This window comes from Oculina patagonica, chromosome 5, assembly GCF_052425735.1.
Source record: "Oculina patagonica isolate OP01 chromosome 5, crgOcupat, whole genome shotgun sequence".
NCBI lineage: Eukaryota > Metazoa > Cnidaria > Anthozoa > Scleractinia > Oculinidae > Oculina > Oculina patagonica.
Genome location: NC_135762.1, coordinates 12,652,345 through 12,769,895, shown reverse-complemented (window position 1 = coordinate 12,769,895; position 117,551 = coordinate 12,652,345). Strand labels below are relative to the sequence as shown.

The 117,551-nt window shown below is 37.7% G+C and overlaps 4 protein-coding genes and 2 long non-coding RNA genes across 10 annotated transcripts; 3 read left to right on the top strand and 3 right to left on the bottom strand.

Moving 5' to 3' along the window:
• Nucleotides 1-3,291: 3,291 nt before the first annotated feature.
• On the bottom strand, nucleotides 3,292-15,873 carry LOC144655597 (uncharacterized). Its single transcript, XM_078515887.1, has 15 exons — nucleotides 15,494-15,873; nucleotides 14,742-15,032; nucleotides 13,721-14,017; nucleotides 13,081-13,386; nucleotides 12,444-12,779; nucleotides 11,869-11,995; nucleotides 11,165-11,364; nucleotides 10,255-10,439; nucleotides 9,924-10,004; nucleotides 9,437-9,667; nucleotides 8,945-8,972; nucleotides 8,288-8,471; nucleotides 5,967-6,007; nucleotides 5,535-5,631; nucleotides 3,292-5,063 (listed from the first exon to the last, which is right to left on the bottom strand). The coding sequence occupies exons 1-15, from the start codon at nucleotides 15,855-15,857 to the stop codon at nucleotides 4,877-4,879; spliced, it is 2,955 nt and encodes a 984-aa protein (XP_078372013.1). The 5' UTR covers nucleotides 15,858-15,873; the 3' UTR covers nucleotides 3,292-4,876.
• Nucleotides 15,874-34,805: 18,932 nt separating this feature from the next.
• Nucleotides 34,806-65,250, top strand: LOC144655508 (receptor-type tyrosine-protein phosphatase F-like). Of its 5 annotated transcripts, none has more exons than XM_078515751.1 (20): nucleotides 34,806-34,906; nucleotides 39,561-39,639; nucleotides 40,783-41,373; nucleotides 41,628-41,933; nucleotides 47,030-47,356; nucleotides 47,966-48,247; nucleotides 48,812-49,126; nucleotides 49,202-49,495; nucleotides 49,758-50,057; nucleotides 50,391-50,693; nucleotides 51,182-51,532; nucleotides 52,095-52,221; nucleotides 54,159-54,355; nucleotides 54,556-54,740; nucleotides 55,098-55,187; nucleotides 57,584-57,832; nucleotides 59,844-60,055; nucleotides 60,605-60,645; nucleotides 61,815-61,911; nucleotides 64,911-65,250. In XM_078515751.1, the coding sequence occupies exons 2-20, from the start codon at nucleotides 39,573-39,575 to the stop codon at nucleotides 65,110-65,112; spliced, it is 4,536 nt and encodes a 1,511-aa protein (XP_078371877.1). In that variant the 5' UTR covers nucleotides 34,806-34,906; nucleotides 39,561-39,572; the 3' UTR covers nucleotides 65,113-65,250. The 5 variants fall into 5 exon arrangements, with proteins under 5 accessions (XP_078371877.1, XP_078371878.1, XP_078371875.1 ...); XM_078515752.1 differs by having other exon boundaries at nucleotides 39,550-39,639; nucleotides 49,205-49,495; XM_078515749.1 differs by having other exon boundaries at nucleotides 39,550-39,639.
• On the bottom strand, nucleotides 43,846-46,650 carry LOC144654238 (uncharacterized). Its single transcript, XR_013570883.1, has 3 exons — nucleotides 46,123-46,650; nucleotides 45,663-45,788; nucleotides 43,846-44,414 (listed from the first exon to the last, which is right to left on the bottom strand). It is a non-coding gene; the product is annotated as an uncharacterized LOC144654238 (long non-coding RNA).
• A 3,446-nt stretch (nucleotides 65,251-68,696) lies between the features above and the next one.
• On the top strand, nucleotides 68,697-95,691 carry LOC144655506 (uncharacterized). The gene is made up of 21 exons (XM_078515748.1): nucleotides 68,697-68,792; nucleotides 71,366-71,451; nucleotides 72,707-73,306; nucleotides 74,982-75,281; nucleotides 76,649-76,993; nucleotides 78,374-78,661; nucleotides 81,389-81,697; nucleotides 81,800-82,090; nucleotides 82,605-82,904; nucleotides 83,566-83,868; nucleotides 84,340-84,690; nucleotides 86,143-86,272; nucleotides 86,565-86,761; nucleotides 87,658-87,842; nucleotides 88,392-88,481; nucleotides 88,895-89,431; nucleotides 90,053-90,264; nucleotides 90,924-90,964; nucleotides 91,625-91,721; nucleotides 92,516-94,126; nucleotides 94,389-95,691. Exons 2-20 carry the CDS (start codon nucleotides 71,385-71,387, stop codon nucleotides 92,715-92,717), a joined length of 4,845 nt encoding a protein of 1,614 aa, XP_078371874.1. The 5' UTR covers nucleotides 68,697-68,792; nucleotides 71,366-71,384; the 3' UTR covers nucleotides 92,718-94,126; nucleotides 94,389-95,691.
• On the bottom strand, nucleotides 94,689-95,700 carry LOC144655011 (uncharacterized protein KIAA1958-like). The gene is made up of 2 exons (XM_078515233.1): nucleotides 95,475-95,700; nucleotides 94,689-95,260 (listed from the first exon to the last, which is right to left on the bottom strand). The coding sequence occupies exons 1-2, from the start codon at nucleotides 95,698-95,700 to the stop codon at nucleotides 94,689-94,691; spliced, it is 798 nt and encodes a 265-aa protein (XP_078371359.1).
• Nucleotides 95,701-105,552: 9,852 nt separating this feature from the next.
• LOC144654237 (uncharacterized) lies at nucleotides 105,553-111,670 on the top strand. The gene is made up of 6 exons (XR_013570882.1): nucleotides 105,553-105,579; nucleotides 107,549-107,607; nucleotides 107,739-107,804; nucleotides 108,113-108,143; nucleotides 109,829-109,951; nucleotides 111,245-111,670. It is a non-coding gene; the product is annotated as an uncharacterized LOC144654237 (long non-coding RNA).
• The last annotated feature ends 5,881 nt before the right edge of the window (nucleotides 111,671-117,551 follow it).

The following is a 117,551-nucleotide window of genomic DNA, read 5'->3' as shown; positions in this document are numbered from 1 at the left end:
TCATTTGCTGTATGAGTGTCCGACGGTACAATTATTCTGGAAAAAAGTTATTGCATGGTGGAATGAAAAACGTTCAGAAAATATCACCTTAATTGACACAGATATTTTTTACGGTTATAAACCAGATTTAAGTAATTTTTATGCCCTGAATCATTTCCTCATCATCGCCAAGTATCACATTTTTCTGTCCTGGTTGAATTCAGCATATCCGAATCTAGATATCTTCCTTCTCTTACTCAATCAAAAGATTCTCTATGAACGCACAATCGCTGTTAAAAATAATAGTTTGACGAAATTCAAAGCAAAATGGACTAGACTTTGTGCCTGAGTTCCCCCAAGTTACCCCGCCCCCTGCCCAGAGGTTGTGCCGCAATCTATTTATTTATTTATTTATTTATTTTTCGTTTCATAGTAAAATAAAATACATACAGTTAGTATTAGCGTTAATAGTAAAAAATTGAACTTTGTAAATAGATTGTAACTTTAAAATGTAATAGTAATATAATGTAATATTTTTTGTAAGAGCGCTATTTGTTATAGTAGGTATTGTAAGGCGTATTATTGCGATATTATTATTTAAAAAGAAAATGTATATTAAATAATGTAATAAGTAATGTCTTGTAATTAGCATCGTAAGTAGTGTATGTATTTGTTAAGTAAGTAGTGTTCTTTGTGTGTCAATAAATAAATATGTCCTGCCTTTAAAAAAAAAAAAAAATAAATAACATATCCTACGACTTAAGTATCAAAAGCTTGATATGACAACCATTTTTGTGGAATAAACATAACAACTCACATGTCATTGAATTGTTTTATTTTACTTCATTTTACGTTATTTTATTTATCTTCATTTTATTTTTTTGTTAAAAGGGAATGCCTATTAACAACACTTAAAGGGTGATTCCACTGGGTTACGATTTTAAGTGAAAACGTGATTTAATGCTTTCCGTCATAAAAATAAATGAAAATAAGTCAAGTATATTGCAATGTTAAAATTGCCTAGACTTAGCCACGCTTTTGGAGCAGAAACGGAAATTAGTATACACTCTTTTTATTTTATAAGAATCTAGTTTATAAGAATATCGAGGCTGAAATTTGCGAATTTTTAAGAATATTTAAGAATAAACCCGAGGCTGAGATTTTGAAAAGAATACTGTTTTTAGTTGAAACAAAATCAAGTATTTTCATTTCCGTCACTTTATCAGGCTGCAACGAAAAGCAATGGTACATGTGTACAATGTAACACGATACAGACCTGGACACCAAACTCTTGTAATTGATTACCCAATACTTGCTAAAACTGAAATGTCAAACGGTATTTTCTAAGAATGTTTATAAGAATATTTTCAGCCTAAAATCGGCAGAAAATAAGAATATTCAGCCTGTGTCGGAAAAACTGTATTCTAATAATAAAAGAGAGTGTAGTTAACTCTATTCAGACCGGGGGGGGGGGGGGGGGGGGGCTTTTGAGGCCCGCGCTGACTTTGAACTTTTATAACTTTTTTAAGATTTAACCAAACGCTGCCAAACTTTCTGAAGTTTTCCTAAAATTTATCTGGCAGCAATTCGGTAGAGTCGGATGATGTGTCAGGAACTTGACATCACCATGACAACGGCATTTTGACAGGCATGTTTTCCCAAATTTGTAATTTTGCGTGTTTCTGTTAATAAAAATCAACTTAAATGGAATTATTTTAACGGTTTTAAAGCACATTTTTATTGATTTTGAGTACTTTGTAGTGATTTGGAGTGGTTTTCTGGCATTTTGAAATAATTTTGAAATCCAAGATGGCGGCTGTTTTGACATCATGATGTAATTGTCACATGATGTGACGTCAACATCCCACGTGACCTATACCAAAAGAAAGAGTTTCGGACATACAATACATCCTATAAGTTTCATGGCGATAATTATTCTGGAAGTTACATGGGGGGGGGGGGGGCTTGAATAGGGTTAAAGGTGAGAGATAAAGCGGATTTATCATTGATGCGACCCGTCTTTGAGCCTTTGTACGAGAAATGATTAATTAAACATAAATCATAACGGGTATGCGAACATTGCCTTACTCGAGATCTCTCTGTGATCGGTTAACTCCGACCACAAATGTCTACAGTGTTCAATTGGATTAATCTACGTGGTGGCATTTCAACACAAGGGCAAAAAATCATCATTTTGAGTTCGCCATGTGGGGTAACGCGTTCGATTCCTTTGGTCCTAGAGTGAAAATTAGGCTGAATCCACATGATGGAATTTTCTCATAAAGGCAAGAAATGTACATTTGCAGTTTCAAAGTGGCTGTTTTTTGGTGATCGGGAGTGAAAAATAGTCTTAATCTACCTACATGGTGGCCACGCTTCATAATATGGATGATAAGTTTTCATTCATTTCATTCATTCTTGCATTCATTCATTCTTTCATCACACGGGCCAAGAGTGTTCATTTTAATTTCCCATGTTGGGGAACTCAAATTTTTAATGAGAGATTTAATAGGAGGAGTATGTTTGTTGTAAATAGTACTATAAACGAAAAGCGGAGAGGATAACAACAACATAAAAACTTTGAGTTTGTTCTTCGTGCAATTTTCCTGTAGTCATGACTCTTTGACGTCATTTTCTTCAATTCTCAACCAAGTTTTGGAATAGGGTCAAGTAATGGACCCGTAAATGCCAGGAAATATAAGTTAAAAAACAAATAATAATGTTCGCGTTTACTCTTAAAAGTGACATTTTGTACGGTATGCGAGAACGTCACGTTGTACACGAAAACCCCCAGTAAATATCAACAACTTGATCACAGGGGCACTTTAAAGACGTTCGTCTATCTTGCGAACCACAATGAATGGACTCTATAATGACAACTGTTGAAGAGAATTTAAGTTATGCAAACCGTTTCTTGGGTGATATTTGGAGACTATTTTTATAGCTTTAAACAAGCTAGGATACTGGCTGTTTCGACAGGCTAAGTGAACATCGAGCTGAGATTGCCAACACGTCTCAGGAACTCACTGCTTGGGCTGCCAAAAAACCCGAAAAGGAGTTGAATCAATAATGTGAGTGCCGTTTTTCGCTTGAAGATTGTAGTCCATTTCGTTTCAACCATCAAGCATACGGGCCAAAAAGCGACATTGTTGTTTTCTGGTGCACTTTAGCAGCCTTTTAACCACCATCTAGGGATTGCAGAACATAATTTATCTCTCGGGAATAAAAATGTTTGCTTATAAATCGTTAATAATATTAGCTTATGAACAACACCATTTGGAAGCGTGATTGATTATATACGTCATTTAATAGTTATTGCTCAACAAAATTCTAACAGCCGTGATGAACCCAATACTCGCAGCTTTTACAAGCGAACCATTCTTGCTTATTTAAATATAATAATTAACTAATTTATTTATTAGGTGATGATATATAATGAAACAATCGTTGATAGCTTAATTAGTTCCTCGTATATATGTTCAATAAGTTGAACATTATTTACGCACCACGAGGTGCATATTCTTATAAAACTTATGGTTACACTTATTTTTTTTTATTTTATAGGAATATAATATATGGAGTATACAGCATAAGTAACGGCTCCCTAATTAATTCAGATGGGTTAATTTGGGATCTGATTTCACAAGGAATAGCATTCCAGGTTTTCGCTCCATGTCATCGAAATGACTTTTGGAATTTCTTAGTTCTTGCATGGGAGCAAAAGTTCCAGTAGGTTCCTCGTTGCTATCCTATAGTTATCAACAGCAGAAGTGAACATACATTTTAAAACAAATAGCAAATAATCAGGACAAGCTTTGCGCTCTTTGATTATGTTTTGTTTTTCTCATTTCGCATATTGCAACTGAAAAATATGCGAAAGATACGATCAGCGCATTTATATAAGGTAAGTGGTACATATCTTTCACTATAATACACTCAACTACTAACTAAACATGACCACAGTAATTTAAAATAGTTGACTTAAATAAAGGTTTTGGTATTTTAGTCGTAGGATATGTTATTCGAATGAAAAAAAAAATCATTTTTATTCAATACGACACCTGATGTTTCACGACACTGAGAAGTGGAATAATTGACATTTAACAAACAAAAAAATGGTAAATCATTTCAGAATCATTGGAAATATTTTAAACAATATGCAAATAGCTGTTGTGTTTTTTGCACAGTCAAGACCAAAACATGCGAACTAGACAAAGAACTTTGTCAAGCTATTCACTGTTCTTAGCAACCTTCCGATAGCTACTGCGCACACTTGGTTGCCCGGTACCACTATGTCGCATTTTTGAGTCGTGTAAAAAAGAAAAATTCTCCCCCCCCCCTGATATGGGCTTAATAAGTAATGTCCCTTAGTACCACCCCTGACCAAAACCATGGGCTTAAACATAGACGGCACTGGGAAACATTTCTTATTCCTCTTGTTCGCTTACGAGCACATTTCCTTACAAGCTTGGTAGGAGAAATAAGTTTTAATCTACAATAGCAGAACAGACGGTTCTACAATAGCAGAACAAAAGCAGAACAGACGGTTTTGCTGGAATGCTGCACGAGGCGAGCCGAAAAGTAAAAAATCTACTCGCATGCGCATCATCATCTTCATATTATTATGTGTTCTATTTTAACGTTCCTGTAGTAATAGAAGTACATTTCGATCTGCTTTTTTTCAATAGAACACAATAATGTTGTAAACAAATAAAAAAAAACTCCTGTTGTAGTTGTGTTCATATACGCACAAAAGTGAAATTACTCAGTTCAGACTGGCACCGCGTTATTCTAAGTGCAGCAAAAGCCGCCTATTTCTGAGGCATGTATCAATAGCTTGTAAGGGAAATGCAATTTGTACATTTTATAAGGTCTACAGTTACACATGGCCAACATTTCATTCATCGTCATTTTCTTCCGTCTTTGACTCTTGCACCTGATAATAATCTTTAGATTCGTCCACTTTGTTGATATCAAAGTAGTCGACTTCCTGAAGCATCAGCTGTTCCAGTCTTTCCAACAGCTCCTGGAAACTCGGCCGTTCATCTCTGTCCTGTTTCCAACAGTCCAGCATTATGGTGTAACTGTGTAAAAGAGTGAAAATTTAATAAATGTAATTGACATCTATCAGCATCACCAGTATTCGACACAAGCTAATTTCTTTCCTGTCAGGAGAATTGTGTAAACAGCAATAGCGTCACAGCAACTGAATTTCATAGCATTTGAGTAAATCCTGCATTTATTTCAGACATATTGAAAAGACTACTGAACTTGTTTAAATGAGAAGGCTTCCGAAGATTTCTAGAATTTTTTAAAGATTTCGGGGGCATTCCACCTGCATGCCAAATACATTGCAAATTCACGCCAAGCATTCATTTACCCAAGCTATAGCACGTCTCTGACGATACAAACGTGGAGTTCTTTATGCATATACGTTATCACTTTTTGGTATTTTCAATTGTCACGCTCTTCACAGCGTGGAATTAAGGAACTTATTGTCTACACATGTGTATACATGTGTATTTTCTGGCAGATTAAGATGACAACCGACTTACAAATTATCAGGGCACATATCAGGCTTCTCCATTCGATAACCAGCCTTCAGTCGCCTCATGAGCTCTGCGTTACCTAGTAGCGGATAAGGTGTGCCACCTACAAAGATATAGACGATACCTCTCAGGTATAAGCCTACTTAAAGTACAATTTCCATATTTTATACAATCGTATCCGTTTGAATTGACGTATCATGTAATACTGAATCAGATGGCCATTACATAGCTGCTACTGCTGCTGTTGTGGCGCCGCTGTGAAAAATAAAATAAAATAAAATAAATGGCCATTCTGGAGTGAACTTCTCTTTTAAGCAGTCGAACCCTTCACATCTGTCCAGCCATTTCCTCAACAAGCAATAACGGCTTTTTACGAGAGGTGGTCGTAGCGAAGTTTGACTGCTTTAATAGTTACAACAGTAATTTACTGATAATTACCAACAGTTGCAATCTCCCACATGACGACTCCGTACGACCAACTGAAATACAGACATATTAATAAGTTAGTTTTCGCTTCCTGAGCATCGCGCATATATAGATTACTTCATGGAAAGTGCGCGCGTACGGTGTTTACGCACGAGTTGTTGACGTATCAGAAATCGAACGAGTGAGCGGAGCGAACGAGTGAGATTTCTGATACAAAACAACGAACGCGTAAACACCGTACAAAGCACTTTCCATGCTGTAATTTGTGTATTTTATAAATACAGAGATTTTTCCACGCTGAACTGTTTTTTTTTTATTGTTATAAGACCCCGGTACAAGCACACAACTGATGAAAGTACCCTAATTTACAAAATGATAATAACAACAAAATCGTTGAAAAAAGACATTTCATGAGATTATTCTCGTGTCTTAAAATTGTTCTAAATGGATAAGAAATCAAATATCAAGAGTTTTTCATCCAACAAGTACAAAAATGAAATACAGAAATAAGAACTAAGACTACGTAACTGTGCTATTGCAAGGGAGGGCTATCTTCATCCGAAGAATCTAAAATACGTTTAACACGCTTGAAGGTGTGCTTTCTCGTTGCTGAGTACGCATTAGGCGACTGACTTACTGTGTTTATAGAAATGTTAAAGTGTCCTCCATGAAACACGGCTCCGCTAAATACACTTGCTCCAGGCAATGGCGCATCAGGTTTATTCATCGCGTCAGGTCTCTTTTCGGAATAAATTTTGTAAACGGCAACTGGATCTCTTTTGGGTGGACCGTTTGGTGCTGCGAAGGCCTTCAGTTTAACAGCTCTGACATTTCGAGGTTCAGCTCCCGTTCTAGTTTTCGTTTGACGTTCAGGATACTCTAGGTATTCAGTTCCGTCGGCTTCCATGTGAAGTTCCACGTCGCCCCAAGTCATCTGCCCATGTTCTTCACAGCCTCTCAAACCAAAATGGACCGAATTGAAAAGCCAGACTGTGATTAGCAAAGCTTCGGCATTTGAGATTCCCAGTAAATTCTTTTCGAAAAGAACGTTTTCCTCCACATCAGTCAAAGCTTCGGCTGCGTTGGGTTAGTTCCCTTTGCCTTCATTTTTCAGTTGTTTGCTGCGAGCTTCCAGACATTTTCTTGCTTGATCAAACACAGTGTCTTCGATAATACTCGCTGAGTATTTGCGTTCTCTTTATAAATACCGATTAAAACTTGAGAACAACCCTCGAAGGCTCGATGGTTCATAGTCTTGGCCATCTTTTCTTTTCACACTAAGAATGAATTCACTAAGGTAACGGCTGAGCTCTTCTGGTTGGATTTCTTCAATTTTTCTTTGTTCGTTTTTCTCCAGCAGAAATGTAGAAAGCAGCTTCACATCCCGCTCACTCGACCCGCTGCGTTTTTGCTCGAGTGTTTTTGTTTTCCTGCTCTGTAATATATTCTTCGATGGGTTTACTTAATGGTTTAAACCTACTGCCAGAAGATTCAGCCATAGTTGTTAATGAGAACGTTTTAAACCGTCCAAAAATATACTGCGAAAGGCCAAAAACCCTGCAAGCGATAACTTTCAAGCAGTGAAAAAGCTAGCGCCATCGACAAAGCTACCACGTTCATTGAAAATGTTGATGCGTTTTGACAGCCGCTTTCTGATTGGACGAAACGGGTTTCTCACGTGTGAGAAAGTCGTTTCGCCGTTGTCATTGGCTGCGAGAATTTCCGAACCGTGTTTTCAACAGATCAATTCTAACTGTAAATCTCAGTATGTATGAAATAAATTGATATCAGTGCTTAATGCCTTTCTCCTTTTTTTTTTTAAACTGGATTTTGCTTTTTCTCTTTAACAAAGGCTAGGTATATTTTCAGATTATTTATTTACATCTGTAAAATTGATGTTTATAAATAGATAAATTAGATATTTCAATTGAAAGATGAGCTTGGTCATTGAGAAGCTATTTTGGATTATCTCGACTTGGTAATGTGCGTTTAAGGCACGGGTGGCATCGGTTATCTGAATTTACTTGGAATTTTCAGTAGATGTTGTAACTGCTTTCAAAACTCAATTGGAAACCGTTCTTATTTAAGGTAATTGTTACGAATTTACTACTCGAGATATTAGACACTTAACTATTTAAGTGCCTCTCTCCGCCATGGTGGAAATAACTCTATACAATAGACTAGCATTCCATCCAAAGAGGAGTAGAAATTCTCCTTGTCGCTAAATGCTAGCGCCCTGATCGGGCGCTACCTGGGCCCGAACGCATAATTTACCTTTAACTTTTTAACCCTCCCTTATCTATTACAAGTCATTTATTAACAAAGTCACTTACACATCACTTTTAGCAGTGAATATCTGTTTATAGAGAGACTCTGGAGCCATCCACTTGACGGGCAGTTTCTTTTGTTTCTGTACTTCATACACCTGGTGATAAACTTCTCGCATCAAACCAAAGTCTGAAATCTTGAGCAGTTTGCCATGTCCGACGAGAACGTTTCGTGCAGCGAGGTCTCTGTTAATGGCCAAAGCCCATCCTATATGAACGAACTTTTAGTGCCAAACTCTGAAATAAATGAAAGAAATAGTCGATATGGCTCTGTCAACTTGGCCTGCCCCCGTTTCAAACGAAAAACCGAAGGAGGGCGATCATTTAGCGTGAGAGCAACTAGACTTTGGAACACTCTTCCCAATTTCTTAAAGAAAAGTGAGAGTCTACATTGTTTTAAAAATGGCCTAATTGATTTTTACGCATCTAGCCTTAAGGACATTCATCATTTTACAGTTTTTTAATTCTTAATCCCTATTTTTAGAAATTTCTGTATTTTAATTCAAATTTTAAATTGTATATATTATGTAGTTGTAATTTGTAATCCGAGTATATATTATGTAGTTGTAATTTGTAATCCGAGGGCCGCTTGTTTGTCAGTAGTTTTTACTGTTTGCCGTTACCCTCTTTTAATAAAGTTGATTGATTGATAAAGTTGATTGTGAACAAAGCCCTTCTCGGAAAGGTAATTCTAAAAAAATACGAGATGATACGTATTATCACTGCAAAATCTGTACGCTGTGCTAAAAATTCTATGATGAAAGAACTGCAGGTATTTCCCTAACAAATTCGCGCCTCTTGGAAGACAAAATATGCCACATAAGAGAATATAAATTTATCAAACTTTTAATATTACTTATTACTTGTATAATTATTAGCCGTTTGAGCTACCAGGAAGGTAGGGCAAAACGGGCCTAAGTTGCAAAATAAGCAACCTTCCTTAACACTCTAAAACTATTTTGGATGAGGAAATGGAAATGCATTGAACCAAACGAAATATTACATTCAGAACATTTTTCATCTTCCAGCTATTCATTTTTTTTGTTATTTCATAACTACATGATTCTGGAGTAGGGAAATAACACTGCATTTTTAATTACAGCTATAATAAGGTCAATGGAGTTTAAAAAAGGGAACTGTGCAAGTTTTGCTCACCATGCCTCGTGCTATCTGCCAGGCGAATGACATAAGATCAGCTGGATGAAATGAGTCGCAATCTTCACTGCACTCGTCGTCTTTCTTTTCAGTTGGAGCGTCTTCTTCCTGCCCCGATGCTGAAAAAACTACCAGAGGTATGGTACATTCACCAATGTCAGCTCCTTCTGCAGATGAAGGGCCGGCGTTTTCTTCTAGCGCCTCCGTGTTCTTTTTTACTTCACCCTCGGCCTAAGTAAAATTGTCACACACAAAAAATAGTTTTTACGTGAACCATGAAATACCTATGCCTTATACGCCACCAAACTAGCTAAGGGTTACAAACACCAACTCTGATTTATTGTTCGGTACCTTTTTGGGTATTGGAACTCGTACTTAATGCAGTGTTTCAATTGGCCTGGAGTTCGTAATAAAATACACCATAAAAGCATGGAATAGATATCAATGTACTCAGTTTGTTCAAACAGTTGATGAAGTCCTTTATTACCTGGTCGACATTTGATGTGATATGTCTCCTGCTTCCAGCATAAAGTTCCTTGTCTTCGACATTACCAGCGGAACTGTTGATCTAAACCAAGGTGAATACAGGTGATTAGAAGGTAATAAGATCGGTATTAACAATACCTATTCGATACGTGCTATGGGAGCGAGAATGGTACGGCTCTTGTGCTTAGTAATATGATGTATTATTAATTTTTCTTCCATAAACTAAAGAGGGCGAAAGTGAGTACGTCCAGTTGCGCACAGGTAGACTATGGGGATCAAGTTTCCTTTAATTAATTAATTAATTAATTAATTAATTAATTAATTAATTATACCTGACTTCTCTTGCGCCTTAGCCAATGAAGCAAGTCGCCATGAGCAACGTACTCAATGACCAGAAAAAGCGGTTTAGTCGTGGTCCAACAGCCAAGGAAACTTAAAACATTTTGATGTTTTCCCACTTTCTTCATGAGGTCAATCTCATCCAGAAATTCCCTCCTCTGCTCTTCCGTGGCGTTTTCTTTGGAACGAAAAAAATAAATTATTATTACCTGTCTTCAGTAACTTGTGATGCACTTAATGTCAGTAGTTAAATTGACAATGACACCACATCTACGGGATAGAAAAAATGTAATAAAAATATAAATCGAAAAACCATTCAGTGAATGAAGTCAAGAAAATGGGATATTATAAGAGATAAATAAAGGAGACATATCTCCAAATAGGTCTGTGTGTTATCCCAAACTTCAGAAATTTTCCGAAACTTTTTTGACAAATTTACAGATTCCAGTATGGAGCCGCCACAATTGTGTACCTCCGTGTTACACCAATATGGCGGCCGGAAAATAGTATAAACTTCTGGAACCTACTTAGAATTGAGAATTAAGAATTTGGTAAGCAGAATGACTAGTATTGCCTGGTTAATATGTTTCACGGATGTGTCACGTCTGTTTATTACGTCTGTTTCTCGGCGCACGATCGGGTTTCACGATAATTTCCGAATTTTTTCGACCGTTCAAGATCCCGGACCAACTGACCGCACCAACTCACTGACCCTGTACTTTAAATCCAAAACTAATCAAAAGACATAACGGATATAGCCACTTGCAAGTGATTGGTGTCTAATTTGACACGAGGTCCCACGTGTCATGTTCGTTTATTTCAGGGGTGGGGATCTCCCGGATAATAACGTAGTTAACTAAACTAATGTAGTTATGAAGAAAAGTACTCGTAATTTGTACTCACCATGCAGTTCCTTTACAGCAACAGTTTTCTGCTGCTTAGTCTTAGCAGCAAAAACTATTTTGCTCTTAAAAAATTCAAAACCGTCCTTTAAGTTCGCTTTGTGAACCCTTCCAAACGCTCCTTCGCCCAGCTCTTCGACAAATTCTGTTCTGATTGGGTGAATTTCACAATGTTCTAAGACTTGAATGTCATCAATAGTCCTAAATGAAAAGAAATATTTCTGATCGACGTCTAGTAGTTTTCGTGTAAAAATAAATTGTCATAAAACGGCTTAATAGGGTTTCTATGAGCGAATGCACCTTCTTGATTATTGATCATAAAAAAGAGGGATAGTAAGTTATATAATGATAAGACTGAGTACAGTCGAACCTCTTTAATACGGACACCAAAGGAACAGGAATAGGGTCCGTTACGAAGGTGCACGTATTACAAAGAAGAGTTTATATGAATTTTGGTCTGTTTGGACAAAGTGAACTGTCCGTAACAGGGAGGTGTAGACAGTCTAAATCAATACAGTCTAAAAGCCTAATATTTAGAGAGCATCGCACCCGTGATCACGTTCTTTCAGCGAAGAGAAAACAGTGGGAAACATTCAGATTCTCCGAATCCTTTCAGAACACATCTGAGTTTCAATTAAAATCTTTCAGTTCTGAACACTGTTCCTGATAAGTGTTGTCACTGTTAAACAAAGACTTTAAGCATACCTCTTTGTCTTAGATTTTTCTCCTTTTCGGCGGCAATGCCTTACAGCAATAACCAGCAGGACGATGACCAAAGCAAAAAAGACGATGAGGAGGACTGTTATAAGGATGGTGTTAATCACTGAAGAACCTTCAAATAAGCAGAAAATGTATTATGCTTTAAATTTAAATTCTCCGAGCTTGATTCTGTCTTGAATTTGATCATCTTACAGAATATTAATAAAGAACAACGTTAACAGTTAATGTGTACGCGAGAAATCCCCGGTAGGGATGGGTGCCAGGGGAAGGGAACGGGGGAATCCAGTATGAAAGAGACGGTGATACTAGTCTGAAAATGTGAATTAAACCACTACATAAAGCCATTTTTGTTGTGGCTCAAGCTTGTTTGGCCCTTGTCATATAGTGTTGCATCACCAACACAGCATGAAAAATATTTCTTTACGTGCAGCCCATAAAAGAGCAACCTCGTTCCCAGGGTCTCTCTCTTCCCGCCCCAAGAGAACGAGGTTGATAAAAGAGACGTTAACGGCTAAAATGTTAGCTTAAATTTATGGAAATGACAAATGGGCTATGAGTACCTGATGTTGATAAGCCCTCGTTATTATCCTGCGTGGTAGCACTTTCTGTTGTTGCTGATTGCACTAAAGAAAACACACCACCTCCCAGCTCGTTCCAAGCCCTGATCTTAAAGTCATAAGTAGTACTGCAATTTAACCTAAGCTCTTGTTGTTCAGCTGATGGATCCGTGATATTCATGACAGTCCAATTCTTGGCACCGTGAGTTGTTTCTTTTTGTCGGTAGCTGACGGTGTAAAAGAGTATGGGACACCCATTCGATGGAGCTGCAGTCCACTTTAAAGTCATGTTACATCCTGACACTTTCCGTTCAACAATTTCTGGTCTTCCAGGGCGGTCTGAAACATGAGTTAAAATGTAAAAACAAAATTAAAACCATCTATTTGATCAACATCCGCGCATTCTGCGCAGCCTGTCACTAATTGATTAGTTGATGGTGAATGGAGATATTTGTCTATTGTATAACATAACCTTGACGATGAATAACAATGTAATTAGGAATGTCTATGGCGTGATAATCAGTCGCCCTAGCAACACGACAAGTGACACAACATTACGATACAAAATTATGATTCTAAAAAAATTTACTGCTTTGAGCTCAAATGGTAAAGACCAACACATTGGCGTAACTTAATTTACCTCCATCACTCGTTGAAACTTTGACTATCTCAGATGGCAGACTATACCCAAGCTTGTTTCTTGCCATCACTCTAACTTCGTACTCCGTGTATTTATTCAAATGTGTAAACAGGCATGAAGTTGAATTGGGAGTGTCAAGAGATGTGCAGTTAATCCAACGTTTTTCAGCTCCGACTTTTCGTATCTGTCCTAAATAGTTAGTTACGGGATCACCCAATGCCTGGCGTGATGGTGGACTCCATGTTACGTTGACGGAGTTGCACTTTCCAAGAATGGCTTGATGCAAGGTTGGTTCATAAGGAACATCTGTTAAAAGCGATGCGATTGTCAGTGTATAACCTCACATTTGTTTTTAGCTTACAGCTAGAATGCTTCTTTTCAAATTAGTTTGGATTTCAAATTAGTTTGGATTTCAAATGGAAGGCGCAAAGCTTAGTTAATAACTGAAGGGTTTTCTAGTGGTATTATTTCGAGGTCCTGTCAGCAAAAGTATGCGCTAAAATGGAGCGTAAGGTATAAGGTGTTAAGGTATTTTTATTTAAAGTCGGTAACGTTAGGAGTGGTCGCCTAATCTCCCGAGCCAGGGGCTCATGTTAAAAACGTAAAAGCTGATATCCTTGAATTCTTGCGACTGTCTTACCTTGTGCTGTTCTTACGTGCCATGCATCACTTTTTTCGCTACGTCCCAAATTATTCCAAGCAAAGACAATCACTGTGTAGTTCCTACTGTACTGAAGGTGCAGTTCGTAACTTGTGACACTTGCATTGGTGATGTTTATATCTACCCATTTCTCTGTAACTGGCTCAATTACTCTGTAGCGAATTGAGTACGTGGTAATATTGCAATCTTTATCACGCGGGCGCGCCCACGTCACTGTAACATTCCTTCCAGTAAGTTTTGATTGCTTGTTTAGTATCACAGGTGAGTCAGGGGGTCCTATAAGAAGAGAAATATTTTGCTGTTAGGTTAACAGTCGTTGGCTCAACTACTCTGTAGTGAGTTGAGTACATGGTAATATTGCATTTTTATGACCAGGGCGTGTCCACATCACTGTAACAATTCTTCCAGTTGTAAGTTCTGAGTGGTTGTTTAGAATCACGGGGGGGGATAAGGTGGTCCTGGAAGAATGGGAATGCATTTCCGTCAGTTTTATAATAAGGACGGAAAAGAAAGATACAAACTTGTGCATCTGTTCCGTTCTAATGTAGCAAAATAAAAGATATAAATTCGATCCAGTCACTCAGTCAATCCATCAATCAATCATTCAACTTAACTTATAACAAACTTGTCAGTCAGTCAGTCAGTCAGTCAGTCAGTCAGTCAGTCAGTCAGTCAGTCAGTCAGTCAGTCAGTCAGTCAGTCAGTCCGTCAGTCAGTCCGTCCGTCAGTCAGTCAGTCAGTCAGTCAGTCAGTCAGTCAGTCAGTCAAACTTCACTCAATCGACAATCAATCGATCAAACAATTAATCAATCAATCAATCTCAGTCAGTCAGTCAATCAAACTATCATCAATCAATCAATTGATAAATCATTCAGTCAATCAATGAATCATTGACTTAATCGAGGTCCACCCAACCAGTCAACAAGCTAACTCCCTTCACTGATCAACAACACGTAATATTTTGCGGTTGCTATCTTAAAGTGAGGGTTAACATACCTACCTATAACACCTGTCGTTACTGTCTCGATCGCCCAATCGCTTGATCCCTTCTGATTTACGGCTTGGACGCGGATATCGTAGTCAGTCTCACTTAAAAGGTCCTTAAACAAACAGCTCCGATTTGTGGTGAAGGTTGTACAGTGATGCCAATCATCACCTCTCATTCTCAGCTGTGCCTGAAAACCAGTCACGGGGCCTCCAAAGGAGTCTTCGGTTGATGGCTCCCAAATGACTTCAAATGCGCCACATTGTTTTCTTTTGACTTCTGTCAACTTCGGTTTGAACGGAACACCTATACAGGTTAACAAACACAACGTATACTCATATCATCACAACATCAAAGACGTTTTTAATTAGGAAGTTGTACACTTATCTTAACACTTATCGGAACACCTATCACCACAAGTTAGTACCCAGCGTCAAAATGAACTTTGGACAGTTTATATCCTCTCAGTATCAAAGCCTATTTTAATCATAAAGCTATACACCTAACTATCCATCGACTATGCTGGAGACTACATCTTTATAATTATGAATTAAGCGTCGAAATAATCTATCAAGGATTTTAAGATGCAGACAACTCGATCCCCTTAATTGCGTCTTTTGGAGGTAATTTAAGATTTAAGCAATGAATTAAAACGACGTTGAGTGATATATTTTACAATTTTCCCCTTGTGAAACTTATTTTTTATTACGTTACTCGAATATAAACCATGTTTATTTGTATGGCATCATCACAGTAGAATGGAGTACCTGTATCAGTTAGCACAGAGTACACTGATTTGTCGTTGAAGTCGTTATGTCCCCGTTGATTCCATGCCATAACCATGACGTCATACCTCGTGCTACAATTCAACCTTTGACGATACTCGCTCGTGTTTGGCTTGTTCAAACTTGTTATTTGCCACGGGCCTTCTTTACTTGCTGCAGTCATGGATTCCCTGTAGTGAATCGTGTATTGAGTTATCGGGCAGCTGTTGACTGAAGGACTGTTCCATGAAAGCTTTACACTGCATCCATATGGAATTAAAGTAGAGACTGTTAACTCCTTGGGTACATCTGCAAGGATAATAACAACAAACAGGTCAATGTGTAAAAATATGTTTTTTTTAACCATTTGCGGCCCAGTGTCCGATATAGCGGACATCAAAGCACACCTCGCAATTTTGCTCAGCGAACTCCCGCTTTTTAGTTTCCAGTCTTCCGCTGCATTGCAACGCCTAGCAGTATAATTCTCCACCATTTTGTGCTGTATTTAGCGAGTTTCTCCGAGGATGCCATTTTGTTGAATAACAAGAGGAACTAAACCTTCATAATAATATGAAAGATTATGAGTGCAATGAAGATTCGCATGATCCAGGAAGGCTACGAAACATTTGTTTTTGTTGGTAGGGAGAAAACGACACGATAGAGTGCAACAGCAAAACATGTTTGTACGAAAAGTTGCTTTTAGTTATTTCGCACGACACTCAACTACTATGTTTTTTGGGGCCGAATGTAGCTTTGAAAGAATCAAAGGTAGCACATGTGGTATCAAAATAATATTCAATAAAATGGCTATCAATCTAGACATATGCAGTAATTTTCATGGCTAAGTCAAGAGTGCAGGACACTGAAAGGCATTGAAGTCAACATGTTGCGTGACTGTTGCTTAATGCTCAACCACATGTTATACATCATTAATAAGTAACTTATTAATAAATATGTTGATTGACAGATAGCCCTATGTCTCGACTGTAACAACACTGCTTGCGCTGATAGAAGATTGGAAATTGGCTGCTGATACAAAGCAACTTGTTTTTATTCTATCTACAGATAAAGATGAAACGTGGATGCCCTCAAGGAGCATCCTTCGGACCCTTATTTTGGAACATGTTTCAAAATGATCTGTCATCACATGTAAAGGACGCAAACTTAACTATGTACGCTGACGACCACCAAATGTACGTTAATGGAACGAACCACGAAACAGTTGGACGCAGTTTGAAAATTCATGGTAGCCAAGCCCTGGCTTGGTACTCAAAGAACTATCTAAAAGCAAATACAGACAAGTTCCAGTCGCTAAATATCAATCCAAGAAACCTCGATAAGGACAAGAGCGACACAGTCCTCAGCATCGATGATATAGACATTACAAAAACAGAACAAATCAAGCTACTGGAAGTTCACATCGAAACTAAGAGGATATATAGTATGTCCGAAAATTAATCTTTTGATGTACTTCACTTGGGATGATGACATCATGATGTCAAAACAGCCGCAATCTTCATGTTCCTGACACAACATACTATCTCGCCAAATTATTCCTAGTTAAATTTTAGATAACTTGCAAAGTTTGGCAGCGTTTGGTTGAATCTTGAAAAAGTTATAAGCGTTCAAAGTCAGCGCGGGCACTCCCTCCCCCCCCCCCCGGTCTGGATAGGTTTAACGTTTAAAGGATCTTTAGTCAAGTAACAAAATGCGGATATTATTTTTTCGTTAGAAAAACAGGTATGTCTAAAACAAAATCAGTCTTAATTATTTAGACGATACAGATAACGTTTTAAAAGACAGGATTCTGTTCAGATTATTTATTTTTTTAGGAAAGCAAACCACTTATTCAAGTATTATTTGGAAGACCATATGTTCGACTCCTCTTGGCAGCACTCTGATTTTCAATTTCCCAGTATACCTGGGCCATTTACTAAAAAAACTGTCATCTTTCTAACCATTTACTATTGATTCACTATAACCAATACAGTGAGACCTATCCAGAAGGATAGACCGAACTGACCGTACTTGTCTTAAAGATGAATTACAGTCCTTACTGCGCAATCTCGGCTGCAATGTTTATGTGAGCCTCACAAACAAAGCAAAACTAAAAATTACGTGACAAACTTATCTGTTTCTTCATTATTAACGCCAGATATCCTTGCAGAACAAATAATAACAAGTAGAAGAACCTTGGCGCTATTTCAAACCGACGTTTCAGCTCATCGGAAGTTCTTGAACGAAGCGAACTGTAATGCCGGACTAAAAAACTTCATGTATGCTGTCACCGAAGTGTAACGTTTCAACGAAACGTAAACAAACCCCGAGTCTGCGCAGTACGGACTGGAAATCAGCTTTAAAGAGGTCACAGTTAAAAAAAAAAAAAATTCTATGTGAAAACTGTGATCCAGCGTGCAGTGAGCATCGTTGTCAAAAAGGTTTGGATAACTTTTTGACAACGCTTTTGACAACTTTCTAACGGCTTTCGTTTGAACTGACCAATCAAATGGCAAGAAGTGAGGATGGCGGGGTTAACAATTGTCGAAGAGTGAACATGGAGCTTGACATCACCTTGACATTCTTGCACCTTGATTGTGAAGTTTTCAACAAAAGCCATTAAAATTGGCAATTATGTCAAAAAGAAGTCAAAAATGTATCAAAACTGTCTCAACTGGCAACGGTGCGGCACAATGGCTGATGCACATTGCACGCTAATTTTATTATATATTCATTACAGTTCCTGAAATAGTGAGCAGCTTGGGCTAATGCAACTTCCCCTGGCTAGGATGCGCGTACATACAAAAAAACACCCCCTTCACTTCCCCCACCTCCCCCCCCCTACCCTCCCCATGAAAAGACATCAATTTCCTTGTACCCATCAAAACACTCAGGTTAGGAGATGCATCTTGAAATCAAAAGGTTCAGGTTGAACACCAGTCTATAAAACTAGAATAACGCATTATCTAATTCATGTTGTCGGTTTCGTTGCTGGACAAGAAAACATTAATTTATGAGTTATATAATTTCATGCTTTTCTATTCTAGGCCCACCAGACCTGTATGAACTAAAGGCATCACCTCCTCGAATTATATCAAGTAGAGATGCAAATTTAAGTTGTAATGTTTACGGCTTGGATCAGCGAAAGTTATTCTCTTATCACTGGCAGTGGAAGTTTCAAGAAAGAGTCATTGAGGAAAACGAAAAGTACAAAGTGTTTTCCAACTACAAGCCCCCAAACACCTGTCAGCGATCAAGAGGCTCAGTCACTCTTCACATTAAAAACGTTTCAAAAGAGGATTTGGGCCAGTACATATGCGTGCTTCAGTTATCAAACATAAGTCTTGGAGAAAAAGACATTCCGTTTTATGACTTTGGTAAGTTCACAATTTCAAGTGAAGTACCATGTCATCCACGATGACTTACGTAACCAACTCAACTCGACTCATCCCACCTTATATTACTCATGTCACTTTACCTTGCCACACCACACTTCACCACACCACACCACACCACATCTCACTTCGTCTGACCTCCACCCCCTAACTTCACATAGCTCACCTCACTTCACCTCACCAAAACTCACCCCACCTCATCTCACTTCAACCCACCCGACCTCACCTCAAGTCATCCCACCTCATCACACCACATTTATTTTTAGGAAACCGAAACTTATGCCACGTATGCTACTGATACGATTAGTCTCCTTAATTGTGATTATTTTTTTGTAGTGAAATCTAAATATCCGCCACCTCCTACCATTAAGAGCTCGGAAGCCATCAAGTGTGGACGTGCCATTAAAGTGGAATGGAATTCTCCACCCACTGCAGAATCTGCTATAAGTCCAATTACTGGGTATGAAATCAGCTTAAAATCAACCATCGATGATTCCAAGCAAATCTTTAATCTCTCAAGTAAAGTATTTTCATACCAATTCAGTGTTGGCCTTAAGATTAACGAAGTTTATGAAGTCAGCCTTCGCGCCAAAAATTCTGAGGGCTTTGGTCTTCCAGCGAAAAAACAGTTAAGAACGACTGCAGGTAGGACAACGGGAGGGTACAACTAGCAATATGGTTCCCTTTAACCCTATTCAGACCGGGCTTTTTTTGGTCTTTTCAGACCGGGGGGGGCGGATTCCGCCCCCCCCCTCCGTAACTTCCAGAATATTTAAGCAATCACTATGAAACTTACAGGATATATAGTATGTCCCAAAATCTATCTTTTGCTATATGTCACGTGGGATGATGACGTCACATCACGTGACAATGACATCATAATGTCAAAACAGCCGCCATCTTGGATCCGCCATCTTGGATTTCGAATTTTTTCAAAACGTCAGAAAACCGCCCAAAATTACTGGAAAATACTCAAAACCAATAAAAATGTGCTTGAAACCCGTAAACAGATGAAAATAATTGCTTTAAAGTTATTTTTCATTAATAGAAACAGGAAAATTTCAAATTTGGGAAAACATGCCTGTCAAAATGCCGTTGCCATGGTGACGTCAAGTTCCTGACACAACAACGTACCCTACCAAATTATTCCCAGTTAAATTTTAGATAAAGTCGCAAAGTTTGGCAGCGTTTGGTTGAGTATTAAAAAAGTTATAAGCGTTCAAAGTCGGCGCGGGCACTTTCCGCCCCCCCCCGGTCTGGATAGGGTTAAGATTTGTTTGATGTTGTTGCTGTTGCTGTTGGTGCTGCTAGGAATGTTAGTGTTTTTGTTGCCATTGTTGTTTCATATATTTTGGCCAAAGTGTTGTAACATTTTTAGATTTGTTATACTACGCATTAAGTTCGTTATTTCGTATGTAAATTTGAAACTCGAATTTACCAAAATTAGTGTCTGTTATTCTGAAAGATAACGCGTAGCCTGCTTTTAATTATTTAGTAAAATTTTAAATTAGTTCAGACTTCTTGATAGACCATAGAGGAAATTATACTTTACGTCATTTATCGGAGTTGGTCGCATAATGGTTTGCACGTTGGGATGGTCTAAGTTCATGTTGGAATAGTCTGGATTATGGTGTTGTATTCTAGGACAATAAGCCTTTATTGCTACCTTAAAAAATATGTGTGGGGCTGAGGGAGAAGGGGGGGGGGGGGGCAATGGAATAGCATCCCATCAGGAAGATTAGCGATGCAATAGCCAATAGCAGCTAGTAGCATGCCATTAATAGCCAATAGCAGCTAGTAGCATGCCATTAGCTACTGTAGTGTCTTGACAGCAGTATCAGCCGGTGTTTCATGATCCTGTGCGATTATATAATAATAATAATAATAATAATAATAATAATAATAATAATAATAATAATAATAATAATAATAATAAAAAGAAAGTCGAAAAACATCAATAACATTTGATTAAATTAATCGTTTTGGCGCGAAAATGTGCACCAAAAACTAGCATAATTAATAAACGTGACTTAAGGTGGAAGGTGGAACAGAATATCCGATTTTTCTTTGTTCATACAATAGTCTTGTTGTTGATTCACAGTGCTGCATAGCAATCAATCATAGCAATTTTCCCTGTACAGACATTTGATACTTGTGGAAAGCCATAATTGAGGTACGTACCTGTATTGGACAGGCCTTGGATCAAACAGCAGTACAAGAAAGCCACAAGAATTTGCAAGCACCGCATGGTTCTTGATTGTAACAAGGAAAAGGATCTGCAAATAATTACATTCATCTGATACAAAAACTTTTTCCTCAGAGAAAAAAGTACATGTAAATGGTAAACTCCTTTCCCCAGTAAACACAAAAAAATTCCAAAAACTAACTTTTCAACATTTTTCAAGGTTAACCAGGAACCAGATTTCGATTGAAATGTCTGTGCTATTTTTAGAAACACGCGCAAAAAGGAAAAAAGGAACAAAAAGAAAACAACAACCACGACTGACAGCTTTTGGCAGAAAATGGTGCGTAACAAAAAAAAAAAAAAAGAAAGAAAGAAATAGCCAGGCTGGTTTACAGCGTTTACTTTTTTTAGCTCAAATAAAGCAAAATCCTTAGAAAAGTGCGCATTGCCTGCAATACAAGCGTTTTTATGGACGAACGATTTAGTGTGTCATTCAGTATTCTTTTTTCATACGTACGCACAAACAAATAAATTCGTGGCGGTCACTCGCGCGCAATTTCAAAGCAATCTTACTCAAGTAACTCTATCGACACAAAACCAGCGAGTCAGGGCAAGATGTGCTCGCGGCGCTAAAATACTTAACAATACTCAGGCAAAAAATTAAAATACTCGGGCAACTCTCACGCTTCTTTCGTGCTCCTCTCCAAACTTCCTGCGTGCTCCATAACTCGATGGTGCACAGCTAAAAGCATGAACCAATTGTTTTATAACATTACTAGTTGAATTGTGCATCAAAACCAACGCGAAAAAATAAACTAGCTGGGTTCATGACCGTGTGAGAAAACAAACATAGCGAGCAAAACATTCAGAGAGAAGATTTGTTTAGGGTTAATGGAGTAAAAAAGTTCGGTTTCATGCTTAATTTTTAATATTTTCTCGACCGATTTCATTCGTGGTTGCGTTGTAGAAGGGCCGTAATGAAAATAAACGTTTTTCTTTTTAAAACGGTAGTTGAATGTCTTTCGCTGAATTATATTTTCCCCGAGCGGTTGAAATCACAACAGAGTCGTTGACGCTTTGGTGTACGGCTTAAAACGTGAAAACTTTCGTTTGGTAAGGAGGCAAGCGTGGCCGAGTGGTTTGGGGCGCTGGTGTTGTAATCCGGAGGTCCCCGGTTCAAGACCTGTCCCTGTTACCAGCTGGATTTGTTTCTCGGTTGTCCCGAGTTCAAATCCTCGATCACGCTTTGTATCTAGCCTACTGGTCTGCCTCCTGCCAGTTGGGATTTTTAACCTTGTTATGTTCATAAAAAAATATTGTTTCCTCTGTTTCAGTGGCATGCCTGTAAACTAGCTATCTCGTAGAGATATGAAGCATATGCATGACCACTGTAAACACATATATTTTTTATTATTTATTTATTATCGAAATATTGTAATTCATGGTTGGCCGATTCTTCCACGTAAGGGCCGTGAGAAATGTTTTTTCGTCCTTCGAGACTCGCGCGCGTTAGTTTTTGTTGTTTGTCAGTTTGAATGAGAAAAAGCACACACACAACTCACAAGATTGACGGCGACATCGAATATATTTTCCCTTTTGCTCTCCGTTTTATAATAAGAAACAGCTTACCTTAAAGCTCGTATCCTTGAAAAAATATTGAAAAGATTCCGCTTTCCACTAACCAAAGATAATATTTCATCGCTTTCGCAAATTATTTTCACTAGTCGATTACGTCATCAGCGTGGTCCATCGGGATTTTGAGCACGCTTACGTATACTGAATTTGATTGCGCGGCTCTGCTAGCTATGTTATAAATTGCATTATAATCATTTCATCGGGCATTGTGGCCTATTTTGCGGGCTAAAATGGATAATTTAGCGGGCTAAAATATATTTTAGCCCGCTGCGGTGGACCAATCAGAAACAAGAAAAAAACGAAGCCAGCCAATCAGAGCTGAAAACCATTCAACTGTTCGCGCCGTTTTCTTGCTGGCTGGGTCGCTGGCTGGCACAAGCTGGCATAATTTCAAGCTTCGTGTAATTTGAGTCGAGACGCTTCAAAACTGCTTTTGAGCTTTATAACGACAAAATGTTTGAAGGACTGAACGGGAAAGCAAATTTTCAGTCTTCTCAGCTAGATGAAGAGGAATTACAGAAACTCAAAGAAGAATCCAGGCGGCGAAGTGAATGTAAGTACTAGTTTGTCTTCGTCGAGCGAAACTTGCTCAGTTGAATTTCAGGCATATTCCAAACTGCCAGTTCAGTTAACAGCACAATTAATTTTAACACTTCTAAATGACGACTATTTCTTTGCTGCCGATATATAGAATTTTGTAATTTCCTTTTCAAGCAAAGATTGTTTTGAGTAATTTTGCGGTTTTCTGCCGAGTTTTGTAAACTTTTAAACCTAGTTTTCAATCAGAAATAAACGCCGACTCGCAACGGCAGTGTTCAAGATATCGCTTACTGTTCTTGATTCCTTAACTTAATGCCCTCTGAAATGATTATAATAGTAATAGAGTTGATGTTCTTGGGCGTAAATATGTTTTTGGCCCTTCTCAGAGCTCATTTTAGCCCTCGCCTGCGGCTTTTGCAGGCTAAAGTGCGTGCTTAGAGTATTGCTGCTCAGATGACGAATTAATTCAGTAAACCGACCAAAACAATTAGGAGTGCGGTTGCGATAATTATTCCAAAATAGGAATATACTTTCATTTACGAAATAAGACTGTATTTCCGATCTTGGAGCTTAAATCCCAGAAAAGAAATCCAAGTAATTCAGAATAAGAATCTCTCATGATGAATTGTTCGGAAACGAACACGCCCTAATGGGGGGCATCTACTAAAGTCAGGATCACCGAACACAGTGGAGAAGTCTCTAATAACTAACTACAAGTTACCTATAGCGAAATTTAGTCGTGAAAAAATAAGCATGTAATCTTATCCTAAGCGCTTTTTTTTTAAACATATGTGTGCTTCTGTTTATTAATTTTTTTTAACACATTATCTGTAGGAAATTAGTAGAATAAACATACTGCGAACACGGAAAATCAAGTATGTACCAAGTCGCGAGTTAAAAAACAGTTATGAAAAGTACCAAAATAAATATTTAAGTTCATTTCAGACTGAGCCCTTCCTCAGTGGAATAATGTCCATTAGTCCTTACAACATCGTGTGTAGGCACATCAATAATTTAAAACAATGCACGCGCGCCTCAAATGAAACGGAAGTCCGATTTGAGACCGTGCGGTTGACTAATTCCTAATCTTGAAAATAAGTGGCGTCTTTGGGCTCTTTCTTTGCTTGTTTTACTAAGCCACGTAATGCGAAATGGCAGCTTTGCATTGAATCATGCGTGATGGAAGATCGTCTTTAATTTGATTTAAAAACTTAAAGATAGCGACGCATCTTAGAAAGGGAAGAATTACTGAAAAATGAATGTCGCACTCTAATAAAGGGACATGGTCAGCGTTCACGTTTTGAAAAAAGTCCACCTTAACCCGAAATCAAACTACGAGTAGAGAACCTTCATAAATCAGCTTCAATCTTCTCAGTGTTTTTTTTCTTCTAAATTTTCCCATTTAGTGAAACACTGAGAAGATTGAAGCAGATTTCTGAAGGTTTGTTTTGAAAAAAGTCCACAGTGGTCTTTTTTCAAAACGTGAAAACTAGTGTCCAGGTCAGCGCGGTAAGAACGCTGACCATGTCCCTTTAAGCCGGCGAGGTATGGAAAAGGGTTAACCCTTTAACCGGCAGATTTCTGTGACTTTCTAAAGGTTTTTTCTGGGCTTAGACATTCTGTAGAACTTCGTGATTGCATATAAGAAGTTCAAGTAAAAATGTGTGCTGTTTCGAAACACCGAGGGCTCAAATTTTTATTGTGACGTCAGTAGTCGGCAGTTGCTTCTTTCGTAGGCGAGCTGTTGGGCTTGGATTTGGCTCGTTTTGTGTTTATAAGTGATTTTTCGAGTCATTTTTCACTGCAGAAGCCCCCAGGCTGACATCATTAAGCTAGAATGGTGGGTAGAGGCCAGCATCTGAGAGAAACCAGAGGTGAGAGATGATTTTGTCTTGATTGGAACGCCAGAAATATTCGAATCGAAAGATGGCGGTTCATGGGTAAAGTTGTCTCTCTGGCCGTTCTGTGGGTGGATTCCAAGACCTGCCAAGGCATTTTGGACGAGTTCTGACTTCCAAAGAATGCAATCGGTGCAACATTTTGCCGGCAGGATTGGGTGGCTCGACACTTATAAAAAATATATGGAATAAAGGTAGGAAGCCTTTCATGCCGCCGCCATGACTGTTTTCCCAAGCATCCCTTTCGGTCACCAACGAGGAAATTACAGGTTTGCAAGCATAGCTCTAATCGAATAGTAATTGCTGAGTCTGCTGAATGATTGATGGGAATTTTCCTTGGTGAACGGAAGGGAATAGGGTTGAAGTTTGCTGCAAATGTATATTTTTGAAGTCAGAATTATTTTTTCATTAAAAAAATGGAGGCAAAGATGTGTGTTTTTTGTTGTTGTCCTGTTACGTAGAAAACGGGCATTTTCAGATTTGCTGCTGAACAAACAACCATATGCAACATAAATCAAGAGTTGTAGTCAGTTAGCTGGCTTTTAAAGCTATGAAAATTATCACTTTGCCATAAAAAGCAGTCATTACTATCATGTGCCCAGATATGTAAAAGCTAGAGTTTTTTCAATCACTGCTGGTGATTTTCGTACACATATGTACGATTGCCGGTTAAAGGGTTAACGGCAAAAACAAGGACGAAGAGCGGAGACAGAGAAAACCTTAAGAGGCCGATTAAAAATTCACAGTTTCCGAGGCCTTATAATAAATAATATTTTAAGAGGAGGCCTCCAATCACCTAGGGGGTGGTTTTCAGGAGGGTACTCTGAGAAAATAAATGTTAAACATTAAAATACATTGATTTACTTGAAAACGCTCTTACAGATTTGTCTAAAATTTCGTCATCAGTTAGTCAATCTACTAAACTTTAACATATCAAAAAATAAACACCAAGAGTCAATCTAGATTTCGAGAAAATCAAGCTTGTTTGAGAACAAAAGAAAACGTCAATCGTTGCTATGGTAACCTTTGTGACTAAGTGACGGATAAAAAATTAAAATTTGGTCATATTTGATCATTATGGTGTATTTTGGCAAAAATCGAACATTGGCTTCCTAGATAATTTTAATTTTTAAAACAACCACCCTTCGGCTAAAGAAACTACATCGAGCCTCCTTAACTGTTCTCTGAAAAACCCGGTTGACTCTTTTAGGTTAACATTTAAATTTACATGCACGTTCCTATATCGTCAATTGCACGTAGCCGAGATAGTCAACGTGATGTAACAACTTGGTTGTCTCAAAGAAAGAATGTGCTTGTCTGTAGTCACAGACTTATTTTTTTCTTTCCGTACGTTTTGCTTATTTCACCATTTTTCGCAATTCTTTTTTAAAATAAAATTAAACATATTTTTGACCTGGCTCGTGTGCTTACATAAAATTATTCCAATTAAAAAAGTACGTGAAATTCGTTGAATAACTTTAGTACTTTAGGCTGTTAATAAGTACGTACCTTTGTTGCCAGTAGGTTTAAATAATCGGAAAATACCAAAAGGACGTGATCAAAAATGAAGAGACTTTCATGTTTCCCGCACGTATTTAGCGAAACCTTGGAAAGCAGGAATGCAAATTTTCTCATAAAAAAATGGTTTTGAATTTTTCTTGTTTTTGACAAATGTCAGTTTTGAGTCTAGTCGCGGCAAAAATTATACTTTTAAAACATCGCCGAAAAGGAACAGTTGAAAAAATGTGCTAAGCAGCTTGACTAACGCACTGCAAATAGTCCATACTTATGAACAGTATGATGAAGAAGAGTCGAGCATCGCACACTGCATACTTTAATTATTTCTCAGTTTAGTAAAAGCATTAGGTTTCTGTAACCATGCGCTTTCTGTATTCGAATTCTGTACTCACGTATTCTGTATTCAGACATTTCTGTATTCATGAGTTAGAGTAGTCGCAAGGAGAGTAGTCGTAAGGAGTTCACGATCGCCGCGGGAACTATTGAGGTTTGTTCGCTTCATTTAAGGCTAAAAGAACTTAGAAAAGTCGTTTAAATGACGAGCTTATGTGGTGTCTGGTGATGTTCCAGCACGAGTTGCATGGCCAGTACCTTCCCCATAGGCGTACGGGCCGGGGGGGCTGGGGGGCTGCAGCCCCCCTAAAGTTTGGGCAACTCAGATTTTTTGGGCAGCAAGAGAACTTTGGGCAAAGCCAGTTTTTAAAAAAGTTTTTTCGAAGCCATAGATATTTTATATTTTAACCTGTAGACGGCGTGTGAAAGCTAGTTAAACGATTCACATGAGACAGTGGTTGTTTAGCTTCTGACGAGTTTCTGCTGGCTAATAGTAAAGGGGATCATTTCTTTATATACATATTTGTAATTTTTTTTACTGTTGGGCACTGTATTGCAAATATCTGTCACAGTAAACATCTGATAAAGAAAGCTTCTCCGCGTTGCTAAATTTTACAAAATCGACGAGCAGAAAATGTGCATGAGTTTTCGTCGTTTGCGCGGATTAGGCTGCATGACTGTTTCAGAAATGCTGGAGACAATGCAAGAGAATGATATTTTTGATAAGTTTTCAGAGTTTCTTTACGTGATTCATATCCATGCAGTGATACCTGCTACAATATGCACTGCAGAACGATCATTCAGTGCGTTGCGTAGATTGAAAACTTACCTCCGCAGCACCCGATGGGTCGACTACTTGTCAGTAAGGCCAAGTAAAAAAAAAAAACAAAAAAAACAAAGCAAATGTTTCTTGTCCTGCCCACTTCATTTTTTTGGGTCGCCTCTCTTTTTTTATTATTTATTTTGTATTTGGAAAAGATAGACCGAACAAAAAACGTTAAATCCATGTTACGCTAGGTCAGTAATTATTAAAGTAATTATAACTTTGCGGGATTTATTTAAAAAGTTCGCTTCGAATATTCTAATAACTCAGGTATAGAATGCAACAAAATAATAGATAATTAAGAAATATCAAAAAGGCGCCCGCCCGCTCTCTTTTTATAGAAATCCCGACGAGAAAAATTTGTTTTTTTTAATTGGCCTAAATTATTACTTGTCATCGCGCTTATTATTATTTATTGGGCATATTTCAACTCTGTAATCAACAATCACATGGATTGTATTGTTGACATCTTCGGGCGTCGAAATGTAGGAGACAGCTAATGAGCTCCTATGATAGATTCTTATATAAGAAATTTGTCACTTCATTTGTACGCCTATGTTAGTGCATCGTATGACCCTCGTTTCTTCTCGACTGTTTCGTTAAAATTTGGGCAACTTGTGAGAATTTTTTGGGTAAATGTGTCACCGCCCCCCCTGGCAAACATTTGCCCGTACGCCTATGACCTTCCCCAAGGTAAAGAAAAGCTCCACCTCCAAGACATCCTCTTTTTCAAAACAAGTTGTTCATGTCTGGCTTTGTCCGCGTCCGATCCACTCGCACGGAATCACACGAAACAAATACTAACCAAGTGAATGAAATTCAACTGCCCTCATAGTTAAAGCTAGTGAAAGCATTGAGCCAAATAAGAACGACTTGGAGCTAAATGTGATGGCTTTCTCCTAACATAAGACCTTCTAACCTGAAATGTAATGATAAGCTCGGACTATGATGCAATATTCACCGCGCTAGGCGGTGAATATAGCATCCAGGCGGAATTTGCTGAATGAAAATTTCTCTCGTTTAAAAGAAATCACTCCAAGTCCTGGATATTTCAATTAATGGTAATTTTACAAATTAACTCTCGAACGTACAAGCAAACTCACACCCCCACCATCGTACAAGGGGGGGGGGGGGGTAGATGGAATCCCTCACCGGAGTTTTCGTTATATAAAGGCGTGGCGAAATTATTTTGAACTGAGAAGAAAGCCCTACACTTACTCTACAGGATGTCGTAATTTTAATTGGCTGTGACGTCACATGACGTCACGTGACGTCATTAGAGCCGCCATCTTGGATCCGCCATCTTGGATTTCAACATTTTCTTAGACAGTCAGAAAATAACGGAAATTGATGCAAAATCAAGCCAGAATGCTTACGGAACATAAAAATAAACACATTTTGCACTTCTGTTTAAAAAAAACTGGAAAAATTAACAAAAATGGTAAAAATGACGATTTTTGGAAATACTTGAATTTATGACGTTGCCATGGCAACGTCAAATACCATGGACACATGGTTGACATATCGAAATTTCTGCATAGGATGAATGAACAGCTACTGAAAGTTTCAGCATTGTAGAGTAAATCGTTATCTCAAAATTTGGAAAAAACCGTCCGAGGGTTAACTACCAAGGCTATTGGACCGAGAATATTTTCTAGAGATGGTTTTCAAGGCATTAGAATTGATCGTAAACATGGTGGTTTTGGAGATCGCACGAGGCCATGAGCTCAGTCAGATCGACGGGCAAACCATTATTTAGCTCTCTTCTCACTGGAGCTAGTAACTTCGAGAGGATTCACACAATTGCTTGGAAGTCACCAACGATTAAACAAAGGTACCAGATATCTATCTTTTTTGTAGTGTTTGTATTTTTCCGTTTTATTGCTAAAAAATGGGTGTAAATTAAGATTTCAATCGATGATTTAAACTGGTTTACACGTATGCAAGCGAACACTTATGTTTGTTGGGTTCGTGTTTTCTAATGCTATTTTTGCAGTTTTTGATGTTCATCTCTGAAAAGTATACTAAAGCAATTATTCGCCTCAGGCTCAGTATTAGCAGCATCACACTGCTTTGGAATAAAAGGGACATGGTCAGCGTTCTTACCGCGCTGACCTGGGCACCAGTTTCCACGTTTTAAAAAAAAGTCCACCGTGGACTTTTTTCAAAACAAACCTTCAGAAATCTGCTTCAATCTCTCAGAGTTTCACTAAGCGGGAGAATTAAGAATTGAGAATTAAGGTTCTCTACGCGTATTTTTGATTTCGGGTTAAGGTGGACTTTTTCAAATCGTGAAAACTAGTGTCCAGGTCAGCGCGGTCTGAACGCTGACCATGTGCCTTTTAGTTGTCCACTATCACCTAGTTAAAGGCTAAGTAGTTTTGGAGATTCTGAAGAATGGCAAAATCACCCAAAGGTCCTAGAAGGACGCTCAAACAAGACGCTCGAGAATATTAAGACAAATAATGAAATGAGGTTCTACATTTTTCTGTAAACAGTAGTGAACCAAGTGCTTATTTATTAGTCTTGTACTAAACATAATTCTAATAATTAATTACCAACAGTTGCAATTTCCCACATTATTATTCCGTAGGACCAACTGAAAAACGAAAATAAAGTAACGGCAGGCTAGACAAACTACAACTGTAAATTTTGTATTGTTCTAAGTATTGATAAAGACATTAAAAACCTCCTTTATATGTGAACAAAACTATCGTTTTTCCGAAAAAATCTTTCATCGATTGTAAAAACGAACATAAGCATGATACAATGAATGTAATTAAATGTTTGGAACTGTACAACCGAGAACTTAAAATATCAGCTGGAGTACCAATGATTACAAATGGAAACGGCTTCAACGGATTTCGAAATGGATCTCACCATAGTTAGTAGTCAGGTGGCATAAACAATTTGGCATCTTTGAAACAAAGTAAATGTAAATGATAGCTTCAGACTTAACAAGTTTTTATAACTTCGCCAGTGTACTTTTTCCTTACTTTCTTCTTTATTTACTTTTTTTTATACTTTATTTGGTAGCAATTCTGTTATTGCTCCGATAACTGGAGGGTGCTCTAATTCTTAACTCAAACTACGAACAGTCCGTGAATACGCGCTTGCAAAACGACATGCACATCCACTGACCGTTCTTTTTATGTCGCAATTGAGCAATGCAGTGCATTATACAAATCATTCGTTTTTCAAAAACGAAAATGCGCCTAGTTTTCTCGACAGACCGAGTGCACGCCTTAGTTATGGCATGCAATTTGTGATAGGGGAAGCTTTAGCACCCTTCTAGCGCATGTGTTGCCCTAAAAAATTGCGAAAGGCATTTTTCTTTTCCCTCCCCAACAACGGCTGAGGAAATCTGACTTGTAATTCAATACCGAGTATAAAAATACCTGTTCGAACAAGTACATTTCAACAAGTTTTGTTTACAAGAGCAAAATTCATGTACTGTTTGCTGAACATTCATACATAGATTAGTTTAATCTTTTGGAAGTCCTGGTGACGGCTTTGGTAATTTATTTGCCTGCACCCAGATCTACATCTGCTAAGATATGTAAAAAAACTTAACCAGGCAAATGCTTGCAAATACCGTATAATATGTAAACACCATGTTACTCTCTGGCAAGATCGCATTTAAGGTCGCGGGGGATACCAACAGCATGAATAAATTCATGAAGGGAAATTTTGCTTGACCTGCATCTTTTAAAACGCTTATTTCTCGGCAGTTATGGGTGCGATTAAGCTCAAAATTTACATAGACATAACGAAATGATGAAAGATTGTGAATGTCATCTTTTATTTGGTAGATTGATTTTTACGGCGATGTTATAGCCTCGTTAGTGCCAAATTGGGAAAAACATGATTTTGTGGCAGAGTTTGCGGAACGAGTAGAAGACAGCACACTGCGATTTTGTCAAAAACTAATCAGTCAATACCTCTAGAGTGTCATAACAGAAGCGGATTTTTTAATTTAAAGTTTGCCAGCAAGTTATGGCAGCATAAGTGCGCAAATTTGAATTTAATGTCTTCCACCTCTTTCTAAAAGCGCTGGTTTAAAATTCCGCTTCTGTTATGACACACAACGGTATTCATAGTTTACTCATCTGCAGTGGCAAGTCATGAAGTTCTTTATCCGTGCTGTATTCTCTGCCACAAAATTGTCGGAAAAGTCCAAACTTTGAGATTTCCGAAGGCGTCCCGACGTAAATACGATCATTTTGCCAAGGAGATATGTAATTATGGTAATTATATTCCACGCTTTTATGGTGAGAACAATGCGTTTTTGAAAAGGACACGATTGTTTATGCCGAATATTTTTGTGATTACTCTGAGTTGCAGAAATATTCAAATTTAAATAAAAAAGGTCAACGACTTCCTACAGTCTATATGAACGTTTATCGCTAAGTCTTGTTTTAAATTGGTTAAAATATCAAAGAAACAGGGATTTTTTACAAATCACGCGCACGCGCCCATATTTTTGTCCAGTCATAAATATCTCGTAAAGTTGTCGATGTCAGTCGTTGTTCTTCGTGCATACGCTTTAAATAAATGCATAATGATGAGTCTAAGGTGTCCCCCGCGACCTTAATGATTATGTCGTAACAGTCTTTTTTTAGTGTAAATATTCATTCATTCGTAAATATTCTGCAGTTCTATAAATATTATTCAGTAACTAAAACTATGGCTCTGCCACGAACTACATTTTCTTAGACTCAACCGTCTTTTATGACGCTCAAATTGAATGCAGGTTAAACAAGCTCTAAAAATGTTTACAAAATTAAAATAGGTTAAATGAATTTATCTCATTTATTTCAATTTCTTACCTTCCTTGCCAGCCCAGGCTGTATTAATTTTGCGCCACATTCATCAATGGTCGAAGAAAAAAATCGTGGTGATATTCTCAGCACGTATTATAAATTTGTGAAAATTAATGTTTTACGTACATAGGTACGTGGCCAACGAATTGCGAAATTAAAATAAACATAGAGAAATGGACAAATGAAACAGACGAGCAGGTTGTTGATAAAGATATGACATTACCATGGAAATAGCGCTGAAATTTGAGACTTCCAGCAAAGGACACATAGGTCGATTAAATATTGATTGTGTAAATTCAGCATATTAAGAAACCATAAGATGGAATAGGCTTGCCGTTATGTCACTGTTATGTCGCTTATTAAACGAGGCCCAGGGAAAAAAACTGATCTTTTTTATGTCGTTACGTGCGTTGCCGTTATGACGTAAGGTCGTTATGTCGCTAGTGTTAAAGCTGATTTCCAGTCCGTACTGCGCAGACTCCGGGTTTGTCTACGTTTTTGTTTTGAATTCGTTGAAACGTTACACTTCGGTGACAGCATACATGACGTTTTTTAGTCCGCCATTACAGTTCGTTTCGTTCAAGAATTTCCGATGAGCTGAAACGTCGGTTTGAAATAGCGTCAAGGTTCTTCTACTTGTTATTATTTGTTCTGCAAGGATATCTGGCGTTAATAATGAAGAAACAGGTAAGTTTGTCACGTAATTTTTAGTTTTGCTTTGTTTGTGAGGCTCATAAACATTGCAGCCGAGATTGCGCAGTACGGACTGTAATTCATCTTTAACGCTGAAGTTGCCAAATGTAGCTCCTAAAAAGGCTGAGATTCATAAGCTGTTTTCGACGAAGATCTTCCACACCAGGCAATTTCCTCAAGCCTATTTTCGCCACTCAACCTTACAATACACAGTCTCACAGTACGTGCGCATGTAGTGGACTGTAGTATGCTGAATATATTGACCTGTATTTACTTTTAAGTCCAATATTACCAGTTTCAATAACATATATGAATTCAGTATTTGAATGAATGCATGCGTACCACTATTCTTGAAAAAAAATGATTCCTGAATAATTAAATGATAGCTACTGACTTAAAATACATATGCCGCATTGCAATGTATAAAAAAGTGTTCTTTTGATTTGACAGGTCCCTGATGTCGGTAATTGGTTTCCTTTAACCCACTGGCTCAGAACCCCTATTCACCTATTTATATTTGTATAGTTCTTGCACTTTACCGCCAGTAATAATTATCTTATATTTTTTTTTTATTTATTTGTTCAATTTATTTATTGAAACTTCTACAATATTGACAGTTAACGGCACAAAACGAGGCAGCAATACGGAAACGAAAATACCTAAAAGCGGCAAGGCACCATTCCACACTTACATTCCTGAGCTAAAATTCCATTCAAATAAATAATAAACCGAGACTATTCGCGATATGTTTATTGAATAGATAGTAATAACAAAGACCCCTTTTGCCAAAAAAAAAAAAAAAAGATTCAACCTTCTTAAAAGTATCATTTAAACTAATTACTACAATCAAACGGAAATTCTGTAATTTTAACTAGCTGTGTAAACGGCTCACTTACTTTGTTGTTTTTCGTTAAATTGTTTTGAAATATATTCTTCTTTCATATTTCAGACTGTGGAGGTTTTTCCTGTAATTGTAGCTGTTCAACACTTTCTATATACAAATTTAATAATAAACTGAGATTATTCGCGATATGTTTATTGACTAGATAGTAATAACAAAGACCCCTTTTGCCAAAAAAAAAAAAAGATTCAACCTCCTTCTTAAAAGTATCATTTAAACCAATTACTACAATCAAACGGGAATTCTGCCATTTCAATTAGCTGTGTAAACGGCTCCTTTACTTTGTTGTTTTTCGTTGTTGTTTTAAAGTATATTGTTCTTTCATTAAGACTGTGAAGGTTTTCCGTGTTTAACACTTTCGATATACAAACTGGACTTATTGCCTGACAACGGATATTGTTTTCATTCAACAATGCATTACAACTTCCGGTAAGATAAGTATCTCCACGTGTATGCTTAAATGGCACGGAAGTGCAGCTGTCAAGGTAGACAACGAAGCTCGTTTCGATGGAGACAGAGTATATTTATTATGTTGGACTATCTGATCTCTTTGATTGCCATTCTGCCTTCTTCTGGGCGCGCGCGTTCTACGATCCTGGTAGGGAGACAAAATAATTACACCGAGTTTCACTGAATACAGCGCGGTTAAAGATAACAGCTTTTTCACGATATAAGGTGAGGTATTGCATGTTGTTGTTCTTGTTGTTTTTTTAATTACCACCGAGGTTAAAACAAGTTTCACAGTTTCAAGAACAAATCTTAAGAATGATTCCGCTGAAAGTTTGAGCAATAAATGCGAAAATTAATAACCAAAAAATGTTCTCGTAGCACGGTAACATTTTGTATACCATTAATTTTGAAACATCTCACCGAAATTCATTTCTCTAAGTGACTCCGCGATTGAATTCTAAAGCATTCTCGAGGACGTCAATGTTAAACCTCCTCAAACATTATTTTGAACTGACGTGAAACGTCCGTTTTAACATAAATATGGACAACTTGAAATTCATTTTTCTCCTGCGGGGTCAGCTTGCATCGAGAGCTCAAGTTTCGCTGATTTTTTCGTAACTGTATTAAAAGTGTTACATTGCCATGAGTTCTTCGTGGTAACTTTATTTTTGCCTTTATTGCTCGCATGTTTAGCGCAAGCCGTCTTAAACGCACTTATTGCCGATACAGCTGCTAGTATCGTATAGGATGAAGGTATCGTAGTGGATAGAAGAGCAGAACACTAAGGGGCATTTAGATGGCTCTAAAAACGTTTTGCCCTATTGTTGTGCATGAAAAACGGTGCATCATCGAACTTCATCGCACTATCCGTGTCTTAATTGCGCACCTTGGCATAATGATATCATTATTGTTGAAAACAATTTTGCTGCCAACATTAAATTGCTGCTATGCGATAAATTCGGTACAAATTTATGGCGTAGTGAGCTAGATTTGTGTTTGTGGTTTGCCGTTAAACAATCCACAAACACAAACGCGTGATTTCCATGTGGATATTTTTTTCGGTACGTCGTGTTGAAAGTGATAGTGTAAGTACAGTAAAACAAAACATAACAAAACAAAACAAAATGATACAGCTGGATTTCAAGGAGATTCTTTTGTCAGCAAGGATTGTCATTAATGATGTTTATATAAATTGCCCATTAAGTTGTCAAGTTCAGCTTAACAGAGGGAAGCCCGCAAGAGCTGGTAAGAATAGTGAATTTATGCAAAATGCATCAGGTGTAGCAAAAGACACCAGGCGCAAGAGCGATGCTTAATGAAAAAAAGCGCTGATGTGTACATGTGTAATCAGAAGGTCATAATGAACTGTACAGGGCTGTTTTTAACAAAATTGAACTTTTTCTTACGAATTTTTCATTCTTCTTTTGAAGCACGTTTTTAAAGTAAACATTTATTTTTACTTATAAAAGGGCTTTATGCAATGCAAATGATGTTTGCTTTAGTTTTGTTAGAATGGCAATCCATTAAAAGATAATAACAATACGACCGCTTTTGGATCCGAACTGATATGAATTGAATAAGAACGAAATCGCTGTACAAAATCAACGGGATTAAAGAGATTGACCATTTTGAAGGAATAGCTTTATATCTCTTCAATTGCGTTTATTCAGTTGGAGGCAATCGTTGTTTTAATACCATGGAAAAGGTATGCAATTTAAAACTGTTTTATTTCAATCTTGTTAGTTTTTACATTTGAATGTACAATATAGCCTGATTTCCACTAGCGACGCAAGCACAAGCACAAGCAGAAGCGCAAGGATAAAACTCTAATTTCACCGTGAAAACGGCTTCGACACAAGCAAAAGCACAAGCGCATTGCATTTTGATGCTTGTGCTTGTGGGTGCGGCAAGCAAAAGCACAAAGATCAAAATTGGTTTTTAATTGCGTGAATGCCCTTGTGCTTGCGCTTGTGCTTGTGTCGCTAGTGAAAACTAGGCCTATGTTTCGGAGCGGTCATACATAGTGCTACTATACTTTTTATCAAGACGAAGGTTTGGCTTTTATGTGTTCTGACGTATCTATAAGACACGTATTTTGTTCTAGTTCCTTGTAAACGAACAAAGATATGATAGATCTCATAGATATTTAAGGTTACCTCATATGACATCGTCTATTACTTTTTACAACCAGTCCTATTAAGAAATGCTTCTAATAAGCAAATCTTTGTCGGTGTTAAGCTGGTAAACAAGCTACATGTAACTTGCTTTGTTGTTGTTGTTGTTGTTTTCCCTTCTCTTAGAAGTTTAATATTGTGTAGTTTTTTCTTCTTTCTTGAGCTTGAATGATTTCAGTTTAACATTTTTAAACTAATGAACATGATGTGCAAATACACCTTGTTCATTACTTACATACTATTCATCCTGCTCTACCCAAACAAAAAAGTACATGTACAACTAAGAGCGCCTCGAGGTATAACACTTTTCGAAAAAAAAAAAACGTTTTTCTTTGTTGTCTCGAATTTTCAAGGTCTATAAAAAATGATATGTCTGTACAAAACTTTTGGGCGCGAAAGTTGTTTTTCCATTTTAATGATGTTAATTTCTCGTTGTCAAAATCTTGTCATACTGGATTAACTTGTGTTTCAAGGTTTCACAAAACAAGTCACGTGATATTCAAGTTACATTGTAATCAGGCAGTATAGATTTGCTAGATTCCCACATTACTTCTGTCATGTGGGAAGTCTGTTTCTTCAAAGTCGGAGGTTAATTTGGTGTAAAATGCCTCCGAATAAGAAAAAAAGGTCGTAACTGTTTTTGTTTTCCACTCCGAGACGGAAAAAACGAAAAGAGTCCTCCCGCGGCGAAATTAGCAGAGAGCAACAATGGCACATATAATGACCATTACTGTATACCATGGATATCTCATCAATGACATTTACGAATAACCGACAGGTAATCAGTATTTTAGTCACTTTTTATTACCGATAATCAATGGGTAAACGATGTCTTATCGATAGGTCACAAAATGTTCAGTCACTGATGTCATCGTTTAGTTATCGATTGCATCGATAACTCATACATATGGGATTGGGAGCCTGAAAAAGAAACTGAAAAAATGGGAAGCTGTTAAGAGGGAAAAGCTTGACAGAATCCAACGTTTGAAACAGGAGCCAGAAGAAAATATGACAGTAGCGTTTTAGACGGGGGCACTAAAAAAAATAAGAAATTGCTTTCAGTTCAAAGGCCAACAAATCAGAACTTGTCAATCTTTTAAATACTGCCTACTGCTCTTCAAAGGCGTCTATATGCAGATAAATAATTATGTTCTGAGAAAAAAAATAACCGTGTCCAGCCTTCACTCTACAACGCCATTCCCGTAAAAGCTTCCGCACTCCACTTTTCACATTAACTCGATTTACGTAGATAAATTAATTAAAGCAATCTCTCTATTTAGGAAATCAAATAAACCCCATTATTTAGCGTAGTTATTTAAAACGCCATGATAAACAACACTAAGCTTATTAATTGATTTCTACTCGCCGTTTCCGTTTCCGGAAGTCCATTTTATTTATATGTCAATATATGGTGTATTATAATAGAATAGATATATAGAACAACATCATCCGATTGGCTGCCTTAACTTGCATGGTTCCATATCTTATTCGGACAAACTTCTTCCGTTTAATTTGAGACGAAGACCTCATTTCAAAGTAAGCCAGATTTTTTTTCTTAGAGAAAAAATAGGGAAATATCACAGTGCATGTACCCTTAGCGATTCATAAAACCGCACTCGAATGCTGCCATTACTGCGTAATTTACCATCACGGTTAGCAAAAGCAAGGTAAGATTTTTTTTCACGCGATGTGTCTGGTGAAGATCATACTACCGAAACGTTTTTATTAATCTTTTAACTTAATCACCGCCGAACGTTGTCTTTCCTTTGGCCTTTTTTAACTCCTCAAAGTAGCGCATGTCGAGGCTTGTCCAGCCAATGTTCAAAAAAAAATCCTAAGAGTATTACATTTTATTCCTAAATGCTGAAAAAATTTACAGTTGGATGAAAACAGAATGATATAATTAAGCAATCAAACAAATACTCTTTCCTTAAATTAATATACATCAACATTCATTATTTTTCGCTTTATTTAGTAATTACTTGGCTTTCGTATTGTTATTGTAGTAGAACTGACTGTGGTGGTAAATTTAACATCTTTTTTGCAACGATAAGTCAATTTTTCTCAAACTAAATCCTGACCATTTAAGAAAGTTGTATTTTAAGTTTTCCTTTAAAGACCATTCTGGCTCTGATTTCTTTAACGCAAGCAAAATGCAGCAGAAAGTGCTCTTCTGTGTTTCTTAAAGTCCTTTTTTTTTAAAAAAAAAACACCCATCTAACCACTATTAATTTTTCATGCAATCGAAAGATGTAATGTACTTTTGTGTAAACAAAGCATTTGTTGTTTCCGGTTTTCTTGGCAGTAATATTTAGATAATATTAATATTGAGATACAGTAAAACCCCGTATAAAAAAGTGGGTTAAGACCACTCAGGCTGAAATTTGGTCAACAAATATTAGCCTGAGGAACCAAGCTTTGAGGACTAATAAATATGCTAGTTTTGAGAACATCAAATTTCCAAGCGGCAAAAGACAAAAAACACTTATTTTTTTTCCGCGTGCCCATTAGTCTTCTTTTCTCCGCGTACTTTTTAGTCTTTCTAAACACAATGGATGAGTTTGAAACAGCAAGGCCCGACTCGAACCTTCAAAACCTCCTCGTCAGCAACCCTCAACCACACCTCCCCCACTCCAAAACCCGACCGTATAAAGTGGACAATTTAATATATCCTTGTAATAGCTTGTATTTTAGTTTATTATCAGGTATCCGATGCAATGAAATGTCATCAAGTCATAATATGTACCTTTTGGTGCTTTCTGAACCAACACGTTGTTAAGGAAGGTTAGTACTAACGTGGCTTAAGCCAGTGTTTAAATTTATTAACCTATTTTTATTGACTTTATTCACCTCCACTTCGATGAATAAAATTGTTAATTAAAAATTGAAGTTAATGCGATGACCATGAAATGAGAAACGAACCTTTTACTTAAGTAAACGGATCTATCACACGAAGTGCTGGCAAGGCAAAAGCTCTATCTTGTATCTTCCAAAGGTCAGATTCACCCCGTGCGCGCGCGCCGGGAATGATGCGATTTTTACACCAATAACATTGCAGCAATCCTGCTATATCAATCAAAGCCATACTTTCTCATCAACATGTCATTGTTTTGACTCATTCTAAGTATTGGTCACGGAATAACTAACAGTCACCCCTTCTTTTGTTAGCGTACTTGCCATTGACTGTTAACTTTACAGAGTCTGATCAAAAACGAGTCAATTGTCTTATTTGGTAATTCCTATGCAAAGTATTTTTAATGTTAATTATACACATATAATTATACTGTTTGTCCTTCCCTATGTACTTATAGTCCTGTGAACTGTAGTTAATAGCGAAGTTCCCAGGCACACCGAAGGCGCTCGCGAGCGGAGCCCCATCACTGAGCTGTCTTTGTAGAGTGGGCCCCTGAGAAAGCCTTGTTACCATGGTAACTTAGAGTGCAAACTATGTTTCTGATCGGACTCTCAGTGGTTCGGCATTACCTAACCACTTAGAAGCAAGTAAAATGGGTGGTTGTGATAAAGTTATTCGATATTCGCATTTGCAGTTTTCCTCTCTAGTAAGATTGTACTCTTGCACATGCCGGAGTAGGTAAACAATATGTTTCGCTGTTAAAATTCTTAGCAAAAAAAATCATCATCATGAACGACGCCAATTTTACAAAAGTGCGGTAGATGTACTGTTAAACTTTACACGAGTCTTACAGCCAATAACATCACGGCTAAACTGACCAATCAACTTCAACGGACCAGACTTATAACATTATCGACTGACAACAACTTTACACTTGACTTTACAGATGACTTCCGCTCAGGTTGTCGAAACGTCAGTCACCAACAACAGTTCATCTCATAACTACTCTCACGCGGATGATCCCACTTTACGACCTACTGTTAATTATAGTTATTATTATTATCAATTTGCAGTTGCCAGCGATTGTAGTGACGGAGCAGATGTAGCCTTTATGGTAGACAATGCAGACATAAGTCCTTTTAAATTCCGTCTTCAAAAAGACTTTATCAAGGAAGTCATGGTAAAACTTTGGAAAAAGTCGTCTCAGTTTAATGCTGCAATTGTCCTTTACAATCACGAAGCAACTGTAGAACTGAACTTTGCACAAACATTTGAGATGAACTACTTCCGTAATGTCCTTGACAATTTAAAAAGTCAAGATCATTGTGAAGCTTCCCTAACAAGAATCGATCAAGCTTTTCAAGCTACATCAGAACACGTTTATGCAAGTCATGGAGGCGCTCGTCTGAATACTCCAAAGATTGCCGTTCTCCTTACTCATAGTAGCTCTCTTTTTGCCCTGGAAATATTACCTCCCAGAAATGCTTCTGAATCTCTCAAACAAAAAGGCGTTCGCATTCTTATCGTTGGCATTGCGGCTGAAGCATATCAGCAGGAGCTACATAACATTACAGAAGACAAGGATGATTTGATCGTGGTCAAACGCTTTTCCACACTTCCTGAAATGGAAGACGTCTTAGTTGATAAAATTTGTTCGGCAATTGGTAAGTACCAGTTCAATTTTTATAAACAGGCCCTAATTAGAATCTATGTAAATTAAATTTACAATAAAATGGCAACAGAACAAAAAAGAAAACAAAAGAGAGCATAGTTCCTCAAATGGCATGTTAAACGACAAGGTGGACAATTCTCACATGCTTATTATTATTTCTTTGACTGTCTTTTTACTTGGAGAAAATGTTCACTTAATTTTATAATGCATTAAATATACTATATAATCTTTAACGTTTGTCTCTAGACAATCCGTGGATTAGGTTTGACGAAAGCAGTGTTTCTCTGTTCGCGGGTGAAAGCCACGTTATCAATTGTTACACATGGAGCGTCCCTTCTTCATCTGTGAAATGGCTGAGGAATGGCCAAGAGCTAGAACATGGTGATTTAAACGGAACAGTCAACGTTTCCTTGTTAAGAGTTGCTGATGAAGAACGAATCACACTTGAACTTCACTTTTCCAAAGTCGACAGTGGACATGCCGGAAACTACACCTGCGAAGCTCGAAACAAGTATAATACAAGGAGACAGAATCTCACAGTCATGGTTTCTTGTAAGTTGTGTTTGTTTTAAACTTGTTAGTCAGCCTAAATACCCAACTTCACACCTCGAGAAAAAATATAAATAAACTATGCAGAAGACTTTTTACCTTTCACCCTTGAATTTAAGACAACAAAATGACAGTAACATCCAATTGAACTTGCTTGTAATAACATGCCGCTAAATAACGATTTTATTCCATCATATTGTATTGGATCATGGATGCGCATAACTTGAATTTTTTAATGGCTACGTGGTGATCATAACAAGGTTTACGGTTTTGTGTTGACCGAAGGGATACAAAGAATGAACGTCGGTCAACACTGCATCACTCTATTGCTTTGATGACTGCGCGGAGCCTAGGAATAATATATAGATTTAGGCAAGCCTAAAAGCGGAGCTCCCCAGTTAATTATTTTGCACTTTATTGAAACCTGAATTCAAGCCATTGTACAATTTTAAGGCTAAGAATATAATATTCGTTTTATTTTTTTTTATAAATATTAATATTGTTACTTACTTTTTTTTTTTTACCGTGTCCCGGGGGGGGGGGGGGAAGAGGTACTCCCTAAAATTTACTAAAGGGGTGTGCCACTGAGTCGCTGAGACTCTGGACCTGTTCCGGAGAAAAACGGCTCAATTTGCGACCCTGTTCCAGACAAACAGTGCAAAATAGGTACCCTGTTCCAGACAATATCCACAATGAAAAATATATGAAGATAGATATAAAAACACTAGCGTACATCACAAAGCGCTCACTTGACTTTGTCTGTGGCTTGGAGAAAAACCAATGAGAGGAGCGGAGTTTCATAGCTAAACTTGATAGTGTTCCACAGTCAAAAGGGTGATTTGTATACCCTGTTTCAGAGTCAGAGAGGCAAAAGGCATACCCTGTTGAGCAGCACATACCCGTATAGCCCTTATATGGGAGTACCGTATACAGCAACACCAAATAAGCCGAGAACAAACAAAATCAATCAAAACGTTTTAATTCCACCGACAGCATTATGATCCAGAAGTCTGTATGGGAAATTATGCTGCAAAACGGGTAATTATGTAACCTTCGTGTAGATAAGGAGGGGGTAGTAGGGCTGCATGTTGGGGTAGATAGGCATATCACGTGGTAAATTAGCAAATCACTTAACATTTAGAGTATAAAGGAAATAATATACATCTACATTAAGAATATGGTTAATTTTCTTTTTTTAATTCATTCATTTGTTTTTATTTTCACTATTTGCCTATATTTTAATTTTGAATGGAAATGGCAGAGGTCATACTTGTAGCAAAGGGTTTACAGCATATTGCCATAAGCTAATGCCAAGCAAACCGGAGTGAAAGCTAACCACAAGCAAACTAGAGTGAAAGCTAATCCCCCCCCCCCCCCAAAAAAAAAGGATGATAGCACCTTTTTTACTTTTACATGTCTTTTTGAGTCCCCTTCCTCTTAAGTGGTTTCACTTCACTTACAGAAATAAAAAAACAAAAATTCTGGGAAGATAGAATATTGTTTGTGAGTCTCAAACTCAGTTTTGTTCTTTGATTACGCAGAAAAAATAGACTCATGTTTGCTTGTGTATAAAACTATGCAAGGAAAAAATATAGCATCAATACTTTGACTGCTCTTTTAAAAATTTGTATGCTTTATTGTACACATTTTTGTGGAGTCATGTTGCCCATTCGTCATGGAGTTCACAAAGTAAGCAAATGAGTCACAATTTGGTTGCTTCATGGTACCTAATGGATACTGCAAGTTTTATCTGGCTTTAGAATATTTCACTAATTTTAACATTATAGCTGTTCTTATAAATTGTACGCAGCATACAACACATAAGAATGTAATTGGTATTGCATATTGCTTGCAATCACGATTTTAACGTCTATACTTTGGAATTACAGTACCACCGCAGTTTCAGCATTACCAATCCAAATTCAAATTATTACATTGCTTTTTAACTCCACTACCTCCCCCAAGGTCAACCAAAGATCTTATGATATACAATAATTAGACAACTACATGTAAGTCCTGTGCAGTCGAGGGCTCAAAATATTTGGACACTTACAGGTCATGTTTACCGGCCAAAGAGATTTTAGCTTGGTCACATGTGGTTTCTTACCAGCCAAAACATTGAAAATAGCAATTTTAAACTCCCATTCATTTCTGCTGTTACTGTTTTGGCTGCATATTCTTAAAAAGATCACTTCATAATGCCCTTGTTACATCTAAAAAGATGTGAAAGAGACTGGTCAATCAAGAAGTTGTTTTCTGAAGTACACTGTAAATACGTTAACATGTTAAATATAAACTTTGCTCATTTGCAGCTTTTCTTGATTTCAATTTACATGTAATTTACTAGTCTCTTGAAAATGGCATCATGAAGACACCCAAACATCAAGCTGGATAATCTTAATCCTTCCTGTTTTCTTTTGATGTCCTTGTCCACTTTCTGTTTTTGTGTCTGTGGCTCTGCAAATTCTGAAACTCATGTTAACCCTGAAAAAAGTCAAATGCCACAGATTAAATTAAAATTGATTAATTGGCATGAATATCAATAATTTATACAACAAAACACTTAACGCAAGCTTGTATAAAGTGAAGCAAGACCACTGGATGCGAAAGGATACCTTATATATTTAACAGAGATGTATCAGCACAGACTATTTTTTTTTACTGATAACTGCGAAGTCAACTACAGAAAAAAACCCCGGTAACTCAAACTCGGATAACTCGAACAACCTTGCTAACTCGAACTCACTTCCATTTCCCTTGGATTTGACCCCACTTTTCAGTCATTTTTACTCGGTTAACTCGAACTCGGATAACTCGAAAACCCCGCTAACTCGAACTAAATTTTGTTCCCTTGAACAAAATTTGGGTCAAACTTTTTACCCTGATAACTCGAATTCCGGAACTTGCAACTCGCAACGGTTGCCCATTGATTATAGCAATAAACAGATCATGTATTTGACAGTCATTTTCCACTCTTAACAAAAGAATGTGTGGTCGCTTTAGAGTTTCTGGCAAGATAAGTTCAATTTGCACAGTACTGTATACTGAAGTGCTTAAAAATCAGTAAACTATCAATTATTAACTTGGCAAATAAAATATTCAATCAACCCCGCTAACTCGAAAAACCCCGCTAACTCGAACTCATTTTCGTTTCCCTTCAGAGTTCGAGTTAGCAGGGTTCTACTGTAAATATTTTAATAAACTCAAAGCATCACTGCAAACCCTTACACCCCCTCTTAATTAAAAGGTTTGGCCTTTAAATACTCCCCCTCCCCTCTACCCCTATATATACATGTACATGCATAGGAAAAACATTGCCACATCTTAAAAGCTTTTCTCTTAACAGTAATACTAAGATTTTTAAAGATACACATTTAATTAATAATAAGTTTGCATGCACAGCTGCATACAGTGTCTAAAATGGCATGAATTTACTCACAAAGATTCCAATTTTTCCAGTAGTCATTAACCTTTGTTGTGATTTTCCAAATTCCACAACAAGATCGTGATTTTTTTATGACAAATATAACATTTACTGTTGACATTCTGAATGAAACCAGCAAAACAGACCTCAAAATCTCAAAATTGTTGACATTGTTATGTAATCCACATGAACGCTCAATAGTGAACAGAACTACATGACAAGTGGATTATTTAATATATTTGGGAACGAAAGAGCTAAGTAATGAAGCTGAAGTTTATTTATTCTGACTAAATGAACAGTAATTTTACCTCCATCATGAATATCAATAAACTGCATACACTGAATCGATCTATTTCACTCGGAGTTAACGAAATTCCAGGTGCTTCGTGCAAACTGACATCACTTTCATTCTCATCTCAGCTGCTCTTCCAGCACTGTAAAACAAAATAATCATATCGCAAGCATTTAAAAATCGTAAGCTTAATTTTCTTCGAGATGTGTTGAAGTGATATTCTTTGTGAATTCGTTCCTCGAAGGCCCAACAATTATTTGTTTACATAATCAAATCCTCCTATTTGATCAGTAAAACCTGGTAAAACTGAATTTTAACGAATAGTATTTTTCAACATTGTTCATGTCACAAGCAAATGCTTAGTGGGGAAAGCAAGTAAAATGTGCCGTAAATATAAGCTTACTTTGCGTATAAAGTAAGCTTAAGACAAAACGTAGAGATATTAAATGACGGAAACACTGCAGTTTTGTACTCACCTTCACCAGTTGGCCGCAGTAGGTACACTCGTCTGCTCGTTTTATCTCCGTTCCCTTGTTCTCCGCTATTTCTTTGCCTGTTTTCTCGGCACCTCTCTTGCTATTTTAGTCGCTTTTCTTCGCTACTTTGCTACCAGGTTCGACAGGCGATTTGCTATACTTTTTCGCCTGCTTTCTGTCCGGGTTTTCTGGATCTCTCGCGATCTCTTTCCCGTCGCAAATCGCTTAAACCCTGTTTCCTCGAAGTTAAGTTTACTCTGCTCTCGTTTGTAGTCATCGGCATAACAAGGAGCCAAAATAAATATGTTTGTCTCAAGTTCTAACTTTCAGACTAGCTGAATAGGATTTAAAAATACGTAGTAATTTTGAAAATTTCTTTGCCAAGAGACCTCACACTGCAAAATTATTTCGCGCCAGTACTGCGCGAGTTGTCAAGACCTTTCAAGATCCCGGATGTGCGCAACACCGTACGTACGCCGCCGTACGCGCCCGCGAGGCATGCCGCTAGCCATGATGACCATGAAAACTCGGATGCATAGGTTACCTATTTTATTTCATGTGTTTTTTTTTTTTTTTTTTTTCATGTGTTTTTTTTTATGGGTATGGTGCTCCGCTACTATTGACGACCTCACCCTTTGGTACTGATCGTCCATGAGCCGAGAGCGCCTAGTGGATTTTGCTGCAATAACATCCGTAAATTATTCATCAACTTGTTTGCAAATTTATTTGTGAGCATGCATGCCCATGGAAAATGAGATCATAAATGTTACATAGATTTGCTTTCTTATCATAAGGCAGTAAGCTATATGTTCTTATTTCTTATCATTTGTTTTCCTTAAAAAAAAGTATATTTTGCAAGCTAAATAATCTATCAATAGTAATAATTTAACCTTATTTTAAATCCCAGGTCCACCATCGCTGCCCACAGTAACAGCAGTTAGTCCGTCTGGCGATAACAACAGTGTAACATTAAGTTGCAAAGTCAGCAGCCTTGATTATCAAGGGAGAGACCTTTACTACTGGAAATGGAAGTTAAACGAAACCGATATTCAAGAAAATGGCAAATATAACATGTCTTACAAAATTGATCCTCCTAATGTTTGCCTGCAATCAACTGGATGGTTGTCACTGAGGATTAAAAACTTTTCTAATGAAGATTTTGGGCAATACAAGTGCGCGGTGCTGAGTTCCAATATTACTCTGGAAGAAAATGACATAAATTTATGGGACACGGGTAAGTCATATCTAAAGTTATATAAATGTCTAATAAGTAAATGAATGAATGAAAGGCTGACCACCCGTTATGGAAACAAACTTGATTGAAAACAATCTCTTATTGAAGTCGTATGCGAAAGGCTTGTACGAGAAGTTTCTGCATTGATAAATTAGCCGGGTGTAGATAATATCCTCGGAATATTTGCAACAACTCCTGTTCTGAAGTCGCATCAACTGAGCACCTTCTAGTGCATGTTACACTACGACTACTATAACTGGGGTCAAAACTAAGACAGTAAAAATGAATTATATACATTATAACACAGAATTGAAACTTTCTCTAAATTCCAAGTTGAAACATTGCATTGAAATGCAAACTAGCATTGGTGTTGAAATTCTGATGTTCATTTTTTGGTTTCTTTGGTGATTTGATATTCCTCGGTTGATTCAGTGTTCCCGGCTATAGAAGTCGCACTTTAAGAAAAAGTAACAGTTAACTTTGCCCCAAGCACGTTATGGTGATGACAGGGGACCAATCCAATCAGATCCAATCAATTGCATAAGATTATTAAGTAATTGGTGAATGATCACCTTACTGGCTGATTTTGTGATACAATTCTTTCCACAGAGATTTTCAATTTGCCACCGCCTCCAAAAATTGTGTCTGCAGACTCTGACAACTGCGGAAGATCCGTATATGTTGTTTGGAATTCGCCATACACTGAGTATGAACTGCAACTGGACTCCACGAATGACAGAAGGCAAACAGCTCATAATGAAAGCCACCGCTCCCCTGATTATCATGTTTTTCATGGATTAAAGAGTAATATGATTTATGAGGTAAAAACAAGAGTACGGAACACTTACGGTTTTGGTTTGTGGGCAAAGAAGGTGATAAGGACAATTGCAGGTATGGTGAAATGGCATGATCCGTGATATTTTGCCTTCATGTCAGCAATAGCAACAACAACCCATAATATTTAGGCCGCAAGAGATGGAATCGACTCGCACAGAATTTTAGGATATTTTAATATCTTTAACCATTTCCACGCACAAACCGTATTACGAAAATAGCTTAAGCTACAGTTGAGCCATCCTATGAAGCAGAGTCCCTTGGGCAATTAAATGTTATGTCAAACAAGTACTCTAAAGCACGGCTTTCGTGGAAAGTAGCTTTTTATTGAATTATTTTACATTGTGTATAGCTTATTATAGAATATTATTATGACCTTATATGGCCATTTTAAAAGTAAGTGGTAAACAATACGTATTGTTTTCGAATTCGAAACCCATTTCTTATACGGTTTAGCTAAGCTAGGGTCAATGATATTGAATTTTATGTAAGTCGATGCATTGTGCAAATAATTTCAATTTATGTGAAAAAATTAGCATTAAAACAATCATGAGTCGGACATCATGTACCTCATGTAGAATCACGTAACGCTTTATTATTAACTTCTGTTTTGCTTTATAGAAAGACCCGACAAGTTTACTGTACATGCTTCATCATTTGGCTGCAGTGTAAAGCTTTCGTGGGAACCTCCTCCAAGGAAAGGCTGTCCGGTAACACGCTATACTATCCATTATAGGGAGTCCGTGCATTCAGGCAGTAACAGGACGGCATGGCAAACTAAAAACATGTACGCTGACTATCCCCATGACAACAAACAATTTTATCAACTGTGGTTAGAATGTAGCCGGGCTTATGATATCATTGTCCTAGGATGGAATGAGCGTGGACACAGTGATTTCGACGAGGATTCGATGGTGTCAGTGTCCACTGAGAAAGGTAAATGCCTTTTGTAGTGAATATGGAAAGTAAATACAGCTTAGACTTGACGTCTGATTTTTTTTTCTGTAAAAGCAGGAGTTCCCTTCAAACCATCGCTAAAGGACGTTGAAGACTCTAAGTGCGGCGTGTTCAACGTCAGTTGGGAATCACCAGCCTCCGATTCTGGAGGAGGACCGATAACTGCTTATCAGGCTCAAGTGCGAATGGAACACGAAGACTGGCACAACTGCAAAACTTCCTCAAAGATCAGGAGCTGTCTGTTTACAGGTTTGGTAAACGAGGCAAAATACTATGTACGCGTACAAGCAATTAACAGGAAGGGACCAAGCGATTGGTTTAACGAGTCAATTGTGGCAGACTATACAGGTATACTTGCAGCAAACAAATATATCTAGTAGCAAAAGATAGATTGATTGAATAATTCGTTTCATAATACACCAAACTGAATAATACGTATCGCCCATTTAGTTCATTTTAGTATTAATTTAGTTAATTTTTGCTGTTTTTGTGGTTGTGAAATTGATTTGTTAGTTATAATAACAAAAATTAAATGTTACGGCTGGGACACTATTACTCGTCGTGAAAAGTAACTTTATTAAATCAGGAACTACTTATTGTATGCTTGTAGGTCCTCCTGAGCCTCCCGAGATCATAAACAACGAAGCGAAAGCGACTGGAAGAAATGTAACAGTAATGTGGAGAAGACCCTCGGACAATAACTGTCACATTACAATGTACACTCTACATTACCGAATAGTTGGGCCAGTCATTAAGGACGAAAACTGGTCATCAGTGAACATCGCCAATACGACTTTTACCAGATACGAGTTACAGCTTCATTACAGTAAGGTGTACGAGGTGATTGTGTCTGCTTGGAACGAGCTAGGACACAGTAACAGCACGGAATGGTATCTGAGTACAGCTCAAGGTAATCATGTGTTTGAGATGGGCATTTTGCAACAGAACTTTCCTTCGCCCAAGGGTATAAATGGTAACCGGTTAAACCGATTAAGTGTGGTATCTTAATAGAATCACGTCCAATTTAGGGGACAAAAGAATACGTTAAGTCCTTCGGACGAATTAGCAACAGAAATATGCACGTGTCGGAGCTATTAACTTGCCAGGCACAAGTGGCCTACCATTAAATTGGTTAAACTTAACTGCATTCTAGTTCATAATTTTATGACCAGAAAAATATTCCGCTGAAGTAAGAACCAAACATACTTGGCTAATGAATGTTGTGATTTTTTCTCTCTTAAAGATGTTCCATATCCACCAACCATATTTCAGACAGATTCTGCGCAGTGTAACTCCATCAACATCACATGGAGCCCACCAACACAAGAAGCACTTGGAGGACCTGTTACAGATTATCTTGCCCAGATAAAAAGAAATGGTTCAAAAGATCCATGGTATAATTGTTCTTCGTTCGAGGCTTTACGATCAACATCTTGCCTGTTTGCAAACCTGAAGAAAGATACGTATTATGAAGTTAGAGTTATGGCTGAGAACAGTGTTGGGTATAGCTTACCATCTCATAAGCTTATCAAAACGAAAAACACAGGTAATTACAAATCTCAGTTATCATTAAGGTAATAAGATACCTTTTAAGGAATCTACTCTGCATCATTTAAAAAAAGTACACAAATCAAATAATTCAGTTAACTTCGCATTGTGCGTCATCAACTTTTATTTCCTTTTTGCAACATTTTAAAAAATCACGTTTAGGAAGAATGTCGCGTGCATGCATTTTGTAATAGATCTAACTACATAGCATTATTTAAAAGCTACCAATTTTGAAAAAAAGGAGAAAAGCAAAGTGCACTTCTGTGAAGTGGCAGGTTGCACACACATATATAACTATGAAAAGAAATAAAAACAAAGTGAAGGCACAAATTAACTTCTAATGAAGCGCGCTTAAATTACTTTTACAAAGCTCGTTAAAAGTACAGTCCACTGCAGATTGATTAGTGATTATTTCTGAGTTTAACTCAACATGGCACTTAAATCAATTAAAATACACCACATGTACATCAACAACATTGTTTGCAGACCGCCCTGATACACCCGCTATAAGCAATACTGAAACAACAGTTCCAGGATGTAACGTGACTATCACGTGGGATAAGCCACCGTCAAATGGCTGCCCAATACTCTTCTACACTGTTCAATACAAACAAAAGGGACCAGGATCTGAAGACATTGAGTGGAGAATAACAAATGTCACTGACTCAAATGTCAGTCATCAAAAGTTAGCTCTTAACTGTACCACAACCTACTTGTTTGAAGTCAAAGCCTGGAACGAAGAAGGAGGCAGCCATTCTCCTTCAAAAGCATGGCCCATAACTACAGGGGGAGGCCAACCACAGGCGCAAAGAGTTTCTGGAGACGCACCAAATACAGGTATCGTCCTCCTCTTTCATGCAATAAATTTAAAAAACCACAAGATATATCAAAAAAAGTAGTCATTCCTTAGTTAATGAAGATGAAGTGTTCAACATGATACGAGCATGGGACATGAGTCCCCGACGGGAATCGAACCCATGGCCTTCCAGATACGGGTTGAGCGCTCTAATCAACTGAGCTACGAGAGACTCGTTGTGAGCTGGGCCATTTGCTAGGTTGATATGTGACACACGCCCTGCATACTGCTAGGATCAGCAATGTCGAAATCATCAAGTTTTTAGTAAATAATAAAGATGGTACATTTTAAGCTCGGTAATAAATAATGATGACGAAGTGTTCAACATGACACGAGCATGGGACAAAGAAAAAAAGAGCACCCAACCAGTATCTAGGAGGCCATGGGTTCGAGTCCCGTCGGGGACTCAGATTTTTTCTTTGCCCCATGCTCGTGTCATGTTGAACACTTCGTCTTCATTATTTATTACCGAGCTTAAAAATGTACCATCTTTATTATTTATCATTCCTTAGTTATTTCCATCTTTTCTTTTCATATTCGTAGGGTCATCGCAAGAAAGTTTTCTGACAACGTCTCTTGTCGTCGCCTGTTTAGTTTTCCTCGCGGTCGTCCTAGTTATTGTCAGAATGCATTACAAAACAAGGCCGAAACAAAGCGGTACTGTCAAAAGGTACGTTCAATTTGACGATTTCTTGAAGAACAAACGGTTTGTTTTGAGAAAGAGTTTCGAATGGACTTTTTACTTACTACTTATCCTCATCGGGCCCATGAGGACTCTTGAGGCTAGCCTGCGTAGCAAGCGTTCCCGTGCGAGCGAAGTGCTGCTATGTGTCGGGCGCGAACGAATATTCTGGCGAAGAGCGAAAGATTCTGGCCGCGCGAAAATTGTGGCGAGAGCAAAAAAGGGAAAAGAAGCGGGGTGGGGGTGGGGAAGCGAGGGAACGCTTGCAAGCAAACCCCACGATTCTGAAAAACCCGTTCGCCCACGAACGGGGTCTCTGATTGGTGCGGCGTATTTATGTTGATTGACAAGTTTGACATATTCATGCTTGCTGATCAAAGAACAACGGTTTATGCTTTTTGCTGCCGTCAATCATCTTAGCGGACCTCTCGGGAAACAGAAGTTCGCTTCATTCGGGTCAAAAGGTCAAGTCTGTCAGTTGTGATTGGTAGATTTCGATCCATTTTGTTTGTTTCTGTTTTTCAAAGTTCGTTGGCTGTCGCATTTCACCGAAAACCGCAATAATGAAAAGTTTGACTGTGTAGAGGACATACACCGAGGGAAATTTAATATTGTGTACGCTTCAGCTGAAGCCGCCATGGACAGGCATTTTATTGATTCACTAAAATCGAAGAATTCCGCATTTAATGAGAATTTAGCCGCTCTTGTTGAAGACGAAAGCCGATGATACAAATGAAACTTGGACGGGATTGAGGTGAGCTTCTTCGCCACTGTTTACAACTTTGATACGTATTAAAAACTGAAGATTTCTTTGTGCACTATTGTAGTAAGCGGTTATATTGCAATATATTAGTAATAAAGTAGATTGAAACATTGGCTTTGGTTGAGTTTTTCAAGCAACAGCCTCGCTTCCTATCGAACTCTGTACGAGTTCGTATAGTGTCCCAAAATTTCTAATTTTGCGAGCGCAAGGATGACAAACGCGCAATGAAAATAGCTTGGGGTTTTCCACAACTTCGATTCAAACAGCTCTACAAAAATCGGCAAGGATTTCTCGTATGAATATTTTCGCTTCTAGGGTTTACAAAGATATTCTAAAGAAATATAACCAGCTCTTCCCGGCTGAATACTGTACCAAATTTAAATTTAAAATTGCATCGACAAACTCTGTAGCGATCGCTTGGTGTTTCGGACATCACAACAGTGTTTCGCGGGTTTGAATATTTTGACAAGGTTTCACGTGGAGAATTTTGTTTTGAAGGAAGTAAATTTTATTTCCAGTCAAATGTAATTGGCTAATTTGTTGATAAGCTGTCAATCAACGAGTGAAATCAACCGGAAAAATCGGTGGGCGTTTTTCAGAATCGTGGGGTTTGCTTGCAAGCGTTCCCTCGCTTCCCCACCCCCTCCCCGCTCCTTTCCCTTTTTTGCTCTCGCCCCAATTTTCGCGCGGCCAGAATCTTTCGCTCTTTCGCTCTTCGTTCGCGCGCGACACATAGCAGCACTTCGCTCGCAGGGGTACGCTTGCTACGCAGGCTATCTTGAGGCCGGAAAGGACTTTTTAAGGGACTTTTATTAACAGATTAAGATTTCATTTCTTAAAATTATTGCCGTATTTAAACAAGTTTTGGTGATAGCCGTCCGTGCAATGACAGAGCACTTACCACTCACTTAAAAAATGAAAGTACATGTAGTTTTTTTTTTACACAGAAAATGTCGTTAGTAGTGGTGGTGGCGTTGTTGTAGTTGTTGTTGCTGTAACTAGAAAAGACGGCGTGTTAGCATGATAACTGCTATCCATTTACTTAAGACGTAACCTAGCTCCAGGCCAAAAAAACAAATCAAAACAAAAGCAATAGCAAAAAATAAATAAGTAAATGAAATGAAATAATGGGACGCTGTAGAAACCTACTGTCTTTTTTCAGGACAAAGAAAGACATCAAGGTCCTTGAGCTTCATGAAATTCACCCAAGAAGAACTACATTTGTCGCAGCGCTTGGTGAGGGAGCCTTCGGAAGGGTTCACTTGGCAACTTGTACAGAGGGTTGGGAGTACTTTAATAATAATCAGGATGGTTCGAGAAAGATGAGACAACGGTTTGTTGCCGTTAAAGAATTACACGGTAAGTTTTGTCTGTAGTAATAGTATTTTCACTTAAAAGAGAGAAATGAGAATATAACGTAATGTACATTATTTGCTATATTTACTGCCTTTATACAAATTTTCATTGAAAATCCGATCTATTAATGCACGTCATATGATTGCAAGGTTGTTCCTATATTGATGGGCACTACGGCCATTTAATCTTTTATTTATTTACAGACAACGCTGGCGAAGAGCAAAGAAAGGAGTTTCTTGGCGAGATACAGCTCATGAAGCAAATAGGAAGGCACCAGAATGTTTTGAGTTTTGTGGGATGTTGGACGACGACTAAACCTCTTTATCTTGTCATCGAGTATGTAGCTCATGGAGATTTGCGTCAGTGGCTAATACGCAAAAGGCGACAGGTAGGATTAAAAACCTTGTTTTTACAGGTTTTTTTGGTTGTCATCCAATGTTGACATGGTACTATAGCTGGACTATATTTTTTAATGTGACAATGCTAAAATGAATAAATATAAACATGCTTTACAGAAAATGTATTTTTTAAAGCAAAAATTATTATAAATAACTCGGGAATTTTGTCAGAATTTTGACAGAAAGACCTGTAGATGCTCAACTTATTGCATGTAAATTATGAAAATGAACAGCTTATTGACGAGTAAGGCATCACGGTGGTTTGGTGGAAGCCATGGACTCGAATACCATTAAAACCTTCGATTAGCGTCATCTCTCTATTCTATTACCCATCTAATTTTGTTTAGATTATAAACCACACTGCCCACGATATCGTACGTAGCAAAGATAATACTGAGTATGCAGAAACAAAGATACAAAGAACAGTTTCTGAACAGGTATGTATAATAGCACTTAATCTCTATTGCTGGTACGGTCTTAATATAATGGCAAAGCAGATTAAAAAAATCATGAAGGTAAAACATCCTATTACATATGAAAGTGACTTTTGACAAAAAGACCAAAAAACAAAACAAAAATGCAACGATACGGTGTTGCCGGAAATTATCTCTATTCAGACCGGGGGGGGGGGGCTTTTGAAGCCCGCGCTGACTTTGAACTCTTCTAATTTTTTTAAGATTTAACCAAACGCTGCCAAACTTTCTGAGTTTTCCTAAAATTTATCTGTCAATACTTTAGTAGGATTGGTCGGAGAAGGTCCAAAAAAGCCCGGTCTGAATAGGGTTAAACTAACCATAGTTAGTTCTCGCAGACATGAGAAATAACAAAGCTCAAACATTATTTTCTAAAACTTCCAATTGTCGCCTTTCGGAAGGACAAGTCTCTGACTCAGAGCGAAAATTCCTAACCGCATTTAACAACAACATTTTGGAGTTATATACGGAAAGGGTCGGGTGACAATAACAAAACTTTAAGTACTAAGTATGGTTTAACGTTTCATTTGAGTAGATATTTCTAATCGTTTGACAACATAAAGTAACTGTAGCCTAATTCTAGGCAACACATCGCTAGAAATCGCGGACATTGAAGTCGGCGAATTTTGATGCATCTTACATTAACCGCTCGCGAAACTTGGTAATAGCCGCTGATTCGAAAGCCTGACTTTGGGCTCATATACATCTACGATGGTACACAAAAATGCAGCCTACACAGAGTAATATTTTGTGAAGTAGGAAAACCACTGGTCATAAATATTGCCCGATAATAAAAATGGAGCAAAAGATCTTTCAAACGATGGCTTTTGCGGCAAAATTGGAGCAAAGACGGCTGAAATATCGTAGCTCAAAGACAGCGGATTTTGGGATTTCAATGTGAACTGCCGCCGTGTGTTTACAGTATGCGATTTTTTGTGGTTTTCTAACGGCAAAGATACAAATGAAATCTAATCGGAAGGAGATGTAAATCATTGGCTAAATTGCAGAATACCCCGCAACTAAAGCTGTTCCGCGTAGCCACCGAAAATGGCTACGCGGACCGTCCGATCAAACGCTACTGGGAACGAAAGTAGTTTGTAAGAATAATTTTCTCACTCGTCAACGTGTTTTTAATCGCTGACTAAATTTTTGTCGGGTGTATTTCGCGGTGAGGTCCACTTTAGTTTGCTTGTGGTTAGTTCCACTCTGGTTTGCTTGCGGTTAGCTTTTATTTGTTTGTAAGGGAAGCACACTAAAACTAACTAAAGCCGTTTGTTCGAAGGTCGAAAGCTATTGCCGTTCAACAACATTCATTTTATACGAAACAGGACGAGGTAAGATTTTGACAATTATCGATTCACTGTGTTATTAACTTTGTAGTTTCTCGTTGTTCGTCACAATTTCGAAACACAAATATTTTTATTTGCTTGATGGCATAGACAAACGTTCGTGAGTGATTTTCGAATGTCATGAATAAATTTCGACTGCGTAGACGCGTAGACGCGTAGCCACTTTACTAGTAAACTTCGAGAGCTATGAATAAATTTTGACTGATGCGTAGACGCGTAGACGCGTAGCCACTTCCTAGTAAACTTCGAGAGCTATGAATAAATTTCGACTGCGTAGACGCGTAGACGCGTAGCCACTTTCCTAGTAAACTTCGAGAGCTATGAATAAATTTTGTCGGCGTATACGCGTAGCCGAGTATCTGGCTGCACAGTGTAGCTAGAAATGCGGGGTATTCTGCAATTTCTCCAAATCATTTGGTGAGTTAGATTCATGTATAGTTTTATCAAATCTGCTTTCACATTTTTTCGATCACATTCAGTTTGCCGATAATCCCCGTTTATAAACTTTAAGTTTTCGGTTTTCGCCATACATTTCTCCTCTACGCCTCAAAAACTGTTCGCAGAAAACGTTCATGAATACAAATGAAATTCGAAGTCTGCACTTCAATTCTTGTACAATGTGGTTCTTAATACATCAATCTATTGTGTTCCGCTTTCACATTTTTACATTTGTTAATTTGTCAAGAATTATTTAATAAAACATTTCATTCTCCATACATTTTCTTTGTAATTCTTGCGTTCGCTTCTACGGTCAATGTCCCGCTGGACATACTATTCGCGGACTCGGAGGTCCGCGATTTCTAGAGATGTAAGTAAACCGTTGCAAATGTCGTAAGTTTTACTTGGTTTTCGTACAAACTATTGGCTACGAGGCTGGGAAATAAAACAAATTAAAAGAAATGATTTATGCACTCCTTGATCTCGATGTGATATATTTTGTTTTATTTCCCCGAGCCTCTAAGTCGTTAGAATATTAGTTTATCAAAATTGAGCTACTCTTTGCTTTTTTAGGCTAGTCTAGAGGATGGACATGAACCAATTTCTTTGCAAGAAAACAGCGTGTCTTCTATCGCCCGTGACGTCACTGACCAATCTCGTGTTGAGTTTAGTAACGAATGTGAAGTACCCCTTGTTGCCTTTTCGCCTACAAAGCAAGAAAGAGATGATACTACGAAGAGAGATGATGAATGCAGTGAAGATTGCGAGTCGTTTCATCCAGCAGACTTACTGTCATTTTCCTGGCAGATAGTACGAGGCATGGTCAGTATAAAAACAATAAGAACAACAAAGAAACACCCATAATCTGCGCGCTTTGCCTGCTAAATTGCCTGTTCAGCAGGTAAAGTAACAGCGTCAATCAAAACTTATTGTAATTATTGTTCCCACAGTAAGAGAAAATATAAAGTTATAATAACAACATTATTTAATCGAATAAAGATATCAAAAGATATATATAACAATCACTAGCGGATATATTCCATTTTAAACAGATAGTGGAAAAGGTTTATTAATCCGTAACATGGATGTTTTGAAATTTTCAAAATATTGTTCATTTACTTTTCTTATGGTTATTTCATGTCTGCCGGTTCTAGGAATATCCAGTTCGAACAAAATTATTTTTAAGACCGTAACATTTGGTTCAGTGACCTCTCACGCGAAAACGTTCCTTACGGAGTCAGTGTGTTCGGCGAAACGCGCGGCAAGCGAACGGATGAGAAACGGCTCGATGAGCCGTTCTACACGGATACTGAGAACGGCTACACGGATGTAAATTTTTGTTACACGGATGAAGTTGAACGGCTATACGGATGTAATTTTTTTTCACACTGATGAAGTCGAACGGCTACACGGATGTAAATTTTTGTTACACGGATGAAGTTAAACGGCTACACGGATGTAATTTTTTTTCGCACGGATGAAGTCGAACGGTTACACGGATGTAAATTTTCTTCACACGGATGAAGTCGAACGAATACACGGATGTAAATTTTCTTCACACGGATGATGCTGAACGGCCGCGCGTTTAACTGTCCCGCGCTGCGAAATCATTTCAAAGTCAAAGCATTCAAGCAGATTTTTTTTCTCTAAGTTTTTCGCTTTTATGCTTCTACGCGCGTCACAAAATTTAGTAAAAGAAGGCCGCCATTGTTTAACTGTCCCGCGCTGCGAAATCATTTCAAAGTCAAAGCATCCAAGCAGATTTATTTCTCTTAGTTTTTCGCTTTTATGCTTCTACGCGCGTCACAAAATTTAGTAAAAGAAGGCCGCCGTTGTTTAACTGTCCCGCGCTGCGAAATCATTTCAAAGTCAAAGCATCTAAGCAGATTTATTTCTCTTAGTCTTTCGCTTTTATGCTTCTACGCGCGTCACAAAATTTAGTAAAAGAAGGCCGCCATTGTTTAACTGTCCTGCGCTGCTTTCTTGTATGTGTAGCGTGTAGCTTGAGCCGCTTCAAGGGCTGACGAACTTTAAAAGGAAAGCTTTTGCTGCTCGAGCGGCTAAAAGTTTTCTTTGCATGGAACGGTTGAACGGCTAGTAAATTTCTTCACACGGAACGGCTACACGGCTCGAACGGCTAGAAAATTTCCTCACACGGAACGGCTACACGGCTCGAACGGCTAGAAAATTTCTTCACACGGAACGGCTACACGGCTCGAACGGCAAGTAAATTTCTTCACACGAAACGGCTGCACGGCTCGAACGGCTAGTCAATTTCTTCACACGGAACGGTCACACGGCTCGAACGGCTGACAATTTGCTTTACAAGGAACGGCCACACGGCTCAAACGGCCCTTAATTTATGTTGCACGGATAGCTTACACGGCTCAAACGGCATCCCTTTCCGTGCACACGGCTACTGAACGGCAAACGCGCGGCTGTCCGTGTCAAAACGGCAAGTCCTAAGGAACGTTTTCGCGTGAAAGGTCACAGTTGTGGTTTGTATCAGATTATCATAACGGTATATCAGTTAGGCAATTGCTCGTTTTTAATGAACGTAAAATGTAGAGAAAAGAAAGATTAGTAAGGACGTTTTCATGTTATTATGATTTTTTTTTTGTTATTACATTTCTGGATATTATCTTCCTGCCTAACAGAATGGTCCAAAATAATATTAAAGGAATAAAACATCATCGGCGTTCAATAACTTTTTACGTGTTAAAAGCTTGGTAAAAATAACAACTATATCGTTGTTTCCGGCTCACCGCTTTTTTTCAGAAACTTGCCATTGGAATGGTACAACTAACCTAAGTTTTTTTTTTTTTACTTCTAGAACTACCTTGCGGAGAAGGGGCTTGTTCACAGAGACCTTGCGGCACGTAACGTTCTTGTTGGCCACGGCAAAGTGGTCAAGGTTGCAGACTTCGGTTTGATGAGACAAGCATATCACGAGGTGTATGAAATAAAAAATCAGAGAAGACTACCACTCAAGTGGATGGCACCTGAGTCAATTTATGAAGAGATCTTCACTCCCAAAAGTGATGTGTAAGTATATCCCAGTGAATGCACGTATGGGAATCAGGGAGTCTTTAAGAAGTTGCGTGACACAACACAGTCAACTCTCTCTAAAACGGACACCGTCGGGACCGGCTACATCTGTCCGTCTTAGAAAGGTGTCCGTCGTACAGGGAGTTTAGTTACAGTAAAATTACTAAAAACAACCGGGACGGGACCAACACCAAGTGTCCGTCTTAAAGAGTTGTCCGTCTTATAGAGGTGTCCGTTAAAAAAGACTTGACTGTACATGCAAAGCAATTAAGTCAATGCGTTGTCTTGCTCCAGACTTGCTGTACGGGTTTTTCCTGCTCGATATAATTTTCAAAGAAACGGATATTCTTTCTTATTGCATTAGTATCGCAAAGACGAGTCCAAAAGCTCAGTTATTCTTGCCGGACAATTTTTTTTATTAAATAACATTTTTGTATTATATTCTACCTTCCTTATTTACCTATCTTCTTTATCATTCCCTTCAAAATACGTAAAACAAAATGTCTGTTTTATTGTTCTTGTTCTCTTTATTCTGTTGCATATCAGGTGGTCTTTTGGAGTGGTCATGTGGGAGATTGCAACTCTTGGTAAATGTTAAATTATTTTTTTTTTTAATGTTTTCTTATTAAACGGAGCCACTGCCAGTTCATTTACTTAATGAATAGCACATTCGCTCCTCGTAATGTCAAGAAAAATGAACTTTGCTATTACTATCATCAAGAAACATAACACCTGTCACTTCCTTTCCAAAGAGAGTGCTGGGTGGAAAAAACGATCGTGTTTAGATATTCTTTATTAATTAACTTATGGCTTTATATGCGTACGAGCAGCGAGTAATAACCTTTCGAACAATAATAATATTTCTAAATTAGCGCCATCATTCCTCGTGCATTTACAAAGAAGATGTTTTTCCTTGTTCCTTACTTTACTTACTTTGCTTTCATTGTTATTCTCCACAACTTTCTAATAACATGGCTTATGTTGGAACTGTATAGGTGGTTTTAACTGTCACGCCACTGTCACGCCGCGAAAAAATAAATCCAAAACTATTGAGAAAAAAATCAAGAATGTCATAGGTTGTAGAAAACTATAATATTAACTACTCGTCCAAATCTCAGGTCTGTACGTTATTCTGTACTCGAGTTATCTGTCAAAATGTTTGACACAAATTTAGAGAGCACAGTATGGAAACGCCATGTTGGAGCCCAACTGCTTGGACTCCAACATGACGGCCGGAAATCAATAAAAACATCTGGCATAAAATTTTGCTACAAAACTCGGTCAGATGACGCTCATGAACAAGTAAACATTTACATAGACACTTGCAGCAAAACAATTTTTCCGAATGTTAAAAATCGCAGGATGAAGCATTTTTTTTTTAAGAAAACGTGATAGCCGGTCTGGCGGCCGTCTTTGATCTCGTGTGGCGTGAAACTCCGAAATTCAAACGGCTCTATCTTAAAGATGGCAAATGGTATCGAGCTAAATACCTGCAACAAGATATATATATTAAGGACGTCTAATAGCCAGAGAAGGATAAATTCTAGGGGGTCTTGCGATTCTGGTTTTTTTATGACGTCGCGTGAAAACCAAGAATACCGACATTTGCAAAATAACCATATTTCGGAGCCTAATACAATTTCGTTTATTCTCTTCTGACCACATCAGTCTGCTTTATATGCATGTTGTGTTAATAAATTACTTGTTAATCTTTCCATGAAGTCCAATTATAATATACCTTTTTTTTCTCCTTTAGGTGGTTCACCTTACCCATTGTTAGATAACGCGAAGCTTATCCGTCTTTTGAAAACTGGTTACAGGATGGACAAACCTGACCTGTGCTCGGATGAATGGTAGGTTATATTTGGATCTAGTCCAGACCCTGAACTCTCTCTTCCGCACGCGTTTTATAGGGGCTGAACCCTGCGCGAAAAATTGGGGGAAAACCATATTTGGCAGCCCTTTTGAAAACGCGCGCGCACAGATGACGAGTTCAACTACGCGACCGTATACTAAAGCAGGATCACTGGAATAGCTTTAAAAAGCCTAGCTTTGCAGTCAGTGTCTGCTAAAAGTTAACGGCAAAAACAAAAATCGCTATCCGTCAACTATTCCTAGTATTTTGTAGCTGTTTATTGAATTGGTTTTGGATGCAATTGAGCACAGTTTTTTTTTTCTTGCATTTATTCGCGCGCTCGGTCGCGTAGTTGAATTCGTCATTTGAGCGAGCCAGTTTTAGCCTAGCGCGCGCGTCCCAAGCAAGTGACGCCACACTCCTCGCTTCTGATTGGTTCGTTCTGAGCATGCGCATGCAAGTTATCCTGGACTCTCACTTCGCGAGCCTGGGTTCAACCCCTATAAAGGGCGCGTGGAAGAGAGAGTTCAGGGACTGGACTAATTTGGATCTTGCTGAAATTTATTGCTATTGTTATTTGGCAACAATTCTTTCACCATTTCAGCGAAATCACAGCACGTATAATTTTTAAGAATCTCAAATTATGTCAAGAATAACGTTAAACTGCCTGAAGTGGAGGTGAATAGTGGTGGATATTTACCGAGCCGTGGTGAAATATCACCACGTAGATTAAAGCTGTTTTTCACTCCACATTCAGCAAAACCAGCCGGTTTGAAGCATAAAATGTACCACTTGGGTTTTTCTATAAAACCGCCATCACGTCGATTCATCCTAATTTTCACTCCAGGTCCAAAAGAATCGAATAAGAAAGTGCTACATAAGAAACTGAAAATGACGATTTTGGGATCTTGTGTTGAAATACCACGTAGATTAAAGCTTATTTTCACTCCAGATCCACCAAAACCGTCCAGTATGAGACTTCAGATACACCGTATGGGTCTTTTCCGAAAACCGCCATCACGTGGATTAATCCTAATTTCAAGTTTCAATCCAGTTTGCACCCGCATGAATATTTAATGAATTTTACAAAGCTTATTATCACTCCAGACCCAGCAAAACCGGCCAGTTTAAGACTTCAAATGTTCGGTTGAGGTCTTCTTGGAAAACTGCCATCACGTGGATTCATCCTAATTTTTACTCCAGGTCCAAAAGAATCGAATACACAGTTAGAAAGTGGTACATGAGCCACTGAAAATAATTATTTTGGGCCCTTGTGCTGATATACCACAACGTAGATTAAAGGTTATTTTCACTCCAGATCCAGCAAAACTGGCCAGTTTGAGACTTGAAATATAGTGTGGATTTTCTTGGAAAACCGCCATCACTTTGATTCATCCAAAGTTTCAATCCAGTTTCAAAAGAATCGAAAAAAAAAGTGCTACATGAGCCACTGAAAATGACGATTTTTGGGCCCTTGTGATGAAACAACACCACGTACTTTAAAGATTATTTTCACTCCAGATCCACCAAAACCGGCCAGTTTGAGACTTGAACTGTAGTGCGGGTCTTTTTGGAAAACCGCCATCACGTTGATTCATCCAAAGTTTCAATCCAGTTCCAAAAGAATCGAAAAGAAATTGCTACATGAGCCCCTGAAAATGACGATTTTGGGTCTTTGTGCTGAAATACCATAACGTAGATTAAAGCTTATTTTCACTTTAGATCCAGCACAACCGGCCGGTTTGTTACTTGAAATGCACAGTTTGTGACTTTTTGGAAAACCGCCATCACGTCGATTCATCCACATTTTCACTACAGGTTATAAAGAATGGAATAAGAACATGCTACCTGAGCCATTGAAAAAGACAATTTTGGGCCCTTGGGTTGAAATAGCACCTCGTAAGGTAAAGTTTATTTTCACCCTAGATCCAGCAAAATCCGCCAGTTCGAAACTTAAAATTTTAAATTTTGGGTCTTCTTGTAAAACCGCCATCACGTGGATTTATCCTAGTTTTCAATCCAGGTCAAAAAAATCGAATAAGAAAGAACTACATGAGCCACTGAAAATCACGATTTTGGGCCCTCGTGCTGATTTACCACAAGGTTGATTAAAGATTATTTTCACTCCAGATCCAGCAAAACCGGCCAGTTTGAGACTTGAAATATACAGTTTGGGTCTTTTCCGGAAACCGCCATCACTCCAGGTCCAAAAGAATCAAATAAGAAAGTGCTACATGAACCACTGAAAATGACGATTCTGGGCCCTTGGGTTGAAATACCACCTCGCAGGTTAAAGCTTATTTTTACTTCGGATCCAGCACAACCGGCCGGTTTGATACTTGAAATGCACAGTTTGGGACTTTTTGGAAAACCGCCATCAGGTGGAGTCATTCTAATTTTCACTTCAGGTTCAAAAGAATCGAGTAAGAAAGTGCTACAGGGTTCACTGAAATGAAGATTTTGGGTCCACGTGTCGAAATACCACCAAGTAGATTAAAACTTATTTTCACTGTAGATCCTACAAAACCGCCAGATGGGACTTGAAATGTACAGTCTGGGTAACTTTGGAAAATCGCCATCACGTAGATTCATTCTAATTATCATTCCAAATTCAAAAGAATCAAATAAGAAAGTGCTACATGATTCACTGAAAATGACGATTTTGGTCCCACGTGTTGAAGTACAACCACGAAGATTACAGCTTATTTTTTCTTCAGATCCAGTAAAACCTGCCAGTTTGAGACTTGAAATGTACAGTTTTGGTCTTTTTGGCCAACTTCCATAACGTTTATTTATCCTAATTTTCTTTCTAGGTCCAAAAGAATCGAAATAAAAAGTGCTACATGAGCCACTGAAAAAGGGCCTTTAATTATAATTTTAGATTGTTGCGCATCTTTTTGTTGTCGTACTAGGCAGGAACATTAAAAAATGTATGTGCGTAATTACTTAAGAGCTCTTGGACAGGATTAATGCATGCTCTATCTGCTTTCTCGCTAGTTACGCTGTGATGAAGGAATGTTGGAAACAAGACCCGGATGAGCGGCCGAGTTTTTCACAACTATTAGACAGAATGGAACAGCTGATACTTCAGGAAGTGGATTACTTTGATTTTGAGAAATTGGACGAATCTAAAGATTACTATGCGGTACAAGAATCAAAGTCACAAGAAACTGGAGGCTCTGAGAACACTTTTCTGTAGAGAACCGTGGACATTACTTTGAGGAGGGGGGAGAGCAATCACATTGATTTTAAGTAATTTTCTGTGAGACTATATTCTTAGCAATTTTATACGCACAAGCTTAAATCGAACCTAGATCCGCTTACTAAATTTCATCGAGAATACAGTCGCAGGGCACTATGGGAAGGTTGGGTTGAATACCGTCGAATATACAACGGTTTTCCTGTATTCTGATTGGCTGTATTTTCTATGGCATGGTATAAAAGGGAATATTAAACGTTTTTGTGCACCAAAATCATCATTAGAATATAAAACTTTTCTACGACAAAAGGGTGTGATCTTGTATCTTAGGTCTCGATGTAAAGCGGGTTACTGCAATTCCTATTGGGGATAGGATGATCGAGTTTTAATCTCCTTAATTTGTTTTTTAAAACCATTGCACTTGTTTGTCAAGGTTTGAATGAAAACGTCTCGGATGTCAAGAGCTTTCGCGATTTTTGCGTTTCAGTCGCAAAAAGCGACCGAGACGTTTTCTACTAAATTAACTATTTCCTAAAACCAAGCCGGCAATATATACGATTCTCTTTGGAAAGAAGATGAACGTGTACTTCTTAATACAAAACAGTACTGGTACAACACTAAAAAGCGTTATGCATGCAATTAAAAACAAGGGACTACAATATTTTGGAAACATATAGCAATTATATAGCAATTATTCATAAATTAAGATATTTTGTTGATTTTCATACATTGAAACAATTATACTATTCTTTCATATATCCATACCTATCCTATGCTATAATAAGTTGGGGCAGTGCTTGTAAAACCAATTTACGTAAAGTTATAACTAAGCAGAATAAATGTGTCCGAAGCATTTTCTTTGCTTATAGCAGGGAAAATGCTACACCACATTTCAATCTTTTAGGAATTCTCAAATTTGAAAATGTGTACAAATTTAAAGTGGCTCTTTTTATTCATAAAATTTTAAATGACTCAATAAACATTCCAACAATATTCCATAGAACACTTACTCAGGCCTCTGAAGTTCATACCCACAATACCAGATATGCTGCTAACTTGAACTTTCATAGACCAAGAGCAAATAATAACTACGGGACCTCTACCTTCTCTTTTGTTTCATCAAAACTTTGGGAAACTATTCCAACTGATTTGAAAAAACTGCTTTATACTTCCTATTACAAGCACTATAATATTTATCTCTTAAATAACCAATCCTACTCTTGTGCATAATTTCGTTGTTTTCTGCAAATTAGCTTATATTTAGTTTGATTTATTCATCTTTTAACATATTTATTCTACATACGTTTGTTATTCATATTCTATTATTTCTAGTAATTTATGTGTCTTGTCTGTTTTTTTGAACGTGTCAGTGACCAACACGATAGCTTATGCTTCTTTGGTCACTGAGCACATTTTATTTTGGTTTTGTATCTATTGTATATTTTCCTTATTTTATTATTGCATTTTCTGTAAATAGTGTTAATATTGTTTAATTATTGTAAATAGTGTGAAATAATAAAAATCTGAATCTGAATCTGAAACAAAAGTAAATAAAACTATCGGGTCTTGTTTCTTTGTGAATGGGACTTTGTATACAGGTTTATTCAAAGAAAAAGATCCCGAGCGTCTAAAGTTGGCGACCAAATTCTTTTATATGATCTAATAAATTAAAAAAAAGGCAAAACAAAAAGCGTTTCTTTTTGTGAGAACGGAAAATGCAAAGACCATGTTCAGTTGTATCAAAAATTTACGAGTATAGTAAGGAGCAATTAGCATAATAATTATGCTTATGCAACAATGTCAATAACAAATATTCAAGAAATTATTGGACGTCACAAAAATTGGGAACGAAAACAAAAAAGGCTATGAAAGTGACAACAAAGTTTTCCGATTAAGCGGAAAATTCACTTAAATGGAACACATTTTTCCGCCTATTGAAAATCTTATTAAATTCACTTAGTTATCCCATTAAAAGTACATTTATCTGCTTGCTTGTTTTCTCTGTTTCATTATCCCTCAGGAAAGTGGGATTCTACGGTAGTCTAAGATCGGATTGACATAAAAGTTACATTAGTTATTGCTCTCGGATTGAAGTTTGATGATGTGTATATCTTACTCACTAAATCGATATTACCGTAATTACGGTAAACAGAAAACTCGAAATCAGGAAATCTTAATTTTTCGCGATCCACGTTTCATAATAGAGATCTATTACCAATACAGTAAAATGTGGTGCTTTGCCAATAAAATATGTAAGAATTTAAAAAAGTACTTTTTTATTTCGAATAAAATGTACATAAATATTTCCAATCATTAAGCTGGGCACGCTACGCCAATCGCGGCCACATTTCTCAAAAGCCTGCACAATCGTCATATCTTCAATAGGTGTGTGTCGATGATTTGACATTTTACGCTTTGGTTACTTTTTTCTTCCGGTGTTGTCCACTGCTCGAGAGAAGTGTAATATCACCATGCAGTGCAGCTCTTAAAAGAAAAAAGTATTGCTCTCGTCAAATGACTTCCACATGACATGGCCACAGTTTTGAAAGAAAGAAGAATTAGTTCCGAAACAAAAGACAAGATAGAAAACAAGCCGTCCTGCTCCGCTCAAAAAATCGCGATTATTTTTAGCGGAGCGGGACGGCTATACACAGGCTTGTGTAATGTTCGCCTGTGGTACGTTCCAAAGGCGTGACAAAAAAGGTGATATGTGATGTAATACCCGTGGAATTTTTATGTGCAAATCAAAAGAAAACAATAGAACAAAAAGATACCGCCTCATTTTTCAAGGTTACTTGTGAGTTTCGCAGGTATCACAGGCTTTTACGTGTGCGATAAAAAGCCGCCTCCTTTCAGTAACGTTTTTTTACACTATGGATACTTTGCCACCTAAAAACATTTTACTTCAGTTGTCTCAGAAAATATGCTGCTGTTTTCAATATATTTTTCTGGGAAAACTGTGATACGTAAACATTGTATCTTGATTTTCAAGCAGTTTAAAAAGAGTATAGTTTGCATTCCACCACGAGACATTGTATTTACTGCAAGGATTGCTAATTTAATCTACTCGTAGACAATGAATAATAACTGAAATCTTATTGTGCAAATTGAAACAAACGGCACTTTGCATCTAATTAGCTATAACAGGCGGAAAAAGTTGTTCCATTTCCGTTTAATCGGAAAACCATGATCTATTCTCAGTCCTTTCAAAAAGCCACTTTTGTTCATTTATCTCACAAACTTTATTTAATCTCAATTAACATTTGAATGGCTACTTTGCATTTTCATGTAATTTGGTATTGTTATATCATCCTTATTATCTAATACGATAAGTGTTTCCACGTGAAGTCACGTTAGTGTGTAACCCCGATTAATATTTACATGGTTATCGCACTTCTCATGTAAATATGTATTGTTTTATCATCCCTATTATCCGATACCATAAGTGTTTCCACGTGAAGTCACGCTAGTGTAAAATAAGGCGGATGATGCGGAACGACAGCTGTCAAGTTCCACGACAAATATTGTTTTAAAAAGTGGTCAATATCACCTTGGGCTTTCTCTCTCTGTTCACCATTAATTGCTTTTAGGGTGCGCGTGTTCTTAGATCTAGTAAACGAAAGAGCGTTTAAGGGGTCCCACTCTATGAAGAGAAGGATTCCAATTCTTTTACAAAAAAGGTAAGGCTACGAATGTATTTTAGAAACCACCTAGTTCAACACAACGTTAAATCTGCTGTTGCAGTATTACGAACGACGGTCAGGTCGCCCTTATTCATAATTGTCATGTACTAAAGAGCTAGGGAAACGGGTGGAAATGAGAAAGAGTGTATATGAAAAGCTTTTAAGAAGCTGCGTTTAAACGGTCACCCCATGATAAAAAAAAATGGTCAAATATTTAAGTGTCGCGTTCGTGATCTGTCTTAACCTTATCCAGTTTATTTTCACTTCTTAGGTATATACTTTAACAAGAAGATGCTCTCATTGCGAGATTTCATTCAATTTGATAACATCAGAAAACGGGTTAAAATACCACGACAATGCTCCTTAAAAATCCGTTTGTCTTGTATTTTCGTACATGTCAGGCTTACAATGGTTAGACATTCTAGTCTTCTCGGAAAAGTACGATAAGCCGTAGGTCCCGTCCCCTGTATCTTCAGTCTTATAACAGTGGACGTTAAAGAACCCACACACTATTCGCAAAGAGTAGGGCACAAAGCGGCTCCCGGTGTTGTGGTCTGGTGTGTAAAGCACAATGGAACGTATGGAAAATGCGCTATACAAATGCATTATCATCATTATCATTATCATTACATCGTACTAACAGTACTGGTGTCTAAATTGCACGTATTTGCATTGTAATGTCATTATTGTGAAAAACAGTTTTGAGAAATGTGAGTGCGCACATTAAGTAACTGAAATGCAGTTAAATAGTTACAAGGATTGCAAGTTACAAGGATTGTTTCCGTGATTGTGGTTTTTTTCTGCACGTGGTATAAATATCAAAAGTGTCAGTAAAGCAAACCAGCTAGCAGCTGGCTGTCAAGTCAATTCTTTTGTCGTTAACATTTCTCGAGCATTTCCATTATCGATATTGATATAAATTGCCCATTAAGTTGTCATGTTCATCCACAAAGCTTCTCAGAGGCAAGCCCGTAACACCATGCTCTTTGACGTTTAAACGTGTTAAAAAAAACTCGAGAGGAAAAATTGCTTAAAACGATAAAAGAAACACAGGACAAAATCGAATAAATGAAAATAAAAGCGTAGGCTGAGTGTGTACTGATTAACAGAATTAGTACGGTGTATGTTAAGCAGAACTCAGGCAAGACGCATTAATTAATATTCGCGAAGTACTTATCTTTAAAGCACGTTTTTAAAGTAAACATGTTATTCTTTAGACGAAAATACATTCAAATGCACTAATGCACAACAGAGGATAACAGCCTTCGGATATGATAGTACAAATACGGAATCCAGAACTGAAAGAAAGTAACCAGTATAAGATATGATTCAAGAAAACGACCATTTGGAAAACCAAAGGCCCTTATCTTAAACTAAGACACCACATTTATTCAATTGGAGGCAGTTGCTAATTTAATGTCAAGGAAGAAGGTGATAACTCGTTATGTATGCACATCTTGTTAATTTTTTAAACAAGTTTGAGCGTTCGTATATAGGGCTGGGATACGATTTATCATGACAAAAGACTGGCAAATGTTTGTTCTCCGAAGTAAAATACATATGTAAGTTATTTCCTGTAAACTTAACGAACTCAGAACTGAGGAGGATTCGTTTAGCTAAATATATACAATAGTTGTTCGCCATTCAGCAAGATTAACTAAACACGTTTTGCTGATGTACCTTAAACTGGATTACACAATGTGTCTTTTTTTCTTCATCTCTTTTTCTTTTTTTCTTGAGCTTTCTTTTCTGAAGAGGTTTTAGCCTTTTTAAACTGATCGACATGTCACATCTTTCATAAGCAACCTCGTCAATCCCACTCTTACATAATTATAGTAAAAGTAACAGACCCCCAGTTTTCTTGTTTATGTCGTCTCAAGACCATCTGAAATAATTTCATTCCATATGTCCTTACGCTTAAATCACGAATCTGGCAGCGACGTGAGAAAAAGAGAATAACAACAAATTTATACGGGATATACGGACTTTTATTATGATAACCATAAAATTATATAGACATGTCCTCTGCAATAATTCAGGGCGCGTCTTTTAATTTTGTTTTTCAATTAAAGGCTTTTAAAGACAAGCTTTTTTAAAGGTAACCGTTTTTGATTCAGGGTTGCCCCTAAAAGCTTTTAATTGATAAAAACTCAAAAAAGACATAAATGTTCTATCGATCCCGTGCAATTTTCTTGCTATTGTTTTTCTTACGTCGCTGCCAGATTCGAGATTAAAGCGAAAGGTCAAATCAAATGAAATTATTTCAGATGGACGCGAGACGACATAAACAACATAACTTAGAATCTGTAATACTTTCCCTCTCTCTTTATCTCTTTATCCCCTTTTATAGCTTTCTAGGTGTCTTCAGTCTAAAAGACAAGGCATATCATATTTCGGTTTGATAATGAGATAGTACTATTATGTTAGACAGAAACTAAAGAAACTTGCAGACTGCATCTGCATAAAGGCCAGCCATATAGAATGGAGAAGGAAACTCACATTTTAAAGTGTAAATATAAAAATTGAAAATGATCTTGTTATAATTTAACTTGTATTACTATTTATCACAGAGCACAAGTATAAGGCACAATGAAATGCTATCAAGTCATGTTTTGCGCCTTGTGTTGCTACCTGACCCAACGTGTTGTCAGGGCAGGTAAGTACAGCAGTGGTTTAAATTAATTTTAAATATAGCAATTAAATTTCATATAACAAAGCATTTTTGTTGACTTAATTAAATGATTTATGCGAGCTCAAAACCACAAAGAGATTATTCCTGTCAAAATGTTCTTCTTTCCAAATCCAACATATTTTTTTAAGTAACTCTAATGGACCAAGAAACCAAGAATCGGCGCGCAATACTGAAGGAAGATTGTATAATAAAGCTATGATATTGTTGAAACTGTTGCTGGCTGTCTGTCTCGCCGGCTAACTGACTGACTGACTGACCGACCGACTGAGTGATGGAATGACTGACTGACTGACTGACTGACTGACTAACTGACTGACAGTATTGTGCCTTACACACCAAAGGGAGGTATTGGTCTAGTTACAATAAAGGTTTTATAGCAACTATGCTAACAAATTACTTAATAACAAACAATGAAATTACAATGCAAACGTTTACAGTAATAATTGGACTATTAATATTATACAGCTATTTATTGTTTTAACTTTCAATTTAAAATTTATTTTCTTTTTTGAAACATGAGATAGATATATTTAGCTATGATTCTAGAGGTAGCCTAACTATCTAATTTAAAAAGGTACATTACTTTTTCATGATCAGTTAAATCTACAAAGCAGGGATCAGTTTGCGACACGATAGAATGAAGCTGTTTTCTAATATCATTATACCCTTTGCAATACATTAAAAAATGCTGTTCGTCCTCTACGTGGTTTTCCTTACATACCAAAACACTTTTGTTCTTCAACTGGTATGGATGCCCCTGCATATTTTAACTGTAGTGAGATATTCTTCTAATTGGTAGTCCTTTTTAATTTCTTTGTGTTTGAATTTTTCTCTAGAGCTAACTGACGTGCAATTTCGGACCTTTAACCAATTTTGGAAATAATTTTTTCTTAACCTGTGCTTAATTTTAGAACAAGAAATCGTTGAAAGCTGTTTAGCTGATAATAACTGAGTGACTGACTGACTGATTGACTGACGGAATGAATGAATGGATTCATGGATTCATTCATGGATGGATGGGTTGGTTGGTTGGTTGGTTGGTTGGTTGGTTGGTTTGTTTGTTCGTTGGCTGGTTTGCTAGCTGGCTCACCCGCTGGCTGGCTGGCTGGCTGGCTGGATGGTTAGTCGGTTGTTTGGTTGGTTGGTTGGTTGTTTGATTCATAAGAAATTTTTACACCATCATTATTAAAAAAATGTTTGTTTTATTATCTTTTTGCAGTTGCAAGCCAGTGCAGCGATGGAGCGGACATAGCCTTTATGGTAGACAACGCAGACATTAGTCTTTTAAAATTTCGTCTGATAAAAGATTTCATCAAGAACATCATGACAAAACTTGCAAAAGAGTCGTCGCACTTCAACTCTGCGATCGTCGTTTACAATCACCAGGCAATTGTGGAACAGAACTTAACACAAAAGTTTGAAATGAATCACTTTTTTAATCTCATCGACGGTATAGCTAGTCAAGATGCAGGCATCGATTCCCTAACAAGAATCGATCAAGCTTTGCAAGTTACATCGGACTACGTTTTTGGGACACATGGAGGCTCTCGTCTAAGAATGCCAAAGATTGCTGTTCTTCTTTCTCATAGTAGCTCTCTTCTAGCATTAAAACAACACCCTTTAAAAAATACTTCTGAAACACTAACGCAAAGAGGCGTTCGCCTTCTTATCGTTGGCATTGGGGTTGACGAGTATCAGCAAGAGCTGCGTGATATTACAGAAGATCAGGGGGACGAGGATGATTTGATCATGGTCAAACGCTTTTCTTCACTCCCCGAATTCGAGGACGTCTTAAAAGATAAAATTTGTTCGGCTATTGGTGAGTACTAGACACGTCTCTTAATGTTTTTGAATTTCAGATAATTTTAAGACTAATTGACCTAAAATATGTTTGTCGTTTTATAGTAACGCGTCAGACAATTTTCGATAGAGCGAAATTTAATAAGCTTTAAGAAGAAGTGTATCTGTGGGAGACGCGGTGGCCTAATAATAACACGTGGCGTTCATGGACAGCACATTTTATTATCGCATTGCCTCTTTCTTTTTTAAGCTTTATGTATCCTGTTCCTCCTAGATTAGATGTCATGCATATAAACAAGTATGTGTGTGTTGCTTTGGCAAAGCTCTGTTTGCTGGGATAATAAAAGACAAGACTACCGTTTGGCAGATTTTGACCACGGGTGTGGCCGTTTATTTTTTACTTCAAGGATTGAAAGCTTAAAATATGTAAACCTTAAAGTATTATCCCAGCAAAGATGAGGGAGAAACCGCCAACCCAAACCAACAACAACAGAACGCAGGGAGCGGAGGGAGGGGAAACTTTTCTTCACTCGTGGACGCCATAAGCGTAAAGGCGATGTAACCGCGCCTTCATAACCTAAAAGCCCGCGAAAATGTAACCGGAAGTCATAGTAGGAGGGAATTTAACCGGAAGCTGGTAAATACTTACGAAACAAGCTACATAAAACCATTTATTTTTGCAAAATAAATATCCTTTAACCCTTAACATGCTAAGCGCGGATTATTCCGGGATTTGGAGGAATGGCCATTCTGCCACTTATGACGTCACTAATTTACACGTCAGCAGATTTTTGTGATTTGCATCTTATAGAGCTAGGATAGATCTTTCCACAGGACTATCCATCTTCAATATTGACTGCATTCCGACAGAGTTAATCGAAAAAAACACGATCAGTTTTTGGTGTAAAATTGGTGCTAAAACAGGCCAAAATACCCGTACTTGATCATGATCTCCTTTCCAGGGTTTTCCATTGATTCAGATCAAAACTTTTCAGGCCAGTAGAAGAAGTGCACAGAGTAAAAGATAGAGAGAATAAGAAAGCAGAGAAAAACGAAAAGGAAAGGAGCAAGGAAAAAAATCGGAAAGGTTCAGCAAAAAAAAAAAAAAAAAAAAAGAAGTCCAAATTTTGGCTTATGCGCATGCGCCAAAGTAAAATATTGTACATTTTTCCATGGAAATTTCATCAAAATCTTCCTGCATTGTCAGAAAGTGCATTTTTAGCGAATTTAGAGAACTTTTGGACCGTAGGGCCAAGAAAATCGATTAACGGTTATAAAAAACGCGTTTTTAGGAATAATTTCAACATATTAAGGGTTAAGAAGAAGTTTATCTGTGGGAGACGCGGTGGCCTAATAATAACACGTGGCGTTCATAACACGTAATCTTTAGTATTTTTATGCAACCGGGCCCAGATTTCCAAAGTGATGTGCCCTTTGCTTGAACCAGTCACATGGTACATGCTGGATGGCAAGTTACCCACTGGGGCATCCAAAACAAAGAGAAGCCAAGCATTGCTGATTAAAGTTGGAAGTTGTTGAATTTTTGTGTGATCCATCATCACGGATTTTGCACCGTGTGACCGGTTCTTGCAAAGAGACCACTGTACCACTGTACTGTACTGTACGTTTACTTTATTTCATAATCCATTCAATGATTGTGCAGACCAACCTTTTTTTTTTTGTTCCAACACTAGACAACCCGTGGATACGATTTGATCAGAAACGTGCTTCTCTGTTCGCGGGTAAAAGCCACGTTCTCAAGTGTTACACATGGGGTATCCCTTCTCCAGACGTAAAATGGATGAGGAATGGTCGAGAGCTAAAACGCGGTGATTTAAACGGAACGGTTTCCACTAGAGAGTACGGAGTTGTAGGACTTATCACTATTGAACTTCATTTCTCCAGCGTGCAAAGTGTTCATGATGGAAACTACACCTGTGAAGCCCGAAACAAGTATAACACAAAGAGACGAAACCTCACAGTTTTGGTTTCTTGTACGTCTTTTTCTTTTATTTCATTTTATTTGACACGTTGTTCAACCTTTAAATCCCAAGTGGCAAAAACAGGGTCTCTTCTACGAATACAGTTTGGCACTTATGTTGCCGCTAAGGCATGTAACTCTTTGCCAGATAGTCTTAGATCGATGACAAATATTGGGTTATTGGGTTTTATTTCTATGTGGTATTCCTTTTTACACAATTCCTTGCTTTGTTTGCATCGAAAATATTTTCATCTGGTAAAAAGAAAATATACGCGAGCTTGCTTTGTTTATCTTTGCGCGCGTCCACTCGCTTTTAAAACTTTTGCAGTCGACTTTAAGTAAATGAATTATATTTCCACGCATTGAAAGTGATAGAAAATAAAATCAGTCAAGCAGATTCCCTGGAGATATTTTTCAGACTGTTAACAAAAGAATACATCTCACCTACATCAAAGATGTTGCGCTCTTCACGATCTTCGGAAGCATGCCGGCTTGTCGGCAAATACATCGGAACGAATAGGCAATGAGTTTAAACAATAGCTTGAATATATGAACGCTTAATAACCTCAAAATTTGAGGTACACATTTAAACCGGAGTGAAGATGTAATGGGCACAAAGAAGAATCAACTTATAAAAGACTTAATTATTTATGGTATTCTCATTATTCTATTATAATGTGTTATTTCATTTTAAAATTTACTTAAGGACTTAGAAATCTATTTTCATTTATTTATTTAGTTTATTTTCTTGTATTTATTTACTCTATTTAATTAGCATCACTTAGTAGAGGCCTAACACGCCTCATAATACCGTGGGTTTTCATTCATTCATTCATTCATTCATTCATTCATTCGTTCGTTCGTTCGTTCGTTCGTTCGTTCGTTCGTTCGTTCGTTCGTTCGTTAGTTCGTTCGTTCGTTCGTTCGTTCGATCGATCGTTCGTTCGTTCGTTCGTTCGTTTGTTCGTTCGTTCGTTCGTTCGTTCGTTCATTTATTCACGTTGAACCCAATGTGATGCTCCATGTAATGCAGGAAGAGTTCTAGTTCTAAATGAAAAACCAAAGGACTACAAAATAGTCCAGCTTACCTTGCAATATGGTGTATTTACATGATTTTATAATAAAAAGAACAAATGTTGTCAGAGGTATAGTAACTAATAAGGAATATTGATTTTTTCACTTTCTTGGTGAAAGTGAAAAAGTGAACATTATATTTGAGCACATGCAGATCAGATACATGTTGTTTAAGTCATTAGATCATGCTTTCAATTTTTTTTTTTTTCGTGTGCAATAATCTACCTGTATCGGAGTGACATTATAACGCAATTTTATCAGGTTATTTAATGGTAATCTCATTTTTACTTTATCCGTTCATTTAAGGTTCACCGTCGCTACCCAAAGTATACGTAATGGGTAGCAACTTTGCGGTTGCTCAGTACAAGGATATCAATCGTACAACGTTTTTGTGCGTGGCCAACAGCCTTGATTACCGAGACAGAAGCTTGTACTACTGGAAATGGAAGTTCAACGGAAGGGACATCCACGAGGATGGAAAATATAACATGTCTTACAGCATTGAACCTCCTGACGTTTGCCTGCAATCAACTGGATGGACGTCTCTCAGGATTGCAAACTTTACTAAGCAGGATTTTGGGCAATACAAGTGCGCATTGCTGAGTTCTAACACTACTCTGGGAGAAAATGATGTTAATTTCTGGAACACAGGTAATACTTAACAATAATTATTCCACGAGCGTGCGTTGGATATGAGATAGTAAATATTTAACGAGGCGCGTATCCACGACACACATATCCAAAAAGGGCGAGTAAAATAATTGTTTTATTAAAAAACACCTAAAGAATTGCAATATTTGAGCTCACCGGCTGTTCTCGCTGACTCGTACACCTACCCAATTCATGGTCCATGGTATATGAGCTCATATACCATTGCCTGAAAACCAATCAAAACTCAGGAACCGAAATATACTATCGCCAGTTGTTAATAAAAATATAAATAAATAATTAAATAAATAACTGACGCACAATCATCTTCAAGTGATTTGATATTTATAGAACAAATGCCAGTGCTTAATTCTTTTGAACTTCTTCTTGCCGGATGAATTAACATGCTATCAGGTCTTTCCTTCCCACACATTTTATCCCTGAATTTGGAAAACTAATTATAAGGGGTTCTCGTACGAATTGCGTAATTTCACGGCGAATTTATAAATTATTGAGGTCATTTTGCGCAAAAATGAGCTGATATAACTTCTTCTCTGCTTCCGTTAGTAACCATGAGAACATTAGGCCTGGAAAACGAAACAAAACCATTGCTAAAGCATTTCATCAACCTCACATAGTTGTGGTTTAGTTCTACCATGAGTACAATTTGAATTGGTATTTCCTTTGTTTTGGTGTATAGTAATATATGATAAGGAATATAAAACAGAGGAAAATACCAAATTGCAAGTGGCTCCGGCTATAGTATTCGCACCAAGTATGTTATGATCACGATAGAGGGCCTACCTCTCATGTTAATCAATTGTAGCAGTTTGCATTTTCGATTAAAATATTGACTTATTGGTTAGAGATTAGCCAAACTTAGGCATAGGATTGGCGTCAAGTTCGGTGAAATACAAAAATAAGCGCTTAAAACAGTGAAGAGATTAAAGGAGATTAGAGATTAAAAGAACTGTGTGACGGATTTTAGAAAAATTAAAGCATAGGAAATGGCCATCAAGTTCGGTGAAATATAAAAATAACCGCTTAAAACAGTGAAGGAACATTACAATAACACAGCAAATATAAAAGAAGGTACGGATGGCCAAAGGTGAAACGGATTGCGATATGGGTTTTTGAAATATTGTTAGGCTGACAATTTTCAAAGTTAATCTCGTTTGATTGTAACTTTAAATTATAACGCCTGGGAGACACATTTCGTTGTAATGAAGCTATGGTTTTGTCATTTACCCATAGAAGTTATTTCTTGCAAATATTAAGTTTCATAACGAGTATTTGGCAAAACTTTATAAAATAAACTTAACTCAGCCGTGACAAAGTCCCTTCAACTCACTAGCTAATTTGATTTTACAAATCTTTCCACAGAGACTTTCAATATGCCACAAGAAATTCCAGAAATTGTATCTGCAAACTCTGACAACTGTGGAAGGTCCATACAAGTTGAATGGATTTCGCAATTCACTGAGTTTGAGATGGAATTAAATTCGACGGCTGACAGAAGAGGACAAGCCATCAAAAAAGAAAGCCACTTTGCTCGGAACTTCCATCATTTTGATGGACTGAAGAGTAATACGGTTTATGAGTTTAGAATCAGGGCACGAAATTCGTACACCTTTGGTTCGTGGGCAAAGAGACAGATAATAACAATAGCAGGTATGTATTATGTTCTGTTTCTATGGTCTTTCAATTCTCACTATTTTAATATGTAACCATTTTTTATGAGAAATAAACGATTAATTAACCTTATTATATGACTAGCCCCGTAAGCGGTCAAGATAAACGAATCTAGTGCTCTGATTGGCTACCAGAGCGGCCAAGATGGAGCCATTGCTGTGTTCACGCAAGTGGAAAAGTTTTCACTGAATTCCGTCGGCGCTCCTTCAAAAAGCGATCCGTCGCAAATTTGCGCTATGAAACTATTTTCCGAAACAACACAAAGATTTTCCGTCTGTTTCTAGCGAAAGGGTTTCCGATAACAATGAGACAGGTCTTGAAGCGAATGAGAGCAAACAAATTAAACAACAAATGTTTACGAGTTTCGCTAATTTTATTTGAAACAACAACCACCTAATAAAAATCAAAGAGCTCTTCGAGCCACGACTGAATTTTTTCACCGAGTTTTACGTTTAGTTTTCATTCCTTTAAATTATATGGGCATCAGGTGATTCAAACATTTCTTTGATGCGATTAAAAAAGCAGAAATAAAGAAACATGATAACAGATAATCGGCGGAATGTCTATCACATTGATATAAGATATATTCGTCTCCCTTGACTTAGCATGTCTGATTAGCACACCCGTGTAGGTCCTTGGATGATGATCAGATGGGAGCGAGATGTTGTGGGTTCAAAACCCAGAAGGGTCAGGGTTTTTTTTTTCTTCTTTTTTTTTTAACCCGTAGCACTAAAATGGTTTGTTTATTATATCGCTCCGTAGGTATGCATTGCAGAATAAAAGCATATACATGTAAGCCGTTTAGTAATAACGCTGTAAATAAATATATCAGAACATATAGACTGATTCAGGTAAAAATGTACTTGTGCTTTTACATCTGAAAAGCTTTTTATTTTCCTGCGAACAAGCAGCGACGCACTCGATTTAAGCCACTGCTGTGGTTTCTAGATATATCCATCGTTGATGGAGCTCGTGTAAAACCCGATTTAATTTTCGAATGCTCCTTCATGTACGACGCTAGCTGTACAAATAGGTCTACACAAAAGTCATCGATCGATTGATGGCTCTCAATGTCCACTCTTTGGCGGTCGATTACTTTCTACACGTAATTGTCAGTCATATTTGGTTCCTTTGCTTCTTGCTTTTTTTGTCAAACCCGTTTAAATTTAAAAGGCCGCCTTTTTACAGCCGCTTTTATAAGGCCGCCTTGCTACACTCTTTCTACAAGTACCTATATCTGCTGGTCAGCGGAGTTGCAAACAAAAAGTTTACAGATGATGGACCGACCATGCGAGTGGCCAGGCTGGTCCCTAAACATCCTGAATTAAAAATTCAGTCGTAAAAATTAAAACGCAAAGCGACTTGAAGACATGATATCGGTTTTGTTCGGCGGAAAAGGGAGAGAAGTCAGTGACATACCTGAAGAGTAAAGAATTCGACAAACTTGTCGTTTGTGTAAAATCTTTAAAAATTGAAGGAAAGCGGACGGCATGGCGAACCAGGCACTAAGCTTTTAAAACATCTTTTCACCGAAGCCTCTAAGCTCACGTCGAATAAGGGTGGGTCGAACATTTAAATCAATGGTGTAAGAAAGTTCAAGCTTTTCCTGTGAAGTGGTAAGTCACAAAGGCTTTCAACAATCGCAATTTCAATATTCGGCCGGTATCAGAGCAGGTTTGCACCACAGCGCCAGGAGCGCCAGAAACGAGCAAATACTCTGCAAAACGTCCAATAATTAAAAGCTGGCGGCCAGATGGAATGGACATTCTTGTTTTAAGGCTTCAAACTCAACCTTGATTCGCATTTTTACCCATTTCAATATCCTTTTTAGGGTTAAAAGGAAATGAATTTCGCTGTTGTCGGGTCGTTTACTTCGTCTCCCTTCTTCAAGAATTTAACAGTCACTCATTCAACTCAATCAACTTTAATCAATCAACTTTATTAAAAGAGGGTAACGGCAAACAGTAAAAACTACTGACAAACAAGCGGCCCTCGGATTACAAATTACAACTACATAATATATACAATTTAAAATTTGAATTAAAATACAGAAATTTCTAAAAATAGGGATTAAGAATTAAAAAACTGTAAAATGATGAATGTCCTTAAGGCTAGATGCGTAAAAATCAACTTTTAAAACGATGAAATGATTTTAGCGTGCGCCATCGATTGTGCATGCAAATAGCTTCCTTTTCAGTATAATAAATCCTTTATTGACGAAGCTTGTTTGGTTAAGAAGGCAGGATATTGGCATCGATCTATTTTTGCGTGTTTGTGTTTATGGATCGAGACGAAGTCGAGGCCCATAAACACGCAAAAAAGGAACTTGGTCAATATCCTATATTTATTTAAACTGAAAAAGGGACATATTGTAACTGGGGTCATTGCAATCTCGTTCCCACATCTCGCGGAACGAGATTAGGGTCATTGCATTGTGTTCTTGCGCAAGGCCACATAGCGGCATCCATCTATTGGCATGCCAATGCTAAACAAGCAAGACGGATCGAAATGCACCCATCACAGCTCACTAACTTGTGAGCTCATTTGCATCAAACAAACACCAGTACGTATCGGTTTTGATTGGCTCATTTCAAAGATGTCCATAGGTTGATGCACCTAACACTGAAAACGTGTAAAAGACAAGTCGAAGACAAAAACATATGACGAGACGGACATCATATAGAATAACGTCTTCTTGCCTTATAGAAAGACCAGTTAAGTTTCATGTAAATGCCACGTCGTTTGGCTGCAGTGTAAAGCTTTCGTGGAAGCCTCCTCCAAGAAAAGGCTGCCCGGTAACACGCTATACTATCCATCACAGAGAGTCTGCGGATTCAAACAGTGGAAGAATGGAATGGCAATCCAAACGCATGAACGCCGAGCATAACCACGAACAATTTTATCAACTATGGTTAGAATGTGGCCGGACTTATGATATCATTGTCCTAGGATGGAATGAGCGTGGACACAGTGATTTCGACGAAGACTCGATGGTGTCAGTGTCCACTGAGAACGGTAAATGCCTGTTGTGTTCAAACAAGGGTAACATGTAGTAAGTATGAAAAGTAAATACAGCTTACATTTGACGTCTGTTTTTTTTGTCCCTGTAAAAACCAGGAGTTCCCTTCAGACCATCGCTTGAGGACGTGGAAGACTTTAACTGTGGCGTGTTCAACGTCAGTTGGAAATCACCAGCCTCCGATTCTGGAGGAGGACCGATAACTGCTTACCAGGCTCAAGTGCGAATGGAACATGAAGACTGGCGCAACTGCACAACGTCCTCAGAGACCAAGAGCTGTTCGTTCAGTGGTTTGGTAAAGGAAGCGAAATACTATGTACGCGTACAAGCAATAAACAGAAAGGGACCAAGCGATTGGTCAAACACGTCATTTGTGGCAGACTTCACAGGTGTGGTATACTTACAGTTTATGTAAAAGGTGTGGCAGCAAATTAACTGACTGACTAACTAACTAACTAGCTTACTAACTAACTAACTAACTAACTAACTAACTAACTAACTAACTTACTTAATACATAAATTAATAAATTGATTAATAAATTAATAATACAATTACAATTAATTAATTTAGCAATTAATTTACTGATTAGTTAATTACCAACTTAATCAATTATATAATAAATAATAAAAATAACACGATGATGATCAATATAACAGAAACCAAGGAAATATATTTTTTTCTGCAATTGAACGAAATCACCATGCAAATCAACTAATACTTAATATATAAGTGACATTAATTTTTATTATTCATAATAATGATAATGATAATGAAACAAATGATAATAATAACAATAATAATAATGATGATAACAATAAATGATAATAATGTCATGTCTGGTACACCGTTATTTGTTGGTAAAAGTAATCTTACTAGGAGTTATTATTATCGTATACTTTTAGGTCCACCTGAACCTCCCGAGATCCTAAACAACGAGACGGAAGCGAATGGAAGAAATATTACAGTAACGTGGAGAAGACCCTCGGATTATAACTGTCACATTACTATGTACACGTTATTCTACCGAATAGTTGGACCAGCCATTAGGGACGAAAACTGGTTTTCACAGAACATCACTAATACGACTTTTACCAGATACGAGTTACAGCTTCAATACAGTAAGGTGTACGAGGTGATTGTGTCTGCTTGGAACAAGTTAGGACACAGTAACAGCACGGTATGGCATCTGAGAACTGCACAAGGTAATGATGCAATTTAAATAGGCGTCTTTCAGCAATTACCCACATGTAACCAAACTTGCCGTTCTAAAAAAACAAACAACAAGGGACTGTGACAGCCTTTAAAACAAAGTGTCTACAGCCGGTTTTCCTTGTTTGAGATGTTCCAGTGCGTTGCTTGCCATCCTGCATGGTGATTTTTGCATGATGGAAAGAAACCCATTGACTTCTTATCGCTTTTTTGCTCAGTCGCACTTTACTCTAACTTTAAGTAAGTTAATCGTAAGAACAAAAATAGTTTTAAAGAATCTTTGCTGCTACTTATTAAAAAACAACCAGAGAGCAAACGGGTCTAAATCGAGTTGCCCATGAAAGAAGTTCATGTACATAGTTACACAGTACACAGTTCATGTACTTTCCTTTCGCTTAAGAGTATAAGTGGGATCCAGCGAGTTATTGGGTAAACTACGTTAAAGGTGGTACCCTTGGCATCACATCTAGAAAAGAAATGGAATATCCTTGTCCTGCGAGTTCATGCTACTAGCTGGCCACAGCTGCGCTACTTATTGGAGACATCTTCTTGCAACGTACATTCTAATTGATTATAATATTATAATAAAATAAATGGTTCACAGAAGTTTAACAAAGACACTTGGCTAATTATTGCTATTTTTCTGTTTTTCAGATGTTCCATACCCACCAACCATGTTTCAGACAGATTCCGGGCAGTGTAACTCAATTAACATCATATGGGGCCCACCAACACGTGAAGCACTTGGAGGACCTGTTACAGATTATCTTGCCCAAATAAAGAGGAACGGTTCAAAAAGTCCATGGTATAATTGTTCTTCATTTGACGCTTTACAATCAACATCTTGCTTGTTTTCAAACCTGAAGAAAGCTACGTTTTACGAGGTTAGAGTGATGGCTAAGAACAGAGTTGGGTATAGCTTACCATCTCATAGGGTTATCAAAACGGAGAACACAGGTAACTGCAATAGTCAATTATAATAAAAATAAGAAATAACTCATAAAGGAACTTATCACCGCTGTTAACTAATATGATATGCACTCTCAGTGAATTGCAGATGTTCGTGGCTAGTCTGACGTAGCGTTTCGCCCTGCCAAGGGACTCTTCAGGGACCTTTCTGCTTTCAAATGGCAAACTCGTTAAGCATCGCGCTCAAAGTCGCATATCAATCTAAAAAAGAAAAAACAAACAAAACATGAATTCCTAAAGTTTTGAAAGGCGCATAATTATTAGTTTATTTGTTTAACCATACACAACTATATGCAAAGCTTGTTATAAATATAGTCTGCCGTAGATTGTTAATTTTAACATCGAAAAACTTAAAAATGTTTGCAATTTTTTTTAAGTTAAAAAGTACGAAATAAATTAAAAAGACGAAAATATTAAATTAAAGCTAAAATTAACACCAACATTTTAATTCATTAACAGACCGCCCTGATACGCCTACTATAAGCAATACTGAAACAATAGTTCCAGGGTGTAACGTGACTATCAATTGGAATAAACCACCATCAAATGGCTGCCCAATACTCTTCTACACTGTTCACTACAAACAAAAGGGATCACGATCTGAAGACATGGAATGGAACATAAGAAATGTGACTGACCCGAATGCCAATCATCAAAATTTAGTTCTAAACTGTACCACGACCTACTTGTTTGAAGTCAAAGCCTGGAACGAGGAAGGAGGCAGCCATTCGCCTTCAAAAGCATGGCCCATAACAACAGGGGGAGGCCAAATACATGCACAAAGAGATGCTGGAGACACAACAACTGCAGGTAATTCCCTATCTCTTATGCAATTACTTTGAAAACCACAAAAACGAGATTTTGCATTGATTGGTGTATAACAATAAGATAACCAACTCAGGTTTTCCATGAGTAAATGGCAAACCAATCGCTGCCAATTTTTTTGTCACTTAATGAAAACAGATCTGATTTAGACTTACCAGCTCTTACAATTGCAGTATTATAAGTAATTTCTTTCCTTAGTGGCAACGCGCCTTCGACTGTGTTCCGCAGCTATATATAAGCGATAAGCATAGTGGCTCTTTTTTTATGCAGTATGGCCAAAAAGCACTCAGCAACCGGCAATAAGTCTGTTGCTATCAAATGAGACTTCCTGGTTTTACATTCGGTTAAGTAAGCCATGGCTTCGCCCTTGACAACGTTCACCTAAATAAGGTCCTGAGTACTACCATAAGAGAACCAATCACATTTGCAATTGAATTTCCCGGATTGCAAACCGAACGCGTTAAGGAGGCTCGATGTAGTTTTTTTAGCCGAAGGGTGGTTGTTTTGAAAATTAAAATTATCTAGGAAGCCAATGTTCGATTTTTGCCAAAATACACCATAATGATCAAATATGACCAAATTTCAATTTTTTACTCGTCACTTTGTCACAAAGGTTACCATAGCAACCATTGACGTTTTCTTTTGTTCTCAAACAAGCTTGGTTTTCTCGAAATCTAGACTGACACTTGGTATTCATTTTTTGATATGTTCAAGTACAGTAGATTTACTACCTGTGCTCAAAATTTTAGGAAAATCTGTAAGAGCGTTTTAGAGTAAATCAAGAATGAAGTTTTTGGTATTTTCTTATAATTTCTTACAATCGGCAGTCGATATATTTTAACAAATTAAAGCAAAAAGTCTTTCGCTTTTAGTTAATGGTCTTTGATGGTGTAAGTATTTATATTTCAGTGAGAGAAACTGTGCTCAAATAATATGAAACAATTTTAAGGCGCCTATTTTATATTAAAACGGTGTTTTTCTAAAAAATTTCATTCTTGATTTACTTGAAAACGCTCTTACAGATTTTTCTAAAATTTCGTCAACAGTTAGTCAATCTACTAAACTTTAACATATCAAAAAATAAACACCAAGTGTCAGTCTAGATTTCGAGAAAATCAAGCTTGTTTGAGAACAAAAGAAAACGTCAATCGTTGCTATGGTAACCGTTGTGACTAAGTGACGGGTAAAAAATTGAAATTTGGTCACATTTGATCATTATGGTGTATTTTGGCAAAAATCGAACATTGGCTTCCTAGGTAATTTTAATTTTCAAAACAACCACCCTTAGTCTAAAAAAACTACATCGAGCCTCCTTAAATATCTTCTAATACAAGGTATAGCTGGAACGCCATCGAATCAACTACAGAAACCAAGGCAAGTGGCAAACTCGAGATCAATCCTTAGTTCCATGCATTCATTTTGTATTCTGTTTCATAGGGTCATCGCCGGGAAGTACTCTGACAACGTTTCTCATCGTCGCCAGTTTAGCTTTCCTCGCAGTCGTCCTAGTTTTTGTCATAATGCGTTGCAGGACAAAGACGAAACAAACCCATACTGTTAAAAGAAGGTATGTTCAGTTTCTTTCGCTCTCATGATTTCATAAAAAATTAACACGTGGTAAAGTAATTATATGAAAGAGTTTGCCACGTTCTGACAGGTTTTGGCGATCAGATAGACGTGCATACAGTGATTAACCATGGGCACTTGCTACACTCAAATGATGACTTCTTTACACTGGCCAAATCACCCACACTGTCTTTGCCTGGATAAGGGCTTTGTGCTTTTTTGCTTATTTTTACTCGAAAACAAAAAAGGCACTAAAAACAACCTATAAATAACTTTTTTTTTATTTGTTCCAGAACAACGAAAGACATTGAGGTCCTTGAGCATTATGAAATTCACCCAATAAGAACTACATTTGTAGCAGCGCTTGGTGAGGGAGCCTTCGGAAGGGTTCACTTGGCAACTTATACAGACGGATTGAAGTACTTTAATAATAATCAGGAAAGTTCAAGAAAAATGAGACAACAGTTCGTTGCTGTTAAAGAATTGCATGGTAAGTTGTTTTTCTTGTCGTTGTTGTTGTTGTTGACGTTGTTGGTCAGTGTTGGTGGTGGTGGTGGTGGTGAGGCTGCTGCAGCTACTACTGCTGCCGCGGCTGCTGTTGTCCAATATAGGCCCAGGGGGGTACTCCGGGATCCAAGTGACGGGGATGTGCGAAGGATTTTTTTGGGGTCGAAATTTTCGATTCCGGGATTTTTTTGGGTAGGAGAATTTGGCAGGTATTTTTTTGGGTGACTTGATTTAAATAGGGGATTTTTTGGGGTATTAAAATCAAACTAAAGTGCCTTGGCGCTGCCTTGGCAATTTAGGGGTAATTTGACTAGGGATTTTTTTTGGGTGTTGTTTTTGGTCCAGGGATTTTTTTTGGGTAATGTCGGGAGACTTAGGGATTTTTTGGGTCCTGAGTTTTGTCTCCATTCGATCATCCCCGTCACTTTGATCCCGGAGTACCCCCCTGGGAATATAGGTAATTGTTAGACATACATCCTGGTATACACGGCTCAAGCAGACTTTTTCTTTGACCAATTCGATCAAGGAAGAAACAATTTTATTTCAAACGGTGACTTTTCTCTTAAAACACTAATACACTGTCAAGCGTGGCTGTGTCTAGAATAAAACGTCGCATCAAATATGATTTTCTGCGTTTATGCAGCTACATATTCCCGTGGATTTCGGCTCTATAATATAGATAAATTACCAATTTTGGTATACTATGAAGGGATATTGGCCAGTACGAAATTGTTCAAGTGCCTACTCGAGTAGCCAAACAAGTTAGAATGGGTTTGTCTTGTTTATTTTGCAATAAAATACTTTCAGGTAGCATTGGTTTGTTAATCTATTTGCTTCATTTCTACTTGGTCAATCGCCATTGCTTTTATTCATTTACAGACAATGCTAGCGAAGAGCAAAGGAAAGAATTCCTTGGGGAGATACAGCGTATGAAGCAAATTGGAAAACATCAAAATGTTTTGAGTTTTGTGGGATGTTGGACTATGACTAAACCTCTTTATCTTGTCATCGAGTATGTAGCTCATGGAGATCTTCGTCAGTGGCTAATACGCAAGAGGCGACAGGTGACATTTAGAAACTTGCCGTTGAAAATGTTTTTTGGTTGCCATCATTCGTGTTTTTTGTTTGGCAATGCACCTGGGCTTTAATGGGCTGTTCAATGCTACATAATCTAAGCGATACTGAAATGATTAATTGAAAATATTCTAAAAAAAGGTATCATAATATAACGCATATTAAATTATAAAAGTTCTATATTTGGGAAGAACAACCTGAAGGTCTTTTTCCGAATGAACTGTTAAAAGCAGCTTATGTTATGTATTTCTCAATGGGTAATTTATACAAGTACCGTTTAAACCTTGCAATACTATCATTTCTTATGAGCTTTCGTCATCAGAAAAATAATAAAACTTTTCTTAGCTTTCTAGCTCAGTTATATAAAAATTTTGTTTTAATTTAATTGATTTTCATGGTTTCTATAAATATCCCTGATTTTCCAGCAGGCCCTATTTAATAACTATAGTACGCAGTATGCTATATGATTTGAGTACTATTATATTACGTCGTAGGCTTATTTCCTATCACTATTATTCATTGGAATTAATTATTTTTAGATCATCAGCCTCATTGGAGACGGCATCGTAAGTGGTAAAAATGGTACTGAGTATGCAAAAAGAAGAACGCTAAGAACAGATTTTGAACAGGTGTGTATAAACTTGCTTTATTTGTTGCGCCATTGTTAAAATACAGAAGCATTGAAAAGGTGAGGTAACCTATTACTTTTTAAGAGTGGCTGGTAATAAAAATGTACGATAAGGTATTGCAATGGAAATTAAACCAGTAATCAACTCTTTTGAACTAGTTGTTTTCTGTTTCGTTTCGGTCAATTATAGAAAAGGTTTAGTTAAACTTTTCCACATGTTGTGGGTTGTTCTTGGGTTCCTAAATATACTGAATGCCAAATTCCCTCTAGGAGACTTATAGTAGCTCTGTTCAACCTTTCATAGTAGCTCTGTTCAACCTTGCCAACTCTTGAACTTGTTTTGCTGAATACGACTACCATAATTCCCTGCAGGCGTGTCTCATAGAGGGATGTGGGCATTATTTTCTTTTTCAGGCTAGTGTAGAGGATGGAAGTGAAACGATTTCTTTGCCCGAAAACACTGCGTCTTCCTTCGACGGTGATGTTACAGACCAAGCTAGTGTTGAGTTTAGTGATGAATGTGGAGTACCTCTTGTCGCATTTTCGATGTCAAAGCAGGAAGGTCTAGAGGATGAAAATGAAACGATTTCTTTGCCAGAAAACACTGCGTCTTCCTTCGACGGTGATGTTACAGACCAAGCTAGTGTTGAGTTTAGTGATGAATGTGCAGTACCTCTTGTCGCATTTTCGATGTCAAAGCAGGAAGGTCTAGAGGATGAAAATGAAACGATTTCTTTGCCCGAAAACACTGCGTCTTCCTTCGACGGCGATGTTACAGACCAAGCCAGTGTTGAGTTTAGTGATGAATGTGCAGTACCTCTCGTCGTATTTTCGGCGTCAAAACACGAAAATGTCTCGATTGAGAAAAAAGGTGATGAATGCAGTGCAGATTGCGAGTCATTTCATCCAGCAGATCTATTGTCATTCGCCTGGCAGATAGTACGAGGCATGGTGAGTACAACACAAACAACAAAAACAACAACAAACAAACAACGACAATGGTCTGCAGAACAGACCGTTAATGCCCTGTGCATTCTGTCCCACTAAACCACCTTTTCTGCGGGCTAAACAATAAGATCATCAACAATAAAAAACGAAAATGTTATGAAAATACAACAAAGAAAAGTTATATGTAAGCTTTTAGTGTAACACCTATAAGCAATTGTACACTGAAGGTGGTTATGATTTTATCTGGGAGTTTAGTAAAGGTATATTTCTGAATCAATATTAATGGTTTGTGGAGTTGAAATTAACCAGAGTCAAAACTGAGGGGATAACAACATACTTGGAAACCACCACTGAAAAGTTATAAAATCGAAATCAAGCTACTGGACTAAAGTTCTTTGAATGACCGGGCCCTATATATTTTATTCCATTTAACAGAATAATTGCATGTGCTATTAACAGAAAACTGGCCAACCAACAGCGTTTAATACAGAAGAGGTTAATCACGTTTCTTACTGCCCACCGCCTTTTTCCATACCCCTTGGGCTTGGACAAAAGAAAAACAGTTTGTTGTGCAATTTAAATAGCAAGGGTTACCATTTAAATGTCGCACTTTTTTAATCACTGAACTACCTTGCTGAGAAGAACCTTGTTCACAGAGACCTTGCGGCACGTAACATTCTCGTTGACCACGGCAAAATGCTCAAGGTTGCAGACTTCGGTTTGATGAGACAAGCGTATCACGAGGTGTATGAAATAAAAACTCAGAGAAGACTACCACTGAAGTGGATGGCACCTGAGTCAATTTATGAAGAGATCTTCACTTCCAAAAGTGATGTGTAAGTATGCCCCAGTGAATATACATATAGGGAGAGAGGCATGTTACCAAAGCTAGTTACGTTGTGTTTTTTCTTTTTGGTATAATTTTCACGGAAACAAAACTTCATATGGTCCTTTGAGGTTCGCGAAACTCGGTAACAAAGTGCCTTCCCCTTTCCATTTATAAAAAATAAAAATTATGAGTTATATAGTAACTGTAATGAAGGTTGAACAATGTGTAAACATAAAAAAAAGTACGAACTCATTTTTACTCTGATGAAGGTGGACAGAGGCCGCCGAAAATTTAGTGTTTGAAAAATCTTAGATCGGATGAATCATTCTAATGAAATTAAGTCTACCGATCGCCACAGACAAAGTGTATAAAAAATACCGCTTAGATTATAATTGAGACCCCTTGGTCTTTATCACGTAGTTACGAAGGAATCGTCGGGGCATGCAAACAAAACTTTCCACATTAAAATGTCCTCTAATAAATTTTAGACAGTTTGCTGGTCATTCTTGCCTGGACATTGTTTGTAATTATGCAACTTTGAAATCAGAGTGGTCACTTGGTACATTTTCCCCACCTCCCCCAAGTCAAAATTGGTTGAACAAAAACATATTGTTCTTTTAGGGTTTTAATCCTTTCTATCTGTTTTGTTATGTTCTTATTGCACAGATGGTCGTTTGGAGTCGTCATGTGGGAAATTGCAACTCTCGGTAAACGTTTAACTCTTTTGATTTTTGTCTTATTGAACAGAATTCCTGCCACTGAGTTCTTTAATGAATAGCACATATTCTCGTAATTTCAACTGAATTGAATTGTGGTAATGTTTCTTATTTAGAACATAAAACTGTTAGCAGTAAAATTGATTAAAAATGTGTCGAGTGGAAAAAACAATAGCGTTTAGAGATTAGTTCATTGCTTGACAAGCAATCAACTAATCTCGTCAGTTATGGGTGTATGGACCGTGATAATCAAGAAGGATCATGGCAAGGGAGTGGAGAATTAGCGCCATCGTTATTCGTACATTTTCTAACGAATTTTCATATCTCACGTTTCTCATCTCAATGTCGGCTCTCTTCGCCTCGCCTCATCGTATCCTCACCTTGTGCGATCGCAACATTCTCATTCACCAAAAAAGGAACACTGTATTTAATTGAATTTTACTCCTGAGTATTTACTGATTAATCAAGACAACATATCCAATATAAATTGTCAATAACTCTTACCAGCTGCACTTTTTTACATTATAGGCATGTTGCATAAATACATTTCTTGCCAATTGCTCTATGGATATATATACGATTGCTCTATGCATATATATACAATTGCTCTATGGATATATAATAAGTATATAACATTTTTTTTTCTTTTAGGTGGTTCACCTTACCCATTCTTAGAAAACGCAGAGCTTATCCGTCTTTTGAAGACTGGTTACAGGATGGAGAAACCTGACCTGTGCTCGGATGAATGGTAGATTTCCATTTGAATTCTGATTAAATTTATTGCCATTGTTCTTTTGTAACACTTCTTTCACCACTTCTAGATTGAAAATGTCAGTCATCCCATTTCCCACGGTCTGAAGTTAAATAACTGCTTCATTTATGCAACCAAGAAATATATATCAGAAAAGATATACAATTTTTTTTTAAAAAAAATGACTAAATGATGACTCTGACGACCATGTTTTTCGGGCGTGGTACAATTAGCCCCCTTCTCGACGGGGCATATTATCTGATATCTACCGTCTAATTTTGTACCACGTATCGTGTTTTGTTTAAATCGCTGGGTTGTAATTGCTGTTATATCGATATCTTATGGCCAGAAAGCCAATAAAAACTCTGGAATCACTTTATCCAATGCTCCAGCTTTTAATATTTCATAATATTCCAAGCAAACATGAGCTCACTTCTGTTTACAATTATACACCTTTTTTATACGAAAGTGTAAAACTTGTGGCTGAGCCTGAGGATGTTCTTATTTTAACCGATACATACATTTTCTTAAATTTTTGGGAAAATATCAGTCTCAACGTTCTTATCGATTGGTTCTAATATAAAAAAGAGTGTAATGCAAAAGAAAATTACCAAGAAAACTAGCCGAGTGTAGCTTTAAAGTTTTCAGCACACAATATGCAAATGTGTTTATACCGCGTCATTTTGTTGGACAGCAACGAAGCAAAGAAAACATCTTTGTGTATTTCCATCTCCTTTAGAGCTGTTGAACAGGCTTGTAACTTTTGAAATGTCTATCTGCTCTCTTGTTAGTTACGCTGTGATGAAGGAATGTTGGCAACAAGACCCGGATGAGCGGCCGAGTTTTTCACAACTGTTAGAGAGAATAGAACAGCTGATACTTCAGGAAGTGGATTACTTTGATTTTGAGAAATTGGACGAATCTAAGGATTACTATGCGGTACAAGAATCAAAGTCACAAGAAACTGGAGGCTCTGAGAACACGTTTTTGTAGAGAATTATACCATGGATACTACTTTAACAAGCGCAACAATTGCTGACACCGAAAGGGCTTAAGGGCGAAAGAACGTTTTAAGCTCGTAATTTAAAGAAGAAGTGGTGTTATAATAATCGCAAAACTCCTTTGTCTACATTTGAGTTTTCGAAAGCTGTCTACAGTACTGAAACATAGTAGAAAAGATAGCAAGGAGATATCAGGAACGGGACAAAAATTTTTGGACGTTTTTTCTATTGTTAGCTTATATTGCCGTTAGTTTTAGTGTTAAAAAGGAATTGCACATTATTTCCCATATTGCTTGTTTCGTTAGAGAGAAGCCTGCGAGCAGGCCCTGTTGAAAGACAACGCGCGAGCGTTGAGACCGCAAGTTTCTGCGTGCGAAGCGAACCGGTATGTCAGCGAGTCTTTTGCTCGCCGAAACTCTTGGCTTCGCGATGCTTCGCCACACGCGTGGCCACTGAAGAGAGCCTGCAAAGAGAGAAAAATAAAAATAGAAATATAATTTATTATAATATAGATAGGAGTCTGCGCGCGCTCTGATTGGCTAAAAACCTATGTTTTATTTAACAAATAAAGAAGCCTAAGCCATGTTTTATACTGTCATAAAACACGACGGGCCATTTGAGAACACGAGGGAAATGTAGAAAACATGAGCCGCAGGCGAATGTTTTCTACATTTCACGAGTGTTCTCAAATGCCCGGAGTGTTTTATGATAGTATAAAACATGGCTTAGGCTTCTTTATTTGCTTTATGATATAGATTTTATACGCCGCGAGTGAAAATAAAAACAACGAGATCGAGAAACTGACGCAATTTAATACCATTGAAGTGTTACATGCAAACGCCAGCAAACGCCTGATTGGCTAACAATGCTAAATCTTGTAATTTGATTGGCCACTCTAGTCCTGATGCTGTCATTTTGACAAACGAAGATCATTGAAGCAAAGAATTTAAGATCGAACTGAGTGAAAACGGTCTCGTGAAAACGTGTTTTCGTCTTCAAAAGTCACTGAAAAGTACTCAGATTATATAAAAATCTGAAGTCAAGTTCACAAAATTTACACAGCAAACTGAACTGAACTGAAGGCCACTATGAATCTTTGTTTACATAAACATTTACGTTTTGAATTTGGCATGAATTAAAAATGCCGCCGCTTCCAAGGATTTGAAATGGAGAATTTTGCTGCTGCTGTTGTTGTTGGAACTGCTGCGAAATTGTAGAGGTTGTAATGGAAGGAACAACTGACATTTGCAGTGGAACAAGCGAAGCAGCCTGCAGCGATGGGTCTGAAGTGCTTGTAGAAGGCGAGGAACCAAAACACGCCGCGGACAGGACATCAGAGCACAGGCGAAGTTGATTTGCCGAAGGCCTCGTGTTGTAGTGCTTGATGCTGTCTTCGTTGCGGTGACCTGATACCGTATTTTCTCGATTGAACGCCGGGCCCCGAATAAACGCCGGGTCTCCAAGCTGATTTGAAAATAAACCCCTTAAACAATTATTAAAGGTTTAACATGCTTTGAAAATAATGTCTAAATATATTGCTGTCAAAAATAATAAATAAAAATTATTTCTGAGAAACATAGGGTTTGAACAAACTCCTGGAATCAAATAAACGCCGGCTCTATCAAGCCAAGGTTGAAATAAACGCCGGGGGCGTTTAAACGAGAAAATACGGTATATTCATTATGTGACAGGAGGGAATCTGTGCATCAGACCATAAGGTAATTGCCGTGGCTCTAACAGAATGGTTGGTATAGATCTGCGATAATGCGGCTGCTTTGGAGATGTCTTTCATCATGCTTTGGAGCTTGCACACGCCAAGCGGTCTGTTCTCAAACCAAACATCGTCAGACTCTTCAACTCCTTTTCGCTTAGGATACTGGAAAAAGGCTTCACAGCTTGGATTTCGCTTAGAGATGTACTTTCTCAGGCACGATAGTCCATCCAGGTTTGGATCGCTGGAGGTTTAGTACATTCGCCCAAATTTTTGCGAACTCTGTACATCAACAATTCCGCCGGGGTGGTTTTTGGTCGCTTCGTCAACATTCATGCGAGCGTACAGACGGCCATCCTCATCTACTTCAAACACAAAGCTATCGTGACGGAGTTCACGTTGACCTTCTCGGCCCCTTCGACACCAGTACAGGGAAGTGTTGAACCATACGTTGCGTAGGAGGCCAAGCGGAGTACCGCCATGAATTACACTTGAAGCGCTCAGCTTACGGAGATCGCCAGGAGGTATGGTTGGTTTATGCTTTACGTTCTCTTTTCCGTCCTTCTTCTGGACCTTAATTTTTGAATTGAGCATTTTGTTAGACAATTGAAAGGCTTCGCCTTTTGTTATTTTCATGCCTCTGTTGTGCGGAGGATTATTTAAAAACCGTTCAATTGCATTTCTGATCGCAAGCAATGACGAGCGACCGTACAATTCACCATCCTTCGCCCGGGCCTCGGCATAAAACCGCCGCAAAATCTGGTCGAGCTCCACGTCGCTCAACTCGGGAAGTTTTTTATCCACGCCTCTGTTATTGCACCAGTCTGAAAAAAACATTGAACTATTTTTTTATTCAAACGGAACACTGAAATTTTCTCGTTGTTAAATGTTTATTTTGTAAATGTTGTTGTTCAGCCATTTTGTTTATCGTTGCAGTTGTTTACGTTTCTCAGTGCAAATTGTCGTAAGTGTGCAGACAGTCGTAATAAATGGCTCTCAGTTGAACAGTTAATTGTTTTTTTCTTGTTGTGTCCTTACCTTCAAATATTTTCACACCCCATTTTGTTGCGTTTTTTGTCGCTTGTGCTTCAGAGCGGTCAACGATCTTGTCCAGGTCGTCTTCGGAGAGTTGAACAGAACGGTTTCCGACTTTTTTCTCTTCGTTTTCTTTCCTTTCTAAGTTAGGGCTATTATCTTTTACATTTTCCGCTGCTTCAGCGAGGATTTCGTCATCGACTTCTTCGAAGAAAACGTTTTCCGCCATCCCGCCATTATAATAGAGTATAAAACAAACAAAAATAATGTTTTATTGTTTTTCGTCAGCTTTCCTCGAGCGCCTCGCGCGTCGTTGACTGTTCGTTGGCTATAACCACTCGTATCCAACAAGGAAGAATGGAATAGTTGTTTTACTAAATTGCCTTTTAAGTATAAATCCACTGGACATTTCATTTTGATGTAAACAAAGTGATCGTATGAGAAGGCAGGAAAAATTGTGGCGCGGTGTTCACATCTTGAGTTAAATGAAACACGCAAGGAAAGCGAGCGAGAGAGTTTTCTTTAGAAGATTTTCATCCTCTTAAATCGTCTATTTACGCTGGAAAATTCTGACAACAATTAAGGTTTTGGGGAAGATCCGAAGGAACAGCTTTTCTGGAAATTTTACGCCTTGTACAAGTCGAACGAAGTAAGGGGACGGCTGTCATCGAGACTACTATATTATGCTGAGACGAAATTGCATTCAGAGTCGGTGAAGTTCAAAAGGACAAGATCAAGATTAAAAGGTAGCAAATTTACCTGAAACGCTGAGCTTTATTTTACGTCGAACACTGAATGAAATTGTGTAAGTTTTCTGGTCTTCCCGTAAACTATTTGCTGATTTTCATCTTTTTTCCGTAGCTCTTGCACAAGTATTTTTAAGTTAACTTTTCACTCGCGGCGTCTAGAATCTATATCATAAAGTAAAGAAAGAAGCCTAAGCCATGTTTTATGCTGTCGTAAAACACTCCGGGTATTTGAGAACACTGGAGAAATGTAGAAAACATTCGCCTGCGGCTCATGTTTTCTACATTTCTCTCGTTTTCTCAAATGCCCGTCGTGTTCAGTTTATGACAGTATAAAACATGGCTTAGGCTTCTTTATTTATTAATTAAAATGGATTATATCACAAGCACAAGACTAGCGCGCGCACCTACAGTAATAGTGAAATGAAACAGTGCGTGGACAGAGAAACTAGCTAGCTGAATACTAAAATGATGTAAAAACCACAATCAAGCAAACGATACTTCGATTGTTTAACGATAAACCGCCGATCTTTATTCTCTTATTGTAGCACCATATTTTTTCATTAATGCGCCATTGCGTTTGAAGAATTTATTAAACGATTTAAGAAGCGACGATAAATAGATAAAAACGTGGCATATTATTAAAGGAATATTAAATGTTTTCAATCATCAGAATCGTCATTACACAATAAAAACAAATGCATACAAACTGGAGGATTCTTGCATAAAAGCTGAATAGCATAAATTTTCCCGACTGTTCAGGTCATAGTAAAAAAGTCAAATTTAGACCTTTTTTAATATTCCAGCTACTTAAAAAAGAAAAAAACTAAGCGGATTCAAATTAGGTATTGTTCTCTCGAGGATTGGGAGTTTTGATGAAAGCAAGTAGAATATATTTTTTTTATTTTCGGTTACTTCCTAGCATGCGTTGCAGCAGGATGTGTCACAAAATCCACGATATTGGCCGTCTGCGTAACGGCGCCCAAAAGCTTGTTCCGATATCCCGCAGGTTAGCAAGGATATGTGTATTACCTTCTGACTGGCTAGTTTCATATTACTGCCATTACTCTCTAATGCGCTTTTGTTTTGCGGTCACGCAGATAGTCTTTCTTTGTATTTCCCATGAAAACAGAATGCCGGAGATTTCTGAAGATAGCTTGCAAACAGTGTTCATAGTACCCTTCGTACCAGCCAATTAATCTCCAAGCGAACAAAGCAAGCGAAGTAAACTGCTAGTGAACAAGTGCCGGCACCTTGACTGCTACGCAGGCTTCGTTCTACGCTAGCTGTAAAAAGAACATTTTGAAATTGATCATCTTCGCAATAAACAGGAAGTTCGCTGCGGAAGTTTCTTTGAGGTCACAACGCATTCGTGAATTGCCAACTGGATACGGCAAATCTTTGATTTTCCGGCACCTCCGATTAATAATAACAGTAATATATTTTAACCCTCGGACGTACAAGCAAACTCATACCCCCACCATCGTACAGGGGGGGGGGGGTTGGTGGATGGAACCCCTACCCAGAGTTTTCGTCCTATTAAGGCGCAGCGAAATATTTTTGCGCTGAGTACAAAGCCCGTAGCGTACTCTACAAGATGACATAATTTTTGTCGGCGGTGACGTCATTATAGCCGCCATCTTGGATTTCACATCTTGCATTGTAGAGTACATCCTCTTTTTAAAATTCCGAAAAACCTTACGTGGGAGGAGGGTGTTGGCATCCACCCCCCTTGTACGTCTGAGGGTTAATACTTATAGTGTAATATAAAATCTGTCTGCAATATAAAAAAGCTTTCCATTTAAAAAAATCCTTACATTAAACACTATTGCAACGGGTTTTCTAGTCATTTTTTTTTTCGCAACACAGTATCAGGCTATATACTAGCTTTTGATCGATTGCAGTTTAAGTCACGCACGGCCATTTACCGGTCCTTTTGGACTGGTAACGCGAAAATTCCTAGAAAATTTGCCTTACTTCTGTTTTCCTCCAAATTTGGAGAACAGGAAGCTGATATGATTAGCCAATTACAGAGCGATTTTGGGCCAAGACACTTGAATGTGTCTACATGACCATTTTTTCCAAGCGTAATATAAAATTTCAACATGGCGGACGTGACTACGAAATCAGTCGAATGAATTTAAACAGCTTTTAAAAGCCGATGAAGATGCTTTTTGAGGAGGAAGTTGATCCAGAAGGTTTTCCAAGTCTCAAACAAAGTTATTTGGACAGTTAGCTCGAAATTCGAAGCGAAAAATTGAGGTAAATGATCTTTTATTTTGCTTCGCACATGTTTGTGTCTGTTTGCGATATGAGCACATGTTGTCCAAAATGCGACAAAAAACCGTTCGGATCGCCGTTTTATTACGTTTAGAAACTCGCCTTTATCATAAACAATTTGTCCTTTGTCGAGTTTGGGAATGTAAAGCTCAATTTCTTTGATAATCACTCGTTTTGTAGGGATTATGCAGACGTGAGTAGCCGCACGTAACTTGAGCTCTGATAAGTCGTTGCCATGGAAACTGAAATGCGATCCTTCTGTTTACGTAAGAAAAAAAATTAATAATTAATTCCCTGTTTGGAATTTTTTCATTCAGTTTTCGGGCAGCAATTTTGTCTTAGAACACGGAAAATGATTACTTGGACCTTAAAATTTACCCAGTGGAGCGTTTTTGCACTATTTCAGTTTTGCCTAAATTTTTTGACTTATTTTTACTGATTTTTTGTGATTCAGAATTTTTTTTTTGAAACGTTTTAAGTATCCATGAAGGAGATTATATTTTGTCTAGAAAGCATATTTTGTGCCTTTTCAAATAAGATATTGGAGACTTTATAGCTGAAAATACTTTTGGAGTTATTAAATAAAACGTGCGACACGGTCAATTTTGCATTATTTTTGTTGTGACAAGAATGAGTTAAATATTTTAGACTGTCGATTTAGGCTAGTACGTGGAACTGTTTTGATCCCGCCTTTCGAAATGAGTTTATTTTTAGCTTAGCGTGTCTTGCATGGACAGTTTTGATTTTGATTTTGTAGAATAGCAAAGCTCGTTTGAAAGTAATGTAAAACTAGCCAATCAGAAGTGAATACACAGATCCTTGCAAACCTGTGGGATATGAGAACAAGCTTTTGGGTGAGGGCAAATTAATGACTTGAGATAACATGAGTTCGAAAAGGAACTCATCACCCAAGTAGGACAGAATATTCTACCACGAAGTCAATATGCTGACCCCAAATAATAACAGTTCCTTAACCCTTTCACTCGGCCTAAACGCGCATTGAGGCGCTATTTGGAGGTGCAGTCATTGAATCACTTGTGATGTAATCAATAAGCACGTCAGTGGAATTTCGTGATAAGAATCTGACAGAGCTTGGATCGACCTTTCTACAGGACTGTTCATTTTGAATATCGGTTGCATTCTGACAGAGCTAATCAAAGAAAAGCACAATCCATTTTTGGTGCAAAATCGTTGCTTAAAAAGGCCAGTACACCTGTAATTGGTCAAGGTCCCCTTTTCAGTGTTTTCCAATGACAACGTCAAACCTTTTTTGGCCAAAAGAAAGGATATGAAGAGTAGAAAGTAAGGAGAATAAGAAGGCAGAAAAAAAGGAAGCAAAAGGGGCAAAAAAAATTTGGAATGGTTCAGCAAAAAGCTTATGCGCATGCACCAAAGTAAAATATTGTATGTTTTTACACAGAATCTTTATCAAAATGTTGATAAAGTGTAAAAAAGTGCTTCTTTAGCAAAGTTGAGGTAAATTCAAGTAAGACAGAATGATTTGGCAAGAGCTAGAGGTAAATATGCTGCGTTGAGATAACATGAATTCAACAAGGAACTCACCAACCAAGTAAGACAGAATAGTGTAGCACGAGGTCAACATGCTGACCTCAGATAACATGAGTTCCATAAGAAAGTCACCAACTAAGTAAGATAGTATAATGTAGCACGAGGTGGAAATGCTGACGTTAGATAACATGAGTTCCATAAGGAACTCACCACCCAAGTAACAGAATATTCTAAATATGCTGCCCAAGATAACATGAGTTTCGTAAGGAAGTCACTACCAAAGATGTAGCTGGAGGAGAATATGCTGACCTTCAGATAACATGAGTTCCATAAGGAACTCACCACCCAAGTAAGACAGAATATTCAAGCAGAGGTCAATATGCTGACCTCAGAAAACATGAGTTTCTTAACGAACTCACCAGCGAAGTAAGAGAGAATAAGTTGACCTCAGATAACATGAGTTCCATAAGCTACTCGCAACTCAAGTAAGACAGTAAAATCTTTCACTAGTATGCTGCTCTCAGATAACGTGCGATCCATAAGGAGCTAACCGCCCAGGTAAGTACGACAGAATAATCTAGCAAGAAGTCAATATGCTGCCCACAGATAACATGAAATCCATAAATGACACACCATCCAAGCACGAAATAACATTTAGCTTGAGGTTAATATGCTCCTCAAATAACATGAGTTCCATAACGTACTCACCATCCACGTTAGACAGAATAATCAAGCAACGGGTCAATATTCTGACGTCAGATATCGTGAGTTCCATAGGGAACTCACCACCAAAATAAGATAGAATAATGTAGCACAAGGGCAATTTTGATCCCAGATAACATGAGTTTCATAAGGTACTCGTCACTCAAGTAAGAAAGTGAAATCTTGCACTAGCTTAATATGCTTCCCTCAGATAACGTAAGATCCATAGGGCGCTAACCGCCCAAGTAAGTACGACAGAATAATCTAGCACGAGGTCAATAATCTGCCCTCATACAACATTAAAACCATAAAAGACACACCATCCAAGCTCAACATAAAAATCTAGTTCCATAAGGAACTTACCATCCACGTTAGCAGTTTTTCAACTGCCCCCACTCAAATCTATTTTGGAAACATCTGGAAAAATACTACTTTATTCTAACAAGACAACTTAATGTTCTCGGCATTCAAGAAATCATTATAGGTATTACAGCATCATCATGCCCCTTACTAAACGTTCTAATTTTAATCGGTAAAGTTTATATTTGGGATTGCAGGAGGAAGTGTGTACGTCCGTATATAGAAGGTTTTATACTGAAAATAAAAACAAAATATCAGACAGAAAAATACATCGCGACGAAAAATAACGAACTAGAAGCATTTTATAAGAAATGGACAGGAAATTTTCCACTCTTAGTTTAAATTATCCCCTTTTTTCATTTGTGTTTTTTTTTTTTCATTTTCACTACTTTTTTGTATACCTGTAAATTAATGTAAAATAGTGTAAGAGAGAATCTGTAATTATTTTTATTGTTTAAGTAAATATTATTGTAAGTAATTATGTTGTAAAGTAATTAAGAATTGCTAAAACAGCAATTGCGCGGCTGTTTTAGTTTAGCAAAAATTTGTAACTGTTTGTAATTGTATGTTTGTACTTTGTGTTGTGGATGAATAAAAAAACACGTTAGAGGAAAAATCAGGAACTGGGTAAGTATTCAGACATCAGAAATCGTGAGTTCCATAGGGAACTCACAACCCAAGTAAGATAGAATAATGTAACACGAGGGCAGATTATCAACCTCAGATAACATGAGTTCCATAAGGAACTCACCATCCGCTTTATACAGAATAATCAAGCACTGGGCCAATATTCTGCATCAGATATAGTGAGTTCCATAGGGAACTCAACACCCAAGTAACATAGAATAATGTAGCACGACGGCAAATTATCGACCTCAGATAACATGAGTTCCATAAGGAACTCACCATCCACTTTATACAGAATAATCAAGCACTGGGCCAATATTCTGCATCAGAAATAGTGAGTTCCATAGGGAACTCAACACCCAAGTAACATAGAATAATGTAGCACGACGGCAAATTATCAACCTCAGATAACATGAGTTCCATAAGGAACTCACCATCCACATCAGACAGAAAAATCAAGCACTGGATCAATATCCTGTCCTCGGATATCGTGAGTTCCATTATGGAACCACCACCCAAGCAAGATAGAATAATGTAGCACAAGGGCAAATTATCGACTTTAGATAACATGAGTATAAGGAACTTACCATCCACATTAGACAGAATAATTAAGCACTGGGTCAGTATTCTGACCTCAGATATCGTGAGTTTCATAGGGAATCCATCACCCAAGTAAAATAGGGGCAAATTATTGAAATCAGATAACATGAGTTCCATAAGAAACTCACCATTCACATTAGACAGAATAATCAAGCACTGGGTCAGTATTCTGCCCTCAGATATTGTGATTTAGATATTGTGAGTTCCATAGGGAATTCATCACCCAAGGAAGATAGAATAATGTAGCACGAGGGCAAATTATCGACCTGAGATAATATAAGTTCCATACGGTACTCACCATCCACGTTAGACAGCATAGTCAAGCACTGGGTCAATATTCTGCCCTCATAATTGTATAGTGAGTTGCATAGGTAACTCAACACCCAAGTAAAATAGAATAACTTAGCACGAGGGCAAATTATTGACCTTCGATAACATGAGCTCCATAAGGTACTCACCATCCACGTTAGACAGAATAATCAATGCACTGGGTCAATATTCTGTCCTCAGATATTGTGAATTCCATAGGGAACTACCAACCAAGTAAAAGAGACAGCATAATCAAGCATTGGGTTTATATTTTGCCCTCAGATATAGTGAGTTCCATAGGGAACTCACCACTCATGTAAGATAGAATAATGTAGCACGAGGGCAAACTATTGGCCTCAGATAACACGAGTTCCTTAAGGTACTCACCAAGCCACGTTAGACAGAATAATCAAGCACTGTGTCAATATTCTACCTGACATATCTTGAGTTCCATATGGAACTCTCCACCCATGTAAGATAGAATAATGTTTCACAAGGGCAAATTATTGACCTCAGATAACATGAGTTCCATAAGGTACTCGCTACTCAAGTAAGACAGTAAAATCTCAGTTCCACTAGTTTAATATGCTGCCTTCAGATAATGTGAGATCCATAAAGGACACACCATCCAAGCACGACAGAAGAAACTAGCTTGAAGTTAATATGCTCCTCAAATCACATGACTTCCATAAGGAACTCACCATCCAAACTAGACAGAATAATCAAGCACTGGGTCAATATTCTGCCCTCCGATATCGTGAGTTCCATAGGGAACTTACCACCCAAGTAAGATAAAATAATGTAGCACGAGGACAAATTATTGACCTCAGTTAACATGAGTTCCAGAAGGTACTCGCCACTCAAGTAAAACAGTGAAATCTTGCCCTAGTTTAATATGCTGCCCTCAGATAACGTAGGATTCATAGGGAGCTAACCGCCCAAGTAAGTACGACAGAATAATCTAGCGCGAGGTCAAAATGCTGCCTTCCGGATAACGTGAAATCCATAAAGGACACACCACAAAGGACATAATAATCTAGCTTGAAGTTAATATGCTGCTCAAAAAAACATGAGTTTCATAAGCAACTCACCGTCCACGTTAGACAGAATAATCAAGCACTAGGTCAATATTCTGCCCTCAGATATCGTGAGTTCCATAGGGAGCTGACCACCCAAGTAAGTGCGACAGCATAACCCAGCACAAGATCAATTTGCTGAACTCAGATAACATGAGTTCCATTTGGAACTCACCACCTAAGTAGGACTCAATTATCTAGCACGAGTCCAATATGCTCCTCTGAGATAAGATGAGTTCCGTAAGGAATCACCACCCGAGAAAGACAGAATAATCTAGCACGAGTTTAATATGCTGAACTGAGATAATCTTAGTTCCATATAAGGAACTCACCACCTAAGTAAGACAGAATAATTTGGCATGCACGAAGACAATATGCTGCCCTCGGATAACATGAGTTATTTAAGGAAGTCACTACCAAAGTTAGACACAATAATCTAGCACGATGTCGATATGCTGAAAAATATATTGACGTCGTGCTAGATTATTGTGTCATACTTGGGTAGTGAGTTCCTTATGGAGCAGCAGCATACTGACCTAGTGCTAGATTTCTTTTGTCTTACTTGGTTGTTTAGTTCCTAATGGAACTCTTGTTATCTGAGGTCAGCATATTGATCTCGTGTTCGATTATTCTGTCTTTCTTGGGTGGCGAGTTCCTTATGGAACTCATGTCATTTGAGGTCAGCATATTGACCTCGTGCTAGCTTATTCTGTCTTCTTTGGGTGGTAGTTCCTTATGGAACTCCAGTTACCGGTGGGCAAAATATATCGACATCGTGCTAGATTATTTTGTCTGACTTGCGCGGTGAATTCCTTATGGAACGACTGTTATGACGGTCAGCATATTGACCTTGTGTGTGTGGGTTCCTTATGGAACTCATGTTATCTGAGGTCAGCATATTGACCTTTTGGTCTGAGAGTTTTGACCTTTTGGTCAATATGCTGCTGTCAGATAACATGAGTTCCAGAAGGAACTCACCTCCCAATTAAGACATAATAATGTAGCACGAGGTCAATATGATGCGCTCAGATTACATGAGTTCCATAAGGAACTCACCAACCACTTAATAATAATCAATAGGATTTAATAATAATCAAGCAGGAGTTCAATATGCTAAACTCAAGAGTTCCATTAGGAACTAACCACGCAAGTTAGACAGAATAATCTAGCACTAGGTCGAATTGCTGCCCTCAGATTACAGGAGTTCCATAAGGAACTCACCACCCAAGTAAGACACAATAATTTAGCACTAAGACAGTTTATTTTTCCCACAGATAACTAGAGTTCCACAAGGACCTCACCATCAAAGTAGGACAGCATAATCTGACACGCGATAGATATGCTGCATTCAGATAACATGAGTTCCATAAGGAACTCACCACCCAAGTAAGACAGAATAATCGAGCACGAAGTCAATATTCTGACCTCAGATAACATAAGTTCCGTTAGGAACATACCACTCAGGAAATATAAGACAGTATTTTTTGGTTATTATTTGGTTATATGACAGTTTATTTATATATTGTTTCGCTTCTGTGTTATATTATGCAAATATGAAAAAGGAGCTATAAAATCAGTGATGAACTCAGCTTAGGATGTGCTAATGTTTGTTTCCTTAATATGAAACTTTAAAACACTTGCAACGAAGGGCTTCAAAATAAAATAAAAAATCTTCTTTATCCTTCAGTTGTGGCCGCTCAACGATGATCAAAGGCTTCGGTAACAAAATATATTAATTTTATAAGCGATGTTCAAGTTAAGTTCTTAAGATTTATATATTGCTGTCTGTTCTTCGACTTTCAAATTCATTTTCATTTTTCAATTTCTTGTAGGGTTGAGCCATAAAGCGTTTTATCTTCGCATTTGTGTTGTTATCTTTTGTGTGCACTCTTTTGACTGGTAAGTAAACATGTACCTTCCTCGTAATTTTAAATGTTGCGGAAACGGTTTTGTTATAAAGAAACTGATCGTGATTTCTAATATCTTTGTTATAAAAATGTGATAATATATGTTGGCACGTTATCACTTATGTTGCGTCTTCTGAATGGTAGTCTTTAACATCGTGCATGAGAGAGGAAAATATTACATTATAATTACTTTATCTCGTTAACTTAAGAAGATTAGATTTTAATATTCCCATAATTAAGGTTTATCAATTCCAGCTAATTTGTTACTTTTTCTTCCTGATGGGTTCTTTTTCGTTAATAATCAAGATTATTGTAAATCATATAAACGACAAAAACGTAACAGCAGGGTGTATCTAAAATGCTTTCAAGAATTGTGCGAATGATGTTGGAGCACAACTTATATGCTATTTTCGCTTCGTAAGGTGTTGTTTGTTTTAGGAGTAGAAATAACCTCACGTGTTTACACAATCTGATTGCTACAAGAAGTTAGTTTTTGGATTAACTTCAAAGTGCAGGCGAAGAAGCCTTATTAAACAAGAGATTCCTAAAAAAAAGGCGGGTTCTCCTAAACCCATTCTTATTTGAAATTTGAGAAATCAGAACGTTCTGAATTGACAATGACATGTCTGAAATTTAATAAATTGCGTTTTAGCGAGACTAATGCCTTAAAAGAACATGGTAATCATTTTTTGTCAGGTCAGGTGTCAATTTTACAGTCGTTAAAATTTAAATTTGAAATAATTTTTATAATCGATGTATACTGTTATAGTAGACCGTAACTTTCCTATGTCAGCAATGAGACACTAATTTTCATTAAGCCGAGACGAACACTTTTGAACGCTTATAAAATTAATATATTTTGAACGAGCACTTATTATTGAGTTTATTTTGGTAATAACCTATTTATACTAATTAATATTATTCCAGAAGGATAAATTACCACGTAACAGTTTTTGTGTGTTAAGAAAGAAATATTTCTTAAAATATGTGGTTCTAGTCAATATTTCTCATGAAATCTGATAATTCTGATATCGCACAGACTAATTACTTTCTCTCTTCCTTTTTAATTCGCTGTTGGACCTTAAGATCATCCAAACTGTCAATATCCGTTCTAACTTAGTAAACAAGTTTACTTACAGATAATATTGTAAAACGATTTATTTTCTGTTGCTAATGAGAACCCATTTTATATTACCAACAGAGAGTTCTTCGTGTAAAAAAGCATTTTATCTGCCTTTCTTTATTTTTTTTTTAAGCTTTTGAGTATTTATTGTAACCGCGTTTAAACAAAGTTTAGGCATGTATGATACATAGTTGCTACAAACATAAAATGAAGCGCGAAACTGTCTGTATACAATTTTCATTTTCTTTATATAAGAACGTCTAATTTTTGGCCGAGGCTGAACGTTCTTAACGTTTTCGAAAATTTGAGCCTAAAATGTTCTTAAAATGTTTTAATTTTTCAAATTTTAAAAACAAAATGGTATTGCAGTAAATTCATCCCTAACCAATACATACATGTTCACGTCACCAATGAGTGATGACAATGTTAGATACAGGTCAGGATTTGAATAAAGATCTATTCATTTAGCACATATATTTGTCACGCTTATGGTGGTCTTAAATTCTGACATTTTGTCAGCTTCGACGTTTTTATAAAAAAAGGTTCTTACAAAAAAAGAGTGTATTAACGATTTTAAAGAAATGCGATGTAATTGTCTTTGTCGCGTGAGTGCGTGTGCGTTCATTCGTGATGCATTATGGTAACATAAAAAGGAGCTATTTGCTAAAGAATATGATATTTGCCTTAATTCAGCTGTATAAATTCAGACTGGATTCATGTTTGCCTCCTTATCACAACACTATGCAACTGTATTAACCCAAGCTGTACTAATGTTTGTCTCCTTTACATAACACAAGAGGCTTCAAAGTTAAGAAAAAAATACTTCTTTATCCTTCAGTTGTACCCTCAACTCGATCAACGAAGAGTCCAGTAACGATTATCAAAAGTGCCCGTAAGGTATGGTGAACAGCTTCGGTAACAAAATATACAAATTAGCAATGCTCAAATAACGTTTATAACATTTATATATTTATAAACACCATTTCAAACACGACACATTTATATTTTATGTTTTCGATTTTTTGTAGAATTGAACCATGAAGCATTTTATCTTCACTGTTGTGTTGATATGTTTTGTGTACACCCTTTTAAGTGTAAGTACAACAGAGTTTCACTTATCTAGGCAAACGAATAATTTTGGTTTAACATATGTTTTTGTAAAAAGGTGACAAAAATGAGGTTTTAAGTCACCCCTTGTTTTGCGTCTTATATACCTGTTAATTGTAAAGATGTCGCGAGAGTGAAAAAAATGTCATTGCGAAGAGAAAATTTTAGACATTGAGAAATTATTCTCGTTAACTTAAGATAATAAGGTAATCCCTTCTGCTTTAGGAGATCACAGTTGAATATTTTCATAAGGTTTAATCAACTACAACTAATTCTATTATATTTGTTTCCTCAGGATGAAGTAATGAGTTCCAGGAGAGAACTAAGTAATTATCACAATAATTTATTGTAATGTTAGATTTAATCTTGCATGAAAACGCGATATGTTCAGTGCAATATTTATTAGTTATAACACGCAAAATAAGCGGATTAGATTTACACGAGGAGAAAAGAATTGTCTTACAATCTGGGCCGACTCGTTAAAAGCGATCACAATCGAAATGTATTGTCGTTTTTTCTTGTACAAATGTATCCCCAAATACTAGGATACATCATTAAAAGTACAGATTCGCCAAGGAAAAAATCTAGGAGGTAAAAATAAACCAATAGAATGGTTAAGATCGGTAAAAATTGACACCGATTACGGTGCAAAGTCAGACGTGCTATAGTCATGCGGAGGTACGAAAGTAGAAAGAAAATCAAGAGACGAATTCAAAAAGGAACCTTGTGCCCAATTTTTTGGAAGGAAACAAGCATCACCTACGAAACGTTCATGAGTTGTGTTAAAAACGTCTTCTTACTACCTTCAGGACTTCAGGACTACTTGATTGACTTGTAGTCATTTTGAAGGAGGCTATGTGATCACTGCATTATATTAGCTTCATCTTAGAAAACTTTTTTTTTGTGTAATGTGACGAACGGCAACATACTTATACCTGCCAACTTTTTGCGAGCCATAAACATGGGATGTTTATCGCGATTTTCGAAGACCATATCCGAAGTCATCCGGCTCTCTGAAAAAAAAATTCCTAGACTGAGTCCCAGGATTTTTTTTACTTTCTTTCTATTTAAGTACATTATCTTTGTGTTTCTGAAGCTACATTTCGCTTTCATCATTCTAAATACCACAAATCATTCGTATCTACGCTAATTAGTAATTAACACCCACTACACTAATACAAATAGTGAGCGAGAACATTTCCCTTCTAAAATCTGCGAACAAGGGGGATTTTCTAACTGTCTTTCTTGCATTGCTTTGATTTCATATAGTTTTAAAAAGTGCGTCCGTGAGGTTGTAATAGCTCAAATCTTACAGCTAGTTGTAAGAGATTGGCCCGGAGGCGTGAACAGATGGGAGATTAAATTATTTCGACCTTCAGACGTACGAGTCGGCAGATAGATGCTTAATAATGTAACCTCGGGGTTTAAATAGACTTTCGGATTCTTCCAAGCTTTCTTCAATGTACTTGTAAGTCTTTACACCTAGAAATCATCAGTAGAAATTATAGAACGTTTTCACCAACATAACAGGAAAGAAATAAATTATCCAAACTTAAACTTTGCAGTTTTCACTGCAACCAAGTTAAGTTTTTATGAAAGCAATTTGAATGGATCCGATCCGCCATATTGGTGTACCATAGTGGAACACCAATATGGAAGTCTGCACGAAAACATATTTCGCTACCAATGACACGCGTTTTTACTTCGAAATGTTTAAGTTAACATTTTAAACTCTTAATAGTATATCTGGAAGTATTCAAAATTGCAAAAATATTGGTCTCTGTATCATTTCAGATATCGTTGAAATAGGCTGTCGCAAATTTCTAAACGCTCTATCTATACAACGAAGCACTCTACTGAGACAAAACTTTTAACTCTAACTAGTGACACTATTTTTTAGAACATGCTAAAAGAACAGCTGACAGGATCCATAGATTTTAATTAACAATTTTAATGACGTCAAGTGAAAACGATCTAATTGAGTATTTTTCTCATGTTGGTTTCATGCCAGAGTGTCCACCACCAAGGTTCACACAAGACCAGTGTGAGCCGTTATGTGGCGAAGGATTTCCTACATGCACAGATGGTAAAATATGCTGCCACGATGGGTGTAGACCCACATGCAGACACAAATGTAAGAATATTTCTTTATCATTTATAACACCGTTAACAATACTGCACTGTGTGTTGATAGGGGTGGGGGAGGGGATTATGGAGAGGCGTCTTAATAAAGAAGGCACTTATATTTAAAACCATACATTAGTTAGGACACATTTATAAAAAGTTAAGTGGACTATTGAATGTTTAGTGCTCTTTAGTAACACATTTCAACAGAAAATAAAAAGTAAATGCAATACAATTACCTCGCTTTTGTGTTAATAAATGTTCATAATCTTTTATATGGGAAAAGGGGGGGGGGGGCTGTATAAAGAGAGGGGGATGGGGTTTATTTAAAAAAAAATGAATTTTCAGGGGGCTTCAAAAGTGGGTTTTTAATGGCGCTTTTTGTATTTTTGTATCAAGTTTTTCCACAACTGGTCAAGAGCAAGTTTATAAATGAAAAGTTAACCTTAGAGGGGATAATTAACTTCAAATACAGAATAAAACAAATTACCTAAGAATTTTTCTTCCGCTAATAGAATTGACCTGCAGCTGCAAAATCTGAATTCAGGATCCCTGACTGAACAAAAAAAAAACAGCAAAAAAGTCATTTCCAAGTCCCTGTCACCGGAACTTGCGAATGACATTTTCCAAACAAGAACTTATGAGCACAAAATTAGTATGCTAGGATAGCTGAACGAATGCCAAAGTTGCGTCCGTTCAATGTTGTTGACTTTTTCATATCGTTCTAACTATCAAAATGAACGAAATATTACCCAGTTGAGCTTGTTTGCAGTGGCATTTTGCATCTTCATTGTTAAAAAGGGGTTGTCAATATGCAAAAAATCATAGTCAGTAACCTTTTACAAAAATGACGTGATTTAACTATAAAACGTAAGCAAGTTGTTTCACTACAAATATAAAATTTGTAATCGCTCCACAGCAGAATTGGAGTTTGTTCAGCTGATATTACATTTATCTTCAACGAATTAAGATGATTTTTTAAGACAAGCAAACATTGCCTTGCATTATACGTTATACACTTAATGACTGTTTCCGAGGGAAACAGTCATTAAGTGTTTTGTTATATTGCATGACTAAGACTTAGAAAAATAGCGCTCGTCGGTCAACTTTCGCGGGCAACATTGCAAAGTTACCCTCTGACTTTTGGCGGGAAACAGTTTTTATTGTTAGATGTCATGTGACCTCGAATTAACCAATAAGAGCGCGCGCTGTTGGGAAAAATTTCTAGCTATATAACAAAACTTTATGAATCCATAGTCTCTTAACGGTTATGATGCTTGTTTTATTTATCCAAAAATTTCAGGGATCGATGGGTGGCGCCGACGCTGAAGGGCTGGACTGGCAGTTTCCAACTGAACATGAACAGATCACAACTATATATATATATATATATATATATTCAATATACTCATAAATAGCAATACAGACCTAAATTAGTTGATAACGGCAAGACGAAATCAAGCAAAAACAATATAAAAACTGCGTAGCTTGTTGTGTGTTATCGTTTTTTTTTTTAATAGATAGTAGTTTATCCTCACTGCATACCCCATTACCACATCACGGTAGACTAAGTTATAGGAGTAGTCTGCGACTACTGTGCCATCTAGGGTATTCAGCAGGCAACAAGGGTAGTCGCTAATTACCTTGAGTGATATCCAGTTTGAACTCCCGTTATAACAATAGCTATATTTAAAGTGGCCAAAGTAAGATAATTAAAATCTGAATTTATAGCGGAGCTCCACAGCGGCACGTGCATTTGATTTTTCGTGGTCATCATAGCTAGCGGCATGGTTTGAGGGCGCGTGCACTCTCCGTACAACATGGCGGCCAAACACACCAGAAAAGATTTTGTTTACATACATAACACGAAAATCATTCCCTGACCATCTTTTACATTTTAAAAAGCTCTACCAGGGACTGGTTAATGCGGCTGAAACCTTTCGTTGTGATCAGAGAGCTATTTGAAGCAATTTTGCAGTACTCAGTGTCATGTGATGGGTAAAAAACCTACTCTGAGGTATTGGTTTTTTCTTTTGCTGTACAAAGCGCGTCAGACTATCGTTCGTAGCATACTCGCTCACAGACACCTCTGTAACGAAGCGTCAAGTAATGTAATGCAATGCAATGCAAAGTAATTGTTGTTTGTAGTGATCAGGCACTTAGCTTCGAGATAGCTTGTTGCCAGGCATGCCGCTAAAACAGAGGGAAGAAATATTTTAAATGAACATAATGTAGTTAAAAATCACAACTGCGTGACCGAGGTTTGAACTCGGGTCGCACCGCCGCGAAAACAAATCCGATAATGGCAGGGTAGAGGGCTTGAACCAGGAACCTCCTGGGAATAACCTGTTTGTGCATAAAAGCTGCATTACAGATTACGAAAAGCACTTGTACGAAGATCTGTCCGCATCATGACACGCGAAGGGCGTCTTGGACTTGGTCGGCTTATTCGAGGAAGGAATCGACCTGGAAGGAGGGGTTGAATAGGGGTGAGCAAATCCACCGATCAAAGTTATTCTTTGCCAAATCCGTAAATCCGGCACTATTTTCGTTCAAATCCGAATATGCATTACATGAAAACTTTATGTGGTATAGTTTCATTGGAAGAGACAGTATGATCCGAACTTCGTTAAGTATTCACGATCCGAACTTCCTGACATAAAGAGTCCGGACCCGGGCCAAAATTCTCCGTTTTTCTGCGATCAGCTTCATTTTAGAAATCCGCAAAATGCGCTCAATGCCATCGCAAAATTTCACAATCCGTACGCATATAAAGGCTAAATCCGTCGATCCGCGAAACTATTCACCCCCCTCCGTAAGTAAAAGAAAACTAAGTGTAATGAGTGCCTATCTGCGACACTTGTGCTTATGTCGAGTAAAAACCAGCCTCAACAGCAAAGATCAAGAGCCTAGGCAAAATTCCTACATGTGCGAGAAATATCAAAAAATGAAATGCCGTATTTACTGCGGCGGTTCTTCATTTTTTTGGAGGTTGTAAATCTTCCGACAAACCACCTCCTGCTCTTTCATTAGAGGTATACCTAAGCCCCATTCATTTGCACCTTCTTGGGGGTTGGTTACAAAGGAACTCAAACTGAAAATATTTCAAGATCTTTTGGGTTCTGATAACAATTCAATGTTTGCTTTGATGTGTTCAGAATATCAGCTAAACTTGCTAAAGCTGGCGATGACAACTGAAAGGCTAGCTCTGTAGGTTGTTAGGCTAACAACAAAACAAGCAGTCAAACGGATGACAGTCCAAATAGTTAAAACACTTTATTCTTATGTTTTCTTCTCCCTTCCGAAAGGATCGTCAGCTTTGATTTTATAATCCTCAAACTTAACGTTTTACGCTTTTTTATCTCATTAATATTGTCTTGATGTTTAAAGCACACGAGAGACCCCAGTTCTGCGGAACAACAATCGCGATCAACGTACAGTTTTTCGTGTGTAAAGTATCTTCCGGGCAATGGTTGATCAACTGAAAAGAAGTGCAATACAAGAACAGTGCTCGGACAAAATTTAAACTTGAATCGTACATGCAAGTTTATTTCTTCGTCGTGGACGCAAGCTTTCCTTTGGATGCGATAAGGAAGCGAAGCCATGAGGAACAATGGAAATATGGCACACCAAACGAGCCATCGGTTTGTTTGTAAAAACTGGTTTGGCCTGCAGTGATTGGTGATGTAAAACTCAGTATTCAGCCAGTAAACCTGCTTCTCAAACACTCCCAATGTCAGTCTGTCTAGAAGGTCTGAGAAGTTGATTTTCAAGCAAAACTTTTGGCCTGCGTTCAGTCGTTCTTCGACTTGACCAACAATTCAATTTCAGGGTCGCTCGGATCCAACAAGAGTACAAAGTCAGTGTCAAAACCGTCGATCAATGCTTCGCCTTGTTGTCGCCTTGTTGCACAAAACACTATTGGCTTGGCCAGCATGTCCTTCAAGTCTTCCAGATGGTCTTTGCACTTGATTTTGAAGACCTGTTTGTCTTGGTTCCAAATCGAATTCAAATCGTATACGGGCTGGAACATTTGGTTGCAAGACAGAACAGTCACTACGTTTGGGTTGTAAACAATCCAGCCTGGTCTGACTTCAAAATCCAAAAGAAAGCATTCTTGCAATTCCGGTCTGGTGTTCAAAATGTATGGAAAAGATGTTATGGGAAACATAAAATACTTCTGGTGCAAGAGCATCCATGTCTTACTTGATATGCCGTGGTATTAAATGGACAGCAAGTGGTGCTGGTGCGTGAGGCTTCTCTGACTGGTAAATAGCACTGCTATGCAAGGCGTTTTGTAGCAACGGCAATTAATGCCTAATGGGCTGTGAATGAATGGCCGCATTAGACGCTATTCAAAAAAATAGGACAATGGCATAAAGGAGCAAAGTAATTTAATGCAAACCGTGTGGGTTAATTGATTTTTTATAAGTAAAGTTATGTAAAGTGTATTGTTTTGCAAGTAAAGTTATGTGCTGTGTTTGTATGTGAGCAAATTAACCAGATTTTCTCAAAGCTTGAATTTTTACGTGCGATCAGTATGAATAAGAGAATTAATTCTCTTCCTTTAAGTTTGTACATTGAAAGGAAGATTCAAAGGAGAACTGAATTTTAACGTTTTTAAACTGACTTTTTTGGTGTGTTTTCGCTTTTTAGGCAAACTTCAAAGAGCAGTTACGTTTTATTTGAAATGTAGTATTCAAAAATTTATAACCGTCTCCCACGAGAAAATGTCTTCCTCGGATTGGCGCCCATCATAAAGTCGTACAAATTAATAAGGAGCGATGCTTTCACGGTTGAAAAAGTTGGTTTTGTGAAATGGTGGTTTTATCAAAGACTAGGCACATTTTCAGAAAAATTCACTTTGCCAGTTCAATTAAGATATATGTATGGATGGATATTGTAAAATCATTTGTCTGATTGTTTGACAATCGATTTACGTCACGATATGTTTCAACGATCCGTTCTTGAAATACAGTTTATAGACCTCAACAATGAATTTGTCACTTCAACTGAAGCATTTCCCAAACAAAATAATTCCGGCCTTATTACACAAGAAGAGGTGGCCATGTCACTTGCAAAATCCAAGGCACCCATCATCTCCACGAATATATCATGATCGCAAATCTGTTGCGTAATCTCATTAAAATGCAAGTCACATACTTCACGTTAACTCTGTTGACACTGCTGCGTGACTACCGAGTACAGTAGCCGTGGCACGCGTGCCAAAATCCCACGTCTTTCTGTTTACATGTGACTCTATAATCCGCTGACCTGTATACGCGTGCCAAAGTGGCGCACCCAGGCACCGACACGCCATCGACAAAAAGGACTGGGCACGAAAGCGCCACTGAAATGCACTACCCAAGTCAGCTCTGCTTGCATACAAAATAAATATATATTTTCGCGATAACTACACCAAAGGACCAATTATCCTAAATAAGCGTTTGTTTTGTTTTACTTGCCGATAGACTTTTCACAGCCTCATTTTTTTATTAGAAAGCCCACAACCACAATGTGGGAGGCGCGGTGGCCTAATGGTTAGCGCGCTCGCCTCCGAGTCGAACTGCCCGGGTTCGAGGCCTGGCCGGGGCGCTGCGTTGTGTTCTTGGGCAAGACACTTTACTCTCACAGTGCCTCTCTCCACCCAGGTGTACAAATGGGTACCGGCGAATTTACTGCTGGGGGTAACCCTGCGATGGACTAGCATCCCGTCCAGGGGGAGTAGCAATACTCCTAGTCGCTTAATGCTACGGAAACCGGGATAAGCTCCGGCTGTGTGAGCCTCATGGTTCGGACACAGACTTTACCTAACCTTTACCACAACGACAATACCAAAATTAATAACTTCCGCGGAAAGTAACAAGAGTCGTTATTAGGTTTATCAGCCTTTTGCTGTTGTTTATTTTGGAATGGGGAGGGAACTATTACCGAGAGCTAAACCATGCAGTACAAATGAACTTGGGCCATGTGACCTTTTTTAAGCGGGCAAGTATGTTATTACGGCCCCGCCAATTGCTTCAGGGGGCAGCGTGAAATAGTGGTTTGGGCGCTGGGCTTGTAATCCTGTGGTCTCGATTTTAATTCCCCTGCCTCCCACTGGATGGATTTGCTTTCGGTGATCCCGAATTCAAACTCTCCACCGTTGCAAATGGCCTACCGTGTCAGCCATGCACTTGCCGAAGCGCCGAATTCTTTACATGCTTTCACGTGTCAAGTTTTATCATAATCTTTTAATATCCTTTGGAGTTATCTCATTGATCAAAGTCAGGTACACCTGTTTGCTAAACAATAGAGCATGATAGGATTGTTAACGTAACTACACGAAAAACTAAAGATCTTTACTGACCGTGGACATCACGTGAACGATGTGATCCGAGCGCGTTTGTACAAATGCTGATGTCGAACAGTTTTAAACGATTGGCGTATTTGACATTATTTGGGACAATAGATAAAAACAGCAAAGGGATTCAAAGTTAAGTCAGACTACCTGATTAACTATTTTCTATACAAGTCAGTAAACTTACGCCGAACCCGCTAAGTAGAAAGTAACAAGAGTGTAAGTGTATAAATGGACTTATGGATCACTCTATGGAGTTACTAGCTAACAGGGACATTCATAGCTATAACACAAGGAATAAAGACATCGGCTTAGGCTACTTCATGTAACCAAAAATTGGGGAAAGCAGAGAGTGTGTTATCACTCTCTGAAAGACTGGAATAACCTAGACAGAGACACCAGAAATGCACTTGATTTTGTAAATTTTAAGCGTAGCGATCTAAGTAGGTTTTTTAGTTAATTCTTTCAAGTTAGTTTTTAATAATAGTTTTTAATTCTTAGGTATTTTTCGTTTTATTGTATATAGTCTTATTAAGTATTTTTAATCTTAGTTAGGACCTTTCTGAAAACCACTGTATAGTGAATGAAGGCTTCCTAATAAAAGATTATTGTTATTTTTAAGTAGAAAAGTACCATGTTTTCTCGATTTAACCCCGGACTCCAATTAAACGCACACTCACAGTCGTTGAAATCTCGAATATCCCTCCAGCGTTGGTTATAAGTTGGACGAGGTCGTTTAAAAACGAGGGAGACGTTGGCGACATTGCCGTTAATGAACTTAAAACTTTGTTCCTATAAACTTTACTTGCATGCTTCTTTTTTATTCATTTACCGTTGTTAGAAATCTTGATTGCAACATAAACGTGTCCAATCCGCAATAATGTACCTTTGGGAAATTATCAGTTTTTGAGTCCCAGGGAAAGCTTTTCGGGGCAAAACAAAGAGAAAAATCGCCCTGCCTTGACAACCTGCCCCTTGCTCTCGGAGATCGGTAGTAAATCAATCTGAAAAATTGACAGGAAATTACAGTCCTTTGATAAACGCCGGGCCCCGATCAAACACTGGCTTCGAATAAACGCCGGGTCCACCAAGCCAAGTTTGAAAAAAACGCCGGGGGCGTTTAATTGAGAAAATACGGTATGTAAGACAAAGGCAATGAAAAGGTACCCTCATCCCAGAGGTTTCTTACTTTCACCTGAAGTTAACAAACGTGAAGATCGTTTCGTGTAGGGAGAGAACTTGGCCGAAAAGAAGAAAGAAAACCTCTGCG

What these genes read in the sequence shown, in the direction of transcription:
- LOC144655011 (XM_078515233.1), bottom strand. Translation starts at nt 95,700, where the DNA reads ATGGCGGAAAACGTTTTCTTCGAAGAAGTCGATGACGAAATCCTCGCT. An exon ending in GGGTGTGAAAATATTTGAAG is followed by an intron (nt 95,261 to 95,474) that starts GTAAGGACACAA and finishes TGTTTTTTTCAG; the next exon opens with ACTGGTGCAATAACAGAGGC.
- LOC144655597 (XM_078515887.1), bottom strand. Translation starts at nt 15,857, where the DNA reads ATGGTTAAAAAAAACATATTTTTACACATTGACCTGTTTGTTGTTATT. An exon ending in CGAGGGCTTATCAACATCAG is followed by an intron (nt 11,996 to 12,443) that starts GTACTCATAGCC and finishes GCTTATTTGAAG; the next exon opens with GTTCTTCAGTGATTAACACC. An exon ending in GGCAGATAGCACGAGGCATG is followed by an intron (nt 8,973 to 9,436) that starts GTGAGCAAAACT and finishes GTATTTTTTTAG; the next exon opens with AATTACCTTTCCGAGAAGGG.
- LOC144655508 (XM_078515751.1), top strand. Translation starts at nt 39,573, where the DNA reads ATGAAATGTCATCAAGTCATAATATGTACCTTTTGGTGCTTTCTGAAC. An exon ending in TCTCACAGTCATGGTTTCTT is followed by an intron (nt 41,934 to 47,029) that starts GTAAGTTGTGTT and finishes TTTAAATCCCAG; the next exon opens with GTCCACCATCGCTGCCCACA. An exon ending in GTATCTGAGTACAGCTCAAG is followed by an intron (nt 50,058 to 50,390) that starts GTAATCATGTGT and finishes TCTCTCTTAAAG; the next exon opens with ATGTTCCATATCCACCAACC.
- LOC144655506 (XM_078515748.1), top strand. Translation starts at nt 71,385, where the DNA reads ATGAAATGCTATCAAGTCATGTTTTGCGCCTTGTGTTGCTACCTGACC. An exon ending in GCATCTGAGAACTGCACAAG is followed by an intron (nt 82,905 to 83,565) that starts GTAATGATGCAA and finishes TCTGTTTTTCAG; the next exon opens with ATGTTCCATACCCACCAACC. An exon ending in GGCAGATAGTACGAGGCATG is followed by an intron (nt 89,432 to 90,052) that starts GTGAGTACAACA and finishes TTTTAATCACTG; the next exon opens with AACTACCTTGCTGAGAAGAA.